The sequence below is a fragment of the Typopeltis vanoorti genome, chromosome 2 (genome assembly GCF_054136105.1).
Source record: "Typopeltis vanoorti isolate ZY-2024b chromosome 2, IOZ_Tvanoo_1.0, whole genome shotgun sequence".
Lineage (NCBI taxonomy): Eukaryota > Metazoa > Arthropoda > Arachnida > Uropygi > Thelyphonidae > Typopeltis > Typopeltis vanoorti.
This window is the reverse complement of record NC_143550.1, coordinates 157,379,669-157,523,847: the sequence shown is the minus strand read 5'-3', so window position 1 is coordinate 157,523,847 and position 144,179 is coordinate 157,379,669. Positions and strand designations below refer to the sequence as shown.

Below are 144,179 nucleotides of genomic sequence, written 5' to 3'. Positions count from 1 at the left end.
AGAAGAACGGAAATGCATCTGTTGAAATTCAAAGTGGAAACAATCATATTAATAATCATTAACGTTACTAAAACCATTATAAGAAATAGAAAGAGATGAGCATAATGAAATATTTATTAAAGAATCTGGTTTAAGGAAAATGCAGAAAGAAGATATGAAAAAGTAATTGCAGCAGTTGACATTCCATAGAAAGTCAAAAACACAATTGCACTTGGCTACCTAATAGAAATAAGACAGCACAATAGCTTATACCAGTTAGTATACTATTACTGTTAGTATTATTATTACCACTACTACTACTACTACAAATACCTCTTAGATCCAAATACTTGTTGACGGAAATGTATAATTATGCACGCATGCTCAACAGAGAATTATGCCGGTTATAGGAGTCGCAAAAATTGATTGGAATACATTTCAAATCTATTGACAATAAATTGGCTGGAATAAATTCAAATCTTACCGGATACACGCAAGCATGTATGCCTTTCTTGATTATTCAAATATCAGTAAAATTATTTATCGATTGCTTTCAATTCCTCAAATGTAAATCTGATTACGACAAATGAGGAGAAATAAATCAGATTTTACAGATGCGCAGTTGATATTCATATCGTACCATGAAAGATACCATCTGACGGAACTATTATTAACTAAAGAAATAGATTGAAATTATAATTATTTACTTAAATATAAAGAGCCAATAGGCTTCATTTCGGCGATATAAACATTATTTAAATTAAGGGGATATTAAATCCCACGTTGTTTTAAAAACGAATAAGAAACTCAAAGATTGGAATCGGAGAGTTTCATGCCGAATATAGTATAATACACTATAAAAGTATCGGCGACTACTAGCGTGAGCTAATGCAAGTAGTCCAAGTACGTAGTACAAACTCGGCAACTCGCAGCAAAGGTGGTCAAGTTCCGATCGCTATTCTTGGTATTTTCCATAATGTAAATACATTTCCTAGGAAATGTATGCTGTTATTACATTATTTTGGGAGGTCACTACCCAGACCGGTTTCAGCCTTATGTATAGGTGAAGCGGGCTCTAAAAATAAGACGATAACGAAAGATCGCCAAACTCAGCGTTGTTCCACTCAATGACAGGCTCACCCCGTCACCAAGAAGAACTTCTCAGCATTGGCTCTACCCAGTGGCAGGCTCACCCAACCACCAAGCAGAGCCATAATCTCAACGGTGGCCTCACTCAGAGACAGGCAAAAACCTACCTCCAAGCGGAGCCTCTCAAAGCCAGATCCGCCCCGCACTGGTTTCCACCCTCATTGGGGTCTCATCAGTGAGTAGCTAGACCAAAATAATACCAAAGGGTAGAGCGAAAAGAACTTATATAATCTGCTATACGAGTTGTCAAAAAGGTGCACCCATTAAGTTACTTAAATATAAAGAGCCAATAGGCTTCATTTTGGCGATATAAACATTATTTAAATTAAGGGGACAATGTGGGATTTAATATCCCCTTAATTTAAATAATGTTTATATCGCCGAAATGAAGCCTATTGGCTCTTTATATTTAAGTAACTTAATAGGTGCACCTTTTTTGACAACTAGTATAGCAGAGTATATAAGTTCTTTTCGCTATACCCTTTGGTATTAATTTGGTCTTGCTACTCACTGATGAAGCCTCAATAAAGGTGAAACCGGTCTGGGTAGTGACCTCCTACCATAATGTACTAACAGCATACATTTCCTAGGAAATGTGTTTTACATTATGGAAAATACCAAGAATAGCGATCGGAACTTTCCCACCATTGCTGCGAGTTGCCCAAGTTTGTACTACGTACTTGGACTACTTGCATTAGCTCACGCTGGTAGTCGCCGATACTTTTATAGTGTATTATACTATATTCGGCATGAAACTCTCCGATTCCAATCTTTGAGTTTCTTATTCGGTTTTTAAACAATGTGGGATTTAATATCCCCTTAATTTAAATAAAATGTATATAATTATTTAGTTCTGTTTTACAGGTTCGTAATGATAAGGTGGATAAAGAAAACTACTATCATAATTTAAAATGTTCATTCCCGAAAAGATATAGCCCGTGTCTGAGAGGACACAGGTGGAAAAAAATTTCACTTTTTTATATGTAATCACTGAAATATCAGTGATTATTAAAAATGCTATTAAATCAGCTTAATAAAATATGACATAGAGTAAAGTATAAATTTAAAAAATCTTAATAAACACGATTAAATCTTAACTTTATTCAGACAGCTCTTAACTGAAAAATGCTTGATTCTAACAGAATACCTAGCTGCAGATTCACTGTCCTCAAACTACATTCGAGTTACTTCTATAATCTTTCAAATCCCTGGAAGTTTACCAGGAATTAGAGGTCCGTTCTTTAAACCATATGAAGTTCAACGGGATACTCAGAAACTCACAACTTAAAAATTTAACATTTTTGGACGACAAGTTCAACAACCGCAACAGAAACAATTTCCTTAATAAGACATCAGTAGTCTTCTGATATATCAATAACCAGTGTCATGGAAACGCTGTTAGGAGAATGTGTAATTCCCCCTTCATGTGTCATCTCCTATTTAAGTGGTTGGTTACCACGATGTGGCTCATTGCTGACTACAGACGTAACGACATGTGGTGAGGACCCTATTTCTTCCACATATTGTCGTAAGTATTTATGGCTGAAAATCCGTGTGTTCACGGGACCGGTTTGCCTGTTCTGGGGGACGAAATATCTGAGTTTCCAGGTGAAAAACTCCTACCCCAGTATGAGACCGGCTAACTCACCTTTAGTCGAAAGAGAATAGATAAAGGTTCCTGGTGCAATATATGTCTTTTGGTCAGGACATTTATAATGCATTTTTATAATGATAATGAACCTTTAGTGGACCTCGTCAACACTTGTTGAGGTAACGAAATTTACGCAGTGTAGCAACAACATTGTAATTTTTAGGTAGTATAGCTTCAAGAGCAAAGCACGTCGGGACAAAGTTAGTGCTATCACTGTGGAAGGTATTAACAAACCGAATGAAGAGAAAAATCCCATGTTCCTCTTTTTAAACCCTCCTGGCACATGCCGAGTTGCGTGATATGCAAAGTCCATGCATTTAAGTGCTTACAACGTGCCTGATCGCGAATTTTGGAACTGCTTTTCTTTTCTTTCTTTTTTTTCTCTCTCAGAATATCGCTTCTGCATGACGCACAATATATTCTTGCAAAGTTCTGCAGCATTTGGATCACTAGGTGGAGCTCCACAAGACCTTAAACAGGGATATTTTAATTTTGATCAGCCTGTACATTGACAGACATAGCAGTCCACGTAGATAGACTGCAGGCCCACTTGGCTGAGTGCATAGCGTATCTACTTCCATCTAATACATTGGTGGGTTGAAATTCAATCCCAATGTTGCATGGATGTAAAATAAATAAAACCTAAATTTCTTTTATTTCGGAAAGTTAGTAGGTGGAACTCCTTTAACCCTAACTTTTTGTCGACAAATAGGCAACCACTGTTCATCTCTCAGCCTTCACTGATTGAAATGAAGCTATCAATGCAATGAAATCTAGCCTTTCAGGAGAGAGTGAGAGAGAGCGACAGGCAACTACCGCTATTTTGTAGCCTTAAATCCGTACTGCTCGTTTAATTATCTGTAATAAAGTTTACGGCCGAGTAAGAAACCCTACTTGAATGTGCTAAAGATCGATTAACTTGGAAACAGGCCGAAGAAAGCCATAGAAAAAGTTCCTCTAGTATCTAGATTTGAACCTACAAATTATTCTTCTTGCAGTCTAGTGCTATGAAATCAAACGGCATTTTCACGGCTGTTTGTGAAAGTATTCAGGCAGATTACCCATACTCTATATGAAGTTACCACAGGTGTGCTTTACTGGAGGCCTTACGTGGCTTGAAAGAGTTTTCATATTTGGTTTTTAGAGGAGGGAAACCAGGTCATCTAACGCTTACCCAACTACGGTTCTAACTGGGCAATTTTTGATGTTTGATGGATAGAATGCATTAAGAAAATGTAAGTACGATTAATTCACTTACCAGAACATTAATTAAGTTTCCATGAAGCCAAGTTAGTTGGCCATGAGCATGACACAAGAAGAGGAAGAAGAAATATGATATTTACAGTGTATTCAATTCATGGTTCAAGGATATACTGCAAAAGAAAGTTAAAATGAAGTGCTATCTCAATATTTTCTATATAAAATATTATAATACACACATCATTTGAAACAAAATATCGGGTCACCACAACATGTTGTAAAATAGATAGTGGATCAAAGTTTGATTGAAAACTTTGTAACAGAAGAAAAATCTAAAATGTGGGGAAGTATAGCGTATTGTTTTTCTCTTCTTTTTTTTTTCATACTTATCAGAACTAGATCGGGAAGAGAAGGTGTTTTTAAAATGTAATAAACTTAGCACGAATAAGTGTAATAAATTTGAAATTATATTCGATGTCAAAATTCGCCGTAAAAATCTAACAGCCCATGAATATAACTACGTTGGAGAACAACAACATACATTTGATGGAGGAAAATGCTGAAACCAAAAAATACCTCTGTTGAAGCTTTCTCGGTGAGAAAAAATAACAGGTGAAATAAATCCTATGCGGACCTTGAGTGCACAGTGATAAACAAATGAACCCTAAGAATGACCTACAAAATCAGAAACAACAGGTTTAGAAAGAAAATAACACCAATAAGATATTAATGTACATTAACTTGACGACGGTAACACTGAAAGGACATTTTTTGATGGCATACAAGATTTTCCTTGCGTGTGAATTCGTGCAAATACGTCTTACAGCGAAATATTTCCCTCACATTCAAGTGTATTTAAATGTGCCATTTTAGGTAAAACTCAGTTGAGAAATCTCTATGGTACACTCTGAATGGTAAACGTTCTTTCTTTACGTGTTTTTGTATTAAGTGGCGTTTGAGTGATTTTTTTTCTTGATAATTATTGGTGACAAATCCCACACTGATATTTTATTTTTTATTCCCGCTTGCTGACTGGATTTGCACGATAACTGTGGATTCTTTTCAAGTAGATAATTATGGGAAAAGAAAACTTTGCCATATGAGAGGTGTGAAGCATGCTTGCTGCAATGAGTTGCAGCAAGCATGCTTCATGTTGTTGCAACATGCTTCGCAAGTTGCAACAATTTTATTAATAATAATAATAAAAGAAATGGTGTTAAAATTAATACAAGTAGGAACGCAGTATCCACCAGTTTCTGTTAATTCTGGATGATTTCCGTTTTCAGTTTCCAGAGTAGGGAAGGAAGAATTGAGAGGGGTTTTTTTATCGGTCTCCTCAAAGAAGTAGTGTATATGTTACCGCTAAAGCTCGAAAGCCGTTAATGTGCACATTACCTAGCTAATCTGCAGATTAATTGATTTGCTCCGTTAACGTGCAGAATCAAGAGTTTTCCGCATATTACCTAGGTAATGTGCACATTAACGGCTTCCGTATCGTTAAAGTTCAAAAGTTTGTTTCTCTCATTTCCTTTCCCTACTCCTTCCCCCCTCTCCACTTTTAGTTTGGTTTTTTAATAAGTAAATATAATTTTATCATATGTTTTGCAAATTCATTTCCTTAATTGTAATAATAATTTAAACTGTTTGATTCTTTGTATTATAGTTTTTTAATTGATTGATGATTGATTCTATCTAATTTGTTGATTGTTTGATTGTATTAATTTGATTCTTTAGATATCGAAAAATAAATAAATAACATTATGTTAATTTACGCGTACAGAAACGTTGCTGTTGTTCCAGCAAAGGTCTTATTTTCACTTTAACGAGTGCCTAGTAGGTAATGTGCAGATTATCTAGGTAATTTGCAGATTACTTAGGTAATTTGAGAAAAGAAACAATTTTCGGCACATTAACGGATCACCCTAGTTAATCTGCACAATACCTAGATAATCTGCAGAATAACTGATTTCTGCACTTTAGCGGTAATATACACTCATAAACCAAAACGTCGCTGCAACCAAATTGCATTGGCCGGGAATAGGCCAGTTGTAGTGGTATGAGTGGTATGTTCCTGGTATGAGGATTCTTCTTGTGGATATCCTCATATACCCAATGAACACACTTTGACCTATGGATTGTTTCGGACCAGATATTGCATACGTGATGACAATGGATACGGGCTCTTCCAGGAAGATAACTGCTTGTATCACAAGGCTTGCAACTCTGCAAGCATGGTTCGAAGAGCATATACAAGAATTCTATGTATTCCTCTGGCCGTCAAATCTCTTCATTTGAATCCCAGAGGACATTTCTGGGATCATGTGAAACGCAGTATCCACCAGTCGATGCCATTGACTTACTCAGGCTCTGACCTCCGGAATATTATTCTGTCTAGTTAGTGCAGAATACTTCAGGACACCTACCGTAGTCTTTCAAGAGCGGTGAACATTATGACCACGAACTAGTAGCTTGTTGGGGCTTCTTTGGGTCATGAGTGTACCTCATGACCCAAAACATATATATAGGTACTGTGTTGTGCTGAAGCTCTGCTAGCAGAGCCTGCTTCAACATATTGCAATAAACCAAAGAAATAATAATTTCAATATAAATGTAAAATTTGCCTAAAATAAATTAAAACAAGCAAAATTAAAAGTCCAAAGAGGTTTGGTCTGAATCCGATATGATGTGGTGCAAACAATTTTCCATATAACGCAAGGTTTAAGCTTTGAAAAATAGATGCAACATAATTTAGGCTTACTTTCTTGATGTACTGAAGTCTGTGGAGTCGCCTACTGCAGTCGCCATCGACAATGATATGGATCTGAATCTGTATAGGACACGAAGAACTTTTATATGGTTCCTCTCCCGGAAACTCGAGTTTTCAGGCCGCCTTCCCATACCGCTTCTGGCCTAGACGATTAAGAGGTTAATCGTCTAGGCCAGAAGAACACGCAATGAACAGACATAGCACCAGCCTCACCACTGGCCCAAACAACAGTAACTTTAAGGGAGTTTTTGGTGAAATTCAACGAAACATTTACAGATCCACAACACATATACGTTTACAATATACAAGACAAGATACAATATACTTTTCAAAGGATTACCAATTGTCAACAAGTTTTAAATGAAAATATATAGATTAAATTAAATACATACATACATACTAATTGAACATATTTGACCGATAGAAAGTAAACGATTATAACTATGAACATGACATTTCCATTTCAAAAGAAAGTAAAATTATTTCATGATTAAAAAAGAAAAAAACACAACACACACAACAGACTCATTCACCTTTACTTTGAAAATCCTGACTACATCCAGTGCTTTCAAAGTAAAGGTGAATGCGTCTGTTGTAGGAGAAAGGTGTTGTGGACGTAATAATCTACTGAAACATACCGTTGAAACACATCTTTCCTCATTCCCTCCCCGTCAAGATTCTGCAAGACTTGTTACAGGAGTGGGGGATGGAACAAGAAGCCTTTTTGTAACCCTTTACTGGGGTGTATTTTTGCAAACAATATTTCTCTCTCTCTCATCTACTACAACATATCTTCATGTTGTAGTAGATGTGAAATTCATTAAACGAATAGGATACTGAAACAAAGTCAGCGAGTGCATTCATTTATGTATGACGTTTAGTTTTTTTTTCATGAATAAATTATTGAAACCGTCTCAATCATTTGTATTCCCATCTGCATTGAATGTTTCATTACAGACCTGATCGATTGCAAATGCTATCATCTCTATAATTGTATTAGAGACAGTAAACAATTCAAATACGTTTAGCAGGAACAAATGCAATGCCTTTATTATGAGTGTTGCAATTTGCAGTTCCATGTACCTAACCATGTATTAATTTCGTGTCGGTTTAAGTATCATATTTCACATTTACTGACGTAATGGTTTCGAGAAAGCTCACACACACACACACACACACACACACACACACACACACACACACACACACACATACCAATTCGCAACAATCATGCAGTGTAAATGCATTCCTGGACATGCATCCAAAGAAAGAAGACGGATAGGACTTCAGGAAATATTGGAGATCAGAAACTGTCTCGTCATAGGGATCTGCAAGTTTACTTGAGACTAAGACGTTCTTAATTCATGGATACAGCCGGAAGGAGAGCTGAATTAGCAGCAACTTGATTCCTCTGTCCTTCACTTGGTTGGCTGTTACCTCAAATATGCAATGTCAATCAGAACAATCGTTCAGGATGTCCCATACATTACACAGCAGATACTAAAGGGATCAAGTTTCCATGAAACATTCTGTAGAATATTTCGAGTTATCTGAAGAACCTTTATTCACACTGTTAGAAAATGATATATTGGGGATGTTGTTATCATCGGTATATTCCACCAGGAGTCCATCTGAGGTCGATCATGATGAACTTCACGAATTATCTAAATTCAACGCTTCTACATCGCGTTGCCGAAGGTCATTCCGCGTATTTTTTCAATCTTCCAAGGGGTTCAGATGCAGTTGGATCACTATTGTGGAAGTTTTGAAAAGCTTTCCGTAGTTACCATGAGAATAATATGCTTATGGCTTGGTATGACCATATGTTTTCTTATGTTTTTTATATATTTATATAAATTTACATGTTCTCTTTCCTGATCTGTAACAACAGATCAGGAAATCACAAAACAGTATTTATCTTTCAATACATATTTTATTTGAAGAAAATGCAAAATAATAATAATAATAATAATAATAATAATAATAAATACTACACAAGAATAAGAAGTATTTTTATTTATGAACCATATTTATTTTAAATGAATAAATTTAAATTAAGCTTTCTGAACAACATATATTGAAGATTATTGCGATATTACAACTAAACTTTTTCAAAACACTTGCAAAATATTTAAAAATATCATAATACTTAAAACAAAATTTTGTCAACTGAAAATCACTAAATATTCTTTATGTTGTACCCTGAATACATAAAGATGAGGAAAAATATATTTCGCATCAGCCCATGCAGAATTTTACCACAAAGAATTTGATGTATCAAATATAAAGAGACAATTAATTTTTTCAAACTGAGAAGGGAAGGTGCTTTTCCCTGCGTTGGTCAATTAACATAAATATAGAAACAGAAAATGAATAATAAATGCCTCAGTAAAATTAACAAATCAAAATAAACCTCAGTAATCAATTATGAAATAACTGTTTCTGGTGTCTTCGTAGATTAGTTTTATACGTGAATTCACGCAAACACGTGCTACAGCGAAAGGATTCTCGTACATCCGCATGCATTTTCACGTGCAACTTAAGATAGCCAGAGGATGACAAATTTCGATGACATATTCTGCATGGAAACATTTTCTTCACTGTCTTATGCAGTTCGAAGTGTCTCGTGAGACTGCTTTTAGTAGCGTAACATCGGCGACAAATTTTGCACTCATGTTTGAACAAAGATTTTTGACCGTCGTGAAGCGCCTTGTGCACCTCCAGTTGCACAAAATGGGAATCTAAAAGGGAAAAATAAAATAAAATAGAATATATATATATATATGGACTTTGTTTATGTGAAGTTTTAAATATTGCACAAATGATGATATATTTGGAAAATCTGCGGTTTCTGATTACAGAACTGTTGTAATATGATGATCGTTTGTAAGACAAACTGGGAGTTTCAAAAGTAAAGATTGAATTCCTTGCGCAGACAACAATTTCGAAACGTATTGAAACAATTTTAGAGTAATTCCTGTCAGAACGCTGTCTACGTGTAACGTAGATTTGAATAGCACTCGAAGTGCCCTTATCCTGTGCACTATAATGGCTTAGAACTGTGATCATGGTTTATATTATGTTAAAAAGTAAAAAACAGTTCCACAAAATGCATCCATGGAAAATTCTTAAAATGCAACTTATTTCAAAAACAATATTATGATGTTATTACTGAAATATTCTGAAACTCTATCATTCGTATTCAATATATAAATATTCATAAAAATTTCCGTACTGAATTTAATATTTAAAATATTTTTTAATACATCACATAAAATTTTCGTTTTATTCATTTTTATGACACTCAGAATAGGTTGTAAATCTGCCATACATTTCGAACGTGGGTGAGCAAAGGAAACCGGATATCAGGAAATTCTACTATAGAAACGAAATATAGAAAATTTTCAAGCCACTTCAGTCCTGCAATAAGTAGGGTGGTAGTCTCATACTGGACGATGAAACGTCTACTATCTTAAGACGTTTCTTCAGATGTTAATTTTTAGAGATATCGCAAACTGTAAAGATCTTTCTTCGCACGGAGCTAGATGTGTTGTTTAAGAAATGAATTCTTAGAAGGGGGGGGGGGGCATCTCTTGTTTACTTCCCAAGCATGATTCTTCGGCGCAGTTGAAGCCATTGAATACGGTACTCTTTGAAGAATTGCCTTTTAAAAGGTAATCTATAGACAATACAAAAAAAAAAAAAAAAAAAAAAAATTTTTTTCGCTGAAATAAACAATCCATTAGTGAAAATCAAATAAATGATGGTTCTACCGATGTAGCATCAAGGAGGTTACTTCACAGATACAAAGTCATTCTTCTTTAACCCAATTTAAATTAATTCCTAATTGAAATATGTCAGTAAAATTGGTGAAGAATCCTCTTGAAGTTCACAGAGTTCAGAGTGTGCAGTCGATGTATTCATTGAAGTTAATTCATTGAAGTTATGCTGTACTGAAACATGTTGATATTCCTTCAAATTAAATAATTGTGGATAGATAACGTTAGCTATGAAAAGAAACTAAAAAAAAAGGCAGTAAAATTTAATGCTTTAATAAATTCTCTCTCCCTATACAGAGAATGTAAATATAGAAATCCAATAAAAAAGTGATATTAAGAAGACCATTTTGCCAATTAAGTCGGAATAATACTTAAAAAATAAACAATATATGAGATAAAAAATTATTACTAATGAAAAATGAGCTATTAGTTAACAAGAAATGAACACTTTATGCTATTCTCTGAACAAAAAGAACAACAAATGATTTTACATAAAATGCACAGAGTTAAATGAAATAAGTGAAAATAAGTGACTTAATAAAGAATATATGGACAATTATGCATAATAAACAATACTCTCTGCATTGCTCAAGTTACGAAATCATATAATTAAAAGAAACTTAAAACTGCATATACTTCAAAAAATAAAACTAAAATCCTTAGAACCAATCAAACATGAGAAAACATTTTTTGATGTCTTTGTAGAGTGTATTTATAACTGAATTCGAGCAAGCAGGTGCTACAGCGAAATGTTTCAGGTACATTCATGTGTCTTTTCAAGTGAAATTTCAGGCTACTGGCGTAAGAGAAATTCCGATGACAAATATCGCAAGAAAATATTTGCTTCGCTTTCTCATGGACATTCAGGTGTCTTTTGAGACAATATATACTGGCATAGCGTCGCTGGCACATTGAACACTCATGTTTTGCCATTGGCAGCTGGCGACTTTGAACCGGTCTATATTTCAATTTCTGACGTACAAAACAGGAATCTAAAAAAAAAAAAAAAAAAACGAAGTGTTTATTGATGGTATGATAAACTAATGTTGCTTAAAGAAAAAAGTAACATCAAAATAACTGTTGGGTAAAATAATCTTTCCACCTGTTACTATAAGAAAAAAAACGTTGATTCATGATTGGTTAATAATATAATGCAAGGATTATGCAGCAAGCACCAGATAAACAAAATCAATTTTATTATTTTATATGCAAACTCTTCGAATGAATCAAAATAAACAGGTATTGGGACAAAATATTTCTCACGCTAACTATAAGCATAGCTATTCGCATTTCTCTTTCTCTCACTGGAGCCTCTGTAACTGATTAGAAACAAGCATTGTTTGTGTCCAGAATAAGCTGTGTATTTGAATTAAGTTGAACTAATAATATATTAACCAAATTGCAAGTTATGATATAGTATGAAAATATATTTATAACTGATTGTATATATGTATATTTATATATATATGTTGACAAAATCCATGTACATATGTTAACATATACCGTTAAGTTCTGTTAACATATCTGTCTTTTGTAAAATCAGCACGACAGAAATTATGTAATATCAAAATAACGGCTCGGAAAGTTAAAGGACAGTAGAAAGAAATATAAACTGAGCATGTTAAAAAAGAAAAATGTGAATTAGATTAAGCATTCTATGTACAAATGTATATATTGTAAATAATTGTATATATATATATATATATTTTTTTTTTGAATGTACATAGATGCTTTGGACTAAATAAAATATACTGGAGCCTCTGTAGCTCACTCGGTATAGACGAAGCCCTTTGGTTGGGAAGATCTGGGTTTGATTCCCGTCTATGACGTGAGGAACGTTTATCTTTTTCGACTAAAGGTGAGTTAGCCGGTGAGAAACTCGGGTTTTTCGTCCCCTCGGAACAGGCAAACCGGCCCAGTGAACACAGACAGATCTACAGTGAAAAATACATACTTAGAAATCCCTCATTGAAGGTCACAACTTCAACCGGTACTAAGGGACGGATGAGAAAAAATTGGGGGAAACTCCACACAACAACATTTCTCGCACTTTTGCATACTCTCAAATTAAGTGGTATTAAAAAAAAATAATAATAAAAGCTTTTCTAGTTATATTCTTTAAAACATGCATTGTTGGATAACAAAATGGAATGCACAAAATAAGGTTGATAAAGTCAAATTACACATAGTAAGACAATGTTTTCCGTTTAAGAAATTATATCAATTAACACAAAATCAATAATAATAATAATAATAATAATAATAATAATAAGAATAATAATAATAATAATAAGAATAATAATTAATCCGAATAGACGTAAAATAGATGACGTGGAATCGTGAAAAATGCTTTAGAACAACTGCCTTAGAATTAAGGTGATACAACCCCCCCCCCTCTCTCTCTCTCTCTCTCTCTCTCTCTTTCTATGAACTATGTAGAAAATAGAAAATGCATGAAAGTCTCTGCCCACACAAAACAATTTTTTTTTCTGGAATGTCCACTCCGGTCTCCGCCGCAAATTATAAACAATTCCATTTTGTAACCGAACCAATGAAATATGCTTAACATTATTAACATAATGTATAGGTTAAATGCAATTTCTGGTTACTATATTACTAGTAAAAGAAAGGGGAAAAAAACATATGCATCGAGCATATGCAACATTGTATGAAAATAAAGAAATTTACTGTTCATTTATTGAACTTCTATATTTTTTTTTTCTAATACTGAAATGATATTCATTTGGATATAAAACTTGTCCTCTGCAGTATCTTAAAATGTCAATAGACCTATGCAAATATTTTGATATCACAGCTAGATAGCGTTTCTACTAGGAATAAAAACAGAAAAATAGCATTGCAAGTGTCTGTACCGCTTAACTAACAGTAAGACGATTCTTTCTGATGTAGGAGGTTTTGCTTGTGCAAAAATTGATGTTGACATGTGTTGCAGCGATAGATTTCCCGCACATCATGTGAATGCGCATCTGTCGTTTAAGGTTGCTAGCACTTGAGCAAACTTTCTGACAAATATCACATGAAAAAGATTCATCATCGAAGTGATGATGATTGATTCAAACAACAATTTTACTCGACTTTGCTCTTCGACGAAGAGTAAAGCCGATCGCAATTTTCACACAGATACTGGTCCTGTAATACCTTTCGAAGGCGACCTGTACCTTGTGGCATCGTTTCTAATTCTGATTGAGCACCTAAAAATAAAATATCGTACGTTACAAGCAGAATTGAGAAATGCAATTCAACAATACGCTTTAAATATCGTGAGATACCAAATACTATTAGAAAATATGTGTATAATAATTTGCGGGTAATAAGGAATACATCAATGTCTGATCGCATTTTCTTCTCTCTCTTTTACAATGGGAAAACTGACAAATGACATATGCTTCGGGTTTTTATTTATTTATTTTTTAATTATATGTGTGTTCTCTGGCCAGTTTCCTTGTTGTTCTGCAGAAGGAAGTCCTATTACCAATGAATAAATGCCCGCAAAGGTATTTTCACGATTCCTTCTTGGGTAAACTGTCCGGCGAGTCATCTTTGCAGGAATCTGATGGAAACCTAAAAATTAAAAATTGTTAACGTCACAGAATGTATAAAGAACATTGTTCGACCAATTTTGTTTTAGAAAGCACCATAAAAAATGAAATAACTCAGGAAAGCGAATTGCATACACAAGTAGTATTCAGTATTCAAAGGAATGAATTTCGTTATTACACATTTCAAGTTTTCAGTGCAGAATTCTTACTGTATTCATTCTCAAGATTAAAATAAACTCCATGAAAGTTTCTTTAAGTCACCATTATTAATAATCACACACACATACAGCATCAAATGATTTTAAAAAATATAGAAAAATCCTTAGCCTACCCACGGTATCAAATGCACTGTAAGGTTTGCAAATAACCTTTCGTGGGTGGAAGCCACAAAAAAAAAAAAAAAAAAAAAAGGAGGAAGTTACAAGTATATTCTTGAAATTTTAAAAAATTATCCAGTTCTGGTGCGCTGTAGCAAAATTTGTAGCACATAAATCTATTTCTAAAATAAATGTATGTTATGAAAAAATAAAATACGCTAGACTATCCTTTGCATTACCAAAGACTGCATCTTCTTCTTCTTCTTCAACCTTTTGTTTCTGTCCACTGCTGGACGAAGGTCTCCCCCATGATTTTCCAGATCACTCGGTTTTCTGCTTCTCCCATCCATCTCACTCCTGCAATTTGTTCCAGTTCATCCCTCCACCTTCTTCTCGGTCTTCCTCTTTGTCTTACTCCATCCATTGGTCTCCACTCTGTTGTTGTTTTTCTAGTCCATCTCCTGTCACTGCATCTGGCAATATGATCAGTCCATCTCCACTTAGCCTGTTTAATGTATTTTACAATATCCATGACACCTGTTTGAGATCTTATCCAGGTATTTGTCATCCTATCTCTTAATGTTATTTTTAGCATACTTCTTTCCATGCGAAAGACTGCATAAGCCGGGGAAAATGTTCATATGGGTCGTATTATTTCTCTGAGCCAAAAAATCCAAAAGACAAAATTTCAACTGTAATGCTTAGATTTTCAGAATATCTGGTACACTATGAGGATACCAGAAATGGTGGTAATTTCTCTAACTTTATAATTAACTGTTGCGTAACCGTGTAAACGATTTCTTTTATTTTAAATTTTGAAGTAGCCATCCTATCCAACCCTAAACACTGGTCTCATTCTAGCCTAACACTAATCAAACATATCAAAATCAAACCTTAGATCATCATTTCATTGATTACATCAAGAACTTGTATAACATAATAATATTATTAATATAATATAACGGTTATTTTTCCGTGACAAAAAAAAAATTCAGCCATTTATCCTGTATCACAAAGGTTATAAAGCAAATTCAAATTTCTAACGGAAGCAAAATAATACATTTCGGGGAACTAAAACCATCAAACCTGATGCGACTTCATAATTTTCAAGTATCCAGGAAACTATACGTTGTAAACTCATTTATAAATCCATAAATTTTGCAATTTACATCGTATTAGGTGAAAAGAAACTAAACAAGTGCTATCACTGTTTCAAATTCATGACACAATAAAAACGTTATATTTAGGCCTCATTAATCGCCATCTGACGGACAAATTTATATTTACATATTTTAATCAAAATACACAACATTTCGTTAATAATTATTATTATTATTAAAAAAATTAAATTATCTCGCAAGCATATAGCATACAATTTGTGACCTACTAGAAGTTTCAGAAAATTCAGAACTTTCAATTATCCAAAAAATTATTATTATTATTATTATTATTATTATTATTTATTCACATTATTGATACACAGTCAAAACAAGATTTAAACAACTAATATTATTTAAACAATTTGACTAGTGATACTGAACAATTCAGATTTTACCCAACAATCTAAGAATGGTCTGTCGGGTAGCGTCGTAAAATTGTTATAAATAGTTAGATAGCTTCTTTGAAATTGCGCCAAGTGCACCGATAACTATTGGGATAACTTTATTGTGTTTAAGCTACAACCTGCCAACTTCGATTGCCAGATTTCGATATTTAGTATTTTTTCCCCATTTCTTTGTTGTTAATGTTGTTATCACTAGGTACTGCGATATCGATAATCCAAACCTGTCGATGTTCGATAATTGTGATGTCTGGTCTATTGTATTCCAATTACCGATCAGTTTGTATTCGAAAATCCCAGAGAATTTTTGCTGTTTCGTTTTCCATTACTGTGTCTATTTCATGCTGCCACCAGTTATCAGAAGTAGGAAAGCCATATTTTTTTGCATACATGACAATGAATTATTTTGGCCACTTGATCACGGCGGTATTTATAGTCAGTTCGAACTATCTTGCTGCTTGCACTGATTAGATGTTCTACTATCTCATTTGTCTCATCGCATGATCTGCATTGCTCTTATTATTGATGTTCAAAATTTTTTCTTTCACTGCATTAGTTTGTAATGCCTGTTCTTGAGCTGCTAGAATAAATCCTTCTGCTTCTTTTTTAATATATCCATATTGTAGCCATTGCCATATCCTGTTCACCTCAACTTTGTCCTCAGTATCTCTAAGAAACTGGCCATGCAAAGGTTTATTTTTCCAGCGCACATACCGGTTATTTTGCTGTTTCTTTTTGTAATCAGATTTATTTCCTGCTGCTTTCAGAAGACCCTATTGTGTAACTGCTTGAAGCATTTGCTCAGAGTTATTGTCGATGTAAATTTTTAAGCTAATTTCTTCTTCTTCCACAGCCTGTCTCACTTGCAGCATACCCCGTCCACCTATTCTCCTTGCTAGGTACAACCGGTCAACATCACTTCGTGGATGTAATGCATGATGCATAGTCATTAATTTTCTTGTATTGCAGTCCAATTTGTCCAGGTCTTCTTTTGTCCAATCTATTATGATGCCAGCTGTGTATTGGATCACTGGTATACCCCAAGAATTCCTCTAATTGTGTTTAATCCATTTAATTTTGTTGTCAGAATATTTCTAACTCTTTTGTATTCTGCTACTGCCTGTTGTTTAATTTTCGAGTAGAGAATATCACTGGCTTCTAATATTCCTAGGTGTTTATAGTGTTCGTCAGCTGAATTGCTTTTATATATTTTTCTTGATTAAAATTGCTAGTGCCGTTAATTTTTTCTCGTTTCATAGATAAAATTGCGCATTTATCTAAACTAAATTCCATTTTGAGTCCTGACAGAAAATATGAAATCTGTTCAGTAAAGAGTCCATTGGCTGGGCCGATTTGCCATATAACTTCAGGTCATCCATACAGGGCCGCATCTAGGAATTTTGCCGTCCCGTGCAGTAGCATATTTTGCCGTCCCTTCTCCCTTATTTTTCGTATAGTCGCCCGGTGTAGTAGCATATTTTAACGCCCCTTCTCCCTTATTTTTCGTATAGTTTATGCCAACTTTGTCGCCCCAAAAAAACTTGTCGCCCTGTGCAAATGTACGTCTTGCACCGACGGTAGAGCCGGCCCTGCATCCATATACAACAGATGGGAAATTTTAATATTACCTTTAGGAATTTCATATCCAAGTTTTGTTTTGTTCAGAATCAAGGATAAAGTTGTCAAAAAATGTTGAAGAGCAATGGTGACAAGAAATCACCTTTGAAAATTCCAAGTTTAATGCTAATATCTCCGAGTCTTTCCGTTATTCACTATTGAAGTTGTTTTCGATGATTTCATAGCAGCAGCCAGAAAGGAACATATGCTTTTGCTAATTCCAAATATTTGTAGTGATTTTAGGATCCAGGAGTGTGGGAGGGAATCGAATGCTTTCTTATAGTCTATCCATGCCATGTTTAAGTTAGTTTTTTGTCTTTTTGAATTTCTGAGAATCATTTTATTAATAAGGATCTGGTCGTTTGTTCCTCTGGATTTTTGAAAATTGCCCTTTTGTTCAATCGGATAAATCTGATTATCTGATAAGGAGTGGTATATGGAATATGCTATGATTGCAGTGAACAGCTCAAGCATAGTTGGTAGACCTGTAATTGGGCGATAGTTACTTGGGTCTGAACCCTTATCCTTATATTTCATGAAAAGAAAAGTGTGCCGAGATATCACCCAGTCTTCCACTGAGCCTGACTGCAACAAACAATTAAATTGTTCTGACATTCGATCATGTAGACTGGTTAGATGCTTTAACCAAAATCCGTGTAGTTCGTGTTGCCAGGTGCATTACAGTTTCTAATGCCATGAATCTTCTGACTGTATGGAGATACCTTTTGTAATAATGATAAAGGCAGTGATACAACGAAAAGACCAGAAGGCTTTTTCGTACCTGAATTATTTTAATATTCTTCTGGTGTCTTTGTGAGGATCACATCAGGCATGTGATTCACTATGTATTTTTTAATTTTCTAGCTTGTGCCCTAACCATTTCTTTAGTGCTAATGGCATTTTGCATGTTTTTGTTTCATTTCTGATTCTGTTTCCTTAATCCATGAGACATCTTTATTGTGTTCAATAGGATTATCCCAGATTGTCTTCCAAAATTTCAGTGTTTCTTCTTTTTCTGATGAATGATTGTTTGCATTTGTATTTCTCTAGAGAGATTGAAAGAACTGACGTTGGTTCTGTCGAAATTGCATATTTTGCACATATTGATTTATTCTTGCTTCATATCTTTTCATTTTCTGTGCAGTCGTTATAATTCTTTGTTTTAGCTCTTCCGTAACTTCAGGAATTGTTTTGTTGGCCAAATTATGTGTGTTAATCAGTTTGTTTTTGATGTCATTATTTTTCAGCCGTCCTTTAAAATTCTTCAAATCACATCGGAGTTTGTTGACTTTTCGTTCCCACCGGATTATCCATGGTGCAGATTTTTTCATCCTCAGCTTTTGCTCTTGCGGTTTGCAACCAAGATTCACTGTAATGATATAAACTGTACTGTATAGGAGCTGATTTGTTTCCTTTATGCTGCTGGTTGTGATGGTTTTAATCAGAGCATTTGCGTCTAAGAGGAGATGTTTTAGTTTTTAATGTAAAGCTTTTAATGGAGTTAAACGGTCATTTATGGAGTTCATATGTTCCAATATCCCTGACTTCACTTTACACTGCACGTCTGTCAAAACATTCTGAGGTATGTTGTCAACTTAATGCTTATTAAATTGAATTTCAAAGTTTGATATAGCTATCCCCTGATGATTTGCTCTTACTAGAGTTGTTGGTTTATTACGTAACTCTTGCAGCTCAAGTTCAGTAAATATTTTGTTAAGGGAAATGAAATTCTTTTGGTCCATAAGTCTTTGTTCTGTTATTGCAGATTCTGGGAATTTTGGTTTCCAAATTAAATGCATACGCTTTCTAAAACCTCGTTTTTCTGGTGTTGATCTGTAAAAACATTTCATAACTTCTCTGTTTTCTTCTACAGTCCATTTTTTACGTTTGGTTTCTTCCAGTTGCTTTTCAGCTTCTTGCCCTAATTGCTGAGCAAGGAGACTTGTGGGAAGGCCATTGAAGTTTAGGGCATATTGCAAAGGTAACCAAAACAGTACACCAGTTTACATGGTTGTTGGAGAATGCACTAACAATCAGGGATAGACTACTGTGCACAGATCTGGACACCGGGATTTTGTGAGCATGAAGAAGTGGTGGAGAGGATCCAGAAGCAAGTGACAAAGATCGTAACAAGTTTATGGAATTCCCCTTATGCAAAGAGATTGATGGTCTGTGAGCTTCATAAACTAGCTGATAGGTAGAAAAGAGAAGACATGATAGGAGCCTATAAGTTGTTAAAGGTATTTCATAGGATTGACACTGAAGATATTTTTCAGTACATGGCAAAAAGGGAGAGGATGAGAGATCATCAAACACCAATGAAAACTGTGCAAGAGTGTAGCTAGCAAGGGTGTTAGGACTAGATTTTTTGCTTGAAAGGTGGTGAATGGGTGGAATGGGCTACCAGAAGTGGTTGTGAGTGCTTTGCCTGTGAATGAGTTTAAGGAGAGGCATGATAGTTATTGTGTGAATAATGAATCTAATGCGATGAATCTTCTGACTGTATGGAGATACCTTTTATAATAATGATAAAGGCAGTGATACAACGAAAAGACCAGAAGGCTTTTTCATACCTGAATTGTTTTAATATTCTTCTGTGTCTTTGTGAGGATCACATCAGGCATGTGATTCACTAGTCCTGCTATGATAGGAGATGATTTGCATTTGTCACATCTATACAGGAATTGGAGAAGAGTGATTCCAGGCAGTCAGCTTTATCTTTAGGTACTGTAACAGTGATGCCATCTAGATGAAAGGGAAAGAGGGGGGGTGGGGGGTGGAAATGCAAGTGAGCAGAAGTTGCACCCATTACAAGGGAACAGATGGCATAGCTTCCATTGGACAGGAAGTAATTTGGCTTTGCTTATGGTTGTTTTGCATTTATTATGTTTCAGCATAGGCTAAGTATGAAGCTGGTGATCTTATTGCAAGCCACATGTAGTACCAAGGGTATTGGGAGAGTGGAGAAGATTATCAGGTATTTGGTTGGTAGATGTATGATTTGCATTAAATGATGGCATATAACAGTTTCTTCCACATCTCTTTTGGTTTGGTCAGTCAAATTGGAAAATAGAAATTTCAAAAATTTCAAAATTCACACCACTATTCAAATTTCAATATTTGAATAGTGGTATGAATCAAAGAAATCAAACTTCAAGGATAAGAAAATGAAGAGGTCAGGGTGGTTTTAGGAATTTGAAAAGCGTTAAATACACTAGATGAATGTGAAAGACTTGAGAAGGTCAAAAAGAGAAGATTCTGAATTTGGCATTCTGTGGCAAGCTGTTAGATCTTACAAAATGGAGATGCGACCCTGGTGGCAAAAAGAATCATGCAGAATTTGAGATATGTATAATTGCAATTTGGGTTTCTTTTAAGAATAGGTCTGGTTTAGATGTCAGCAAGTGATGCTGTACATCATTTATGCCATAAATGTTGGTAAAGTAGATGCACACGTGATTTTTTATTTATTTATTTTTTTTTTATTTTACGTTATTTTCTTTATTATTTTTTTGTAGAGATTTTGGCATGTTTTATATACTTTGTTTGTTAGGGGAAAAGGATGAGAATGAGACAGAGATACATTCCAAGAAAATTATGTGCAAGTATGCTGAAGAGGAGAGAGGAATATATTTTTTACATAGAGAGTGGTGAGTGAATATGTTGTAAATGCTAGGAGTGTGAATGAGTTTAAGTATGAGTGAGACCTTTATGGTGAGTGTTGACTATTTGGAGGCTTGTTATAATAATATAGATCTACTCACGGATATAAGAAAAATTTTGGAAGGAGAGAGTATTAGAGAAACACGTGGAATAGCCTGCAGTAACAAGGCATCAGAAGAATTCTAATAATCTGGATACCAAAAAATTAAGTCTTGATGGTATCTCTCTCATTTGTACTCAAAGGTTGTGTCCATAACTAACACCTGTTCTAAATTATCTCTTTTTTACTCATCTGAAATTTATCCCAGTATATGGATGCAAGTTTATATATAAGTATATAGAATTAATTAGTAATATTTATACAGAATTATATATATATATATATATATATATATAAAATAGTAATATACAATATTTATATAGATTATAGAATATTTATATATAATTATATATACTGGTGTCCAAAAACTAAGGACGAACTACATTTTATCTGTATATTAGTATGCTGGCAATAAATTTATTGCCAGCATACTAATAAATTATATTATACAAAATATTTGTTATAAATTTAGCACAAAATAAATTGCAATACGTTTTTGGCAAAAGTTACAAATTTCCTAAGGACGTAGTTAAGGAATTAATGTACAGTGCTCACAGAAAACTATTATGAGAGACATTTCAGTATGGAATATGTCCATCCCAAACTGCAATGTAGTTCTCACAACATCATGCCATGCTTAGCTCCAAGTGATTCAGACGTTCTTGAGGCAAACTAGCCCACTCCTCCTTCACAGCAAGGATAACTCTTATTCGTTTCTGGAGGGGGATTTCGAGCAGCAATGCATCTCCCAAACATGTTCTATGGGAATCTGGGGAGCGTGTTGGCCAGGATTGTCATCCTTAAAAATGAATTCTTATGAAGAATTCAATGAAGAATTTCATTACAGTATCGTTCACCCTTTTTTCAGCATGTATAGCTCGGTGCATCCATTAATCATGATACCTCTTAATACCATGACCCCAGAACTGCCATATCTGTTCCTTTCAAAAAAACGTTCTCATGATGTTAATCAGTACCACCTTTATGCCAGATCAACTGTCATCTAGAATCGGAGGAAAGACTAAAATGACTCTCATCTGTAAAGAGCATATTAGTCCATTGGTGTCTTGTCCAATTTTTATGAGTACAACGCCACTGAAAATGTGCTCTACAATGAGCTGTGGATAAAGGGACACAGACTGCAGACCTTCCGTATAGGCCTACTTGTTGCAGACGTCTTGCCACAGTCTATCAAGATATCCACATACCTATGCTTGAAGAGCCGACTTGCAAGCTTACCTGCCATGGTACGTCGATTATGTTTTGCTGTTATAAGCAAAAATCTGTCTTCATGCTCCATGGTAGAGTGAGGGAAACCTCTTAGCAAGCATCTGGAACACATTCCATTGGTTTAAAACACTGCCCAGAGCCTGGATTCAATGCTATGTGAGATTCCAAACTTATCTGTCAATATCAGTTATTCCGCAGTCTGCAACTTTCCAATAATTCTTCCACTCAAGAATGCCTCTAGATGATGTCTTTGAGACATTACAAGACATCCAAGTTTGCAACTTTATTCCTTCACGAAAAGAACTTCCTTCAAACACAATTCACTTGGTGCAGCCTTTTGCCTTTTATCCGGTTGAATGTTACCACATGACACCTTTGTGTGCGATGAAAATTTGAATGTGTACCCACTTTCTAATGGAAATCATCAGTTATACAAATCAACCACAAGCTGTCATCTGAATTTGCGGTTGTAGTCTTCAAAAATAGCGTTCGTCCTTAAGTTTTGGAAACCAATGTATAATTCTATTTCTTTCTGATTCTTGTCAGAATAATGAAGAAAGTCTTCAACAGCTTTCTTCTTCACAATCTAGAGACCTGCCAGCAGTTAACCAGTGACCATTATATTGATTCTGACACTCAATATCTGTGGCAGATCTCAGCCTACTTCACCTATTATTGTGTGTGCGTGCGTGCGCGCATGCGCGCACACACACACACACACACCATCACAATCAAATGTTCTTTTTTTGGACAAAAGATGGACAAAAGAAATACATTTAATTGTGTTTGGCATTGAGTCTGTTCAATAATTTGTCATCATTTGGTTTAACCTGTCACACTCTGTAACTGGATAGCCAGCTCCTTCTCTGGCCCAACATTACAGAAAAATCTGTAATGTTGGACCAGAGAAGAATTCCACCAATGCAGGAATACCTTAAAGCTCTGTTCTATCATTTAGTCTATTTTCTATGCATTAAATGAATTTCTCATGACCAGTAATCCACAGTTTTGCTAATTACAGTGCACTCTGTTTCTTTCATTCATTTGACAAAACCACAAACCATGTATTGCACAAACCTCTCGACTTTAAGAGCTTCAAGAGGAGTGCGTTAAATATGATCTTGGTTGAAGATAATCACCTTTACTGCTACCAAAAGTTCTGCCTTCTTTCATGCAAAAAGGATCTCTGCTCACTTTCCCTTACTTTTACTAATATACAAATCACCAGATATGATGAGATCTTTTTCATTGGACCAACATTTACCTCTAGCATTGAATCCATTTCATCCTCTAAAAATATAGGCATTCCTTTCCACTCAACATGCCATATTTCACCCTTCCAGTCATTAACTCTGTACAAATTCCAAATATATCTATCCTTAGAATACTGTTTGCATGTTTCAGAGAGGTGCATCAAAATCATCCCTAAAATTCTTGATGCTTTTCAGAAGACAGTGATTTGGCTAATAAATGATCTCTCTCTCTCTCTCTCTTGCTGACTTACTTCAACCTCTACCATAATACAGACTAATTCAGTGCTAAATCTTTTCTATAGGTACCTTAATGCCTACTACTCCACCAAAATGACATCCATCATTCCTCTGCTTTCCACTAGGCCTGTCAGAACATGGGCAGTAACAGTTCAAAATTCCTTTACAGGCCAACTGCAAATACAATGAACCTACTTATCCTTCCTCTTTTATTCCACCCACCATATTCTCTAGAACAGTCTTCCTCATCTCATAGTGTTCTTCACACCTTATGGCTCATTTCTCAAAGCAACCCTAAACATTGTTGTTAACCTTATTTTAAATTTAAATCCTCCATGTATATTTTTATTCAATTCATTGTTTGATATCTTCTTCTGACATATACCCTCACATGAAGTACATTTTATTTTATTATCAACAAATCACTGTCAACAGCCTTTCTTGTGAGATATCTCACTCAACCAGCAACACATCTATAATATAGTGAACTTGGAAGTCATTTACACTCTTAACATTCACAAACAACAAATTCAGTCAATGCATTCTTCACCTACTGCTCCCCCATATAAAAATCTTTTTCCTTACTCCTTTCTTCACCACATTCTGATAAAATTCCAGAGATTGCTTTGTCCCTTCCCCCTCTATGTATAATCCTCACTGTATTAATTCTGGTAGCCACGCTTCACCAGAGCCTAAAAGTGTATCGTATCACTTTTTTCAGCCTAACTCTTAAGCTCCATTTCCGAGTCTTAATGTTTCTCAACATTTCCGAGTCTTAATGTTTCCTTAGTTGTTCGCTGTGGAATGAACCTCTCTTTCCTCATCAAAATATCAACCAAGAGACCAAATTATGTTGGAGGTTTAATGGATTTTTTACAACACTCAAAAAGAATTAAAATAGAATTTAATGCTTCCTATATTTCGTCCTAGTCACTACGACATCTACGGGGATTACAAAGACAATTAATGTAACATGCACATAAAAACTGTGTGCAAAAACAAAAACTTACAATACTAAGCCCAACCATTGGTTGGGCTTAGTATTGTAAGTTTTTGTGTGCATGTTACATTAATTGTCTTTGTAATCCCCGTAGATGTCCTAGTGACTAGGACGAAATATAGGAAGTATTAAATTCTATTTTAATTCTTTTTGAGTGTTGTAAAAAATCCATTAAACCTCCAACATAATGTCCTCACAGCACTTAAGCCTCTACACAAGAACAAGAGACCAAAGTTGCACATAAATCCATGTGTAGACTGATAAAGGCTTTGTACAGTAATATAACTAACTCCTTATCCATACTTGACAGTGTCCTCTTTATTATGGTAGAAATACACAGTAGTCTTTCTAACTCTTGCAACATACCACTTGAACTTCATGTACTAAACATGAAAATCAGTGATTTCATTTAGCCAGCATTCTTTATCTCTCACCTCACAGTAATAACACTTATTATTATTATCCAAGACCCCACGGAGTCAAAGACGCATCTAGGAGGTCCTTTTATCATACACACAGCTCATCATACCATGCTGTAAACACACTCAAATTCTCTGCAAACACCACACTCTCAGGCAAGGCATTCCAATCATTCACAACTCTGCATGAAAAAAACCTGCTTCTCATTCCCCTACTCACCCTCTTTATACAGTTTCCAGGGATGACCTCTGGTTCTCCCCTGATCTCCCACTATTTTCTGTAGAACCTCTCTAGCATTGATCCTATAATAACCCATACTAAACTTGTAGGTCTCTATCATATCTTCCCTCTTCCTCCTGTCCACCAGACACTGCAAGTTGCATCTTCTCAATATTTCCTCATACTCGACATTCCAGAGATTAGAAACTACCTTAGTCAGTCTCCTCTGGACCCTTTCCAACATCTTTTTGTCCTCCTGAAGACCAGGTGACCAAATCTAGGCAAAATACTCCATGCATGGCCTAATCAAAGCCTTATACAATGGAACAAAAATCTCCCTGCTTCTACAAGTCAGTGTCATCATCATTCCCAGAAGCCTTTGTGTTGTTTTCACAATTTTGGCAATATGTCCCCTAAATTTCAGATCCTTATCCACTATCACCCCCAGATCTCTTATTTCCTCCACCTCCAACAATATATCCTCACCAAGCATAAATTCTGCATCCCATTTTTGTTTTCCAAATTTTAAAACCATACAGTTTGCAACATTGAACTCACATCCCCCATTTCAGTGCCCAATCACTCACTTTATTCAAGTCTTCTTGTAAGGCCACAACATCTCTACTGTTCATAGTTCATCCCAACTTTGCATCATCTGCAAACAACTGAATATCTCCATCCAAATCTTCACCAATATCATTAATATACAAGTTAAACAGAAATGGCCCTAAAACAGACCCCTGAGGCACACCACTAATAACTTTCCTTTTCCTGGATATCACTCCCCCATACACAACTTGCTGATACCTATCAGATAGCCAGTCTCCAATCCAATGCACCAATCTAATATCCAACCCCCATCCACTCCAGTTTGACTATCAACTTCTCATGCAGTAATCTATCAAACCTTTGCGAAATCTAAGTATATTACTGTGTATCCTTCTCCTCTCTCCATGGAAGCAGTCAATATTTTTTTGTAATAAGTAGATAGATTACTAAAACATGACATCCCTTTAGTAAATCCATGCTGTCCATCAAAGATAATACCATTGTTGTCAACCCAATTCTGGATCCTAGTTCTCACAAGCTTCTCCAACAACTTAACTACCACACCTGACACACAGATAGGCCTATAGTTTGATGCTTGAGTTCTATCACCTCCTTTATGAAGTGACACAATCTTGCCCTCCTTCCACTCCTTAGGAACTTGACCCAATGCAAGACTCTTATTTAAAAAAATGTCAAGGCCAGCATCAACTCCCTGGCACGTTCCTTCAAAATATGTGGTGATATATTGTCAAGTCCCACAGCCTTATATACATCTAGTTTGCTCAACTCCCCATACACCTCTTGCTCACTTACAGTCAGTCTCTCTTCCCTCTCATCAACTGCTCTCAATCTCTCCATGAAGTTACATTCACAAGATTGAAAGACCTTTATGAACTGCTCATTAAGTATCTCCACCACACCTTCCGCAGCAGCTGTCTTTATACCATTTTCTCCAATCAGTGTCATCCTTCCATAATCATTCTTTCTTTTGCTGGCTATATATCGAAAGAACTCCTTAGGATTCTTTTTGGCTTCATTAGCTAACTGCTTTCATACCTCTCTTTAGCTACCCTCACTAACCAAGTCACCTGTCTTGCCTGGTCTTTGTAATCCTCATGGAATTGGTTATTTCCACTTCTCCTATGCTGCCTCCATAATGCCCTTTTTCTCTGTATTGCATGCTTAATCTCTTTATTCATCCATTTCACACCTACCTTATCTGACGTTCTCACCATTGGAATACATTTAGACATTGCATCTACTAGATAGTTTTTGAAAATTCCCCAAGCTGCATGGATCTCTTTTCCAGCTAACTCCTCATTTCCATGTTACACCTTCAAGTTGTCTCCTTAGCTCTTCATAATCACCCCCCCCCCCCATTGTAGTTCCACATATACCCTTTTCTTACAGAGGTCCTCACACTGCTGGCAACCACCAAGGTAATCACCTCATGATCACTCTCAACAACTGGTGGATGATTTGACACTTCATTTATAATTACATCCTCTGATGAGATGACCAAATCCAAGACCCTCAAATCCTCATATGCCTTCTGTTACATACTGCCTGAGGTAGTTGTCCCTCAAACACTCAAGAAACTCATTTTCTTTACTTCCAGTGGCTATCTCATCATCCCAGTCTATATTGCCATAATTAAAATTACCCATAATGATCACCATTTTCTTATTTGCTTGCCTAATTTAATTATACATTTCATAGTCACTACCATCCACATTTCCTGGTCTATAACAACATCCAACCAAGTATTTCATTCCATTCACCACTATCTCACACCATACTGCCTCAAAACTACTGGCACTATTTTCCTCTTACATCTCTACTTTGTATGGACATACTCTTTCTCTATCATCAATAGCACTCCCCTCCCTTTTTACCCCTTCCATTCTCATGAAACACATCATACCCCTCCATCTCTATTCCTGTCAGGATGTCATCCTCATCTAACCATGTCTCACTTATTCCAAGAATTTTTGGGTGAACAGACTTAATTAGTGCAACCATTTCATCTTCCTTGTTTCTTACACTTCTAGCATTTGTACACAAACACAACAGCTCATTCATGGATCTACAGCTAGTTCCACTGATACCACTCATTCGATGTGATCTCTCCATGCTCAACTGGGGGGCCATTTTCCTTTCTGCTTATTCATTTTAGAACCCTCTTCAATTCCAACTGTTTCGTCTTGATCTCAGGTCATCCCATTCCTTTCCTATCTACACATGCTCTCACATCCTCTTGGAGCATCCATCTTTCTTACGCTATGTACCCCTGTCCACCCTGAGCCTCCCCATTTTCCTGTTCATCTTGCACACCCATTCTCTCATTTTCCATACTCATGCCACTCACTTTCTCATTCATAACCACCTCTTCAATCTCTCCTGTCATATTCTCCTTCTCTTCCACATCACTTCCCACTTGATCTGATTCATTCTCTGTACTCACTTCTCTACCTTCCAGCAGCAATCTCTCCAAGCGACTCACACCATAACCAATCAAATGCAGTCCACAGATCTGGATTCACATTCTCAGTCAATGCATTCCAGTCATCCACCACTCTCCATGCAAAAAATCTACTTCTCACCCCATTGCTCACACCCACATTACATAGCTTCCAGGGATAGCCTCATTCTTCCACCACACCAGATATTCTATGAAAAATCTCATCCACCTTAATCTTGTAATTTTCTCTTACCAACTGATATGTCTCGATGATATGACTCTCCCCAACTTTCCATCATCTGCAAACACCTTTACATCACCGTTTAAGCCCTTTCCAATGTCATTTACATACAGATTAAACAATAATGATCCCAAAAAAGACCCTTGGGACACACCACTAGTGACCACCTCTTCTGGGATATCACTCACCCATACACAACCTGCTGGTACCTATCAGACAGCCAGTCTCCAATCCAAAGCACTAATCTACTATCCAACCCCATCTGTTCCAATTTAACTACTAGTTTGTCATGTGGCAATCTATCAAAAACCTTTGCAAAATCTAAATATACTACTGTATATGCATCCCGTCTACACGGTTAGCCTAGTGGCCATGTGCTTCACAACCATATGCCTGGGGAAGGAGTGTCCCAGGTTCAATTCCTGTCGACACATGAGGAGCTCAGTCATAGCCAAGTTAGCTGGGCATGGGCACTAGGTTTCTTTCCCCCACTTTATTTGGGGTTTTTCATCCCAAAAGCAGGCAAACCAGCCCCGTGAACACACACGAATTACAGTCATGACTTCGTAGGGAATGCAGCAGAGAAGTGGCAAACTGGCTGCATTAATACACCAGTAATCCCTCATTAGGAGGGATTACTCAACCCATCCTAGGACAAACAAGAAGGATAGGATATGCATCCCACTTGTCCAATCTATTCATTACCTTGTTATAATAAGTAAGCAGATTGTTAAAACATAATCTTCCTTTAGCAAACCCATATTGTCCATTAAAGAGAATTATTTTATACTAGCATGCAGTAGTATAGTAGAAGGGTTTTTCTCTCAGAAACTCAGGTTTTTCATCCTGTGTATGAAAAAATCAGCCTTCAGAACACGTGCAATGTACAGGTAAAAAATGTTGTTGTTGGTGGTGGTGATAGGTAGTAGATGGCATTGATGGTAGTAGTGTTTTAGTAGGAGAATTAAATAGTAGTGGTTGTCTGTGAAAGTACTAGTGGTGGTAGTTAGTGGTAGATGGCATTGGTGGAGTAGTGAGACGAAGAGTTGTTGAGTAGATGCCCTTCCTCGATGAGTCTTTGAACTCCTTGGAGGTGTGATATAATAATAATAACACAATACATAATAATAATAATAATACACTGAAAAATACTACTTAAACATTTTTACTATCTTCTAAAGCTGTTGTCCTAGCGCCATTAGAATCATTCTCTCACACTCGCCCTTTCCTTTATTGGACCTGCTATTACAGAACTTCCAAGAAATGCACTTGGCTTGTGCTGTAAGTTTGTCATATTCCATGTCTCTTTACTGATTACACTTGATCCAACAACACCTGAACTACTGTATGCAGATCTGGTCACCTTGATTTCAAGGGATGAAAAATATTTAAAAAGGATATAAAGGCATATATGAAATCTAATACCAGGACTGACTTTGAAATGTCAGTTAAGAGGATGGATTGAAGAAATATAATATCTGGAGTTTACTTAGGAGTCAGCAGGAAGAGGAATGATATGATGGTCACAACATATAATTTTCTGATTCTTCTAAGTAATTTCTTCTACCTTTTGGAAAACAAAGTTTTCCAAAAGGTAGAAGAAAAGAAAGGAAAGAGACAAGAGAGGTAGGTATCCTTGTATTTAGTATAATTGAGTGAGAAGCAGGCTTTTTTCCTTGGAGAGTGCTAGATGCACAAAATGCATTGCTGAGTGGTGAATGCAGAGAGCAAAACCATTTTAAGGTGTGTTAGCATAATGATGAACTGTGCAGGACTCAGAGCATACCTTCATAATGAGTTTCTTAACTCCATGGAGAGCCTGTGTTGGCAATGATAGCAATAGAAATCATCATTAGATACCCCCCCTTCCCATTTTTCTTTCTTTCTTGCCTGAAACTTCTATACTTTATTAGATATGAATGCAGAATAAGGGAATGCTATTTGTAGAAACTACTGAATAGGAATTAAAACAATCTTATTGTATAATAATACAGTAATATTCTATTCTCATCAGTTCATCTTCCTCTGTTGTTAGTTGTGTCTCACTTATTCTCAATCAGTGTTAGAAATTCCACTCTATTATTATTGATACTTAGAAAAATAAAATATTCAGAAACTTAGATGTGTCCACAGGAAGTGGTAAGTAATTCCTCCTAAGTATATTTCCTCAGTGATCAGTTGTTTGGCATCCTACAAGAAACTCGCATAAGAAGTGGTGGTTTTTAATCTGCAAATAGATCTTCTGGAAGCACTATCCTATCTGTAGGTACGGCTCATTGTTTTTAGTTTTACAGCATTAAATGACACAATATTAAATGGCTTTCATGGTGTTATCAAAATGCAGAAAGAATGTTATTTTTACCTCAACACACAGAACTGCCATCTTTCTTTACATTGACTATATATTAACTAACAATTTCAAAGCGCCTCCGTGCAATTAAAAGAACGATGGTACGATGAGCCAGCCCTTTGGCTCATCGTACCATCGTTGGAAAAAGCCTGAGTTCAATTCTCGTCATGATGAGAGGAATCTTTATATGGATTTTTTTTTTCAATTGAAGGTGAGTTAGTCAATCTCATATGGAGGTAATAAGACTTTTTCTTCCGGAAACTCATATTTTCATCCTGCATACAAATAAATTGGTCTTGAGAACATATGCAATTTACAGACAAAAAATAATACTAGTGGTGGGCAATAAATAGTGCCGGTGTAGTTGGTGGAATAAGTGTTGGAGAGAGAAAGTTGTAGAATAGGTGCCCTCCCTCGATGAGTCTGGACTCCCTGGAGGTGTCACATAATAATAATAATAATAATAATAATAATAATAAAAGCCCTGTTTCCTTTATGCACATTGTTTTGTAATTACAGGATTTGTTATTTGTTTTAATGAAAAATACTTTCCTGGTGATAAGTATGATCAGTATTCTTCATCTTCAACAACAACAAAGAGTAGCATACTTTAAAGCTTTGCTTCCTCTAAAAGGAAATATATTTTTGTCATTTTCAAAATCATGTTCTTTTTTTTTATATAAAATTAGACCATTTTCTGGATTCTTAATTTTCTGGATACTTAAAAAATCTACATTTAGATTTGGAGAAAAGATTTGAAAATTAGACTGAGAAAGAACCAGAAAAAAAAAATCTTCATGAATTTCATATTTGAAACTCTTCTTTACAAAACATTAACTGAGTAATATTAGTTTTGCTAGCAAATAAATATAACAAGCCTTTAGTTCTAAAGTTAGCTATTATATGATGGGGGGGGAGTACTAATTTGAAGTACTAAAAGTATACTATCACTTTGCTACCATCATCTTCTGATGTGTAGCCTCAAGGGAAGTACAATTATTTATTATTATTAAAAGATCTCCATGGAGACAACAGATTCATCACAGGAGATCATCAGCCCAAATCTTAAATGCTTTCACCCTGCCCCCCCCCCTCCCTCTCTCTCTCTACATAAAAATCGACTCTTCACTGCACATCAATCACCTTCTTATACAACTTCTAGGAATCTTGTTTTCTTTCAGCTTTCCAATCTGTGTATCATCTCCTATTAATCTGTTAAAATTCCCTCACTAACTTTAAGTCAGTATCTATTATATAACCACTTTTATATCTTTGCCACTGTTATATTTGCAATTGAAATCTACTGGTTATTCACATAAAAAGAAATATTAATATTGATCAGACATTTCATTTTTAAATTTTGCATTTCAAGAATAGTTGTGAAACTGTAAGCTAAAAGAAGTAGAATTTATTATAAACTCTGATTTTGTAGGTGTTATGTATATATATTGCAGTATTATTGCTGAATAAATTCCACTAATAATACTGCAATATATATATATATAAAACACCTACAAAATCAGAGTTCATAATAAAACCTACCTCTTGTAGCTTACAATTTCACATAATAAATTTAGTTTAATCATTTATCCAAGTGTGTGCAAACAAAGTTTGCGCCTGAAAGTATCTTCAGGACTGGGGTAAAGTGGTACAACATCAGGCGACTCCTTGCAAAGGTGGAGCAAGCTACCAACACTCCTATCTCAGTATCTCCCATAATGCAAAACACATCTCCTTGCAGATATGTATAATCTTATGCATTAAGGGAAGGGCCACTATCCAGACTAGTTTCGACCTTTATTGAGGTCTCTTCAGTGGGAGCCAGGCCCAAGTGGAGATACCAGGCAGAAGCATTAGCAAGGTCATCTCCTCCTCCTATTGGAGCTGCCAAACGGTGTGCCACCTTTTTATTAAATTACTCTGGATTTAGAGAAAGATGTTGAAAGTTTATTTTTCACTTGGTCAGACTATAATAAATTTAGTTTAATCCTTTATCCAAGTGTGTGCAAACAAAGTTTGCACCTGAAAGTATTTTCAGGACTGGGGTAAAGTGGTACAACACCGGGCAACTCCTTGCAAAGGAGTTGCCCAGTGTTGCATTATGGGAGATACTGAGTGTTGGTATCTTGCTCCACCTTTGCAAGGAGTTGCCCGGTGTTGTACCACTTTACCCCAGTCCTGAAGATACTTTTAGGCGCAAACTTTGTTTGCACACACTTGGATAAAGGATTAAACTAAATTTATTATAGTCTGACCAAGGGAAAAATAAATTTTCAACATCAATACAGTTTCACAACTATTCTTGAAATGCAAAATTTAAAAATTAAATGTCTGATCAATATTAATATTTCTTTTTATGTGAATAACCAGTAGATTTCAACTGCAAATATAACAGTGGCACAGATAGAAAAGTGGTTATATAATAGATACTGACTTAAAGTTAGTGAGGGAATTTGGACAGATTAATAGGAGATGATACACATATTGGAAAGCTAAAATAAAACAAGATTCCTGGAAGTTGTATAAGAAGGTGATTAATGTACAGTAAAGAGTATATTTTTGCGTAGAGAGAGAGAGGGGGGTGAAAGCATTTAAGATTTTGGCTGATGATCTCCTGTGATGAATCTGTTGTCTCCATGGAGATCTTTTAATAATAATAAATAATTGTACTTCCCTTGAGGCTACACATCAGAAGATGATGGTAGCAAAGTGATAGTATACTTTTAGTACTTCAAATTATAGTACTTCAGAACACCTGTTGGTGGGCTAGGATGTAAACTGGGATCTTGAAGTATTAATGTTTCCCATCTTGTGGGAAGTTTTATGCAACCATATTTATTCAAATGAGGCTGACCTTTAAGAGCAGATGCAGATTCTTCTCTGAAAAATCACTTGAAGTTATAAGTTATATTAAAGTCTTTTAAATTTGCTGCATGGAGCATGGTGGTCTTTTTAATTCTTTCTCAGTTCTGTTTCACTCCATTAAGCCTCTTAATATATACTGCCTTAACACAGATGGGAAGGGGTCATTTTAACTATTTCTTTAGCTGTTATGTAGTCCTTAAATTTACTTTCTAAATCATAATCAAGCCACTGTCTGGAAATCCATTTCATTCATCCATTAAAAAAAAAAATTGACTACTTATTCCAATGGTCTTCACCATCCTTCTGGTGAATAATGATCTCAGTAGCTGATAAAAAGCATTTTTTCATCATCATCATCATCAAATTCCTGCCATGTACCCTCAAGGGGTGTACAGGATATGACAGTACTACATGAAAAAATTACATCATTACTAACTTCCTATCTACAATTTTCCTCCAAATCAGTCTGTTACTTGTCAAGACTCCAACATTTTCAGATCTTATATTTCTATTGTCTAAGGCACTTTGTAAAATATCAATCCACCTATATCTTGGTCTTCCTTTGGGTCGTTTTCCTGCCAACCTGGCAGAGAACACTTGTTTTGCTAATCTTTCCTCTCCCATTCTATTTAAGTGACCAAACCACCTGAGATTAGCTCTGCTAACGCATTCCTGGATGCTGACAATGTCAAGTTGTTTCCTAATATCCTCATTTTTAATATGATATTGCCATTGATGCCATCTGTTCATGCCTCTAATCTTTCTCAGGACTCTAATCAGTCTCTAGTCTCAGACCAGAGACTAGAGACCGCAGATATTATCAAGTGTTTTACTTCTGACCCAGCTCTCAGATCCATAAGTTAAAACTGGTTTGAACAATGTCTTGTATACAGCTAATTTAGTGTTCTGACTAATTTCTCTCTTATTCCATATGAATTTATTCAATTGACTTCCCACCATACCAGCTTTGCTGATTCTGTTGTCTATTTCTATATTTAATTTACCATCTTCAGTAAAAATCATGCCTAAGTAACTGAAATGTTTTACTTGCTCCACAGGTTCTCCATTCACAACACAGTTGACATTTTCAATGATTCTGCCTATTTTCATTGTCTTTGTCTTTTTATTGCTGACCTTCATACTATATCTTTTACAACAGTTATTCAATTTAGTCAGAGAATCTTGCAGACTTGTAGCGGATTTATTTAGAAGTATAACATCATCTGCATAAAGCAAAGAGCTGACATTAACATCTCCAAATTTGATATCAGGTTTAATACCACTTTCCTTCATAACGTGATCCATATAGATAATGAATAACGGAGGGGATAACGTACATCCTTGTCTCACACCAGATTTAACATTAAACCATCTTCCTGTACTTCCTTCAATTCTAACTGCTGACTTACAACTCAAATAAAGACTAAGTATTGCTTGATATAATGCCCCATTCACACCATATAACTGCAGCATATTGAATAGCTTCTCTCTTGGCACCTTGTCATATGCCTTTTCCAAATCGACAAAACTTAAATACAGATCTTTGTTATATTCCCATGCTTTTTCGACTATTTGTCGTAAAGTGAAGATCTGATCCTGACAGCCTCTATTTGGCCTGAATCCAGCTTGTTCTTCACCAAGCTTTTCTTCCACAATTCTTCTCAACCGTTTCTCAAGTATACTTGCATAGATCTTGCCAGGAATACTCAGTAGGGAAATACTCTACACATACCATCCATCCATCTAGTTGGCAGTGTATCCCTTCCTCTTTTTCTAGGAACTGTACCATCTATTACTGTTCTAAGACGTCCTCCTTCCATCATTTCAATGTGTCCAACATATTTCGACTTTTTTCTTGTCAGTATCATTAAGGAGGCTTAAAGTTCTACTAATTCTTTCTGGCACCCATCCATTTGTCTGCCTTTCAGTATATATCCTCATCAGCCTTCTGTAACACCACATCTTAAATCAGCTATCCTTTTTCTATCAGACTTCTTTAAGTTCTAAGGGTCACATCCATAAGTCTCTGTTGGAAAAACAGCTGGCATTCAGAATCCTCCATTTTGTTCCTGTGGGGATAGATCCTCTCCACAGGACCTCTGATTGTTTTAGCCATTCCTAATCTTCTGACGTCTTACGAATACCAATTCTTCACATTAATAATGGGTCCCAAGTACTCGAACTTGCTGGCTTCCTCAATTCTTTCTCCATTAAGGTACACTTGTTTCGTGGCAGCTTCCCTGCCTATATTTCCTTCAAGAGCCATAATCTTTGTCTTGCTAGAACTGAACTGAAGCTCTCTGTTCTTACTGATCTCATTAACTTTGTTAAGAATTTATCTGGTGTCACTGTGAGTTGACCAGAGAGTTTGCTGAAATACATTCCTTGGCATCCCCATATTACCTTAGTGTGAACTACTTAAAAGGTAGGCACTGCTCAAGCGTCTCTATATTCGCCTTTTATTAATCCATTTTCATAATGTTTCACTGCCCTCTCAACTGTTTCGAACAGGCTGGTTCTCTTCAGAGATCACTATATAAATAAAGAGTCTGCTCCAAAAACTTCGCGACCCCTCCCCCCACGCCCAAGATCACTCTTAACTCAAAGCGTAACCCGAAGAATCTTTTAACTCAGCGGTGGTTCTACACAGTGACAGGTTCACCCTACTCTTAGGAGAACCGCTGCTCGTATTCTTGGGAAAAGCATTCACCGATATGACAACGCCGCAAAACACCAATCTCCGGATCCTCGAAATGCTCTTCTAAGGCAGTGTATAAGTAAAGGGCCTCTCTTAAAATTAGGCGATCCCCAGACAACTCTAAACCTGGAGCTCGTCCAATTGAGCATAACCGCTCAATTGGACGAGCTCCAGGGAAAAGCATCAACCGACAAATTTTTCCGCTGGTGTTTTTTTAACTAAATTTGCTGACCAACCACTATCTATCCTAGAACCAAAATCACCAATAAATAATAATAATAATAATAATTACAGACTTTCATACTAGTGTTATAGTTTAGCATCACAAGATGGCAGCACTTTCTGCAACATGGCATAAATAAATATAAAATGATGAAATGGTAATATAAAAAGAAAGAAATAAAATGAAATAAATAAATTTCTAAAACAACACATTCGAGAAATTTAGAATATTTCTAGAATGAGCAATTAAGAAATCACAGCAGTCCTAATATTAATTAGTTAAAGAATTTTCCTTACAGAAATACAGTATATACTGTACTTCAAGAAGACTGACCCAAAAATTCGTTTGAAACTATTCGAAATCTGCGACAATTCTTTCTAATTAGCATTGAAGTGTTAATGTATTTATTTTCTAGTGGCTAGAAGCCTTCATAACTCATTCTGTATTGATAATGCCAGAAACACTTGGGATGCGGAGATAACAGGGTTTTCTCTCCCGGAAACTGCGTTATATATATATATATATATATATATATATTTTTTTTTTTTTTTTTATTATTATTTTTTTTTTTAATCTCATAATACAGGAAAACTGGCCAGAAGAACGCGCGCAACTTACAGACAACAGGCTAGCCTCATAGCCTTAGTTGATTCCGTCGTCCAAAACCACCAATCCGTTGTTTATAAAATAAAAATTAATTGTACATAATTTAGTAGCAACAACTGGAATACTGCAGAAAATTTTAAATAGTAATCAATTAAGTTGGAATCGTGTATTTTCTACTATGAAAAGCCATTTTAGCCAAGAAATTTAGATATTCATAATGCAAAAGTATAAAAATAAATAAAATTATTCTAATATTTCGTTTAACGGTTCCAGTGTTTCTCAATGTTTTTTGGATCATGCCCCACCTCAACGTCGCAAACATTTTGATACCCCCCCCAGCATAATAGTCAGCCAAGTTCTGAAAAAGTATAATATAAATATGTATAAATATATACATGTACATTTTCTAATTGCCCCACGTTGAGAAACACTGGTTTAACCGAACTGTAGCGTTTTCAAGGAAAAAAGTAGAAGACAAAAATAATTTGTATAAAAACACGAAACATACAGGAAGCATTCAGTTATTTTGACTGAATGCTTCCTGTGGCACAAAGGTGGCCGGGTTTTTTTTGTTGATTTAAATGTAGAATTAGTCTTCCCGATGTTTGGAAGTTTTGCAACATTAAAGAAGAATCTTAAAATTACGTATCAACTATTAGCAGTTACAGCAATGGTTTGTAAATGGAAGAAAACAGATTTTTAAATTTCTACGGTGGATAAGGAACATTACATGTATTTTATTACTGTTGCACTGTACAACTAATGTAGATGGTAATAAGGGATAACTTTATTGACAATTTAAAACAATTTAGCCCTATTTTCAGGCTAGTAGCAAATTACATTACTGTAACAAAAGATAATAACACCATGTTTAATAACGGCTTCCTCCGGGTTAGGAATAACAAAAAATTACAATAAGCAGTAAACACGAGCCATTACATTACTAAAACCGGAAATGCAGGAACGTTACATAAAAGTAAAAAAAAAAAAAAATGGTTTCCGTCCCTTATATTGATAGACTTTCTCTCAAAACTGCCAATCTCATGACACAAGAGTGGCTTTCAAGCCAATTGTAACATACAAGCTCTGTTACGTTCATCTGAGGCCCGTAAACCTTTCAACAAACATCCTGGAGTTTACAACATGCCATGTTTTTGTGGCCTTGCTTACATAGGACAAACATCTAGAAGTTTGGAAATTAGATAATGGCATATTTTGGAAATGTTAATAACACCAGAGAAGACAGCTCATATCTGGCTTTCCGGTCATCCTACTGAATGTGGAAGAAGGGAAATATTGAATGGGACAAGAGCTCCGTGCATTACATAAAAGACAAACTTCATTTCCCGCTACATCAAAGAGTATGATGGTTATCCATTCACAAGGCAACGACAGAAACCAGGGAATGATTTTATGTAATATTTGGAAGTCACTAATTAGATCTTTTCACACGTGGGCCACTTTTTGAAATTGGCATTGGTCAACCACAATGGTTGACCAATGCCAATTTCCATACTCCACGTGTTTTTTTATTATTATTTTTTTATTTATTTATTTATTTTTTTTTTTTACTTTTGTGCAATAGTTTCTACACGTTCGGTTTTAGTTATAATGGTTCATGTTTACTTCTTATTGTATTTTTTTGTTCTTACTAACCCAGATGTCGCTAGCATATATGGTGAAACTAGTGAGTTTAACCATCTATATTATCACGATCTATTAAACTCGGCGTCAGTTATCTTTTGTTACTTTCGGTCAAAATTCTACATGATCATCAGATTACGCTGGTATACACCATAACTGAATGCAGAATACACGAAAGACTGGAAAATGGTTTTTGGTAAGCAAATAAATTGTGTTTGTAATCAACTATTTAGCTATTTATCAGTACAATTTTAGTAAATAGAGACTCTATTCAAAATAATTTCGCGTACTTTTCAAATAGCATACAGCATGTGTGTGTGTGTGTGTGTGTGTGTGTGTGTGACAGGGGAAAATCATTTTGAAAATACAGTACTCATAAATCAGAAGAAGCAACAACAATGAAAAAGTTTTAATTTTTAAATCATGTTTATGAATAAAATATTATTCACTGGATAACTATGAATTATACAAAATTTCCTGAAGATAACTTTAAACATAGCCATCTGTTGGAAATTAAAAGAAGTGGAAAGCGATCTACGGAAAAATACACGTACATTGTCTATTTTGCTTTTGCTTTCATGTAACAGGAAGGTCCAAGTTTTTGTTATAACATACCTGTTATGACATTTCAGAGTAAAGAAGATCGGAACATAAGAGTGGTGAATATTGGATACCGTCCTTTATTGTCAATATTATTTCGTGACACCTGGAGTCCAACGACTAATCGCAGGAGGGCACCACTCCACACCCTCTCCACTACTTACTCCAGCTACACACAACCGCCTTAACCATCACGTAATGCCATCTGTCCACCAAGCGTATTTTTGTCTTTAAATTGTGTGGATTCTCTGGGTGATTTGCCTGTATGCTGGATGAAAACTCGGGAGAAGTTTCTGGGAGAAGAAAACTGGCATTGCTATTAGAAAGAGATTAATAGGTCTAGGTTCAAGCAGTTTGCATTGCAAATTTTGGGAAAGACAGGCTTTGGGTAAGAACGTTGTTCTGCTAATGAAAACTAATAGACAATTTTTCGGTCAATTATAATCAATATTTGATTTATCACACAACTTGGATATTTTACTACACTTGAAGAACTAAGTGACATAGTGCATCAATAGATTCTCTCAACTAGGTGGATGTTCAAAGGATCCACAGATCTTAAGGTTGGTGTCAGAACACATGTTCTAAACTCCATCGCCTCCCTTTCAATTCAGGAACTATTGTGTACAAGTCAAACACTATCCCATACAAGGAGTGTTATATCGAAATCTTATGATCTGGAGAGGATGAATCAGAATACTCTCTTTTTAACTTATATGGACGGTTTAGGTATGGTCACTACCAACTGAATACTATTGTCACAACTCTTTAGTGTTGGCGGCTGCGATATGATGTGGAGATACTTCTAGTTTGGTCCAGGACTATTACTCTTATTGTAACCACAGTAGTGAACATAACACATCGTTTATCCTTTTTTTGTTTTGTTTTGCCGCAGCTTGACTAGGAAGTGAGAAATCAACTTTTCAACAGAAGGCGAAGTATCCTATTTTAAAAGCGGTGGCTGGGTTTTGTTCTCTAGTAAAATAGATAAACTGCCCAAAGAGCGCAAGGATTAAACAGGGATAGCATACTGGTCTCATACCATTGTTTCTGCCTTTAATTCCAGTCAACCAGATAGTTAGGATCATTACTGGGCATCATAGCAGAATAATAAATCCCATGCTGTCATTCAAGTGGTACTACATAATGATATTGAGACTTTTATCCCCCCGTTGGGTCTATATTTGTAAAATGCACGTGTTCTCTATTCGGTTTACATATTTTGTGGCAGAGCAAACCCCTTTTTAGGAAAGGGACACTAAACTATCTTTGCATGAGCCAAGTTAATTCCTCTTTGGTTAAAGAACTAATACTGAATGTCGGACCAAATTTTTTTTAACTAAAAAATGCAACCGCTATTAACCGAACTGTGCAGATTCACACATGAATAGTTTCAAAAAACTCTGCCACCTCCGTACGAGGCCGAATATCTCAAACCCTACTGAAAATGCTATGGTGACATAGTTTGAAGGTGAGAATGTTAAAGTTACACTGACCAGTGCTGGTTATCGATCTAAACTATGTAGAAAAAATTTGGAAGAGTTAAAGCATTGAGGACGAGAACAACGTGTCCGGCTTCGCTACAGGACCTGCGGCCATTTTGGTGGGAAAATTAGCCAAAATGCATGCATCTGTTTATCAACTTTTACCCCGAGATTTGCGGTCACGGGTTGGTGAACAACCTATTAAAGTTGTGAAAAACGTTTAGCATAAATATTTGCATTTATTATTATTATTATTATTATTATTATTATTATTACATGAAACCTCCAAGGAGTCCACTACACAACTCACGGTGACCCCTATTTAATCCTCAGAATACAAACGATACTACTATCATCAATATAGAACGCCATCTATCTCCCACCACCAATAGTATTTTTTGTCTGTAAATTTCGAGTTTTCTAATTGCTTATTTCCCTCTAAACAGGATGAAAAACTCGACTTTTCCGAAGGGAAAATTCTTGATACCACCGTAACTAACCTTCAATTAAGAAATATATTCAGTAGAGAAAGCATGATTTAAAAAAAAAAAAAAAAAAAAAAAAATTAAATCAAAATAAAACCTTGCTGGTGATCACATATTGTAAATCGAAGACGGGTATAAACTCTATAAAAAATTTTAACAATCACCTCGGACGAGACGACATCATTCATAAATTACAGTAAAGAAAATACCTGAGGTGATTAAGAAATTGTATGCGTTTTCTTATACAGCCAGTCGCCTTGTACTGCATTTACCGTAATTTATGTTTAATGGTAATCTTGCTAGTCGGTAGATGGCGTGGAATTCGCAAGTTAGAGAAAGTGATAATGGAGTATTTTGTAAACTTGGAAAATTAATAAAGCAATAAAGGCCTATCAAATGTACTTTAAACCATGCAAAATAGTTAGGTAATCTGGTTCTACTTCTATATGTTGAAGTTTGTTTAATAAGAATAAAAGCAGCTTAATTATTAGAATTTTTTTCGTATACTCTTCAAGCTATTAGTAAAAATAACTCCAATGGCGTTAACACACACAAGGGTTCCACAAGGCTAAAAAAAAAAAAAAAAAAAGGTGAGCTGGTCTAACTTTAGAATAGACCTCATAGATTAATAGACTTCTTAATCCTACCTAACTTTTTGAAGATTGGGCGCCAGCCACTCTTCATTCTTCAAACATCACTGATAAGGATCTCGAGTCTATCAGCGAATCAAGACTTTCAGGGGGGGGAGAGAAAGATTAAAACAAACAAGTGCCACCTTCTCGTGGTCCTAAATCCTAACAGGCTTATGTATTATGTATGAAATAGCGTGAATTCAGCTATCGATTTTTGAGTTGCGGGTTTATAAATCAATGTTTTCTAAAAAAAAACTCCAGTTGCCTGTACCGAAGATCGCCTATCTAAGTAACCGGCCGAAGACTTAGGAAAAATTTATCTCGTTGGCGACTGGAATCAAACCCATAAAATGTTTTTTCTCTTTCTACAAGCAATCTATGACTGGGGTGGCAAAATTTCATTTCCGCTGGGTTATACAGACAGCACCGATCTGAAGAGAGTGTAAGAAAATGTTATATTGTAATAAATTCCAAAAGCTAAAAAAAAAAAAAAATATTTAAAAAATGAATAAATAAGTTCAAAGAAGGAATGAAGAAAGTAGTAGGTTGCTTTTACTTTTCATGAAAATATTATTATATCACTTTAACTTTAAATTTCTTGCAAAAAGAGTCACCGATTTTAAACTTATCTAATGAAATTCAGTACTTTGGATCTTCGCAAATATTTTTTGAGTAATTTTGAATTAACTTTCACCATTGAAACCAGAAATTGTTAGCATATTTACTTAATAAATATACTAACATTTATATATGGTCTTGAGCAAATGTAACTTCAAAGTTATATTTGCTCAAGACAAAAATTTACTAAATCAAAATTGTATTATATTGACTTGTTCAGATATGACTTCTGTTATTATTACTCAGTGATAGGCCACATTGCCCTATTAGCTACTCTCACACAGAAGTGAAAGGATTTGGGATGAGAAAGGTTTTTCCCCCTTCCTCTCCTAGAATTTCGTTTTTTTCCTCTTGCATGACACACAAATAGCTAAAATAACATATGCAGTTAACAAAAATAATACACTGGCCTCATAGCTTCAATTGCTTCGTCAGTAAATGAACTCTAGATTCTATTCAGGACATGAACTGGTCATTATAAAGAATTATAAACTATGAGTAAATGTAGTTGAACAAAAGCGAAGAAAGAAGATAATATCAGGAAGGTGAGAAAATGAAATGTTCTGAATGTATCAGAAAAGCTTAGAAATGAAAGAAATATGACCATTGAAGAAATTCAATGGTCATATATAAGAAACAAGGGTGTACATTATCTCCACGGTTATTCGTAAGATCACGTTAAGAAGGGAGATGTCACTCATTCTGATATCAAAATTGAAGATGTTAACTCAACTCTTTATGCAGATGTGCGTTATATCCCTAAATAAATTCAGCATGAGGCTGTATCCTCCTTAACAATAAGTGATGTAACAAATTTGGTATTTAAAAATTCAGTAATAAAAAATAACTATGAAAATAGTTTTTGTCATTTTATTGTCAAGTTTTTCAGCTATTGAGACATATTAACGGGAACCTATAGAATTAATATATATTGAATAAGATAAAAATTACCGAAAACACTAAACTAGCAGCATAAAAGACATTATTTCCACCAGGTTTCAATTTATGGATCTAAGAGTATGCGTAAAATAAAACCATGGGCACGAGAATTTTGAGGAAAATTAGGGAAGTAAATACTTGTCATTTTTTATTGATATTGTCTATCTTCAATTATGCCCGCGTTGAGTGTGTTTCGGTAGCTGACTTTTTACTGTTAGCCCTAGTTCCCTGATGAAAATAGCCGGAGTCTTGTTTTGAGTGGGCGAGTGTTTTATCCAATACAGATTCGGTCTGCTAAATCCCAAAGTGTCAGTCATCCTCATTCGCTCCGCATCCAGTGAATACTTACCAATGGAGTGCACTACATAAAGATGAGGATTGGACATCCCTGTAGATACTTTGCATTCCTTATAGTGCTATGTCATGGTTTCCCTCCATCTAGCTACATTGATCTTCGAGATAATCTAACTAAAACTAACTTGGAACTTCTTTGGTTGATGGATTCTTCATCTGGATTTTAGTTTGTGGGTGATGAGATTATTGTGGGTTAATTACCCGCTCTTTGTGAACTTTTTATGTTGTATTAGCTTTCTCTTGCGTGAAAGACTTCGTTTTTTTTTTTTGTGCTTGAAATGATCTGAGGGCTTGTAGTCTGCTGCCTGACGAATTCGCTGATTTGGGTGATTATCTGTGACTGTGAAGAATTTTTCTGCCATGCCTATCATATAGTTCTTGATATCTAGAAATTTGGCTTCTCGGTGTAATTAGCGTTTCTGATGAACCAAGGGGAATTAAACGCCATTCTTAGGCATTTGTTCGCGATCAATTGTAGTCTTTGGAGGTTTCGTTTAGCCGTATGTCCTCAGATGGGTGAGGCGTAAGTTAGTTGAGGTCTTATTACTGATTTGTAGAGGAGAACCTTCTTGTTTATGTTTGGGAGGCTGTTCCTATTCAAGAGTGGGTAAAGCTGTGCTATAGTCTGATTAGCTTTAGTGGAGATACTATTTATGTGTGTCTTGAAGTTTAGGTGTTTATCAAGCTGAACTCCTAGATATTTGGTTGAGTGTGCCAAGAGATGATTTTTCCAAACATTTGTATGTTGTGTTCGGATCCGCTTTACGTCTGCTAAATAATACTGTGGAGCTTTTCCCTGTGTTGATTGATATACGCTATCTGCAGTACCAATCCTCTAATATGTTGATTGTTATCTGCAACTTGTTTATGGCCAGTTGAGGACGGAGTGACCTGGCTATGATAATCGTGTAATCGGCATTGAGGACGGTGTTCGGTGGGGATAACTTGGGGAGATCTACCATGTATATAGAAAAGAGCAAGAGAGATAGAAAATAGAAAAGAATCTTGAGAAACTCCAGCCGTAATTCTTCTTGTAGTGGATCTGACTCCATTGATTTTTATCCTGAATTGTCTATTGCTTAGATATGATTTAATGAGTAAAACTAGTGGCGATGGGAATCCTGCTTGATTTAGTTTGAAAATTAGACCATAATGCCAAATTCTATCAAATGCTTGAGTTATGTCTAGGAAGACTGCGCCTGAGTGTTGGTGCCATTCGTAACTTTGTGTGATGTATTCAACGACTCTGTAGATTTGAAGTATTGTGGAGTTATGTCTCCTAACGCCGAATTGTTCATTTTGTATGACGTGGTTGTTATATGCTTCCTCTTGAATCCGTGTGAGTATAGCGCGTTCAGCTACACAAGATAGGATTAGTTACCTCAAAACTATAGACCGATTAGCCTCCTACAAAGATAGGAGGCTAATCGGTCTTTAGTTCTAAGGAAAGTGTATTTTTTCCAGGTTTTGGTATTACGAAGACATCTGCGAGTTTCGATCGTTCTGGGTAGTACTTTAGCCGTAGGATGGCATTAATAATGGCCTCCAGATGCATAATACCTTTAACGTGGAAGCAGTTTGAGCGCCCTGTTTGTAATTCCATCCGGACCCGGAGCCTTTTTGTTATTTAGTTTTCTTAAGATTTAATATATCTCTAGTGGCGATATGGATGTGTTGTTGGATGGGAGTGAGGCGTTCTGGGTAATTTTACCTACTTGGGTGTGGATTTTTCTTATGAAGTTTATATCTATATTGTCATTATTGGGGCTACATTGTCTTTTAAAGTGTCTGCAAATGCTTCTGCTTTTTTCTTCCTCATTGTAAACTATTCCACTTTTATCTGGGATTGGAGGAAGAGTGTTTTGTTTTGAGCATAGCGATCTCATAATTTTCTACAAGGATTGATCTTCCGTGTTTAGTTGTTGTATTTTGTTGTTCCAGAGCTGTTTCGATGATCCTTCAGAGCATACCGAACCGTTCCTGGTTCGTTGCTCTGTTGACCGTCTGTTCATCTGCGGGATCCATTGTTCTGTGATATTGTCCAACCTGTTTTTTCCCCATATAAGAAGTTTTATGTCCTCTGGGAGACCATTTGGCGGTGTATGGGTGGTTATATTTGTTACCTGTGATATTGCTGTTAATATTTGTTTTTCAAAGGATGTCACTGACATTTATATTTCTTCAGGTGATGTAATATGTGGTACTGGGCCAAGGTTTACCTGAAGGGCTGAGGGGAATCAATTCCAGTTAGCAGTTGTGGTGGTATTTTCAGTTAACTCCTGTATGATGCCTAGTAGCAATATGATGGGGTTATGGTCAGAACTCAAGTCATTAATTGCTTGTATTTGGTAGCTGGGCACTATGTTTTTAGTATAGTTATGTCGAGTACATCAAGACTTCCAGTCGCTCCATAGTGTGTGAGTTCTGTGGATCCTGTTACTGTTATTCGCGAAGTAGTTGAGTATTGAGTATTCTGATAAGTGTTGAATATATATATATATATATATATTCCTGTGGTTTCCATGTATTCTGTTTGGGGTTCGGCTATTATATTATGTTTTATGTTTCTTTTGACAAAGATGGCGGTGCCTCCTCCTCCTCCTGCATAGGATCTGTCTGTACGGTAAGTGCTTTAATTGTTGATTCTGATCTTGTCACTTGGATGGAGGTGTGATTCATTTACGAGAATGATGTTTGCTTGGGTTTCTGCTGCAAACTCCTGTAGTTATTGTATTTTGTTGAGTAGTCCATTTGAGTTCCAGCTGTAATCTGTAACGAAGTAGGTTTTCTTTTGGACTTATGCATTAAGGATTTCAGAGAACAGTGACTGTGTGTGTGTTTTAAGATGATATCCTTGGCTTCTTGAGTTGGGTTGGTTTGCTGGAGTTCAACAAGCATTTCTCCTATGCAGCTTGTTATGTTTTGTAGGATAGGTTTGCTGAGTTTCTGTGCATGGTTTATTCTTAGCTTTGGGTCTTTTAGATAGGTTGGTCTTGTTACTTCAGCGTACGTCCTTCGGTCCGTTGTGGAGATTGTGATTTGATGTGAGGACTTGCGTTCTTGTATGGGTCTGCTGTTTTGGAGTTGTATCTTCTGGTTTTGAGGAAACAGCCCCCTGTAGTTTGCAGGATGCGGGCTTCCACAATTTGCTCACTTTGCAGGTTGTGTGCGTGGTTTTTGGCATTCACTTGTTGCATGTTTGCCACCACATTTAACGCATCGATAATGTGCTTTGCAGCAGCGTTGTGAGTGGCCAAATTTTTGGCAGCGATGACATTGCTGTGGTTATTGATTTGTGCTTTAATGATTCAGTCTTTATGACTAAATCACAGATAGTTTGAAGATCGAAGATGTGTTTCTGATCTTTGCTGATTTCTACCAGTACTAGAGGATATGGTGTTTCATCAGCTCTGTGCATACTGCTGACTTTTGTAGGTCTGAAGCTTCTGTTTTGGAGATCTGAGCACAACTTTGAGGTTCTTTTCACTATTGAATGCAAATGTGTGGTAGGGAAGATTTCTATTATCCAATAATTTGATTAGTTGTCTGTAATCGGTACAAGTTGTTGGTTGGATGCGAATTTCTTCTTCTGTGTTGGTGGTTTTCGTAAATGATATTTCTAGAGTTTGGAGTGAGGTGACAATTTATGTCCAATGATTTTTGTCCCTTAGGATGACTGGAGGTATTCTTTCTTTTGGATTTGTATTATTATCCGTCTCCATTTCCACTGGTTTGGGTGTTTCTCTAGTAGTAGCGGATATTTTCATTTTTTTATTTTTAACTATTTGGAAATCCTCTTGTGTGACGGCTGTATCCGATATAATGTGGGCATCGGTTTGGAGTTTTGCTGTATCTTCGAGATTTAGTTATTGCTCTGATCCCTGTTGACTGATGTTTAATGCTCACGTTCTCATGGTTACTGTCATCCTTGACAATTACAGGGGGAAACGTCATCCAACTTTATTTTTCCTGGCCAGTTATTATTAAGTACTTTCCCTAATCTGATGAACTCCCGATATTCTTCCTCAAATTTCATATCATCTACCAGCTTTTCCATGTCTATATTCCTATCAGTGATGTTATTTGTTAAGATTAAAAAAAGTCCTTCCAGCCACTCCTCCATAGCGATTCACAACTTAATCACTTTTATTACTATGACAGTTCACCATGAATAATACGCAATACTAATACACGAGTCGCCATATTTCAAAACTTCCTAACTAAAATTAGTCCTTATAAGGACTGGCTTAAAGGGGCGAAGCAAGAATGCTTTTCATCTTCCCCGTTATGTGTAGAGGACAGCGTACGGATAAGGTGTTATTGAACTACATAAGCTCTGATCATGGCAGGAAGGTAACAGCAATAGCCGAGCCTCAGTTAAAACTTCATTGGCCACAGCATTGCCATCCATTACCCACCAAGGATATTAATCACCGTATCTCACGGTCGATCTTACGCAAGACATATATGGCACAAAGGGTGAAGCCTGACGCTTTTTATATTCCCTGTTGTCTGTTTCAGGAGCAGTGATGGGAGAGATTTGTGAGCTATTTTAACTCGCCCTGAGTTGGCAGAAGTGGTTATACGCGTTGAGTGTTACGATGGCTTTCGGTCTTTTATGTTTCCAGTGGTCATTACCGGCATAGTTTCCGGCTTGTTGTATTAGTTGGTTTGGATGCGTAGATGTCCTCATAAAGAATTTTTCTGCTAGGGAGCGTAGTAGTGGAAAGATGTAGGGGATATTTAGGTCCCGGTGGATCTGGGCGTTCCTGTTGAACCACTGGGTGTCCAGTATCATTCGCAGGCACTTGTTCCGTAGTCTTTGTAGCTTGAGGATGTTTGTCTTGGAGGAATGGCTCCAGGCTGGGGAGGCGTATATAACTGTGGGACGGTTCACTGTCTTGTAGGGCAGAATTTTGTTTCTTGAGCTTAGTTTGCTGTGTCTGTTGATCAAGGGGTATAGCTGAGCGATAACTTTATAAGCTTTGGTGCATGTGCTCTTGATGTGGCTGTTGAAGCATAATCGTTTATCGAGAAGTATTCCAAGGTATTTTGCTTCAGTTTTCCAGGAAATTTTTGAACAGGGTGATGTCTCGTTTGGGGGATGCTCGTCTTCTTCTGAAGAGTATCGTTGTGCTTTTCTGGGGGTTTAATTGTAGTCGCCAGTCTGTAAACCATTTTTCTAGATTCAGGATGGTGTCTTGTAGTTTTTTGGTTACGAGATGTAGTTGGCGGGATCTGGCTAGAATAGCCGTGTCATCTGCATAAAGGGCGATGGTGGATGTGAGAGGATTTTGAGGGATGTCTGCCATATAGATGTTGAACAGGATCGGGGATAGCAGTGATCTTTGAGGAATTCCAGCGAGGATTTTTCGTTGGGTTGAGACTATTTCGTTGATTTTGACTTGCATCCTCCTGTTTGAGAGGAATGATTTATTCAGGTGTATCATGTTTAGTGGAAGGTTTGCGATGATAAGTTTGTAGAGGAGGCCTTGGTGCCAGATCTTATCAAAGGCCTTTGAGAAGTTGTCTAGGAAAACGACTCCAGTGTGCTGATTCCAATTAAATCCTGTGGTGATGTATTCTACCAGTTTATGGATCTGTTGGGTGGTGCTGTGATTTTGACGGAAGCCAAATTGTTCTTGTGGAATGATATTTAGTTGGTTGACATGATCTTGGAGTCTGATGAGGATGATTTTCTCAGCTATTTTCTCTAAATTGGATAGCAGGCTGATGGGACGGTAATTATTAGGTAGGTGTGGGTCTTTGCCTGGGTTGTGAATTGGGATGATGTCAGCTATTTTCCATGACTGGGGGAAGTGCTGCCATTTGAGGATGGAGTTTATGTTTTTTGCCAGATGTGCTATGGCGTTGCGTGGTATTGCCTTGATGACTTTGTTAGTGATGCCGTCGGGACCTGGGGCTTTTTTGATCTTGAGATGGTTGATGATGCCGATTATTTCGGTAGGTGAGGTAGGCATTATAGGACATGGATTGTCATCAGGACGGTTTATTGTGAACCTGACTTTAAAATGGATCTTGTATACGTGGTTGATGTTTAGGCTATCATATGCAGGACTGCATTGTTTCTCTAGGTTTCTTGCTATGGCTTCGGCTTTGTCAGCGTCTGTGTATGCAAGGTGCTGTTCTGCTTGGAGAGTAGGGAGGGATTTGCGCTTGTTCCTGAGGTTGTTTAGGAATTTCCATATGGAATGATCTCATGTGGAGATGTGGTGAGCTTGTTGTCCCATTGTTGATTCCTGTGGTTCTGGAGAGCTTCTCGGGCAGATTTGTTTAATCTGTTGAGGGCTGTTTTGTCCTGGGGAGCACGAGTGTTATGATATCTTTTTCTTTGTCTATTTTTCCCCCTTATTTCTTCTGGGAGACGGTTTTGTTTGTGAGTAATCGTGAATACTGTGGCTGCTGTTATGGCTTTATTGATTTGACTTCATTGCGGTGTCTATTTCTTCCTTGGCTTTTATATGGGGAACCAATGTGTTCTGGTAGCACTTTCCTAAGTTTCTCCCAGACAATGGAGGTTTGGGGGTGGGGGAGGTGACTGGTCTTTGTTCCCTAAGTGAAGTAGGATTGGGTCGTGATCTGATGATAATTCGTTCAGTGACTGAATGTTGTACTGGTATTTGATGTTGTGTACGATGTCGATGTCTAGGATGTCGGCTGTGCCAGTTGGGCTGTGATGGCTTGGATCTTTGGGTCCTGTTACGACAGCGTTGTTTAATCCTGTGTAGCTGAAGAGGATACGGCCGTTTTTATTTTGGTTCTGCTGTTCCAGGAGTGATGTTTGGAGTTTAAGTCCCCAGGGCGATGATGGATTCATTTATGCCAAGTACAGCATCCAAGTCAGAAAATAGCAGGGTCTTAGCAGGGGAGTTGTAGGCGGTGTAGATTTTAAGTCTTCCAGTTGAGTTTGTGTGGACTTAGACACTGGTGAGTTCTAGGTTGGAGGTTGGGGGAGGTGAGTATTCCATTGTGCCTGATGCAGTTCCTGATAAATATGGCTGTACCACCACCTCCGTAGTCCAGTCGGTCATTTCTATACAGTGTGTATCCTCTCAGTTTTGGATTGTCTGCAGGTCTTAGTTTGAGTTTCATTAATTAGAACGATGTCAGGGTTGTATCTCTGTGAGAGAATTCTTGAAGCTCCAGTGTCTTGTTTTTTAGGCCATTGGTGTTCCAAGCGGCAAGCTGTAGTGAGTCTGGGAATAATCTAGTTTTGTTCATTAACAAGCATTGATAAGATGGTTTTAGTTTCTTTTAGAAATCTTTTAGTGGAGTTTGGTGAAGGGTTTGACTTACTGAAGTCTTGAAGCATCTTTGCGAAATGAGGTTGTGATGACTGTTGTCATATTTGGAAGAATTTCATCCTGCTGGATATCTTTATATGGGCGGGCTACTTCGGCGTATGTCCTGATTCGACGGTGGCTTTCCAGACTGTTGGTATTTTCCATGTTTTGGGAGCTGGTATTTTGTTGTCTTTTGTTGGGTGTCAAGCAACTGGAGAGCCTTCGACTCTGGTGCCTGTGGACAGGGTTGAGAGATCTGTTTCCTTTTGTTGTCTGTTTTATTCTTAGGGTAGTGACTGCAGCCTCTGTAGTTTGCCTGGTGGGAGCCCCGCAATTCGCGCATTTGGCTGGTGAGGTCCTCGGTTTTGAGCCGGTTGCTGTGGGGTGGTTTTGCCCACATTTGAGGCATTTGTAGTCTGCTCTGCAGAGTTTCTGTGCAGAGCAGACTACAAATGCCTCATTTGTAGTCTGGGAAAATGAACCGGATAATTTCTGCTACCACTCCAAAAGATGATACTGAAACCCATGCTCAAAAAAAGTGAAAAACAGCGGAGACTCAGGTAAACGAGGGGATGAAAGAAGCTGCCCCCAGCACTGACCTCCCCACACCCAACAATGAAAAAGTTCCTCCAATTGTACTACGGGAAAAAGAACGATGGACGGCCCTCAGGCTTATTATGAAAAACCACCAAATTGACTATTCATGGGCAAAAAACGTCGATGACGGAGATAAAATCCAGCCTGCCACAATAGGCGACTACAGACACCTCACAAAAACCATGGATGAGTTAGATATTAAATATCATACTTACTCACTGAAGTCGGAGAAAAACCGAAAAGTTGTACTCAGGGGAGTAACAGAAAACATCTGCACAGATGAAATAACTGAAGACCTCCGCCTCCACGATCTCTCACCTGTCAAGGTCAGCAGAATGTTACGGGCGACAAGAGTCCAATGCCCCTAGTACTTGTAGAGATACCCAATACACACAAGAACATATACAACATAACAACGAGATGTGGTCTGAAAACCACGACTGAACCACTAAGGAAAAGAGCCTCGTCGGGGCAGTACTTCTGACATCTGTGGCACTGCCCCGACGAGGCTCTTTTTCCCGTAGTACAATTGGAGGAACTTTTTCATTGTTGGGTGTGGGGAGGTCAGTGCTGGGGGCAGCTTCTTTCATCCCCTCGTTTACCTGAGTCTCCGCTGTTTTTCACTTTTTTTGAGCATGGGTTTCAGTATCATCTTTTGGAGTGGTAGCAGAAATTATCCGGTTCATTTTCCCTTCTTCCCCTGGTGTTGAGTTGTCCCCTTCTGTGGAGTCCTCTGTCGCTGAATATAGGTTTAGAAACCCTGGCCACTCTACCTCAAATTTCTTCAACAGTTTTTTTATGAGGTCGAGAGCCAGCTTCTTATCCAGAGATCGGACAAAGTCGTCGGCACTTAAACTGTTCATGTTTAAAAGTATTCAAATATGCTTACCCGAGAATTATTTATAATGGCGAAGAGAACGGGCAAAGACCGGAAAATTGCATCAAAAGTCAAAGTCTTACCTTGTATTCCGCTATCAAAGAAGATTCACAAAATATAAAACTCACTAATCACCACTGAAATCAAAAACAATTTTTACAACTGCCATCATTCATAAGGTTTATGAAATTATTATAAAAACAGGTGTATGATTTGCTGAGTAGCTATCTTTCAAAATAAAATTAATATTAAAATTTTTAAAATTATAATATTATTTTATTACTCTTTTTTGCAACTTTTATAGGATTTATTGGATATTTCTCGCTTATTTTCATGATTTGAAGAAATATTTGGTAAAAACTTTGCTTAGCTAACTATAACAATTCACGAATAGCATACTATAGGAATGCTCCATTTACAGTACCAAATTTAGTACATTAATTTAGACAAGGGATGAATGAGGCAAGCCAAAAAACAATAAAAAGTCGAATGCCTATCAACATAATGAAATTTCAGCGAAATGTGATTTTTTTATAAATTCGCGGATAAATTTGAAAAGAAAATCATTCAGACTTGAAAGTTTAACTCTGATTTTAAAGATCAATGTAAAAGTAGGTAAATTTTTATGGGAGAGGTTAACCGGATCGAATATGTTTTTTATTCTAAAATATTCTAGTTTAAAACATCAACAAAATAATTACTTATTTAATCATTTTGATTATTATTCCTCTAAATATCAGAAAATCTCTGATAATACACCCTATTAATACCTAGATAACATTTATTGTAATACTAGCCGATAAAAGTAATAAAAGTCGTTTATTATGGGTGACTTGATTAAGAGGTGATTAATACCCTTGGAGGGTAATGGATGGCAATGCTGTAGCCAATGAAGTTCTAACTGAGACTCGGCTATTGCTGTTACCCTCCTGCCATGATCAGAGCTTTAATTTAATAGCTCAATAACACCTTATCCCTACACTGTCCTCTACAGATAACGGGGAAGATGAAAAGCATTCTTGCTTCGTCCCTTTAAGCCAGTTCTTATAAGGACATTTATTGTGTTTGTTTAATGTTATGGTACAGCATGAAATGTCCGAGTTTCTACTATATTTTGGTGAGGAAATGTAGAATTATAAAAATCAGTTGCTGGATGAAACTTTAAATGGAAGATAGGCGTATCAAGTGTAACAAATACCGCGGAAAACATGTGAAACTGGCACGAGATTAGGGAAAGTACTATGTCTATATAATATAATTTGTTGCCGACGCGAAAAAAAGATTAAAACAGGTAAAAAAAAATACTGCTAAATAGTAACTATAAGATATTATATTCAGTCAGCATTGAATAAAAGTAGCCATAACATTCAATGCTTGAATGGTAGACTACCGCAGGTAGTATCATGAGTTCAAATTCAAAATGGCGAATTGGACATTGAGACAGTTGTACAGATGCTTCCAAGAAGGAAAAAAAAATAGAAAATCGACTAGTCAGTAGAGAGGACAGTTAACGAAAAGAAAAAGCTGGTTCTCCTTAGATATTAAACGGCAGAGTAGGAAATGAATATCAAACGCATAGAAATGTTTGTGAACGTTTACAGAATAGCTCAAGCTAATAATAATAATAATAATAATAATAATAATAATAATAACTGTTTGTGCTGGATTTCTATGCGTGATATGAACTGGCCATTATATAGTATCTATAGGTATCTATACCAATAGATATATACACACATACTGAGTGTCCTGGTAAGATTTATGCTATAAGTTTATTTGGTATTAAGAAAAACTGTGGAACCAAAACCTGGGGAATAACAATTTGAATTCAGATCAGATAAGGAACTGTCAAGATCACATTTTTACTTTTGTATTCGTTGTCTTGTTATATTCTACTGTTGGAATTGTTGCTGGGTTGTTTCGAGTTATGCAAAAGAACTAAAGACGCTAATCTATTAAAATCTGTTAATTGTCTGTGTGTTATCCTCACTGGTTTGTCTGTTTTGGTGATGAAAAACTTGAATCTCAGTTTAGAAACCCCTTAAATAAATACATACGAGGGTGGTCTGAAAAGTTCTCGGCCTAACAGTGAAAAAACAAATTTATAATTTCAAAATTAATTTTATTTTTCAACATAATCTCCCTTAAGACTCATTTATTCCAGCACCATTATCCCGTCCCTGCGGTGGCTCTCTGTAAGATCTGCAAAATACCCCTCTACAGCTGCAATCACCTCTTGATTCGAAGAAAAATGCTGCCCAGCGAGGAAGAGTTTTAGTTGTGGAAGAGACAGAAGTTAGTGGGAGCCAAATCTCTGGAATAGGGGGATGTTCCAACAATTTATAGTGCAGATCCCTTAATTGTTCGGTTGCCAAAACACCTTTGTGGGCGAGTGCATTGTCCTGATGAAAGATGATTTTTACTTCTGCAAACCGAATCTTTTCTCACGAATTTTTTCGTCTAGTCTGGTTAAAAGATCAGAATAATATTCCCCAGTTATTGTTTTACCCTTTTCAAGATAATTAACACACAAAATGCCTTTAGCATCCCAGAACACCGATGCTATGACCTTTCCTGTTGATGGAAAAGACTTCGTCTTGTATGGTACTGAAAAACCGGCTTCTGTCTACTGTTTCCACTTTGTATTCTGGTGTGTAATGGTGAATCCAAGTCTCATCCATAGTAATAAATCGACGCCCAAAATCAGTTTTATTGTTGTTAAAACGCTCCAAGCACGGTTGAGAGATTTTCGTGCGAGTGCGTTTTTGATCTGCTGTGAGCAAGCGCGGCACTCATCTTGCGCAAAGTTTTTTCATTTGCAATTCTTCATGCAAAATATATCCTACACGTTCTTTTGAAATGCCTATAATCTCAGCAATTTCACGCACTTTGACTTGCCGGTCATCCAATACCACATCGTGCACTTGAACAATGATTTCTGGTGTTGTTACACTTTCTGGACGTCCTTCACGTGGATCATCTTCCAGGCTGGTACGGCCACGTTTAAACTCGGCAGCCCATTTCTTAATTGGCGAAAACGAAGGAGAAGAGTCTTCATAAACTTCGAATGAATTTCTTTTGGCGTTAAACCTTCTTTTACAAAGAATTTTCTATACTCACTTTTATCCATTTCAAGGAATACAGACAACACTTTGGGGGGGAAAAATCTTCCCGATAGTGTCGCCATCTATGGTCGAGGCCGAGAACTTTTTCAGACCACTCTCGTAGGAGCCTTCGTAGCTCAGAAGTAAGTGGTAATCACTTCCTGTATACTCTTGCGTCGTAAAGATATCGCTATTAACTATAGCATATTCAATAAGGCTTTTAAAATAAAAGCACTTCTGTCTTCTCTCCATATATGTAGATAGTATGTTAACTACAGTTTGGTTAGCTTCCAACGTGAACAACGAGGTACATAATGTGAATGTGAGAATTGGGCATGCGGTCCTGAGTCCCAGTAGATTCCCTACATATTTTGAAGACTATGTGGTGTTCTCAGCTTGTTTTCTAGCTAACTTTGTGAGAGCCTTTTAAAAATTATCTTTTATTGTTATGTTATTATTTTAATTGCTTACTTTTATATCACCTTCAACAAGTTACTTATATATATATATAAAACGTTACTGCTGTAATTTATAGGGAGAATGTAATTATTATTATAATAGGTGTGTAATTTCTAAATAGTTTTTTAAATAAATCCATTAATTAAATTGTTTTAAAATAATATATTGTAATATTACTTTTTTATGATTTTTAGTTTATATGCATGATTTGTAAAATTATTTAACGAAATTAACTCTTCTAAACTTACGTATTAACATTTTATAGCAATACACAATTTATCATACCAAACGGCTTTTGTTTCGCATTATTATTATTACATAAATAAATAATAAAAGATAACAAGAAAACTCCTAGACTTCAGACGACCTACGTTCACACATCGACAAAGACGGGCGCTACATTCCAATCTCCTGCCATAATACTGTGATAATAATTCCACTTTAGAATTAGCAGCCAAGTCCAAATCGAAATGATTTAAAAAAAAAAAACACATAAAACAAAGTCCTCCCTTAAACGCGAAAGAGACCTTTAGAGGTCTCTGGGTCAAGTAATTATAGAGTCAGTCAGGACCTCTCAGTCTTAAAGGCCTGAGACGTCACAAGTGTTCACTTGCTGTTGGTAATAACCCAAACAAGAGCAAAAAAGTAATGGCGTCTCAGGCCTCTAAGACTGAGAGGTCCTGACTTACTCATATTGTTGGTTTTACTTCCAAAGCATCATAGTCGAGTTCTGAGCACAGTTGGAGAGGACCAGAAGACGATCGTGTCCAAGCTATTCAGGATACTTCATTATTTCTCTCTATCGAAAGAATAGAATGAACATGCAATCAGCTGTTCTTTGTATTTTGGGAGATAATCTACCTTGGTCGTCAATGCAGGAAAATAATGATGTCAGGAGGTCCACGTTATCTTTGCATAATGTTAAGATAGTACCATCCCAATATGTTTGTGAAAAGGAAAGTTAAATCCTATTAGCTTTGATTACGTTGAACAAAAGGCAAATTTTATCGATGTTCCTTTCGAAATGTTTATTGCAGTTATTGCATCTCTTTTTATGAGATTATATACACAAATACTTTCATTTACAAGTTATATATGATTCATGTCCTCTACAGGTCGTATCGATCAATTCATTTTGATTTCTCATTGTTGAGCAGTTCGGCTTGAACTGCTCAGCAATGAGAAAAAAACAACAAAGGGAGAGCACTCTTTCTTTTCAGGCACCTCTACAGACAGTTATTTATTTATTCGTATGATGATATAAGGCCATGAGGCCACTTTTACGAGGAAGTACCGCACCATCTCATTCCCCCCAAATTTTATCCGAGCTCAGGACCTGCATAGCTGACGAATCAGGCCTATTCAGGCTTGGTCATAAGTATTCCTGACTGTAACCCGTGTGTTCACGGGGCCGGTTTGCCTGCTTGCGGGATGAAAAACCCCAGATAAACTGGGGAAAAAACCCCGCTGTCCACGCCTAAGACGGGCGAACTTGGCTATGCCTGACAAAAATCCTTCAGCTACTCACGCCGGCGACGAGAATCGAACCCAGGACACTCCTTCCTCAGGCATATGGTTGCGAAGTGCATAGCCAAATCCGTTATCCAAGCGGTCAGCCTAGATGACGAATAGTAAAAAATAACTCATTAGAAAATAAATGAATCGATTTCGCATAAAAGCTATCGCTGTGTTAACTGTTAACTTTAATGGCGAGATGTACGTCAATCCCTTGGATTTTTATCCCTTCATTGCTAGATTGTGATTATGAGAAATTTTTGAGCGCCTGGCTCGCCCGAATGAGGGCTGTGTAGAATCGTTTGAAGCGATGATCAGAGCTGCCTTCAGGCGTTTGTGTCTCCATCTGTCGTTTTCATCATAATTTGATGCATCACGAATGAGTTGGTTGGGATGGAGTGATGCCTGGGCGAAGTACTTGGCAGCAGTCTGGTTGAGATATGAAGGTATGTCTGGCATGTTTCCGTCTTGGTGGAGGAGAGCATTCCTAACAAACCACGGGGCGTCGAAGATCATTCGGAGGCATTTATTTTGTAGTACCTGTAGTCTTTTGATGTTGCTGGGGGAGGTGTGGCTCTATGCCGGCGATCAGTACGTTAGTATGGGTCTGATGATTGTTTTGCATATTGTTAGTTTGTTTTCTGTACTGATTTTGCTTCTTCGGTTGAGTAGCGGGTAGAGTTGAGCTATTGCTGAGTTTGCTTTGTTGCAAGCATATGAGATGTGGGGGTTGAAGCTGAGTAGGTTATCCAGTTTGATTCCCGGGTATTTTACTTCTTTTTGCCACGGGATATCAGTATTGAACATCGTGAGTGTGGTGGGTTGCTTTCCACAATGAGTTATCTTCGGTGTTTAAGGAGCTTAGCTTCTTCTCCCACAGCTGGTTCTTGTGATCTTCGATCGCATATCGGACTAGGTTTGTTGCCCTGTTTAGCTCTTGTCTATCCTGGGGGGGGGGGGGTATTGTTGTATGGCAACGGCGTCGGATCCTGTTTTTGCTGCGGATGAGCTTTAGAATCTCTTCTGGGAGCAGGTTGGCTTGAGCTGGAGCTGTAACGGTAGAAGCTGCTGCTAGGCCAGCTTGGATTGTGCTTTCCAGTTTTCTGATAGCTGTATCTATTTCGTTAGGTGAGGAGATGGTTAGAACGGATCCTGTGAGGTTGCAGAGAGTAGCGTTCAGCTTTTCGAAATTTGTGGAGGACCTCCTGGGGATGATTTCTGTTTCCCCGCCTAGGCTTAGTAGTACCGGATTGTGGTCAGAGCTAAGATCATTGACTACCTGTAATTAGAATTGGTGCGAGGTGTTCCTAAAAATGGCTATATCCAGCACATCAGGTCCTCTCAGGGGTCCGCGTAGTGTGTTGGTTTGGCGGGACCTGCTATGATGATGTTTCTTGTCATAGCAAATGTGAGTAGGCTCTTCCCGTTGTTGTTGGAGTTCCTACTGTTCCATGCGGGATGTTTTGTGTTTAGGTCTCCGACCACAATTGTTGCTTCGTTTGTGTCGAGGAGCTAGGAGAGATCCGAGGCTAGTAGTGGTTTGCCTGGAGGGTTGTAAACTGAATATAGCTTTATGTTACCTGCATTGTTGGCGTGTATCTCAATTCCAGTTTCTTCCAGGTTTGTAGTCGTTGTCTTCTTGATCTTGTTGTATCTTATGTCTTTTTTGACAAAGATAGCCGTTCCACCTCCTCTGGCATTGAGTCTGTCATTCCTAAGTAGTGCGTGGTTCCTTAGTTTGGGTTTGTCGCAGGACCGAAGGTGCGTCTCGTTCATTAAGAGGATGTCTATTCTATGTCTTGCTGTAAATTCTTGTAGTTCCAGGAGTTTATTGCTTAGGCCGTTGGCATTCCAAAATGCGATCTAAATGAAGTTGTTCGAACCATGCGTATTACATTGCTTATCATTGTGAAGATGACTTGAGTGTTTTTTAAGAACTTGTTTGTATCACTCTGATTGGGGTTGGTCTTGCTGAAAGCTGTTAGCATCTCCCCTATGGTGGCAGCTAGGATAGCAGCTGTGTTTTGACTGTTGGGCATAGGTTCTGCTGATTTAGCCTATGAGGTAACTGCTGCAGCATATGAGCTGTGTGATGTTCGCTGATGGATTCCTTCTTCGAGGGGTATTGCACGTTTTTGAGCTGGTAGAGTGCCTGCTTTTCGGTTTCTTGTCAGGTTATCTGGGTGGAGGGTGCAGCCTCTATAGTTGGCTGGGTGTGAGCCGCCGTAGTTTGCACATGTGGCTGGAGTTGTGTGTGGTTTGGAGCATGTGTGAGTAGGGTGACTGTCCCCGCACTTCACACATTTGTACTCCGCTCTGCACAGTTTCTGTGCGTGCCCATATCTCTAGTAGCGACGGCATTGTCCTGCTGTTGCTTTCTTTCTAAGTGGGTCTGTTTTAATCCTGAGGTTGCAAACTGTTTTGAGATCGTAAATCTCTCGTTGCTCCTTACTAATTTCCACTAGACCCGAGAACCAGCGGCATGGGACGTTTGTCTGCCCGGTACATTCTTGATATTTTTATGGGCTCCAGTCCTTGAGATCTAAGGTCGATGGCATTTCTTCGGACGTGATTTCGTCTACCAGTCCTCTGATGACAACTTTTAGGTTTTTTTCGCTTTTCAGTTCGAAAGTGTGGTGTGGGGTCTTTAGCTTGTCCATTAACTTTGTTAGCCGACGGTAGTCTGATGTCCCTTCGGGCTGGATACGGTCTCCTTCATCGGAGTTTTTGGCTGTTTTGAATTTAATCTAGGAGTTTCTCAAGGCCTCCGAGATTGTTGACCATTGTTTTTTGTCTCTTAAGATTACAGGTGAGACTCGTTCTTTGATTTGTGCCGCTGTATCCATTGGCCGGTGTTCCGATTCTTCGGGTGTGTCTCTTTTTTCTGCTCACCGTTTGGTAGTCGTCCGGTTCTTCCGGGATCTGGGTATCTGTGGCTGGGTTGTTGTCTCTTGTATCATCTTGAGAAGTGCTGGGGAGAGGTTCTGAAGATTGATAGTCCTCAGATTCGACTTCGGCGATTTGATGGATCTCTACTTTACCCGGCCATTTTGTATGTAGCAGGTTTCCTACATGTCGGAAAACTGCAAGCAGCTGCTTAAAGTCCAGTTCATCGTACGGACTGTTCATGATGATTAAGCCTAGTCTGTAGTTTGCTGTACAATCTTCAGAATCACTATACTCTGCGATCACCTGTCTCAATCTTTACCTTACCTATTTACCTGAAATTTCGGCATCTGCAATATATATTTCTTAATACTTATATTAATAAAATGTTCTCAAATAACTCTGGTTAAAATAACTCCTAAAAGAAAGATTCAATTATCCTTATCAAGAAAGAACAACCTTTTATTATACTTTATCACGTACTCCTTTGTTCCAGATTTTAGTTATAAATTCCACCAATGGGAATCTATCAAAAGCTATTGCTCCTTATAGTCCTTATAAGGACTGGCTTAAAGGGGCGAAGCAAGAATGCTTTTCATTTTCCCCGTTATCTGTAGAAGACAGTGTAGGGATAAGGTGTTATTGAGCTATTAAAGCCCTAATCATGGCAGGAGGGTAACAGCAATAGCCGAGCCTTAGTTAGAACTTCATTGGCTACAGCATTGCCATCCATTTACCCTCCAAGGGTTCATCTCCTCTCCAAAAACAAAAGCTATTGCTTTTATTGCGCTATTAAAGTTCTGATCATGGCAGGAGGGTAACAGCAATAGCCGAGCCTCAGTTAGAACTTCAATGGCTACAGCATTGCCATCCATTACCCTCCAAGGGTATTGGATTATTGATTTATTAAGGCTCTGATCATAGCAAGAGGGTAACAGCAATCGCTGAGCCTCAGTTAGAACTTCATTGGCTACAGCATTGCCATCCATTACCCTTCCTAGGTACCAATTTTAGTCGCTTCGTACGACGAATACCACCAATGTAGCTAATGAGTATCTGCATTGGTGCTATTCCCATCCCGGCAACCACACGGGGATGATGGATTATTGATTGACAATTGACATTTATGTCTTTAGGGGTGAAGCAAGATGCTTTTCATATTCCTCGCTATCTGTTGTGGTTACAGTGAAGGTAAAATTTATGAGCAGATTGCTCGCCCTGAATGGGCATGGAGATTATGCATCACTAAAGGAGGCTAATATAGTTTTTGGTCTTCTATATTTGAATATGTCCGTTGGATTGTATGCTGCAGCTTGCTGAACCAAATCGTTGGGATGTGTGGACGTCTTTAGGAAAAACTTGGATGCTAAGGATTGTAGAAAAGAGAAAATATAGGGAATATTTGTGTCTCTGTGGAGTTGATTGTTTCTAACATACCACAGGGCGTTCAGAATCATTCTCAAGCACTTATTCTGCACTCGCTGTATTTTGATAATGTTAGCATTAGAGGTGTGGCTCCAGGCCGGAGAGGCATAGGTGATTATAGGACGAATCGTCATCTGGTATAGTTGCAATTTAATTCTGTTGCTGAGCTTGTTATTTCTATTAATTAGCGGATAGATCTGAGCTATGGCTTTAGATGCCTTTGTGCACGCAGATTTGATGTGTTGGTTGAAAGATAACTTTTTGTCGAGAATTACACCCAGGTAATTTGTTTCTGTCTGTCAGGGAATTTTAGTATTGAATAGTAACACATCTCCTGCAGGAGACATTGGCCTTTTTGAGAAAAGAACGGCTGAGCTTTTCTGGGGGTTGACTTCCAATCTCCACTTGGAGAACCAACCCTCCAGCTTTAGAAGGTTTTCTCGAAGCTTTCTGGTAATGAAATGGGGTCTGAGAGATCTGGTTAGTATTGCCGTATCGTCCGCATACAGGGCCAAAATGGAAGTCATCGGATTGTGCGGGATGTCTGACATGTATATAGAGAACAGCAATGGAGCCAGTAGAGATCCCTGCGGCACTCCAGCAAAGATGTGGCGCTGGGAGGATGTAGAACCGTTGATTTTTACTTGCATTGATCTATTCTGAAGATATGAATGGATTAAGTGAACCATTTTTAGTGAGGTACCGGCTGAGATAAGTTTGTGCAGGAGTCCAAAATGCCAGATTTTGTCAAATGCTTTGGATAAGTCTAGGAAAACAGCGCCTGTGCACTGGTGCCAGTTGTAGCTGGTGGTGATGTATTCGACAATTCTGTGGATTTGCTGGGTAGTACTACGGTGTTGCCTGAAACCAAACTGTTCTTTAGGGAGGATGTTTAGGTCATTTACTGAGGTTTGGAGTCGTGAGAGGATGACCTTTTCTGCAACCTTACCCAGATTTGAGATAAGACTGATTGGACGATAATTTTGCGGTAGGTGTGGGTCTTTGCCTGGCTTATGTTTAGGAATTACGTCAGCCAGTTTCCAGGTGGAAAGAAAATAGTGAAATCTTAAAATTGCATTTATTATACTGGTCAGGTGCACTACTGCTTTTCGGGGCAGAAGTTTAATCACCCGATTAGTAATGCCGTCTGGCCCAGGAGCTTTTTTGTTCTTTAATTTTTTAATAATGTCATATAACTCAGCAGGTGATGTTGGTGCAATATGGTCAGTGCTGGAGATAGGAAGTTTGAGTGAGTGTCTGACCTTGCTCTGAATCTTATATATGTGGTCAAAGTCAAAGTTTCCATACGAAGGCCTGCATTGCTCCTCTAAGTTGTGTTCTATAACTTCTGCTTTGTCTACATCTGTGTGAGCAAGGCCCTGATCAGAGAATATTGGGGGAAGGGATCTGTCTTTGTTTTTGATATTTTTCAGTAGTCTCCAGATGGAGTGATCAGTAGGAGAAATGGAGGATAACTTTTCATCCCATACTTGGTCTCTATGGGCTCTGAGTGCATCTCTTACTGCTCCATTTAATCTGTTTAGATTTATTTAATCTTGTGGTGCACACGTGTTACGGTATCTTTTCCTAGCTCTGTTTTTGTCTCTGATCAAGTTCATGATGTCTTCAGGCAAACAATCTGGCTTGCGGGCAGATTTGTAGGAGGAAGCTACCTTTATAGCAGAATTAATTTGTTTTGTGAGATTTGTAACTGCAGTTTCTACTTCTTCTTTTGTGCGTATGTGAGGAACAGGTCCAATATAATCCTTCAGTGCTGCTGACAGTCTTTCCCATGCAATTTAGGAGTGAGAAGGAGGACATAGGTATTCTTGATTTCCCAGTTGTAGTAGAATTGGATTGTGATCGGATGATAGTTCATCCATAGATATGATGCTGAATTGAATTCGGTGGGGCCTGCCACAACAGCGTTGCTTGATCCTAAGTAATTGTAAAGGATGCAACCATTCTTGTTTGTGGTTGTACAATTCCACGCAGGATGCTTGGAATTCAGATCCCCAGCAATAATGTTGGGCTCTCTGGTGCATAAGATGGCATTTAGATCAGAGTGAAGTAGTGATTTTTGGGGTGTAAGCTGAGTAGATTTTCAGTTTGCCAATGGAGCTGGTGACTACTTCAACTCCTGTGATCTCAAAGTTAGTGGTTGAAGGAATGCTCACAGAGTGGTGCTTAATGTGGTTTTTTATAAAGATGGCAGTGCCGCCGCCTCTGTAGAGTAGTCTGTCATTTCTGTATAGGTGATAGCCCCTTATTGTAGGATTGTCTGAGGGTTTTAAATGAGTTTCACTGATTAAAATAACACCTGGTTGATACCTAGATGTGAAGTATCGGAGTTCCAGAATTTTGTTTTTAAGGCCATTTGCGTTCCACGCAACTATCTGAAGAGATGCTGGAATGAGTTTGTTACTATTCATTTATGAGAGCTGTGAGGATGACCTGTGTTTCACGAAGAAATCTTTTAGTGGAGGTTTCAGTAAGGTTTGATAGGCTGAAATTTTGTAGCATGTTTGCTAGTGAGGCCGTAATAACAGCTGTTAGGTTTTTAGGTGCTGTTGGTTAATTTTGTTCTGGATTTGGTCTAGTTGTACGGGTCACATCAGCATAGCTTCTTGTTTGCTTTCGGGTGTCTCTATTATTGGAGGTCTCCGACTGTGGCCGCTGAGTCTCCGGTTTTGATGTCTGGGCCTCTGGTGTTCTTGTGCTGAAGGAGGAGGGCTGATTGATTGCCTCCATCCGTCTGTTCTTTGGGTGCTGAGTACATCCTTTGTAGTTCGCGGGATGAGGGCCACTGCAGTTGGCACATTTGGCCGAGGTAGTCCTCGGCTTTGTACAGGTATTGGTTGGGTGACTGTCTCCACATTTTAAACATCTATATTCCGCTCTGCATAGATTCTGGGCATGGCCAAACTTCTGGCACCTGTGGCACTGCCCAGAAGATGATCTTTTACGGAGTGGTTCCGGTGTGACGATGAGACCACAGACTGTTTTTAAGTTGTAAATATCCTTGTATATTTTATGAATCTCAACAAGGACCAATGGCATGGGAGTCCTGTCAGCTTTGTACATTCTGCTCACTTTGACTGGGGGTAGATCCTGAGAATTTAGGTCAGCAGCTATTTCTGCTGTGTCAATGTCTTCACAGACACCACGAAGGACTACTTTTAAGTTTTTTTCAGAGCTGAGCGCAAAGGTATGATACTGGATGGCTCTGTCGTCCAGTTCCTTGGTCAACCTTCTGTAGTCTGTCACTGTTGCTGGCTGAATCTTTATGCCTTCATCCATGTTTTTGGCCTTAATGAAGCCAATATGCAAATTGGACATTGTCGATCTTAAAGCTGCCCACTTATGCTTTTCTCTAAGGATGATCGGAGGCACCTTTTCTTTGGAAGAAATAGCGGCGTCCGAACCCCGAGAATCCTCTTCCATTTCAGTATTGTCATTGTGCGGTTCATGTTGTTCTTCGCTTTTTGCGTGCGCGCACTTCTACAAAGTCTGAAGAAGTAGAAGGCGCCGATTCTAAATGATCTTCAACGGCAACGCCTGAGACACATTCGGGGGGAAACGTGTCATACAATTTCACTTTTCCCGGCCAATTATCACTCAGCAGCTTTCCCAGTCTGAGGAATTCCTTATATACTTCCTCGAATTTGGTTTCATACACAAGTTTAGCCATTTCAAGACACAGATGGAGAAAGAGTAGAGATTTCTCAGGTGTCCCGAGCAGGTAAAGATAATCCTGTGGACTTTGGAGGGTCCACTAGCAAATTCCGTAGAAATTCTTAGGTGTCTACCAGCAATAAAATGTCACTAGAAATAAACAAAGGCGATACTAGCGGCTGTAGGCCTAGAGAATCGCCCTTGTAATTACAAATGACTTACCTGGATAAAGCACTATGGAAAATATAAGCATAAATATAAATCGCTAAAAACATATCAAACCAATTCATAATTCATCATCAATAATACACGACACTAAAAACTAACACACGATCCACCATTTTCATTCCATCATAAACAAAAAGAAGAGGAACGTTATTTCCTTTGGATTATTGATATATTGATATTTATTGATCCTTATCCTTATAAGGACTTGCTTAAAGGGGCGAAGCAAGAATGCTTTTCATCTTCCCCGTTATCTGTAGAGGACAGTGTATGGATAAGGTGTTATTGAGCAATTAAAGCTCTGATCATGGCAGGAGAGTAACAGCAATAGCCGAGCCTCAGTTAGAATTTCATTGGCTACAGCAATGCCATCCATTACCCTCCAAGGATATTGGACTGAATGAATCAATCACCGCATCTCACGGTCGATTGACCCCCGATATTTATTGATATTTCTCATACAAGTTATTTATTTAATAGAATGATAATTATTAAATGGTGTTGCAAAAAAATAACATAAATCTTAAAATTACTAAAATAAAACTGAGATCCTTATTGAATATTTAATAATATTACATTTTCCAATAAATTATAGAGTAAGTTTTAATTTTTCGAAATTAAACTATGTATGTTTGTTCTTAGTTCCGCATTGAAATGGAAGGATATTTTTTAATTCATTACTTGTACAATAACTTTTAATGTTATTTTTGCGTGAAACATTCTTAATACTTGGAAAACATTAAGTCTTTCGAAACACATGAATTACGGGTTACTTATATTTTTATTTTTATTTATTTATTTATTTTTTTTAAAGTATAAGCAAACAACAAGAATGCTGATATACACATGGTCCAATCAGTAATCAGGGGGAGTAACAGAGATTCCGATTACCATAATCGGAATCTGTCTAGACGGGTTGGTTGATTTCACTTCCATTAGCAGGAAGTGAAATTAACAATTATTTTTCCATTAGCAGGAAGTGAAATTAACAATTATTTTTCCATTAGCAGGAAGTGAAATTAACAATTATTTTATTGTTAACAATAAAATAATTCAATAATAATAAGGAAATTTTTATTCATTAATGTTTTGTATTTCGTCACTTAACATTAAAACTTGAGTTTTTTTCTTGGTTTTATTCGTTGACTAGATATTAATAAATGATATACACAGATTGCCAGCAAGTTTCACCAGCTATTCTGTCTGGCTTTATTGAGCTCGTTGTATAGTTTTTAGCGAAATGAAATTCTGGTAAGGTGAATGAATTGATTAAGCCTTTCCAGATGTCTTTCAGAATCATTCCTTGATTTCTATTTAGATTTTCTCTAGAACGGAGTACAACTGAGGCTTCTTTGAAGTCAAATTAAATTACATAGGCCAAACATCAAGAAGCCTGGAAATTCGAAAAAAAAAAAAAAAAAAGAACATATAAGGACGTGAACAACAACAGAACAGACATTTCAGGATTAGCCCATCATTACTCGATCTCTAACCATACCATCGATTGGGATAACAGCTCCATGTATATAGAAGAATATTTTTGATGCAGAAACTTCAAAGAAGCCGAGGTTGTACTCCGTTCTAGAGAAAATCTAAATAGAAATCAAGGAATGATTGTTAAAGAAATTATTGTTAAATTTTATTGTTAAAAATAAAATAATTAAATAATTATAAAGAAATTGTTATTGTTAATAATTTTATTGTTAATTTCACTTCCATTGCAGGAAGTGAAATTAACAATTATTTTATTGTTAACAATGAAATAATTAAATAAAATTGAATTAACTTTTGGTACTAATAAACTGGTAGAAATATTGGAGGCTGTATTGCGTGTATTATTATTTGGAATTGTGAACCTTTTCTTTCTTTTTATTTTATTTTCCTCCTAACACACTAGAGTTTACGGAGAGAGAAAAAAAAAAAAAAAAAGGAAATTAATAGCTGATCTCCATCTATGAAGCATCAGGTCAACAACCGGGATTATGAAGTCTCTCATGGCAACGCATCGTCAATACTAAGTTCAGATGTGACCGGGCGAGCTTCTTTTTCCTGACTCCTGAGGGTGCAGTTTGAATAAATGAGTGCTTTAATGGGGCCACTCGCTTATGAGAGACACCGCTCTGCATAGTTGCCCGTTCTTCAGAGAACGTATCGGATGCATGGGGAAGGAAAAAAGGGGGAGGGAAACAAACTGACAACGCGACAGAGCAGGCCAACTACATCTCTCAGCAAGTCCGGTTAAACCCGCGCTGTTGACCGACTCTTGGGTGCATCGGCCCCGCGTATGAAGTTTCTCTCTTTTCTTTTTTCTTCTTTTTTTCTTTTTTCTTTTATTTTTTAATCGTTCACACACCTCGGTAGGTATTACGCTAATAATACACTTCTTAGAGTTCTAATTGCACCGAAGTTTTTATGACGAATGCACTATATCTTTCTTTTAGTCATTATTGTAACGTGAAAACAGATGTAGTCAGAGCCAATTAGTATTTAAAACTTCCACCTATAATCACAGAGAAATAAATGAAAGGGTTTTTTGTTTTTAATGATTACCATTGGTTTAAATCACCGTGTAAAAAAAATAATAAATAATAATAAAAATAACAATGGAAAACACATCACGCAATGGTTGCATGAAAATGGCATCATAAATTAGGGAGTGGACCGTGCAAAATGGCTCGCGCGGGGAAACAGATCATTAAGATGATGCATTTCCACGAGATATGAAAATAACTTTATTTTCGAGTGAAAGAAATGGGGGGGGGAAAATTCACTTACAGTACCCTTCCAAAAGTTTTGTAAACCCTGATTCTGTTAGCTGATAAAAACAAGAATCGCAAAACAGCGCCATAATAAAAAAGAACGAAATAAAAGAATAAAGAAAAACAAAATAATACAATAAACAACAGCGTAATAATAATATATATATATAATATATATATATATATATATATATATATTTTTTTTTTTTTTTTTTTTAAATAGGAAAGAATCCCATCCCGCTACAAAGGTTGTCTAAGAACTATTATTACAGTTACAGATTTGAATATATTTCCTGGATGATGTTTAGCGTAATTACAGATGGTTTTCAATTATTTTCTAAATTTAAAATAATCTTTATTAAATTGTGTTATGTTACGATTGTGAACCAATGGTCCTTCTGGTACAAAACTGTTAATATTCGTTCTAAACTTGAGAGGCACCTCGATTTTCATCACATGGATTTTTCTGAAAAGTTTTGAGCTCTCACAGTGTCCAAATACGTTGGGAAAATAAGAAGAAGAAAAAAAACACTGGCCACAACCACGTAAAAATCGCTTGCAGTGCAAAATTTCCAGGATCACCTTGTAAAGAAAGTCGTTGAACTCTCTGTCATCTTCGTATGCTTGTGATGTCATCGAAAAAGACATAAAGATGGGTTCTCAGGCGAAAATTATCAATGCCGAAATAAGATGGGTGTAAACAGTTATAAGGCATGTAAATCTAACTAAAGATCAAACACATCAGAGTAATAAAAAATATCATTTTAACATAAATGTGTAGCTACCAAATTGCATTTTATCATTTTGACAGTAAAATGAACCCGAATATCCATAAGATCACCGTGGGTGTTCTCACGCAAGCAAAAAACTTGTCTCCTCTTGCTGCAAGCAATTCTATCGGAAGATGTTTATAATTGACTCACAATCGTGCGATCTTTGCTTAATTAACATTTACTTGTGAGTTACGCATACTCAGAATTCAAGTTTGTCATGTTTAATTTACTACTGATCTGGAGCTATGCCCATCAGAAAGATTAATTATTCTTCGCATTTAACTACGTAGCGATTTGATGCATATCGGATTGTTGTGAGTGTACTTATGGTATAGATGCAGAATTAACCGAACAAAATGCAATCCATATAATGAGATGGATTATTTTCCAAGGTCGTTATTTGTTATAAATATTATAAAAAAACATCAACAATCAAAATTATGTAACGTTTGCTTAAAAATCAAATATTTCGAACAGAAACAAAACTAAAAACTGATTTAAACAAATATATAACACAATGGAATCTGCTCAGGTGGAAACCTGTCATCTTATGAATTACAAAACAAAAACAATTATACGGTTTAAAATAAAAAAAAAATCTCTCAGACTCTGTCGTGAACACATTATCGTTTCGACAAAACTTAAGTCTATGCAATAAGGCTTCGCAGAGTTCAAACCTAAAGGGCCTTCTGTGAATTTATTTTTTATGCTAAACATTAGAGGTTAACATAAAGAATGTAACTTCGGTGCCGAATAATTCCTCTCTCAAAAGAACTGACAGTTTGTCCAAAATACGAAAAGTGACAGTTACACTGGACCCACTAGTTTATGTGGAGTGGGTAAGAAACTTGTAAGTTTGTTATTGGGTTCAAAAAAGTAGAAGAAAGAATAAAGTAACTGCTTCAAAATCTTGACGAATCGTTCTGAAATACGAGAGCAAGTCTCTTGTGATTCTTACGACTCGCAATCTGAAGAAAGTTGTGGTGCTCACCAACTGTTTGAATTAGTGAGCACCAAAACTACATTCATTATGGTTAATCACATATGTCAGGTTAGAGTGAATATGGTATCAACGCAGAACATGGGATCCTTTGGAAAGACACGAAATTTGTTCAAGAAATCCTTTTATTTATGAACTGCAAGGTTCTCTTGTTTCGGCCTAATTTGAATTAGAATGGTAGAAAGATTGGTAAGTAGTTGCAATTCAGTTTCACATTTTAAGTTTAGTTCTGTCAAGTTTCCACATCAACAGATTCATTTCTGTCATAGTTGTCATTCCTGTGTTAATTGCGTATGTTCTTTTAGTCTGTTTGCCTGTTTTTTTTAGGATGAAAAAACGGTAGGTTTTCCTGTAGGATCAGTAAGGAAATTTGTTTTTTGTGAGCATAGGAAGAGTGAAACGAATCCAACAAGTGAGTACATATTTTGCGAAATGCTTCTATAAACTGTGTCGTCCACCAACTGTTTAAAATCATGAGGGCCTTGATTTAAAAAAGAAGCCAATCAAAGGGTCTACTTCTGTGATGATTGATTTCCACCTGAGGTTGCCACAACAGAGGATGGTTGTTTAGATTGCGTCAAAGTAAATAAGATTACGGCCAAGGTCTGTTATGTCTGTGAACTTCATGCGTTCGTTCTCCAGGCAGTTTGGAAAATTACCACCTTCGCATGTGACAGACTAACTCAACTTCAGTTTAAAAAAGTCTAGTCATAGTGTTAACAGTCTGAAAAAAAATATATTCAAAAAATTAGATTGAGTAATTAACAAGCCAAAATAAATGTTCTAAAAATTAAGTAATTAACAATCTGTCATTTATTTTTATAATGTTTATTTATTTTTTATTTTAAAAAAGTTTACTTTTGTATTTATTTATATAGTCTAAAATAGATAAATAAATATCCTAAAATTAATAAAGTCTAAAAGTGTAAATAAAAATAAATATTCAACACATTAATAAATGAATTAAGTCTAAAATTTATTTATTTTTAGGATATGTATTTGTTTATTAAGTCTTAAAGGCAAAATCTTATCTTAAAGGCAAAATCTCAAAATGTTTATCTTAAAGGCAAAATCTACAGGACAGTAGTGAGACCAGCTATGACGTATGCTATGGAAACTGTGGCCCTGAGGAAAAATGACATCAGCAGGATGGAGGTAGCGGAGATGAGAATGCTTAGGTGGATGTGTGGTGTGACCAGAAAGGATTGTCTAAGAAATGATTATGTAAGGGGAACGGTGAAAGTTACGAACTTAGGAGCAAAGATACAGGAGGCAAGGTTGAGATGGTTTGGTCATGTGATGAGGAGGGAGGAAGAGTATGTGGGAAGAAAGGTCATGCAGATGAATGTGCAGGGGAATAGGAAGCGCGGACGGCCAAAGAAGAGATGGAGGGAGATGGTGGAGGAGGACTTGAGGATGAAGAACTTGGATGTGGCTACAGCCCAAGACAGGAGGTTGTGGAGGAAACTCGCTACAAACAGCGACCCTACTTAAGTGGGAAAAGCTGCAGAAGAAGAAGTATTTGTTTATTAAGTATTTGTTTTAGAATATTTATTTGTTTATTAAATATTCATTTTAGAATATTTATTTATTTTAGATTATTGATTGATTTATATAATCTAAAAATAAATAAATGATCAGTCAGGAAATAAATAAATAGAAATTGGAATGGCAGCACCCCTGGTGACAGTACATATTTTTAAATACTGTATCAAGTATTTATACTTGATACAGTATAAATATGTATTTAAAAATGTGATTCACTTTGCACTGACAGTATTCGTTAGCTGCCCGAATAGGGTTTCTTCAACTCTGCAAAAGGCAGATTTATCTAATACACTTACAGTTCAGAGCGTTGCTTCGTCTCATCCACAATATGTAAGTTGATTCTACTTAATTTATTTTTCAGCGTGGTTTCTACAATACGATAATCAAAGAACTTCTTTACATAATTTTACGGCTGGGAATTGTCTGTAGAAAAGAAAAATATCGATTGCGTTGTTTGTCTAGCATAGACATAAAGCGACGAAGAATGTTTTGATGTACTTTTTCATCGCCTGTCTCTTCAAGAAAATCTGTTTCCTGTTTCCGTGAGAGTACGCGCCATACATCAAAAGTATATATATTATAATAATGGCCGTTATCGGCTATGATATGAGCGTTTACGAACAGCAAAACCATATCTCTATTTAAATATCAAATACAGTTCTCATTCCAAAAGTGTTGACGGTCAGCTTAAAATATTTTATGGCATGATATCTGTAGCCATAAGATTTGCTATTGAAAAAATATTATTTATAAATAATTATATTATATATAAAATAAAGTAAAAATATATATTAAATAATATATTTTTTTTAAATTTTTAATTCTTAAAATTTTCTTTAAAAATTATCAGTTTAACAAATACTCCTTTTATTTATTAATATACATTTTATATATATAATACTCGATAGAGGTAACAGATATCGGTTGATATCAACCATCGGTTGATATCTGTTGATGTTGATATCTGTTACCTCTGTTGATATCTGTTACATTTATTGTTGATTTATCGTTGATGTTGCATTTATCGTTGATGTTGATGAACAATTCGGCTTTAGGAAATATCACTCCACAACGCTACAAATTTACAGAGTTATCGAACATATAACCCAAGGCTATGTATGAATGGCACCAACACTCTGGCGCAGTCACTCAGGCATTTGATAGAGTGTGGCATCGCGGACTAATTTTTAAACTACACGAAGTTGGTATTCCATTACCACTAGTTCTACTTATCAAATCATATCTAAATAACAGAAAATTTAAAATAAAACTCAACGGTATCAGATCCACAGAGAAGAGAATCACGGCCGGAGTCCCTCAAGGCTCTCTGCTATCTCCCCTACTCTTCTCCATATACATGGCAGATCTCCCCAAATTGTCTCCAGCTATCACCGCTCTGTATGCCGACGACACAATCATTATAGCCAGATCCTTCCGTCCACACCTGGCCACAATCAAGCTGCAGAGAGCAGTCAATGAATTAGAGGATTGGTACACCAAGTGGGGTATCTCAATTAATTCAAACAAACGCTCTGCAGTACTTTTCACCAGACGTAAAGCAGAACCGAATACAAGCATACAAATGTTTGGTAAAATCATCCCTTGGCGTCTACCAAATATCTGGGCGTTCATCTTGATAGACGTCTACACTTCAAGTCATATATGGATAGTGTCGCCACTAAGGCAAGTCAGATCATAGCACAGCTATATCTACTTTTGAATAGGAACAGCTTCCTAAGCATAAGCAACAAAATCCTCCATTTCAAATCGGTAATCAGACAGCAACTAACTTACGCCTCTCCAACCTGGGGTCACACGACTAAAAGCAACATCAACAGACTTGAGATAATACAGAATAAATGCCTAAGAATGGCATTTAATGCCCCATGGTTCATCAGAAACATCCAGTTACATCAAGAAGCCAATCTTCCAGATATTATGACCTACATGACAAGTATTGCGGAGAAATTCTTCACAATCACGGATAATCACCCAAATCAGCTAGTTCGACAGGCAGCGGACTACAAGCTCTCAGATCGTTTCAAACATAAAAAACCGAAATCCTCTATCGCAAGAGAAAGCTGACACAGGCCTCAATGCTCACAATGAGCAGGTAAATTACCCACAATAATCTCATCACCCACAATCTAAAATTCACATGAAGGGACAGAGTCAAGGACTTAGTCCGTCAACTAAGTTCAAAGTTCACATCAGATTGTGGTGGTGGATGAGGAGAAAAAGTCCTTTTTAGGACTTCCAGGGTAACAAATGGCAATGCTGTACCCAATGGAGTTTTAACTGAGGCTCGGCTATTTCCGTTACCTGACTAGAGCTTTTAGCTCAATAACACCCCATCCACACAGATTTTCTTCATTCAGATGACGGGATAAAGAGTCAAGGACTCAGTCCATCGCCCAGTTCTTTTAAGAACTTTACGAACATCAGATTGCGAACACCAATGATGAGTCCCGGTCCTTTTGAGGACTTCCAGGGTAGCTGATGGCAATGCTGTAGTTAGTGAAGTTTTAACTGAGGCTCGGCTAATGCCGTTACTCAGCCATGACTAGAGCTTTTGTTCAATAACACCCCATCCACACAGATTCTCTTCATTCAGGTGACGGGATAAACAGTCAAGGACTCAGTCCATCGCCCAGTTCTTTTTAGAACTTTAGAACATCAGATTGCAAACAAGCAATGAACAAAGCAACAAACGAAGTCAGATATGCGCTTAAAGACCATTGACCAACAATGGAACAACAAAATAGAACAACTAAACACAGAAGATCAACACATATGGAAAATCATGAAGTCACTTCGGTCTAAGCACAGCACATATACCCCAATCAAAGGGGAAAACAAAATAACATACACAGAAGAAGAAACAGCAGAAGCCTTCGCAGACAGCTTATAAAGACAATGCAGCCCCACTATGACAAGGCAGACCTAAACTTCATCCAGAAAATCCATAAACAAGTACGCAAAATAACCTGGAACACCAAACCTGCCCAGAAAACAGAACCCGCATCACCAAAAGAAATATATCAGGTCATCAAAAAACTAAAAACCAAGAAAGCCCCAGGTCCTGACGAAATCACGAACAGAGCACTTAAACTACCCCCCCGCAAGGACATGCACCTGGTAGTTATCGCCAACGCCATATTACGACTAAAACATTATCCAGAACGCTAGAAACTAGCAGACGTCTTTCTCATCCCTCAACCAGGTAAGGACAAACAATTCCCAGAAAACTACAGGCCCATCAGCTTACTATCTTGCATAGGCAAATTAGCAGAACACATAATCCTTGTAAGAATCCAAGAAGCAGCAGAAAACAACAACACAATACCTGACGAACAATTCGGCTTCAGAAAAGAACACTCAACAACTCATCAAATCTACAGAGTCATAGAACATACCACTCAAGGATACGAATGGCGCCAACACTCAGGAGTAATCTTCTTAGACATAGCCCAGGCGTTTGACAAGATCTGGCACTACGGGCTACTGTGCAAGCTACACAAGGCCGGAATCCCAACACCGCTCGTCTCCAACTCATCAAATCTTTCTCTGTTATTAAAATAGAAGGAATCAGATCCACCGAAAGAAAAATAACGGCCGGTGTCCCCCGAGGCTCCCTGCTATCTCCTGTGCTCTTCTCCATATACATGGCAGACCTCCCCAACCTATCACCAACCATCACTGCACTCTATGCCGATGACACAGTCATCATAGCTAGATCCCTCAGACCAAAACTCGCAACTAAGAAACTTCAAATCGCAGTCAACACCCTAGAAAGCTGGTACAGCAAATGGCGAATAGCAATTAATCCGACAAAAGGTAATGCAATACTATTCAGCAGAAGGAGGAAAATAGAACCCGAAGACAACATTTGAATGTTGTCTTCTGGTTCTATTTTGGAAAAATAATCCCCTGGCAGGAGACAGCAAAATACCTAGGAGTACACCTGGACAGGAAACTAAACTTAAAGACGCACACCGACTATGTCATCACAAAGGCCAACCAGACCATAGCACAACTGTACCCACTCCTAAACAGGAAAAGCCTCCTAAACCAAAACAACAAAATTCTCTTATACAAGACAGTAATAAGACCCCAATTAATCTATGCCTCAGCCTGGGGACACACGACAGAAAGAAACATTAAAAAACTGCAAACAACTCAGAACAAGTGCCTCAGGATGGCACTAAATGCAACCTGGTTTGCCAGGGTGCGTTTAGTGCCATCCAGAGGCACTAAATACCAACTCAGTTACCTCAACCTCAAATAAAATAGAGATAAACGGATAAAGTGCCAAGGGATCATTCCATCTGCCACAGAAGTTAACAGTTAACACATCAGATTGCTAAACATCAGATTAATAAGAAAAGCAAGGTAGACACCCTGCGGTAGCCGGGATAAGAACAGCGCCGATGCAAATCCAAGTATGTCGTAAGAAGCGACTAAATGGACGCTGAGTTTCGAGAGTTTGAGTCTTGCTCTCTTAAGGTTTTTGCCTTGAGGGAGCAATTTGAGTCTCTGGGGAGGGTGTTCTCCAGCCTAGTGAGGGGCTTTGTCGGTGGATGCCTTTCCCTGGAATATGAGCGGTTCTGCTTGGTGGCAGGGTGACCACATCTAGTACTTTCGTACTAGATCTAGTACTTTTTATAAATTTTTAGTGTTCTAGTACGTTGACCAACAGATCTAGTACTTTCTTCCTTCCAAATAATAATAACAACATGTAGACCTATGAGTTTAATATTTTTTTCTTCTCCCACCTTCCCATATGTCACATTCAGTGACACAAGCATGATTTTTCTCTTCTTTTTTTTTCTCCCCTTCTCACTAACCTTCTCTTCCTCACCCCTGAACTCATACTCACGCAATCCGACTGGTATTAGCTAATGAAAATATATTCTTTGCTATTAAAACACCTCTCGCGCGTTATATGATCACTACAGCAATGAAAACAAGTGGAAAAATTAAATATTTTAATATGAATAACCACTTTTTATTGATGCACAGCATAAATTGAACCCCATTGAAAAGATGAATCCAACCGACAATGGGCAGTTTTAAGACATAGAAATGTATATCTAGGGGCGTTACGAAGAGCTTGATAGAGAATGGCAACTGTTGAAGACTGTAAAAGCATTTGAAAAAAGTTTTTTTTTTGGAATAGAGTTTTTGAAATGAAAAATGCTGTAGGAGAACAAATATTCCCTAATTTAGCAATATTAGTTAAAGCTGTACTGTGCCTCCCTCATTCATCAGCAGCAAATGAAAGAATATTTTCAGCAGAGACAATAAATAAGAATAAAATAAGAAATCAACTACAAACTCCCTTGATGAACGGACTCCTTTTGACAAAAGAAAAATTGAAACTTTCGTGTGCTACAGATTTTATTATTTCTGAAGAGTTAATTAATTTAGCAAAATCTGCTAAAAATAATGAATAAATATTTCCAGTGTTTATCTTGCGAATGGTCACCCCTGTATATGTGTAAATAGCATATTAAATAACTGAAAATTTAATGTTACGTTATTTTAAACACTAAAAGTTATATATTAAATTAATACACATATTAAGTGCTAGAGTACAATTGGGTCTTCTGTTGTGATGATTGAGAACTGCAGCCCTTGGACTCATAGATGACTACAGTGAAGTGAATTTTGACTTTTTTCTTTTCATTTTTGTCGTACATGTGTTAATTTAGAGGTTTTACATCGAGTTCATCTATGGTAATAAGGTAGTATTATCGTAAAATGCCCAAAACAGAGTGAAAGCAAATAAAAATCTAGTACTTTTTTTCAGATCTAGTACCTTTTTCTTGCATAAATTGGTACGAAATATTTTTGCTGAGTGGTCACCCTGCTCGGTGGTGGAGAAGCCCGTCACTGAGTGCAACCAACGCTGAGTTGGACGGTCTTTAGGCCACTATGGAGTCGTCTAGGGATCGTCCTAATTTTTAGAGTTGGCTTTATTTAAATATCACTAGTCCTTTTTTAGGACTTCCAAGGTAGCGGATGGCAATGCTGCAGCCAATGAAGTTTTAACTAAGGCTCGGCTAATGCCATTATCCAGCCATGACTAGAGCTTTTAGCTCAATAACACTCCATCCACACAGATTCTCTTCATTCAGATGACGGGATAAAGAGTCAAGGACTCAGTCCATCGCCCAGTTCTTTTTAGTGATTAATAATTCATAATTATTAATCATTAATAATTCAGATTAATAATTCATAATTCATAATCCACTGATGTTAGTGGATTTGGAAAAAGCTTTCGATAGTGCAAAGCGCAACTTCCTGCACTAAATCCTAGGGGAAATGAGTGTGGCTTCTTGTAGTAAAAATAATTAAAAGCATCTATAATAGAACAACATTCTCTGAACACATTCCCGCACGTAGAGGGATTTGGTAAGGCTTCCCCCTGAGCTCCTCTTCTTTTCTCTCTAGTACTAGAACGTTTTTTAGATAAAATTGACGACTCTCACGCAGTGAGAGGAATACCGCTGCCCATAGGCTCCAAACAGAGAAAGACTGTCGTGTATGCTGATGATATTGTTGGAATCCTTCGGGATTCGATTCGATTTATATTTCCTTCTCCATACTGTGACAATTCACCAACACAAAAACTACTCAATTCCTGTCGTAACAGACTCACCTACTTTAAACCAAAGTATCTATCTGTTCTTTCAACAATAAAGCAACAGTCATCAATCGTAATACCAATGCTGTGACACACAATCAACTTAACAAGCATCACAGAGGCACGAGATAAAGTTATTTACAGGCAGCTCATCGACTTCTTCTGTGGCCACAGGGAACATGAGTACGCAAGGCTTTTTTCCATCTTCCTCCCCCCCCCCCCCGCACACACAAAGAGGGTTTGCCCTGCCGATCGTTTGAAATATTCACTAATCACCCATCTGGCAATCTAATTAAATACTTTATTGATATTTCCTACCTTGTTTTGGGGCCACTGGCCATGCTGGACCATGTGCAGAGATGCTGCCAGAGTGGTAATATGTAAAACACTAAAAAGATCTGCTACAGATGGGATTCGGGTGCTTCATCTTAGCTCAAAGCAGCTGTACTGGAAACTTTTCGATTTCTTTTGGTTTTGAGACGTCTAATCTGGGCACGAATGAAGAGGTGCTTTTACGAATATCAGAAACAGCCGGGACAACCTTTTCACCGGGATTTGACTTGGAGAATCGCTTAGCCGATTCTCGGTTGAAACTAGTGAAATCACATTATCGCTGCAATTGAAACTGTAGGGCACCTCTTCTACCAGTGCAGCGCATTTGGCTTAAGCGCTTAGGATCCCATTGCAGTTCCTCCCATTATTGAAAAAAAAAAAAAAAAATACCTAATTTTTCTCATCAATGTTATAAAGTATCACATATGGAAAATACGTAAAAAACATCTCCTCACTGAGAAAGATAGAATATATATGTATTTCGTATGATGATACAGCCGGTGGTTGGCCGAGTGATTAGCGTATCTGCTCTCCAGCCAAGAGACTGCGGGTTCGAATCCCGCCTGAGGCATGGATGTTTGTGACTATCTTCCACCTTCATACATCCAAATATATATATATATATACACTCTCCCAAAATAGACTGGGTAACCATGGGAGAAGTAGACTCAACCCTCCCGCAATTTGAAAGGCCTTCACCCTGTAGTGGATTGAAAATACAGTCTGAACATCATCATGATACAACGGCCGTGAGCTCCTTTTACGGGGAGGTATGACATACTCTCAAAAAAGCGGTCCTGAGATCTTTTAGGATGGGATCAGGTCTCCTCAATTTGTTTTTATCCGTTTATTACAATTTGCAGGCTTTTATCCTTCGTGTACTGGTTTTTATTTTTATAATATTTTTTGATATTCTTTTTATCTGTTTACTCTTGTTGGGTTTTTAGTGTATTTTTTATTTTATTTTTTTCCTTTTTGGGACTTTTCCTTTAATGAGTGAAAAGTCAAATGACCATTTTAGAAGTAACCGGGAGGGGGGGGGGGGGGTCAACAGAGGCCTCTTTCACTTTCTCTCTCTCTCTCTCTCTCTCTCTCTCTCTGTGTGTGTGTGTGTTTGTCGAATCTCAGCTCCACTTTTATGCGCAGAAGGCCAATGATGAGAGACTCGAACTCACACAATGGGATTCATTATTTACATGTAATAATGGAAATGAATTTTGTATCCCATAACTCTTAGCATGGAAGTTAATAATAGTTTATTTATTTTATTTTATAATGGTAAAATATTTAATAATACTTTATTCCTTAACACGTTGACTGCCACAGCAATTTAAGGATTCGGGTCTCAGAAGCCAATTGGATTTAATCAGATTATTCAAAACCCCAATTATAATGCATAGTAATCACCAAAAAGCATACAGAATGTTTTTTTTTTTGGGGGGGGGGGGAAGGTCTCACGAGTTATCTCGTAGTTGGCATATGTAACAGAAAGTTCTTCGCAGTAGCCAACTACGACAACTAAAGCTAAAGCAGAGTTAGTGACATGTGTGTAAATTCGTTAGTAGTGAATCAAACTTAGTCGAGTACGTTACATTTCTTTCTTTCTTGAGTATTTTGTTTTATAATTATTATTATAATATATATTTATAACCCCACAATATGGATAAGAAAAGACCACTGACTCAAGAAGAACTTGAGTACTACGCCTAAGTGAGTCAGAATTTAAAGAGATTTTTGCTGAGGATGGTTACGACAATAGCGATTATGAACCTTCTGAGGATTCGAGTGAGGATAGAGAAGATGAAGTCGTCCCCGAGCCTGAAGATAACCCTGATACTTCCCAAGCAACAACATCAAATACGAAACGATAATTTGTGGACGATAATTCATATGCTGAGTAAGAAATTGCAAAACTTCCACGAGTAAGAAATGCCGTCCGACAAAGCCATGTCAAATTTGTACTCAAGCTAAAAAAAACGACGAGAAACGCGTTATTATCGTCCAGCCTGCGAAGAGAAGCCAGCACTTTGCGTGGAAGGTTGTTTTAAAAAAAATATCACGAAAAAATAAAATTGTTCTATTACTTTGTATTTGATTTTCACTGTATGAATAAATTTTCTGTACGCCAACTTTGATTTTTTTTTTTTTTTTTTTTTTTTTTGTTCTCTTCGCAGAAGCCAACTATCCTTAGTTACGCTTATATATTACGAATATACTCGTAGCTGCACGAAAAAGGCAAGTCCAGCAACTACGAGATAACTCGTAGTCGACCCTCTACCACGTGAGAATTCAATACTCCTTTAAAAACAAGAAAAAATAAATAAAAAGGGAATAGTAAATCAGCAGAAAGCGTATTCGCAATGTTTAACTACGCAAACAATAAACGCTTCGAATTACAACGTGTTGCCGTGTTCTGTTTGAGACGATTGCCATAATTCATAACGTTACGTGACAACGTGTGTACTTGGTAAACATTACCCATTGTTGAGTGGCTGGCTGTCACTTGGAAAAGTTTGTACGCATGCGCAAAGTATCTAATGATATTTGGCGGAGATTTCCTTAATTAGAGCCAACGTTATTAGAAGACCATTAGCATTTGTCATGGCACACCAAACTACCCTGAGAACTAAAATACGTAATTGCTTTATTAACAATTAGCGTGCTCATTGCTGCTATTAAATTTCGTTTTTTATATCTTCCTTCAAGGGATTACGTGACTCTTTTTTTATTCTAATAATTATGTGGGACAGTCATAGATGAATTCACAACGTGTTCGATTCACGATTTGTGTTCTACGTCTCCTCTAAAAATTCCCACATTTTCTTCAAAATTTACTCAACAAATAGACGTTATTATTAATAATAATTTTTATCATTAATAATGTTAGTAATTAGCGATTTTTTAAAAAAAAATCTTAAGATATGTCTTTATATATTGATATTATATAACACACCATTATTTTAATTTAATATCTTTAGTACATTAGACCGTATTCACCGCTAAGTGAATCTAAGGAAATATGTCGTTTATTGAAAGATTTTCATCCAATTTTATAGTCATGTTAAGTTACATTTTAATTGCGAGATTTTAATAACGCAGTGACATGTAATAAACTGCATTTATTAAAAAAAAACAAAAAAAACGATTCGTTCCTAGATTACATCAGTTATTTTGCAGTTATAGCATTACACCATCTCATCAACATGATGTAGTCCAATTAAGTTCAAAAGATGAGAGATTTAATCAACATTAAGATTAAATCGAAAATTAGATTAGCCTTGAGATTAAAATTATCTTAATTAAGCTGTAATACAAACAAAAAAGATCCCAAGATGTAACAAGATCTTCAATTCAGCTTCTCCGCTTTTAAATATCAAAATCTACTTATCCCTTGTCGTCTTAAATATATTTGACAATTTAAAATAACAGTACAAGGACGCTTGTCACCATCCACCCCTTATATCAAAGTGGTAGTATCCTGATGTCATGATATCCTTTAATTATAACTAGAGCGGGAAAGCACGCAATTGAGTGTGACCCAAGAACAATGGGGCCCCCCACAATGAGACTTTCCAGATAGTTTCAACCAACATTCAGGATTCGGAAAAATAATTATTGGAGTATTGTAAGATTTGAATATTGAGTTAAGTATTCCAATCAAATATAAGATATTTTGTGTCTGAAACATGATAATGAACTTTATTAGGGAAAAAAAAATTCTGTCTGTCAGGAAAGCTATATATTTTTAAATATCGGATTTCATATTAATATTTTATGATTTGTTTTAAAATTAAGGCTTATTTTTTGAAATATTATTTTAATTAGGGTTTAAGAATAGCTAACTCTAAAATTTCAACTGCTATTTCACTGTTGTGTAAAATACAATTTTAATCTTAGTATTAAACATAGTAGCTGTCGATTCGAAACCGCATATTCCCTCGCCGAGCCCTTCGTTTCCCACTGTATCCAGGGTGTTAACATCGGTGATGTGACTCAAATGAGATAGACGTATTTAATGGGTGTCAGTGAACAGCCGAGATCAGATGAGCTTCCGTATTTCCCACGTTCCATTTTTTTTTTTTTAATGGTTTTCCCGGTGTCCGTTAAAGTCCTCTAGGGGGTCGAGACACAAGGTGGGCGTAAACTGAGAAGGTCACCACGATCCATCTTGATATGTAGCGCTAACTCCGTCAGGTAGGAAGTTCTGCGAAGGAAGTGTCGTGATGGATCTTTGAGGGGTCCCAACAGGGAGGAGAGAGACATTCCATCGATCATTACGGTTCGCGCGTCATTTAGATAGACGGGTTGGATGAGTACTAACGAGAAAGCTGTTTACGTTGCTGGCACTGGGAGCAAGTATCTTCTACTTGAAACGAAGGTCTGCTAGGTGCACCCTGACAGATCCTCCTCGCTGTTTTGCGCAAAAAAAAAATCTTTCGCTAAACCTGATGAAAACTTTAAATTCCATTTTTTTTTCTTGCATGGAAGAACAGGAATTGGTTAAATACCTAAATTTTTTTGCCTGAAAATTATATATTTGACTTTTAAAACACAAAAAGGTGTCTTAGAAATAATTACTTTTATTTTTTGTTATTTAGTTTTATTTTCTTCATTCAATTTATTTTTAATTCTTTCATAAAATCCTTTAATTTACTTTAAATATTACTTTTTATTTTGCATATTTTTAAACCAACACACCGAGATATCCAAAACTAATTTAAAGACGCGTTTACAAAAATGTGAGATACATGTAATGTATATTCAATATAGACTTGAGTGTCTCGCATATTTCGGTTGTGCTTAATTTTTTCTTTTTGATAACCCATCGTCACATTATAAATAAATCTCATGCAACAAGCAATGGCTATATTTACTATCAGTTATATACTGCTTTAATAGGCAGTAAAATAGACTCAGAAAAAAAATTGAATACAGTAATAAAATTATACACGTATTTATTATACAATTGAAATTATATGCGTATATTATCTAAATATGATGTATTTTCCAAATACGAGTAAATTTTCTTCGGAATAAGCTTATAACACTAAAAAATATATATTAACGGTCTGTCTCTATCCACAACTAAAGAAGTGCCTATATGCTACCCGTGGAGATCCCGGATTTGTACTTACGTCGAACATCACCAAAAGCAAAGTGCTCCACATATTCCCCGTTATCTGTAGAGGACAGTGTAAGGATATTTTTTTAAATAACGAAAAGTGTAAGGATAAGGTGTTATTGAGCTCTATGAAGCTCTGATCATGGCAGGAGGGTAACAGCAATAGCCGAGCCTCAGTTAGAACTTCTTTGGCTACAGCATTGCCATCCATTACCCTCCAAGGGTATTAATCACCTCTACTCCAAGGGTATTAATAACCAGCTTAAAAGAAAGATATTAATCACCGAATGTTTAAGTAAAGGTGATATCTCAAAAATATCGGACGATCTCTAGGCCACTCATTCGTGGGCGAAAGACCGTCCAAATCTCCGCGTTGGTGAAACTCGACCACCGAGCAGAACCGCTCATTCCGAAGAAAATAATTCACCGGCAAGTACCCCTCAGCGGGCCGTGCCGGAGAACACTTTCCCCGGAGACTCAAAGTGCTCCCTTAGGGCAAAACCTAAGAGAGCGAACTCATTAACCCAGGATAACAGCAACAGCCGAACCTCAGTTAAACTTCATTGATTCAGCATTGCCATCCGTTACCCTATATGGGGATCTCATATAAAATCAATCACCGACTATGTAAGTAAAGGTGAAATCTCAAAAATACGGACGATCTCTAGGCCACTCCATAGTGGGCGAAAGACCGTCCTAATCTCAGCGTTGGTTCCACTCAGTGACGGGCTCCCCGCCCACTGAGCAGAACCGCTCATATTCCGAGGAAAATAATTCACCGGCAAGTACCCCTCAGCGGGCCGTGCCGGAGAACACTTTCCCTGGAGACTCAAAATGCTCCCTTAGGGCAAAACCTAAGAGAGCGAACTCATTAACCATGATTATTAAGTAAAGGGTAAAATCTCAAAAAATCGGACGATCTCTAGGCCACTCCATAGTGGGTGAAAGACCGTCCATGTCTCAGCGTTGGTTCCACTTAGTGACGGCCGCCCCGTCCTAGCACCCCGACGGGCTCCCCGTTTAAGCAGAACCGCTCAGCGTTGGTTCCACTCAGTGTCGGCCGCCCCGTCCTAGCACCCGACTACTGAGTAGAACAGCTCAAATTCCGAGGAAAATAATTCACCGACAAGAACCCCTCAGCGGGCCGTGCCGGAGAACACCTTCCCTGGAGACTCAAAGTGCTCCCTTAAGGCAAAAACCCTAAGGGAGAGAACTCAAAAACTCACACCCAGGATAACAGCAACAGCCAAACCTCAGTTAAACTTCATTGGTTCAGCATTGCCATCTGTTACCCTATATGGGCATCTCATATAAAATCAATCACCGACTATGTCAGTAAAGGTGAAATCTCAAAAATACGGACGATCTCTAGGCCACTCCATAGTGGGCGAAAGACCGTCCTAATCTCAGCGTTGGTTCCACTCAGTGACGGGCTCCCCGACCACTGAGCAGAACCGCTTATATTCCGAGGAAAATAATTCACCGGCAAATACCCCTCAGCGGGCCGTGCCGGAGAACACGTTCCCCGGAGACTCAAAGTGCTCCCTTAGGGCAAAACCTAAGAGAGCGAACTCATTTACCCAGGATAACAGCAACAGCCGACCTCAGTTAAACTTCATTGGTTCAGCATTGCCATCCGTTACCCTATATGGGCATCTCATATAAAATCAATCACCGACTATGTAAGTAAAGGTGAAATCTCAAAAAATCGGACGATCTCTAGGCCACTCCATGGGCGAAAGACCGTCCATATCTCAGCGTTGGTTCCAATCAGTGACCGGCTCCCCCACCACCGAGCGGAACCGCTCAAATTCCGAAGAAAATAATTCACCGACAAAGCCCCTCAGCGGGCCGTGCCGGAGAACACTTCCCCCGGAGACTCAAAGTGCTCCCTTAGGGCAAAACCTAAGAGAGCGAACTCATTAACCCAGGATAACAGCAACAGCCGAACCTCAGTTAAACTTCATTGGTTCAGCATTGCCATCCGTTACCCTATATGGGCATCTCAAATAAAATCAATCACCGTATGTGTAAGTAAAGGTGATATCTCAAAAATATCGGACGATCTCTAGGCCACTCAATCGTGGGCGAAAGACCGTCCAAATCTCAGCGTTGGTTCTACTCAGTGAAACTCGACTACCGAGTAGAACCGCTCATTCCGAAGAAAATAATTCACCGGCAAGTACTCCTCAGCGGGCCGTGCCGGAGAACACTTTCCCCGGTAACTCAATTGCTCCCTTAGGGCAAAACCTAAGAGAGCGAACTCAATTAACCCAGGATAACAGCAACAGCCGACCTCAGTTAAACTTCATTGGTTCAGCATTGCCATCCGTTACCCTATATGGGCATCTCATATAAAATCAATCACCGACTATGTAAGTAAAGGTGAAATCTCAAAAATACGGACGATCTCTAGGCCACTCCATAGTGGGCGAAAGACCGTCCTAATCTCAGAGTTGGTTGCACTCAGTGACGGGCTCCCCGACCACTGAGCAGAACCGCTCATATTCCGAGGAAAATAATAATTCACCGGCAAGCACCCCTCAGCGGGCCGTGCCGGAGAACACTTTCCCCGGAGACTCAAAGTGCTCCCTTAGGGCAAAACCTAAGAGAGCGAACTCATTAACCCAGGATAACAGCAACAGCCGAACCTCAGTTAAACTTCATCGGTTCAGCATTGCCATCCGTTACCCTATATGGGCATCTCATATAAAATCAATCACCGACTATGTAAGTAAAGGTGAAATCTCAAAAATACGGACGATCTCTAGGCCACTCCATAGTGGGCGAAAGACCGTCCTAATCTCAGAGTTGGTTGCACTCAGTGACGGGCTCCCCGACCACTGAGCAGAACCGCTCAAATTCCGAGGAAAATAATTCACCGACAAAGCCCCTCAGCGGGCCGAGCCGGAGAACACCTTCCCCGGAGACTCAAAGTGCTCCCTTAAGGCAAAAACCTTAAGAGAGCGAACTCAAAAACTCATCGCCCAAGTGGGTAAGAGCAACAGCCGAACCTCAGTTAAACTTCATTGGTACAGCTTTGCGTTGCTATCCATCACCCCCAAGGGCATTAATGAATCAATCACCGCATCTCACGGTCGATTCCATCCTGTTCAACCCAAACATGTTTTAAATAAAAATAATTGAAATTACTAAACATTATATAGGCATTTTAAAGGTGTCATAGATTTGAAAGGTATTCTATAGGTATTTAAGGTATTACGTGTAGATTTTAAAGGTATTCTATAGACCTTTGGAAGGTATTATAGGCATTTTAAAGGTGTCATTGTTTTGAAAGGTACTCTATAGGCATTCAAGGTATTTTATGTTGATTTTAAAATATTCTGTTGACCTTTGAAAGGTATTACATAAGCATTTCAAGGTATTATATACGCGATTTAACAGATAGTTAAATAGGCATTATTATATAAGTAATAAACATATTACTATATTGTTTTATAAAGTGTTGCTTAGATCAAAATTTCCCAGAAGAAGACAAAAATACTTGAGAAAAACTGGAATCATTATCTAAACAAAAGCATTCCTTTCTTGCTTCGCCGACTTAAAGCATCAGAAATCTTTCACATAACTAACTGCATTGTGAAAAAGGTTGCTACCTGAACGCCAACGACATATCGCTAATTAACTCCTTATGTAGTAGTCGGCTATTGAAAGGGTTGATGTATGGCTTGGAAAGAACTTCTATTATCAAAGTAGCGTTGCTCTCACTAAGGCTAAGTAAGCTGTTCTGTCTCCTGTTGGCTATTCATCAGAAGTCTCCCTACACTGATTGGTCACAGACTGGTCCTTGACCGTGCTCGTTTCAGGCTTAGTATGGTCCTTTTGCAGCACCCATTACGAGTAGGGGAGACTTCGTCCAACCTAGCACGCGTTAGAGGCCGGTCGTGCGGCACGTTTAGGAATGTCCGTGTAACCTGATAACACACGTCAGTTGGTCTCCACGAGGAAGAGCATAACCCCTCGATCCGTACTTCCTCTGAAGTCAGATTTGCCACTTCACATGTGGTAGTTTGTAAGAGATAGAATAGGGGGAAAAAAAAGAAAAGCTGAAAAAAAAAAAGTACCAAACGATACAATAGTGTCGTCTGTTAAGTAACAATGTTTTTTTCTTTTGCGTGTCGATTTTTTTAGGAAGTGAAAAGAACATTTTAATGGCTGTTGTATTGTTGAGCACGCGAACTGTTTATGCTGTGGCGCGAGACATGCATTTGATGGTTAGAAAGAGAGAGAAAAACTTTCTCATTGTTTAGATAAAAGTCGAAAGACAAGCGATCGTCGTCTGAGTGCGAGATTAACTAGTGAGGTGTGGAAAGTGACAAATTAAGTGTTCTCTAGTTGAATTTATCAGACATCTACGAAGATGCATTAGGTTTCCATTATTACAGGACAAAAAAGGAATTTGGTACAAAAGAATAATCATATGGAAGTTGAATAACAACTGAAAGTTCCTATTAACTAAAGGAAAATTTCTACTTTCTCTCTCTTTGTGTATGTGCGTCAGTGGTAATCTAATAAAGATATCTAAGATCTGGAATTTTCTTATGAGGCCCAAGGAGTGTTTATAAAATACATTTACAGAGCTTCAAGTGATTGTCATCCGGGTAAGTACACTTTATATTTTAGGAGTATTATTATTATTATTATTATTATTATTATTATTATTATTATTATTTATTTATTTATTTATTTATTTTGAATGTTTATCACAAGATTGTCGGAACTCAAATTTACGTATTGATAATTTTACTATTGTAGTTCGGCCCAAGTAAATAATTATATATATATATATATATATATAGTCAGTGGCGCACACAGGGGGAAAAGGGGCCCTTCCCCCAGAAAAATAGAAAAAGGAAAAAACACTAGAAAATTTTCCAAAAATCTTTTCCTATTAAAATTCTTTTTTTTTTTTTTTTTTTGTGTCGTGTCTTCTATTTCTATATGAATTAGATCTTTGATTCTATACGAATTAGATCTTTGATTCTATACGAATTAGATCTTTGATTCTATACGAATTAGATCTTTGATTCTATACGAATTAGATCATTGCAGATGCTCAGTCATAGGTCGTATACGGTACGTAGTGTGTATTCTCAAATCGCCTACTCAACTCGCCCCCCACTCCAAGATTAAATCCTGAGTGCGCTATTGTATATCGTAGTCCCTTTTTATTATTTCATTATATCTTTTTAAATTGTATTGTTTAAATATTTATACTTTGTGTAAAGGGTCGCATGGACCGAATTCCGACCCTCACATTACCCTCTTCTCCGGGCGAAAACTAATCCATAATCCCATAGAAGTAATTTTTTTCTATGAGCAATATGCAGGTGTAGTCGATTTCCTAGAAATGGGAATAATGCTATAAAAAATGTAAAAGTAAGAAATTATCGGTACGATTGTTCCACTGTATGATTTTATCTCTCAAAGAAATTATTTCATTTCGGACCGGGGGGCGGGCAATATTTCGAATAAGTATCTGAAACATCTCAATGCTTGCTCTGGTTTAGTACTTAGTCAATGGCATGGCTTCGCCTATGATAACAATGGCAATACTTTGTTTTTGTTTTTTTAATTTTTATTTCGACCTCAAGCTCTTTAACCAGCAAGGACAAGCCCTGATGTATGAGGTAATTGTAGCCACACAAACACTGCACCTCCCTTGAAATTAAGGAGGTGGTGGAATAAATAAAAAAAGGTCGGTTACTTTGTGTAAAGGCTAATATAGTTCGTAGTGCAGAGAAGTACAACGCCCTTTTTTTAGAAGCACGCGCACAAATGTTAATTCGTTTGGCGCCGATTTCGACCCCTCGTGAGGGTGGAACAGTCTTGGTTGAGTGTTGTTTCGTATGTGGGTGGTCTTGGTTTTAATGGATGGAAATTTCCAAGGAAATCACAGAAAGGATACGAAACAGCGACGGGAAAAAATGATAGAGAGGATAAATAAATAACATGAAATGAGAGAGAGAGAGAGAGAGAAATAAGAGAGATAAATAGAAAGAGGAAAAGATAGACAGTGAAAGAAGCGCGATAGAAAGATGACAGACGAAAAAAGGCTGTTAAGGAGGAGGGGGGGGGCGCGCGGTGGATGAGGTGCATAATTGCATGACATTAGTACTGATGCTCTTGTTTTAAATTCGTCTTCATCAGCTACGGATATAAAAGCGCGAGTAGAGGGATCTTACCCGCGTTCTTTCTTTTTTCTTAATTTTCTTTTATTTTAGGGGAACCACACATATAAGTAGTTGGTCTGTGGTACGTTAGTATTAGGACTGTGAGTAAGCTAAGCTTAGATAACCCGAAAACCCTGTTCTAAACACCCAAACTTGGATTTTTTTTTTCCCCTTTTCGAAGCTCTTTAGGCTTTCAAGATTAACAGAAAAAACAAAAGTAGTAAAAGGTAAGAAGACAGTAGGAGAGAAAGAATTTTATAATATTCATGAAACCAATGCATTACAGTAATTACACCAACACTGGAACGTAGCTGGGGTAGGTTTTTTTTGTTGGGGGGGGGTTCCTTCGCGGGTTGAACGGAAATCCTGTTGGTACAGCTACTTGGGATATTACTTACAAATCAACTTAAGATTTATTTCACTGTTCGCGAGGTTAAGCTAATGATGTACCGGAGGGAAGCCGTAGGAAGGCAACGTGGGAGGGAAGAAATTGCCTGTGATGACACACACAAATGAAAACTTCCGTAGTCTGGAAATCTGCATCTCCCACTCTCTTTATCAAGAGTTCCGTCAGCTCCCAAGGAAGCTGCCCTTTTCTTACCTCCCCCAGTCCCGACATTCTAATTTGCCTGCCAGAAGCCTAATTACGGTGTTTAGGAAGGGAAGTGATGTGGGAGTAATCATCCCTCCCCCCTTTCAGTTTGACCCCCGCAACTGGCCTTCAAGCAGGTTCTAAAATTAGTCATTTTAGAAGGTGCTGAAAGGTGAGAGGTGAAAGGTCGCTCTTTAACCTGCCACCTGGGCGGTGATTTAGCGGTGGGTTCCCGCTGCTGGGATGTAAATAATGAAACCAGCTAGAATGGTCGCTGAAGAAGATTAAAAAAAAAAAAAAAAAAAACTGCAGTGAATAGGCTTTCTTTATTTTATTTTATTTTTTTTAAGAAGCTGCTCAATTATCCTGTTTATCGTATCAAGATAACATGAATCTGGTCTCGGATTCTCCGTGACGGGTTACAAAATACAGATGTGATCTCTTTTTTTTTTTTTGCTGTTGGCCTTTCATCCGCTGGAATGCAGTTTCCTGCTTCCACACGTTCCAGCGAAAGATCACGTGGTCTCGTATCCATACCTGCGCAGAGAAACTCTCCCAAGTTTTAGCACATATAAACTATTCTCTTATCTTCCTAAAGAGAGTTACTAGGAATAGGTGTATATGCACTTATATTAGATATGCCTGCCATCATCATTTAAAAAATGAGAGCATCTTTTACTTTATATCTGTTAGCTGCATATATGTTGCACACAATGTATATTGTACGTTTTAGTATTGTAGATGAGCTCGGATTAAGATAAATCCGGAAACCCTGATTTTATCTCGGCGATAAAATTCATCTACCACCTTTGTCATCAGATGATTTGCACCCACAGAATTTTAACTGGAAAGCGGGGACATTATCTGCAAAACCAAGTCGACAAATGCTTTTAACTGATAGCGTGATGTATCTTTTGCAATATTTAAATTCCCATTTTAGAATCGGCTTTAAATCGCACGTTTGGTATCTAAGTCATTCAAATCAATTAATAAAGAATATGTGCTATAGTAATAAACCAAACCTCTTAAGTCAGGAATGCTCATCTCGAGTCCTCTGAAGTATGAAATGACCCAGTATGTGAAATGTTCTCCTGGTGAATACTTCTTTGGAAAAAAAAATTAATATAATACTGTTATATTTGACAAGAATTTGTATTCTTGTTTATTTCTCTATTCAAATATAAAGTTTGTATGTGTAGTGCGTTTGGACTATACTTGTATGCAATTGTTTCGGTATCTCATAATACAAGATTATAGGAAGATTCTGTTATAAATCGAAATACCTCTCCCAAATTTAATGACCTACAGTATCAACTGGTGATTACAAGATAAACTCGTCACCTCTGAACTCAGAGGTGACGATACCATTAATGACATCATTAATGCAAAAATCATATTTTCATATGCAAAGAAATAAAAGGTGTATTAACTTATTATTGAAATACTTTGGAATATAATTAATATATGAAGATTTTTCATTATATTACAAGTTAAATTTAATAAATAATCCTTTTCTTATTTAATTTACTAAACTTAAGTAAACAGAGTTTCGCGTGAAGTATCTTCACTGTAGCAGGCAATATGACGTTAACAGCGTCTATTTGCAAGTAACCTAGTCGTGAAAACACTTCAGACCAAAACTTTTTAAGGATTTCAGCACATGGGATTTTTACTAAAAGTTAAACAAAATACAGGGTGGAAGATTTTAAGATTTTCATGCTGCTATGAAATACACGAGTAAATAATATTGTTTCCTGATTGGTCGTGTGCATGGTTGCCTTTATATTGTAATAGTCATGGGCACATAACATTAGATTCCATGAATGGGGAAGGATGGCTCTCAGAAAAGAAATTGCTAAGTCAATCATGCATTCTTATGTTCTTTTGCTTCTTATGACTGCAAATTTCTGTGGTACAGAATAATCGTTTGTAATTCTCTGGAATCAAAGATTATTGCCGATAAAACAATCTTTCCATTTATATTCCCAAAGTTTCTGCCGTTTCCTTGGTAACCTACCTATTGCTATGCATTGGGTAAGTTATCGAATAAATGGTTTGTTTCAGTATATTTTCTCCATTATCCAATCCCCTTTTTGTGTTTCTCGCAGAATTCATTTCAGTGGTCACTAAAACAGTGAAGAGATTCGGTCCAAGTGTTCGTTACGATTGCATGTCGGTAGTGTAAGTCGCTGTCATCCACCGAATCAGTTTCTTGATCTGGCGCGTGTAAAGAGGAGGCGGACAAGTTCATATTTCTTCCATTCTCCGATTGGGGACAAGCGTAGAGCGGTGATTGTGCACGCTGACAGCCGAGTGAATTATGGTGCCCATCAGACACCGATAGATAGATGGCACAATTTCTCCACTTTTCTTGTTGCAACCAGCCAGACGAGTACAAAAAAAAAAAAAAAAAAAAAAAACTTCAGTTAACCACAAATGGATACAAGTTACTTAAGGCTGAGAAATGTTTTGTCTCTCTCGAGAAAAGATAAACGACAGTCACCCTTCTGATGGGTGGATTGGATCGAGTTTTATCGACTCAACTTTTTTTCGTGGGGTTGCTCTGACAAGTGAGTTGCGCCTCATTCCCACGATGGATATCCGATCAGAGCAATGATTAAGAGTCATTAGCATACATAACAATAAATGTATGCTAATGACTTAAAGAAGTACACATGAGAAAGAGAGAGAGAGAGAGAAGGAATAAAGAGAGAGAAAGAGGAAGTATGTGTGTATGTATGTGAGAGAGAGAGAGAGAGGGGATTGGACTTCAGTAACATGTCCTTTTTTTCTTATACTTTTCTATTAATAGTATCTTAATAATATATTCAAAAGAATAGTGATTTTTTTTCTGTTAAACTTCGCTGAATATTTTATGGATATCGTTGACATAGTACTGCTTCGTCATGAGCGATTTACTTCAGATTCTTCGAAAGAGATTTTAGTAATAATCCCATTCACAATCTTATGGTTCAAGACAACAATTTAAGAGATAAAAACCAAAAGATTGTCCTCATATTTAACGATTTGCAACCAAATGCGCAGAACAGTATCAATATTAACATGTTTCTAAAATAATAGAAAACTTGATTTGCAAGGTGCTGATCAAGTTTAGAACCCTTTTGGGTGAAACTTGATGCGATATTATGGAATATTGTACTAAAGTTAGTAAGACTCCTCGTATTTCTGAAAACAGGATTGTAAGAGAACTATAAATATTTATTTAAATAAATAAAATTATCGAAAGTCACTGCAGTGAGTCACCAACTACTCTTATTACAAGACTCATTAGCCAGATTTCGATCTTCTGTAACTCAGGTTTTAAGTTGAATATTAACCGTCTGCCACTTTTATTCATAAGAAATATCAAGGATACACAATCTATTCATTGGAAGCATTATATTAAAATTATTTTAAAAAATTAAAAAAAAACTAGAAAATAAAGTAAAAGTCACCCCCCCCCCCAACACACACACATAAGTAAAAAGCATCAGGGCGCGTCACTCAACTGATTACAACCCAAATTTTTAAAATGAATTTTCTCAAACTTTGCTGAAGGTTTGAGAAAATGAGTCCAACTGGAATAAGATGAAAGGGAGGGAGAGATTAAGAAACGACTTCTACCCCCCACTTCCGCAGATGCATCATTGGATCCATTTCGATTAAACTGCAAAAATGGTTACTTTTCATTTGGTTTATGCTCCCATAAAGAATTAAATCCAATAAACAAACAAAAAACTAAAGGGAACATGTAAGTGCAGGTGATGGTGGTGAATTGACAAACGCCTCTGCAAGTCACATCGTTCAACCAATTTCGAGCACTTATTTCAACTGTTTTCCTTAGTACTTGACTCACATTTTAAGAATGTGAGCCAAGTACTAAGAAAGCAAAAGGGTCCCTGCAATTCTGAATTGGTTGGTATTATTTTAATTGTTGAGAATGTAATCCCCCCCCAGAAAATCACGTATTACTATAACAATAGAAACAATACCATTAATTACCAAAAATCAGTACATGGTTCCGAATTGCACCCAGTTACCCCCCCCTCCCCCCCTCCACGTCCCTAGTATTTATAAGATATGAGCATATTTCATATCTCATATATTCCTGTAAAGACTTTGTATATATATTGCTTGTTAGTTCATTAGTTCTTTGTTCAACAGGATGGTATGTACAAACTTCCTAATTTCGTCTCTGATAAAGAATGTTAAAATGTCGTAGTAATTTGTAGAAAAAAAAAATTATAAAAGACAGAAGTTGAGGTTCTTTATTAGATTCTTAATGTAGAAATCTAATAACTTGAACACCTTTTCTAAGCTACAACTCATGATAATACTACACATCTCTGCTGTTTGGTTAAATGGACCTGGTTCAAATCCCGAACCCAGGTCTCTTTGGGTTCGGGATTCGAAGATGAGTTAGCCTACTCAATCATACGAAAGAGTGCAAGCTTTTTTCTTTCATTTCGTAAATTCGGGTTTTTCATTCCTAAATACAGACAAACCGGCCACAAGAACACACGCACATTACAGCTACTTCGGCCATAATTCCCCAATCGCATTAATCTCTCCCCTTCCTCTTAAATCCCCCCCCCCATTAGTTCTCCATAGTTAACAATCAGGCTTCATACCACATTCATCTTTTAAATCCTATTTAAATTTGCACTTCAGATTACCTTTAGCGTGATATATGGATGCAATAAAGGTGTGAATAGAGCATTAAGAGAACTAATAGCTCTTTCGCAAACAGACATATTCACCTTTACATTACATTACAAAGTTTATTTAGATAGTTGAAGTAAGCCTGTATAGTACTGCGTGTGAGAGTATACTAGTCATATTTAAACACCGCATGCGGACTCTACAATCAGGTCGTTCCATGTTTCCTTTCCCTCTCCCCTCCATTTTAGAATATATTAAAATAACATTAGAAGGTCCTTTTTACGGGAGGGGGGGTCAAGTTAAGTCATCGTTATTTAACTCATAGTGGCTGTACTCCAGACGCGTTCATTAGTCATTTTGTGTGTTTAAAAACATGCATTACGCGCGCGAGCCTATGATGTAATTCGAATGACCTCCATTTCTTGTTCTTATCCTAGTCTGGGCGCCATATATATATATTGTATAAGTCCCCCCCCCCCCTTCTTACTCTCTAAAATCGGGATTGTGACATAGTTGTTCTATTTGTGTGTGTGTGTGTGTGTATGTGGTTTAATTAACCACTCACACGTCGTTTGCAGTTGGGACAATCTAGGAAATTATAACCTGCCACTAGGGGTGCTAGCACGGCTGGTTGCCCACTTCTCACCCCGCCTCATTCTCATCGCCGCCAACACCAACCCCGATTCTTGTAAAGCAAGAATTCTGGCGCCTGTAACTCGTTCCCATTTTGGAATAGCAGTTGACTGAAACTGCAATTTACATTGTTGTCTGGTTGCCATGGTAAACTGCTCAGGTATTTTATGTATTCTCAGAAAGACATATCGGGAACAAAGGCCAAAATGGCAGTATTTGTTTAACACATAGTTACGAGAACAACTGGCTTCATTTCCCGGATTCTGTTCTATGCCAACACGAAGGGGAGAAAATAAATGTGTGTGTGAGGGGGGGGGATTCCTTGTGATATTCGGATATATTTGCTATGAAGGTATGATAAAGGAAAATTTACATAACAATAATCTCATTATATAATTCAGTAAATTGTAGTTCCCATTACGCTGTTAGAGGGCGCTCTAATCTATTTAAGAAATTAATAAGGAGAAAAACATCGTTATGCATTAGAATTATCTACTGCATGTAGAAATATTAACACTAAGTTATATATAACAAAACATAATTGTTTCATAATTATGTAGAATAATGTTTATTAATTATTAATTAATTAATAAAATGGATGTTCTGAAACGAAGGTTTCAGAAAATCTAAATCTAATAAGATTATAAAAGCTAGGTTTTCTTGATTGTTATCTGTTATAACGATGAAAAAATAAAATAATTTTTTTGCCATTTTATATACAAGTAACATAAACCTTTCTTATTGAATATAAAATATAATTATATATAAATTTTAAAATTTGAAGAACAATTGATTATATTTGAAATTATTTATGATGCGTAATGTTTTGAAAACACACCTTTTTTATTGACATGATTTTTATAGTATTGTTACTCATTGCATGTGAAGTTTGTTTTAGTGACTGAATTCAGTTATCTGGTTATTTGAGTATGCGGTGATTAATACCCTTGGAGGGTAACGGATGGCAATACTGTACCAATGAAGTTTAACTGAGGCTTGGCTGTTGCCATTACCCCCTGGGGCGCAGAGATTCGAGAGTTTGAGTTCGCTCTCTTAAGGTTTTTAAAGCCTTGAGGGAGCAATTTGAGTCTCCGGGAAGTGTTCTCCGGCACGGCCCGTTGAGGGGCTTTGTCGGTGAATGCTTTTCTTCGGAAAATATGAGCGGTTCTGCTCGATGGTGGTGTGCGGGTGGAAGGCCATCACTGAGTGGAGCTAACGCTGAGATGGACCACGATTGAGTGGCCTAGGGATCGTCCGAATTTTTAGAAACGACTTTACCTTAACATATGGTTAAATGCTGTCTGATGTCTGATATTTTAATAAGTCTTAACAGGGAAACGAAAATAAATTAAATATTCTGTTACCACCCACAAGGTCATGCTTATTAAAATATCACACAGCACTACTTCATACCTTGTTCCAGATAATTAAAATTCTTCTGAAAACAACTTTCTTGGGTGTCAACAATAGATTAGCAGACATAAGCATCGATCATCCTTTTAAAAGACAACGGCTATCCATAAACACGTCTAACCTACAATTCCCCTCTTTCTCCAGTTTTAATGAGTTCCGACAAGTTAAATAAAAATAGTTTGTAATTTTTCGTAAATATCTGATGTAGCCTGCGGTGGCATCGATCGTCAGAGGTAAACACGGGTTATTGATTTCCACTGTATTCAGTTAGGGACCTATTCCACCACTTCTTGTTACACCCTTGATACTTGTTTAATTATTGCCAGAAATTGTGCATCCACCCGTTTAATTGTATTGCATTTAGCTCTTTAATAGTTCCACCCTATTCTGGGCTGTGTCGGGGTTACTTTCTAATATTTATAACTCCAGCCGTGACATGCCTAACAAAGGAAACAGTGAAGGGTGTTCTTATAACAGCAATTAATTCCCAGAATGCCTGAAGGGCTGATCTCTCTCTCTCTCTCTCTCTCTCTCTCTCTCTCTCTCTCTCTCTCTCTCTCCCCCTATCTATCTATCTCGCTTTGTGTGTTTATGACAAGAGAAATAAAATAAAATCGTATTTTGTTATAATATAACTCCCCCCTCCTTTGAATGAACGACGAACTCAGTACTGAGCAGCACTTCAACTAATTATAATGATATTTCCTCACCTACTGTATAAAATGTTCAACGGTTATGACAGTTCACAGTGCTCGATTATTGTTTAGGATTAGGCCTAAGAAACTGAAGTGATTATATCCTACCTAATAATTACTTGTGTTTTGCTAGCTTGTTTATGTGTTTTGAAGGAATCAAAAACAAAAATCCACCTCCGGATAAGACCTAACTTCTTCAGTTGCTCCTAGATGTTCTGACTTGTGTCAGCACGCAACAGTTCTGTAGCCCGTGCTGACAGACAAATGAGAAAAATGATGAATCTCCTCGAGTTTGATTACTTCGACCTTATTACTTCTAAAGGTGGAAAGTGCCCTATCCTGATATCTGCCTCGATTTTTTTCTCGCTAAAAAATTGACAAACTGGTCCCAAAACGCTGATATACATTAATAACGCTTGATATTACATAGTAATTAAGCCTTTGATTTCTGAGGCTTAGTTGCCTTGACATCTCTACTTATTTCATCAAGGTTTCTTTTTCTCTGATACTTTTTTTCCCTTTTCTTTTGGTATTGCTAGAGTCTTTTCGATTTTCTGTGCAGGTTTTTAAATTGAGTTGAGGTTCCTTCCTGTTTTCATTGTTAAAGTCATCAAATAAATAAATAAAAATAAAAATCTGACAAAGAAACATTTCATTATTGCCTACATAAAATAGTCAGCCACAATGTGTACAGATTTATCTCCGAGTTTCTGACTTAGATGTTAGAAAGCATTGGTTCAGGAGAGTTACAAAAACATTTCCTTAATAATTATCAAATACTAATGCAATTAACATTCGTTAATATTTATATCGAAAAGAGTATGATGTTATAAAAGATTAAAAAAAAAATAAATGCATCTTGGCTTACGTCTAGTACAAATGGTATGTGGTAGACAGACAGTTTTATGGAGTCAGCTCATAGCCTTGCTTTGTTTTAAAGTAAACATAACGATAACATATGCCATGTAAAAACATCTGAACGAAAACAACGAGCCTCTACTTTTATATATATACAAATATAAGTAATATTTTTACACATATAATGCCATGCATGATAGATGACTATTTGCCCCTCTAGATTTTTCTGTCTTGATTTTATTTCGGTGGAATTTCGCACACCCTTTATTTAATAGAAATCTGAAATATAAATAAGCTGTTGATAAGCAGTGAGGGGAGGAGGTGAGATGCGGTGATTGATTCATTCAATCCAATACCCTTGGAGGGTGATGGGGCAATGCTGTAGCTAATGAAGTTGTAACTGAGGCTCGGCTATTGTTGTTACCCTCCTGCCATGATCAGAGCTTTAATAGCTCAATAACCTTATCCCTATACTGTCTTCTACAGATAACGGGGAAGATGAAAGCATTCTTGCTTCGCCCCTTTAAGACAGTCCTTATAAGGAAGCAGTTCTATTAATGAACTCTTAGGAGTTAGTTGCGCATTTCATTTCAACAAAGGAAAATATTGAAAATCTGATATACCACTTGCAGGAACGATAGAACTAAAGAATGAAAATCGTGGTTGTAGGCTTGAGAAGGAGGTTATGAAATATTAAGAAATAATTAAAATAGTTCAACAAAGTTCTGTTGATTAAAAAAAATTTTCCTGGAGGAAAGCTCTACCAAGTCTATAGATTGACTAGCTGATCTTCACTTGAAAAGTCCTTATCAGAGTTCTTCAGATACCAAAGTGGATTCGAATCCAGGCCTTTCAAATCAAAAGACATAGTGGATACCGACTAACGTACGCCAAATTTTGGAAGATGGTAATTTCTAATTGTATATAATAAAGGCGTTTTCTTTTTACCTTGAATGTTTTTAAATAATTTCACAGATAGCGTCATCATTAAACCAAGGTATAAGTTGCGCTTCAGTGTCCTATTATTCCTAGTTTTTTTTTAAGCTGACGATATTTTGAGATACTTAAAAGGAAATTTCTTTAATATTTGAGTTAATGTCATTAATATTAATAATCGAAGCTGTAAATTTAGACTAGAAAAATTGTAAAACAGAATACTAAGCTAAGGAAAAAATAAAAATAAATAGAGTTAAATGCTTTATTAAACTGAAGAAATGATGTGTCTGTGTTGTCTTTCATGACCTAATAATAATAGTTAAAACAATCAATGAAAATACTTCTACGTCGGGCATTTATCGTAGAGGTTTGTGATGATGGCTTCCTTTCTTGAAAGCACACATACGGGTTCTTTAGTTGCAAGAGGTGTCCATGACATCGGTTAATGTGGACTGTAGCAACTAGTTTGACCACCACGGGGCTCCTAGAATACTGGGACACGAACTGTCATTCAAATAAAGATCTCTTTTTTTCACTCCCTCCCCTCCCACATCCAGTCCTGGTTACTAAAAGCCTGTCGTGTCTATCCACCCACACCTGGATCTTTTCCTACCTCATCGGATACATCCAAAGTTCAGAAATCGAGTGAGAAATAAAATACTTTACATTAATTTCGCACGACACTGCCAGATATCAATCATTCTCAATTCTCCTTGCCCGGAAAAATGCACTGCCTGCTGTCAGTTCAGAATAAACATTTGGTCACGTGACATGATTCAGATGATTTCACGCAGCGGTGACTCACACGAGTTGTCCCTAAAAGAAACGTTCACAACAGAAATTTAAAATCCTATTGCCTTTCCTACGCTAAACAAGACCCGAAAGAAGGAAAAGAATATGGCTCAAGTGAGTTATGGTGCTTCTCCTTGGTAAATATAATCCAGTATTTCTTTAGCCTTTTCCTTATTAACTTATTTCTCATTCTGTTCTCTTTTTATATTCTGATTTCGCTTTCATAACTCTAAGAGGGAGGGTAAGCACGAATAGAGAAGTACAATAATTGTAGCAGTTTTAAAAGTATCACCAGAGGGCAGTATAAATCATCAAAGCACGATCGATGAGATATTTGACCATTATACATAACACAAGCTAAATTCTAATACTTTTTTTTTTTTGATTAAGCAAATTCATGACGATTATTAAGAAAATAGATGGCGTTTCCAGCAAGGAATATGTGCAATGGGCATTGAAATTTTCCAAAGAACTTAAAATTTCAATTGATTAGGCATGTGGTCAGATGTCACTTAGAGTTAAACACTCTACCGTGGGTTATGACCCTTATTTCAATTATATACAAAAGTTTTAGAATAAAATTTATTGTAAACTATAATATATTATTAAAATCTTTTAATATTCTTAAACATTTTCAAAAGTTATCTAATATAATTTAAATAATTTAATAACCCATTTTAATTTTTGCATATCGTAATTTATAAATTGTTGTTTGTATACTAAAATTGAATTTCATTTAATTTCAAAATGTAGGACACTATTTCCTCATTTCGTTGTATAGATCGTTTCTCGGCCTTTTGGCTTAGATCAAGTGTGCAGTTCATTTTTGTAAACTTTCCCCATAAGTGATTAGCAATGCTGATCCAAGGAAGTTAACTGAGGTTCGGCTGTTGCTGTTATCCTGGGTGATGAGTTTTTGAGTTCGCTCCCTTAGGGTTTTTGCCCTAAGGGACTTTGAGTCTCTGGGGAAGGTGTTCTCTGGCATGGCCCGCTGAGCAGATTTTTGGGTTTATTCCCTTTGGTGGTGGCCGCTTCCAAGTAGTAGTAAGGAGTGAGCAAACAAGAGACAAACTACTTGCAGGATTCGAATGTAATGGAAAAACAATAGTTCCATTTTTGGTAGGGAGCATTACCAAACTACTCAGAATCCCCAGATTCCCTTTAGAATATATTGAAACGGATGTAAAGATCATCCACGAAATATTCGGGAAATGGGGCGTTATACACAAGGTGGAAGTCCTAAATGACGCAGAAAACCCCAAATGGAAGTCGGGTGAAGTCCACATCTCCCTCGAGATGAAAACGCCCGTTCCCAAATTCATTATTATTGGATCCGCCAGAGTAATGATAAATTACCCTGGTGTAAAAAAACAATGTTTTAGATGTGGTGCTTTCACTCACCTTGGGGCGGACTGTCCTAGAGTGAAATGTAAAAACTGCCTCAAAGCAGGACACAACCAAGAAAACTGTGAGTCAGCTTGCCTGAAATGTGGGGTCATTGACCACAAAGTGGACACATGCCCATCCAGAACCCTTGCTGAGAGGATGGGTGGTGCAATCACCCATCTTGGTGGAGTTGCAATCGCCAGCAACTCCACCAAGCAATGGAAATGACACACCACAGGAAGCTTCTCCTCCTTTCGAGGCTGCTCCTGATATAACAGAAATCCATACCTCCACGTCTAAGAAAAACCGAAAGGGGAAAAAAACTTCCACAACCAGTAAAATCCAACAAGAAGAAACAGTCGCTATTGAAACCATCAATACCAATATAGATACTAATACAAAAGATATAGATAGGGAAGAAGGAAAGATGAAGGTGAACACCACCACCTCCAAACGGCCATTAAGTCCACAGGAAGAAGAGTTGGTAACGCCCAAAACAGCTAAAGTATCTGAGACCGCCCACCCAGAAGTCTCTCACGCGAAAGCAGGGGAGACTCTCAGCCATCTCATCAGAGGTATCCCAGGGATGGCGGAAAAATTCAAAGAAGCGATAAAAAAAATAGGAGAACCTGAACTCCTCCTCACAGGAGAACATGGACATCGTCAGTGCAAAATGGGGTGACATTTTCGTTGATGACATCAGCAAAATCACCCCTGAGCAAGTAGAGGTAGCCCAGAATTTAGACGAGGAGGCAGCTTCGGCGTTCTTCATAGCTCTCTGCAAACTAGACATGGCCAAGGGAAGTGAGGTGGACAAAAGAATAATAACTGCCCACAACAAAAGAAAGACACAGTAATCACCTTGTGGGGTTTCTGTACACAGCTTCACCAGTTTCAGCTATCACAGGTGGGGGAGGACCTGAGAACCCGAGCGGCGAAGGCTTACAGCGAGGCGGTGCAGTTCCTTGTGAGCTACATTACTCGGGCCAGATCCTTCCTCCACCTATAAGTTTAACTTTCAATTTTTGCTTTTCTGTGTACTTTTTTGTTTTTGTTTTGTTACATGTTTCCTTTTTAGGATTTTTCCTTTTTTTGTAAAGTGAAAAATAAACAACCGTTTTAGAAACGCCCCTGGGGGGCAAACAGCTAAAACAGGTCAACTGAGGCCTCTTTAACCTACTCTACCACTATGCACTCTATCTTTATTTCCTCTCCTACTATCTGCTGACTCTCAGCCTATCTTACTCTACAGGCCGATGATGAAGATTTGTTGAACTCACAAATTATTTATTATTATTATATATACATTTTGATGTATATTGTATACATACATATATACATTTGAATTTGAAGTTAAATTTTGAGTTATTTTTGGTTGTATTTTGAGAAACACGAATAATTATATAAAGGAATTTATTTTTTTAACATTTGCATTATAATAAGTTAAAAACATGAATTCTTTTTATTAAAAACATTTTATACGAATGCTATATTTTAAGGAACACGAACAATTATAAAGAAATTTATTTTTTTTAACATTTGCGTTATAATAAGTTAAAAACATGTGAATTCTTTTTATTAAAAACATTTTATACGAATCCTATACACAGGCAGTAGTAACAAAAAAAAAAACTATGAAATATAAACTTTAGATAATAAAAATAAATAAATGAGACAAACGAAATTTAGCAGAGTTCCGCTTTTTTTAACACTTTTAATTCAAACAGTTCGAACCACGCAGTGTTGGAAAGCGATCTGGCCTCCAACCAGCTAAAACCTTAATGGAGGTCAGTCGATAGATGCCAAGAAAGACATTTTCTTTAAAACTTTCTTTATATTTTTCAGTTATTAAAAATTAAATCAATACTTATATGCAACAACACAGCGACAAAAAAGTCGTTTAAAAAAAGTAACCAATTTAAAAAAAAAAAAGTGCCTCTTACTTCTTAACGGCCTTTCGCATATCTTTCAGGCTATCCGTACAATACTTTTGGGAAACACCTGTCTAAAGTAATAAAAAATCTTAGTACATATTATTTACCTTATACTCCAGAAAGGTAACTAATAATAAATATAATTAATATTTAATAATAATAATAGCAAATAGTGTTTCGTATAGGGGTATCCAGTAAAACAGAATTGGCATTTAGATCCAAGATGAGGTTACTACTTCCTAGCCGGGGGGAAAGTACAGGCTATAATCATTCCCCTAAGTGTTAATAAATATTGTATTGATGAATATAATTAGCAATAACCACGCACTACACTATGATATGCTCTTCTCCAGAGCGCCACCTGAAGGATTAAAATTATATGACACTGTATAATGTTGCTATGAAGAAAGCCAATGTTTCAAGATCCCGTTGTTTCTAAATATTGCATTTCAGTTCATCTTCTTGTACTTCAGTCTCTCAGATATAATATTTATTTAAAATTAAATTACCTTTTAAAAATTACAAAATGGTTAGGTCAAATAATGGTTTATTTTTTTTATTTGTAAAATGTTATATTAATTGGTAAAATGCCATTTTATGTCAATATTCGTAGAGAATATAAATGCAATTTGTTTTCTTGCAAATTAGATATTTGCCGTGGACAATCCGCATTTTCCGTTGCGATTTCTATGAACCTTTTATCTGTCAAATGTGCATGCCTGGCTGGTTTGTTTGTTTAGTGGGATGAAAAACTCGAATTTCAGGTGATTGTTTTGAATTAACGTCGAAACAATTAAATCTCTGAGACTAGTAGGTGTGCGCATTGCGTGTATTCTGGTGGACGTTTTTCTGTGTTACGATAATAAAAAATCCGACTTTCCGGGAAGAAAAACCTCTACATGGAAATGAATTAGACTACGAGAGAAGTTACCCAGCACATCGCAACAATGAGTCAAGCGTCTGACATTTCGAAGCTCTATTCTGAACATCTGATTTTAAGTTCTTTCGTTGTATAACATTAATTAATTTTTAGAAAGTTCTGTTAATATTTGTACTTAATCTGAAGATGTACACGACAGGATATAGGGGTCATTGGAATGTTATAGGGATCGATAGCATATACTTTATTCCTTGTCTTCATATTATCACTTACTTAGTCATTTGTATTATATTTGTAGTATCAACTGATAATCTTTCTGTTATTACTTGCATTCCGTGCTGTATATTAATGTATGTAATAACATACATTAATGTTGTATTAATGTATGTTATTATTCATACCATTCCTTCAGTCCCTATAAAATTTCAATATTTTTTGAAATTTTATATGACTTCCGGAACCTATTCTTCCAGTCATTTTGGAAGAATTGTCAACCCTAGATTAATCTTTGTAATATTCGTATTTTAGAAGTAAATAAGAATTAAATTTTTATGTAAAATTAATATAAATAGTAATTTAAATAAAAGTTGTACCTATTTTTTATTATTTTTAGGCAATTTTTAAAAATGTATAAACCACTATTTTATTTATTAGATGTTGAAATTGAAATAACATCTTAATTATGATAATGAACATCGGAGGAGAGATGTGATGATTAATACCCTAGGAGGGTAATGGATGGCAATGGTGTACCAATAAAGTTTAACTGAGGTTCGGCTGTTACCTCTTGGGGCGCTGAGATTCGAGAGTTATGAGTATGCTCTCTTAGGATTTTTGCCTTAAGGGAGCAATTTGAGTCTCCGGGAAAAGTGTTCTCCGGCAAGAACCGCTGAGGGGGGTTTGCCGGTGAATGCTTTTCTTCGGAATATGAGCGGTTCTGCTCGGTGGTGGTGTGTGGGTGGAAGGCCATCACTGAGTGCAGCCAACGCTGAGATGGACGGTCTTTCGCCCACGATTGAGTGGCCTAGGGATCGTCCGAATTTTTAGAGAAGGCTTTACCTTTAAATAAATATGGCAATGTTGTAGCCAATGAAGTTCTAACTGAGGCTCGGCTATTGCTGTTACCCTCCTGCTATGATCAGAGCTTTAATAGCACCTTATCCCTACATTGCTGTTACCCTCCTGCAATGATTAGAGCTTTAATAGCTCAATAGCACCTTATCCGTACACTGTCCTCTACAGATAACGGGGAAGATGAAAAGCATTCTTGCTTCGCCCCTTTAAGCCAGTCCTTATAAGGATAATGAACATGAACCGAAATGTTGTTCGATGAGATGTAATGCTTTATTAATTTCAAATACAGTAAGGAAAACACTAGAGCCGTTACACAGAAGGCAGTCTTTTCGGATACGTTTTCGTCACTCCAGTAAGGTTTTCGAACCCTATAACATACTACCATCAATCAATTCGTGCATATAAGGTTTAACTCATGCATGTAATTTCGCACTCCATATCTGAAGCAGATAATAGAGTCTGACTTTTTTCGGAGTGTGCGACAAAACAGATTGCTGAGAACGCCTTTTGAATACTCTCTGGCTATCACATGAGCCTGTGGGATAGATGGCGACCATAGCAATGTCCTGTCTTTAACATTCTATCTTTTGTCATTTATAGCCAAACGAACCTTGGTTTCCTATATTTTCCTATATTTCCTGATTTTTTTTTTTTTTTTTTTTTGACAATAATATGTGTTGATAAGCCTCGTCTCCAAGGAGGTTCTTAAAATGGCCAGATTCAGATTTAAAATTTTGCCAATACAAAACATGTTTACAGACGGCTGTCTATTCGAATCTAGAGACTGATCGTTGACATTATCTACTTTCAATCCAATATTAGTACAAGTTGTGATATTTCATCAGTTCATGCACTATGTAATCTTTTTATTTACAAATAGATAAAAATAAGAATGTAACTTTAATTTGGAATAAAATATTTACTTAAAGACCTGATATTTATTTAAAAAAATGAAAATTCCTTTAGTAAATTCAGTACAGGATTTAATTTAATATATATGCTATATTTATAAGCATATATATCAGAGAGAAAGGGAAAAAAGTCCTTTTTAGTACTTCCAGGGTAACAGATGGCAATGCTGTAGCCAATGAAGTTTTAACTGAGGCTCGGCTATTGCCGTTACCCGGCCATGACTAGAGCTTTTTAGCTCAATAACACTCCATCCGCACAGATTTACTTCATTCAGATGACGGGATAAAGAGTCAAGGACTCAGTCCATCGCTCAGTTCTTATAAGAACATATATATCAGAAGCATACATTATTCGTATAAGAATTATAAGAACATATATATCAGAAGCATACATTATTCGTATATATATATCATGAATTTGAAACTGCAATGTAATCATGTATGTGAATATGAATTTCTAGTTCTATTTTGTATTTGTATTTATATATGAATTTCTCGTTCTATTTTGTATTTGTATTTATATAAATCAAAGTGGAAACCAAACACAGCATTCAATTAAAAATTAAACGTTTACAATAATTTGAAATGCAAATACATATACATATCACAAGTGGAAACCAAATACAGCATTATTAAAAATTAAACGCTTAGAGCAGGGATTCTCAACCTATGGTACGCGTACCACTGGTGGTATGTGAGCGACTGCCTTACTGGGACATCTAATACCTTGAATTATCTTGAATTAAATATAGTGGTACGCCACTGGAAAAGGGTGAGAAACCCCTGGTTTAGAGTAATTTGAAATGCAAATACAAACACGTGGAAACCAAACACAGCATTCAATTAAAAATTAAATGCTTAGAGTAATTTGAAATGCAAATACATATCACAACATATCACAATAGATGTCAGCGAATTAATTCAGCTGAGAATGTAAATGAAAAATAATTCAGAGTTATTTAAATCGATTTATGCAGTCGTTCAAGAGGTGTATTATCAAGTCTATGCTTCTAGTACAGGGATAATATAAAAGAAAAAAATATGCACACTGAATTTTTCTCAGTAATTGATGTTTTTTAAACTAATTTAATGAATGTTTAGTAGCACTTCATAAAACAAACCAAACTGTTTTCTATTTGACTGAACCTTCGATGTTTGTGTATGGCATCGAATAACAACAACTCTGCAATGGATGACGATAACTTTGCGCAAATGTAAAATTGAAATTACTAACAGAATATTGTGTAGTGGCGAAAAGCATGCAGAGAGCTCATTCTAGTCTGTATGGCTTTTTAAAAACTGATTTAAAAGTTTTTTTGGGGAAAAAAAATCCGATATTATGATAATAGTCTTATCCGATTGTCTAATATTACTAACAACCTTAATTATTTCATATACTCGGGATATGTAATTATTAAATTTTCTTTTATTAGCACTAAATACATGATTTATGGCGATCTTTCTGACAAGTTAAAACATGCATAGATTACTGTGCCCTGTTCGCGCGGTTAGCCTAGTGGCTGTACGCTTCACAACCTGTCTGGGGAAGGTGTCCTAGGTTCGATTCCCGTCGACGACTTGAGGAACTTAAGGATCTTTCTCAAGCATAGCCAAGTAAGCCGGTCTTGGGCTGGACAGCAGGGTTTTTTCCTTCAGTTTATCTGGGGTTTTTCATCCCGCAAAACAGGCTACAATCATAGGATATGGTACTTAATCCCTTATTAGGAGGGCTCAACCAATCCTAAGGGGCGGTCGAGAAACGGGGGGAACCCCACACGAATAAATAAATAAACTGTGCTCTAGGAACCAATTGCTAGCATGAAAGCATAATCTCACACTCATGTTACTCAACTTACAGTTTATTATATAAAAACATAATCAAGATGTAATGAACATAGTAATCAAAGATATAAATAAATCCAGTTACAATTCTTAACTACATTGTAGCAAACTTGGCATGGAAATCAACAATAAAAAGATAAAAACCTCTGAAAATAGGCAGGAACATGAAGTATCAGCTACATCCTGAGAATCTATAGAACAAATAAATTATTTAAACTATTTAGGCACAGTTTTTTTTTTTTATTATTATTATTGTTGAAGACGTCAAGTTAAATATGGGAATATACAATGGAATAAGAAAAACTGATGAGACAGGTCAACTGAATAATTTTATATGGAATAAGAGAGAAATTAGGTTAAAAAAAAGTAGCAACGTACAAGACAGTGTTTAAACCAATTTTAAGTTATGGACTTGAAAGTTGGGTTAAAAAAAATAAGAAAACATTTGATGAAAGAATGGAGACCACAGATATGAACGTAATGAGAAAAATTAGGGACATCATTGGCAGAATTATACAATACAATGCAGATATTAGAAAGAAACTTGAGATTTAGCATTCAGGAATGTGTGGTGGTTACTTAAAACAGAAATGGATTCCAGTAGCAGGCAGAAGTGCGTTAGAAGGCTAAAATATAAGAACTAACAATATCGGAGTCCTGACAAATAGCAGAATAATTGGGAGAATAATTGTCAATAGGAAGTTAGTAATAATGTGATCACATCGACAGTTCGTTGTATCCTGCATCCCTTGAAGATACATATCAGGAAATTGATGATAAGTGCTGTGGTTTTCATAGAATCAAAACATTTCTGCCATTTTTAATGTGAATTCCACCCACAAAACAGATATCCTATTAACCGTTGGAGAGATAAGGGTTAGTTAATAGTAATTTTGCTCAAATATGGCACATTATCCACACTGGTTCAGGTCTGTAATAAGCAGAGTGGGACCTCGCACCTTGCGATGGCATCCATCTACCAATTAAATTCACAAACATCCATGTCTGCTGTGGACTTCAAACTCACGGTACTCGCCCAAGTAACCTGGACGTCAAATTAGAATTATGACAATTTTATACTACATTATTATACCCTTTATTATACTATATTATATTGTAAACATGAAATAAGCTTTCAAAGGAAGGAAGTTTATTTAACTCTCTTGTTTTCTCTTTTAACATGCTGTATTCGCCTATAATAGAATGACATTCTCAGATATGAAAGGACGAAAAAGGAAGTGAAATAATAGCCTTACTCAGTTTATTTACTGTTATCGCTTGCAAATTACTATTGGAAGTAAATCCCTAGCTAATTACAGAACATTCATAATGGACACTGTCCAAAAGAGAAATAAAATATTTTCGTTCCCTTCGTTATTATTAGAGCGCCATGATGCTTGGGGTTATTATTCTGTTTATAGAGAGAAAAGGGAAGATTATAGCCTAGACCTTAAGCCTAATTGCCAAGCTTACTTAATGCTATCTGTCATAGCCACTGAAGGACCAAAGAAACTATGACTGAAACCTATAATCTTGGTGACCAATCAGGATCTCGTTTGCATATATTATATTGATCTGTACATGATCATTTCTTTTTAAAGCTCAGTAAGAATGATAAAAGTGTATGATTATAGGGACTGCAAGAAGTTATAATAATGCAACTACTGATGTTTGAATTAGGATCTTAGTAAAAGTTTACCTTACCAATGGTGTGTGTTGTTTGTTAGTGTCCCATATTATTTTTAGAGGTGGGCTACCTCTCCATCATAGGTGAATTCTACAGAAAAAAAAAAAAAACGAAAGATATGTATACCTTTCTTTTTATTTAAGCAGTTTAGTTTGTTGTATATGTCACGCTATACGTAACAACAAGTTATTGACACCCCCCCCTCTCTTAAGTATGCATGGTTAAGTAGCTGGTCAAACAATGGAGAAGATTATGGAGTAGTGGCTATTTAAAAAAAAAAATACAATAATTTAAAAATATTATTTTTTAAATTTAAATATGATAAATTTGCATTTATTTAATGAACTGATATTAATTAAATTGACAAGTTAATTACGTTGATGTAAGTCGTTATTTTTAAGTCAATAACACCTTAAGTCCAGTAAATTGTTGACTAGATATTTAATCAATGCATGATTTATGTGTTAAAAAAACAGTATGGTTTAAATGTTGAAATAAAAAAAAAATTCAATCGACAATAAATTTATTGCAGTTTTTTTATGTTTGTCGCTTTCTGACCTAAAGTATATCTGACAATATTTTGTATGAATAAATGCTAATATTCACCTATACTATTAATTAAAAGGGGAAAAAAAAGTCTATACAAGTATCAGGCACTCTCGTAACGACTTGACAGCAATTGTTTGAAGTGTCAAACGAGAACAGTGAAACACAAAACTGAATATTTAATGATATTTAAAACTGTTTTTTATATATTCGCCATTATGGATATTAACAAAGCGTTAAGATATCACTTTATTTAAAAATAAAGGTGAAAATGGCGTCACTTAAACACAACTAATTGTCCTATTTAATGATTTAAATAACTGCTGACTACCTGTAGATATATGATGTGTTAAGATTCACTTGGCAGTTCAAAGGACATTACATCCCACGGAGATTGTTCCGTGTCATCAATCTTAAAAAGAATTGGTTGCAAAAACAACAGCGCAGTTTGCAGTCTCTTCTTCCAACTTTATTTATCACTGGATGCAAAATTGAAAATTATTATTATTATTATGATTATTATTTCTTTCAAAGTCAACTCAGAAACTCAATTTCATTCACCTATTTTCAAATCGTGACGAGATAGCGCAATCAGGTGGGTAGAGATAGGTCGCCAGCATGGTGAAAAGGTCTGCTAATTACGCATGAGTTCACAGTACGACCCGGAAAGTAGTCTCCAACACGACGAAATATGCTTGAATGGAAATTGAGTTGATGACTGCTTATTTTTAAGAGTAACGAGATCAGATTATTAAACAGGGTAAAGCCATTTATGGTTGCAATTTCTACAACGAAATATCTGATTAAAAAAAAAAGAGAAAGGCATGGCGACTGTCTAGATTAAAACACCGTTGCAGGACGAGTAAGGCAGCTCCGGTCATGTCATTCATAAGATTTTATTTGTTAAGTTGGAATTAGATAAATAAAAGTATAAAAATATGAAACACTCAATTAGAATTCAATTGGGATGTATGAAGCCTGTTAAAGAATTCGCGGATTTCCGAAGGGGAAAAAAAAAAAAGTCTATATTACCGTAACAAGGACTCATTTGGGGTGCAGGGGGAGTGTGGACAAATCCTAACTCTGTAATAAGTTATAAATTTAAAGGAGGTTTTTTTTATTATTTTAATTTTCCATTTCTTTGATAGTTTTGCGATCAGAGCATATAATTCATTCAAGTATCGCCATAATAAGATAACAAATAGCAAATTATAATCGATTACACATAAATCTCTGCACGGTTATAATTACTTATATTTTCTGCATGTTCTCATTACAGTGATATCTGGCAGCTAGCGAAATGTAACCAGTGCAGTTAGTCTTTTAAATAACCACGCCCATGTCTGTAACCGAAAATATTATCTTACCCCCCCCCCCCTAGAGGACACTGAATTAACCAAGAGTCGGGCAATGATTCTTAAGCTTGTAGCGGCAAGTCCATGACTACTCTTATAATCATTAGGGTACAACTTAGGTTTCTGTAACTCTGGTACCAAGCTAAATATTATTGATGAGTCGATTTTGTTTATTAAAGATTTTTAACGAGACTGGAACTGAAGCTTCCTTCTCATCTGTAGCGCAGTCAGTCCAAAATGGATGGGGATTTAAATTTAAGGGCGTGGGGGGAAATAAAGTGCCGCAGGTGCCTCTATAGATAACATTCATCAATCGAAATGACCAATTCATTACTCATTGCTCGACTGTTTTATCTGCTTCGTCTGAAAAAGTAAGTGGTATCTCATTAAGAAAACATCTAATGTGTGAAAAATTGATTTAGCTGGCATGGTTGGCCGAGTGGTTAGCGTATCCTTTTTCCAACCCACAGGGCGTGGGTTCAAATCCCGCTGCTGGCATGGATGTTTGTGATTGTCTTTAGGTAGGCAATGAATTTCACCGACCGGTGTGAGACCACCGCTTCAGTTATTGGAAGCCTCAAGTGGATTGAAAAAGTTCCATGTTTGGACTCTAAAGCAGGGTTCCTGGACCTTGTAAAAATAAATTTATAAAAATGAAAAAAAAAAAATCTTTAGCTCACCCACGGTTCAAATGTATTAGAGATTTGCAAATAACTTTTGTGGGTGGAAACCACATCATAACTGTAACTGTTGAATATAAATTTCTCCTAGAAATGTATTAGCAACATGGAACAATGCGATCTCTCTCTCCATATCTTCATATTCCATGTGAAGATCTCTCTCTCGCCTAGAATATTAAAATCATCTACTATCTAAAATTACAAGTAAACAGATATTTATAAAAGTAAGATATTCATATCGTCTTATCACATAGATAACTGCCCAAAGCCTGAAATTTGTTGTCTTTTAAATATTGTATAATTCAGATTTAATATAATAAAACTTGATTTACTATAAATGTATAATAAAACGATAAAATAAACTTCATTATTATGTCTGAAGCCTATAATTATTTATTCTGTGAACGAAAAAAAAAAATTGAGAGAGATTTAGATCTAAGGCACTTACTCCGAAATATCACACACGCATACACATAACGTGAATATATAAATTAATTTATACAGATTACAGAGAGAGTTTCAGGAAAAAGTCATTTGAATATTGCATGCGTAAAACGGTGAGACATGACATGCATTATTCTCGATGAAAAACCCAACTACGAAAGCCTAGACGACATATATTTAAGTAGCCAGTCTGATGTCTTTATTTTAATTACCCAATATAATTTCCAGTGGGCGCACTTAGAAGTGAAGCGTGCAGGGGTCTTCACTTTGAATCATATGAATGCGAGACTAACATATTAATGGACGATCGGCAAACTTCTAAGGACAACTGTTATTAGCAGTCGTGCTATTACCAAACTCGAGTTAGGATTGGGTAAGTAAAAAAGACATTATCTCAAAAGAAAATAAAAAAGGAAGACTAACTGATGAGTTTATTATGATAATAGAGCAATGTTACAGCTGAAGCCATTATTTCAATATCATACAGACAGCTACCGGAATGATGATTGCGTATCTGTTGAAGCTCATTGTCTCAAAGTTGCTTAAATTTGCTACAATTATTAGCCACGACTTAGAATGAAAACGCTATATTCCAGTAGGCGAAAGTAGCGCCCTCTCACCTCCACACATTTTGATCTTGGAAAACGAAATGACCATATTAATTAGATGAATGCCTTTGAAGTACAGTAGTTTATTTCATTTTTGTATTGAATTATTATTAGCTTATTATATGCAAGCTCTGTGAGAGGGCGCTAGCTATACACAATATAACCTCGAAATTAGACGTTGAAAACAAAATATAAACTTGATATAAAAATGCAATATAAACTCGAAACAGTAAAAAAAAATGTTTAAATTTAAATTGTATTTAAACTACAGAATAATAAATGAAACAAACACGAAATAATTTACGTAAGACATTATCTACGAAAGCCTAGACGACATATATTTAAGTAGCCGGTCTGATGTCTCTATTTTAATTACCCAATATAATCATCCTTCTAAACAGTGTAACGGGCTCTCATTGAAAGTTTATTACATTCATTGAAACCTTCACTGATTTTAAGTTGTGAACCACTTGATTAAGGGTGATGCTGTAATACCAAAGTGGTCATCAAGCGATTGATGTTGTCAAGCGGTCTTCACCTTTCTCTGCTAACACCTGTCAAGTAGGGTGGTCCATCCCACAACTTGTCGGCAGACAGACATATTTTAGAAACGAGTATTTTGTCTGGCACGCTGATTTCGACGATAAGACAGTAGGCGTAAGCTGACTTGTGGGTTTAGAATCAGTGCACTCAAATCTGATTCTATACATTTCTTGATTTTATTCTGAAGATACACAAATCATTGAAAATAATACACAGACAATGGGTTATTTTCAACTTTCTTTTGAATCATTCATGAATTAGTACTTTCAAAGTTTGCTCAAATACTGTTCTATATGTATAATAAATAGTTCAGTCTGTAATGACGATGTCTTTTAAGTGAAAAGACTTGGGTTCGTATCTCGTCTAGAACGAAGAGCGAAAAGACCTGTGCTCCAATCTCGTCTAGGACCAAGAGCCTTTTAAGGAATAAGACCTGCTAATTCACCTTTTCAACTAAAAGTGAGTTAGCAGGTCTTGTACATACACGTACATAAACACGTACATAACCACACTAACCTGCTAACTTTAGAGATTATAAGTAATTGTTGCAGTTTCGCAATTTTGAGTATATGGTCACCGTGGGTAGCAGGCGTACACTTGGGAAAGTATTTGAAGTTTCCCAACATTTTAAAATGGTTCAACATATGTAAAGTTACAGCAGGAGTAAACTGTGCAGAGATAATCAAAGAAATCAACATAAACCATGATTATAATAGATTTAGTTTAATCCTTTATCCCAGTGAGAGCAAACAAAGTTTGCGCCTGAAAATATCTTCAGGACTAAATATAGTGTTGTACTATCTTATCCAGTAAGTAGTGCAACACCAAGGCAACTCGTGGCAAAGGTGGAGCAAGCTACCAGGCACTTCTAACCCAGTATCTCCCATAATGCAAAACACATTTCCTATGTGGATATGTATACTGTTATGCATTAAAGGGATTGGCCATCTACCCAGACTAGTTTCGACCTTTATTGAGGTCTCTTCAGTGGGAGCCAGGCCCAGAGCTGGAGATATCTTTCTCCAGCTCTGGGCCTGGAGAAAGATATCTCCAATATATTTTCAACATCTTTCTCTAAATCCAGAGTAATTTTTAAAAAAGGTGATAAACCTTTTGGCAACTCCCATAGGCACAGATGACTTGCTACTGCTTCTGCCTGGTATCTCCAGCTCTGGGCCTGGCTCCCACTGAAGAGACCTCAATAAAGGTCGAAACTAGTCTGGGTAGATGGCCAATCCCTTTAATGCATAACAGTATACATATCCACATAGGAAATGTGTTTTGCATTATGGGAGATACTGGGTTAGAAGTGCCTGGTAGCTTGCTCCACCTTTGCCACGAGTTGCCTTGGTGTTGCACTACTTACTGGATAAGATAGTACAACACTAGATTTAGTCCTGAAGATATTTTCAGGCGCAAACTTTGTTTGCTCTCACTGGGATAAAGGATTAAACTAAATCTATTATAGTCTAACCTAGTGATAAACAAATTTTCAACATAAACCATGATTACAAAAATAGAGAGAGATAGATAGAGAGAGAGAGAGAGAGAGTATTATCATCGGCTGTCGTTCTTGTCAGATGTCAACAAGTGCTGTTACAAACAATCGTGTTTGACTAAACACCCACTGGATGTTCGGTGGTTTTTTGATTAAGCTAAAACAACTCAGAAGGTGTGAGGAGCAAACGAATTATGTTTGGAAATTGTTCTCTGATCGACTTGCATATTATGCTGGTTGAAAACGAGAAATTCAGGGAAGAAAACTAGATTATTTCCATATGAGACTAGGAAATAGACTTTTAGGTGACAAGCTCTTATAAATGTCCATCTTATATGTATGTACTATGATGGGAATTGAACTTAGATATTTTCACTAAAGAGCGTAGTCCCTATTGAATGTGTTACTTGGCTGCTGCAAGCGTGAATTCAAAACTCGAAATATTGTCAGGCATAAACCATTCACAAAATATTAAATATAGAAAATATATTGGTGAAATGTAATTTAGTTAAGGCGCGAAAAGTTATACCACGAGCAGGGGCTGCTCGTGCATAGGCACTGTGTAACTGCAGCACCCCCAATTTTTCTCGATATATAAATATATTTATTAATTTATTTATATTTGCTTGTAATATTTAATTTTATCATCAACAATCCTATACAATTCTCTAATTTTGTATAAAAAATAATAAAAATCCATCTTGTAGCAGCATATGGACGTCATAATGAGATGCGAGCTATTAGCGTAATGCGACACTGTCTGTCGCGCAGTTCCACTATTGTTTATGTGCAGTTTGCACCATTAGTAGAGTGTTCGTGGTGCTTCTCGTGTTTACTCCGTCTCTTTAAATATTTGGGCATTACAATTAAACACATAACATTTATTATAGTTTTTATTTCAGAATATTATTGGGGTAATGATAATGAATTTTATTTTTAAGTCATTTTGAATTATACTGAACTGTATAATTTTATCGATAATAAACAATATTTTTCATGTTTAAATTTTTTTTAAATTTTTACCATAATTTTGATATTTTATCGAAACACGTGTACACTGTACTTACAGTGTGTATGTACATTTCGAAAGTTGCAGCACTCACACGATTTCAAGCCACGAGCCGCCATTGTACACGAGCAACTCAAAATGCTTTTTGGAGTGGTTATAATTGAAATTATTGGTATTAATGGAACTATTGATATTAATGATATTAACAGCCGTATCCTACATTTGTATTCCGGATAATTTGCAGCTGCCTACACTATATCATTTTTAGGGAACCGGTCTATGTTTATAGCCTTTTTGATCTCTCCTGTGCTGCCCGATCTTGAAAAACAGATATTGGATGATAACACTACTGAAGAAGAAGTAAATCTCTTTACGCGGAACAATTCAAGTCAGATTCAATAAATACTGATGAGGTCTGTGTTCATTGAATATGTTACCTTTTTGATAACATTAAATCCTCCAATAGAACGATACCCCTGAACCAGAACGAGGACAACGGTTTTACGACATTGTTTTAATCGCCAAGGAGCCATGGCCTCTCGAAACACTGGAAACATAGGTATTGCTAACGCTTTTCCTGAGAAATTCCTCAGTAACTTGAAAAATGAATGGAAATTTCTAGCAGTTATCATAAATCTTTGGGGATGCATTCTCAAAAGTGTTCATTGCTGTCATTAAGGCCAAAGGCGGCCGACATGTCATTAATTTTCTCAGTAAATATGTGTTCTGTTGACAACTACTGATGTTCAAATACTCTTGAGAATATCGTGTACAAGTTTCTGGAAGTGTGTTGAACTGTAATAAATCATGCCAACGATACTTTTTATATCTGTTTTCGTAGCTCACTTGACAGGAGTACGAATTTAAAATTTATTAGTATTGAGTAATTGAAAATCAAACCCTGATTTTTGCTCATCTTGCCAGCGGCTCAACTTGCAATAATATGAAATCCACCAATAGCATCTGTGTTCGACGAAATAAATGCAGAAACACACGTCTTTGCCATTGTAATTATTTTGAAAACATCGTACATAGGCGGAAGGTCATTACCTTAAAAAAATGACCAGAATACTTAGTCAGTTTTGCATTCAAAGTTCGATGCTGTTTGTCCAACTTGGCAGCAGCCATTAACCCATCGACCTTCGGGTCATTTCAAAGTCGGAGCAGCACTACAGAACCCGTGACAATAATACAAAGGATGTCTAATTGACAATGTAAATAGCATGAATTTGTACAGAGTCTGTTTAAGATCTGAACACGTCAAAGGCGTAATACTTAGGCCTATACCTGCTGGGATGAAGAGAACGTGAACACCTCTTGTGCCATTTTGTGATGCTAATTTGCACGTGCTTATAGTTAATAAAATAGACAGGGGTTCATTATGCTTTTGTCAGATATGTTGGTCCAACAAGCTTTTTTTTTCTTATTAAAATCTACTTCTTTCTTTCTCTTTACTTTGCGTGTGTGTGTGTGTGAGAGACAGACAGAGATTTACTTAAGTTTAATGGGGTCATTTCAATTTCAACATTCAGAGGTTAGGATAATCTTAATCAACCTGTAAACGGACTAATTGCGAATTCTATAGAAGTGCAGAAAAACTGTTCGTTTGTCAATTTACTCAACCACCCCTGGTTTTGATGACAGCTGGTACCTTTAAGCGAACACCTGCGTGCGTGTGTGTGTGCATGGAAAGGTAGAAATTCATCTACATACCAACGGTCATGGGACTTAAGAGATCAAATCTCCTTAACAAAAAGTAAACATCTGAGTTAGAAGAATAAAGTCGATTTATTTGTGTGTGTGTGTGTGTGTGTGTGTGTGTGTGTGTGTGTGTGTGTGTGTGTGTGTGTGTGTGTGTGTGTGTGTGTGTGTGTGTGTGTGTGTGTGTGTGTGTGTGTGTGTGTGTGTGTGTGTGTGTGTGTGTGTGTGTGTGTGAATCCTGTCCACAAAAGGTTGTAAACCTATCGTTCATTAGTACTGAAAGTGAGGTAAGGATTAGATAATCACGAAACCGCTCTAGAGACTAAACATGATTTTCAAGAAAATCTAGGCTTCTTGTTTGTTAGCAATGCTATGGTCTTATACTGTCAAAGAATTCTTCTACTTCGAATCCTCAAGACATACGCTCACATCCATGCCCACAGTGGAATTCGAACCCTCTTATTTGATTGAAAAGTGTGTTGTCCACTGGTAATCATACCTGTTGGCTGGAGGGATAACATCAGAAAAATGAAAGAACATACCTGTTACTTCGCGTCATCTCCTCTCCTTCAAACTTCGAATCTTCCTGATTGTGTGTAGCGATTTAAACATGTTTTTCATGGTATATTCATCTATTTGGATATTTGCAACATCTTGATACTGTTCGACCACGGATGCGAGAACCCTGGCTGGCACAATGCCAAGAAGAGTTAATTCATGTTGAAGAGAAGAAAGGAATAAAGCGATGTACGAATTCGTTACGAACACGCAAAATCACGTGCTTTAAACTCAAAATTTTCCAATTGTTGTACAAGCAAAATACCGTATATGTCAGCGTATAAGACGACTCTCAAATACTACAGAAAATCCCTCGAAATCATAGGTCGTCGTATACGGCGAGTATAAAATGGGAACCTTAATTTCTTGGATGAACATTTAGGTAGTTACATGAGATACATCGTCGTTATATAAGAAAATAGGCAGTGTTTTAAACAAATCAGATTAACTTTTGTTACATAAAGTTATTTAAAATATTACAATAGATGTAAGTCTTAAAAAAATAATAATAATTATGAACCTCAATTTTCATGTTAATTTTCTTCATTATCTGTTGAAAATAGTTCTTCAGATTCATTGTTTAAATGATCCTCATATGGATCCCATTTCGAATCCGGTGTATTGATTTCGTTTTCATCGTCATCAGTGTCCCAAAACAGATCATCTTCCGTATCATCAATAAGATTAGAGATATCACACTTTTTAAATGATTTTATTACAGTCTCCACTTTTACTTTATTCCATGCTTTGATTACAAAATTGCATAAAACTGCATCATAAGTGATGCAGCGTGCATAGATCCACCGTTTGTAAATGATTTTTCAGCAGTCAACATCCAATTATTCCACTCTTCTCGCATGTGATCTTTAAATGGTTTGTTCAAGCAGACGTCTAGTGGTTTCAATATACAAGTTAAACCACCTGGTATAACAGCAATTTTGTGTTATTTGTTTCTAGAAGCCATTTAGTATTCTCAGTTAAATGACTTCGAAACATATCCCATACTAATAAACTGCGTTTCTTCATTATACCGCCTAGTCGTGTGTTCCACACATTATTTATCCATAATTTCACACCATTTTCATCCATCCATCCTTTTTCATGAAAATGTACAAAAACATCTGAAGGAAATTTTATCTTAGGTTTAGTTTAACGTTTGAAGATGATCATTGGTTTTAACTTTTCCATCAGCCAAACCTGACAACACAACTCTAAACCTTGTTTTTTCATGACCTGTACTTCGAACTAGTAAACTCTTACTACCTTTAGACTCCACTGTTTTATTGCTTATCATATCAAAGCTCATAGGAGTTTCATCCATATTTCCAATATTTGACAATAGAAATTTATTTTCTTGTCTCAGCTGAATAATAAATTTATGGAAACTGGTGCGTTTGTGGTCAAGATCTGCTGGTAGTTTTGAAGCAATTTTCGTATTTTGTCGTATTACCAGATTTTGTCTGTTCATAAAACGATTACATCATCCTGAAGTAGCTTCAAATTCTATACTTTCATCCGGATTCAATCTTGACCATTTTAGTGCATATGCTCTAATCATATTTTTTGTAACAAGATAACTATTCTGCCTTTGCTCGAATACCCATTCTGCAAAGTGATTTTCCAGTTGCGGTAATCGGGTGATCCCCGTTCTCATTGCACATTTTATCTTTGGCAATTTTTTTTAAAATATCTTCTTTCTTCCTCCATTCTCGTACCATCTTCTCGGTTATGTCAAACTTTCTTGCAGCAGCACAGTTATTGATTTGCTTTGCCATTTCAATTACCCTTATTTTAAATCGAGCTTCATACTTTCTTCGTTTTGTTGCTGGTTCGGTGATTTTAAATGATAACAATTTTAATAATCCTAAAATTAAAAAAAAAATGCAAAATTAATAATTAATTAAATTTTGAGCTAATCACTTTTAATTAGGGTAATTCGCGTAAATACTAAATCTATGCAATGCAAAAAATAACGGATATAACAACAATACCTAACATTGCATTAATACAAGAAGAAATTTGGGGGGTGGGGGATCATCTGATACAACCGACATAAGCTTAAAACCTAAAAATAGCCTAAAATTTAGGCCTCGTCTTATAATGCGCCGTGTCGTCCTGTACGCCGACATATACGGTAGTATATGTCAGCGTATAGGACAACCGGCGTACTTTTATTTTACTAATAATTAAAAGTAATTAGTAAAATAAAATACTTTTATTTTACTAATTACTAATAATTTTCAGACTTATAATTAATAAACATTTATCCCACGAAACACATTGATTACCTTATTATCGGAATGGATTCGCCTTCTTCTGCCATGCACAAGAAGTGTCAAGGGGTCTCACATCTGTGGTCGCACAGTATCTTCCTCTTAAAATAAAAATAAATAAAAAAACTGCCTCGGATATTTTTAAACTCCTTTCCTAATCAGCATGTAAAAACGTTGCCTCCTCTTCCAATCAAGACAGGACTTTTTATTCATTTATCTACTATGTCTGCCTAAATCTCAAATTCGCCACCCTTAGAATATATTTTCATGTTTTTGGCAGCGCACCAAGGATCTTCCTAAAAATTCTTGATGCTGTGCATGGGAGAACGGCTCAGCTGATCAGTAATCTTTCTCTCAGTGACTCAACAACTTAAAATGTTATAAAAATCTTATATAAGAAATGATGGAATGAAAGTCTAAACTGTTGTTTTAGTTTTTATGATATTTCTAAGTAACTGAGCAGAAGAAGCGAGTTAATGATCTTTTATTATTATTTTTAATAATTTATTATATTTACACATGCGTAAATATAATAGCATTAGGGTTAAGGAACATGACATGGCAGCAAGTGTCCTCAGCACTCTCTTTCCTGGATGACCATATACACTGGTATCCTAAAGCTAAGGACGAACTACATTTTTAACTCCATATGAAAAAAATAAAAAAATTTCATGAGTACAGCCAACTGCGGACATAAATTTATTGCCAGCATGCTAATAAATTGCATTAAACAAAAATGGGTTATAAATTTCCTACAAATTAAATTGCCACATGTTTTTGGCAAAAGTTAAAATTTTCCTAAGGACGTACTTAGGAATTAATGTACAGTGCTTACAGAAAACTATGCGGAGAGACATTTCAGCATGGAACATGTCCACCAGGAACTGCGATGCAGCTCTCACAACGTCGTACCATGCTTAGTATCAAGTGATTCAGGAGTTCCTGATGCAAAGTGGCCCACTTCTCCTTCAGAGCAGGAATAAGGCCTTGTTTGTTCTTTGGAAGGGGAATTCAAGCAGCAATCGATCAATATTCTCGGTCTTCAGAAGTATCTTCACTGCTCGTGTACGATGTGGTTTGCCATTGTCACCCATAATATCACTTCTTCGCCTAGAGCACAACGGAATAATCGAACATGAAGTTGAAGACCTTCGTTGCAATATCGTCCACCAGTCATAGTTCCTTTTTCCTGCACTTGTAACTAGCTCGGTGCATCCATTAAGCCTAATGCCCCCTCACACCATGACCCCAGCACCGCCGTATCTACCCTTTCAAGAACATTCTCGCGATAGTTAGCAGTACCACTTTCACGCCAGAGCAAGTGTCGTCTAGAACCGAAGGAAAGACTAAAACAACTCTCAGTACATTAGTCCATTGGTCAATCCAACTTTGAAACTTTATTTAAAAAGCGCTTACTTCAAACACAATTCGTTTAGCCTTTTAACCTGTTGAGTTCTACCACGTGATCTCTTTGCGTGCGTTTCGAAAATTTGAATGTGTACCCGCTTTCTACTAAAAATTGTCAGTCATGCAAATTGGCACAAGCTGATTCGTCTGGATTTGCGGTGGTAATCTTCAAAAATAGTGTTCGCCTTTAGGTTTTGGACAGCAGTGTATGATAGCTAGCCCTGGTCCAGCTATCAATGACAGCTAAGGGTAGAAAAAAGGCTGGCTATCTATCTTTAAAAAAAATTGGTTAGTATGCTTAGTTCAAAGCAGCAATCAAGTTTACTAAACGTTAATCAAAATCATTAATCATCTTCTTATAATGGATTGTAGGCCATGCGGTTTGTTCCTTCTCATGCCATCGCTCTCTTGATCTTCCAATTTTTCTTTTTCCGTTTATATTATATTGTTCCGAAATTTCATTTAATGATTTCACTGATCTCTGTAGATCATCTTCTGATGTAGATAATATAGTTTGATCATCTGCAAATAGTAATGCAAGAATCTTTATTTGTGGGTTTATTAGTATACCAAATGGGTTATGCTGTTTCCAGATTGTTAAAATTTTATTTATATATATTATATATCGAAAAGCAGAGGTGAGAGGGTACCTCCTTGCCGTACTCCTCTTGATATGTCTTTCCATTCTGATATTTGTTCTAATTTGACTGCAGTTTTATTTCGTTTGTATATTTCTTGAATACACTGTAAGAGCTGGTTTGGTATATTTAGATTGGTTAATATTTTAAATAATTTTCGTCTATTAAGTTGTATCGAAGGCTTTTTCATAATCAATGAAGTTTGTTTCTTTTTGAAAACCCGTGATTCTTTTCGAAATTCTCTTCGCTTTTTAATTAATAATTTTACAGTGAAAATTGAGACTATGCAAGATCTACCTTTTCGGAATTCATTCTGTTGTCCTAGGAATTTGTCAAAAGCAGTAATAAAAGGCGAAAATTAAAAGATACCAATTGCCAGAAGAGTTCATGGTTTTTTTTTAATAGTGCAAGTTGGATGACAAACGTTTTATTCTCATGATGCTGCTTGTCAATTTTGAAAATTTTTAAAAGATTTAAATATTTTGCCTTGAAAAAAATTTTACATTTTTAACATCGTTTCATTCAACTTCTTGGCGTGTTGCATTGGCTGCAAAACGGACAAACCGACCAAAGAATCTACGCTATTAATAAACCCTATACTGGCCTTATTTCTGCCATAATTCCAGCCAACACCAAGTTGAACTGTGGTGTTGGTACAAAATTCAACTCTGCGTTCGTGCGTGCGCGCGCACATTGTGTGTGTGTGTGTGTGTGTGTGTGTGTGTGTGTGTGTGTGTGTGTGTGTGTGTGTGTGTGTGTGTGTGTGTGTGTGTGTGTGTGTGTGTGTGTGTGTGTGTGTGTGTGTGTGTGTGTGTTCTCATTAGAATAAAGTTTCTAGATTTTTCTCCTTTATTATTATTATTGTTTGTTGCGATATCACAGTTGCCATCTACAAGTTTCCACGAATATATATATATATATATTAACATTCTACGCAGGCAGCCTCGTCCAAAGGACATGGATTTTTTTTTTTTTTCATCAGATTAGTTGGCAGCGGATCGCCTTTCACAAACATTTCATCCTCATTATATTCCAAAACGCTCAATGGGAATGAGATCAGATGACCAAAGGGGGGGGGGGAATAAGGTAAGGTCACCATCATATCCTTTTTTAAAGGATATGATGGTGATATAACACTCAACATGAATGGATAATGGTTCCAAAACGATATTCAGAATAGATTACATCATCCAGCTTTTGCTCTATTCTGTTGGTTCTGAAGGCTTCAGGAACTGTACTTGAGGAAATATTTTTCATTAATACGATTATTTTTCGAGAGGGGGAATTTTCGGAAAAGAATAACATCTGTCTATCTGAACATATTCATGAAACAACTAGAGAACGAATGGTCTGATTTTGATGAAACTTAATATCTAAAGTTTGGAGGTAAAAATTCTTACCGAATTTTTAAATCTTTTTGCTAAAATCGGACAGTATTGACTACCATTTCTGAGCTAGATGAAACAGGTATCACGAAGTTGTTCAAAATACATTTTTCATTGTCCCAGTGCATGCAATAATGTTAACCTTAGAAGTTGGCAATGATAATCACTCCCTGAGAATATTAATCGCGTCCCCCCCCACGAAAACTTAATATCGTACTTATCTTGCGAATTTTGTTTATTAAATAGCAATTATCAGTTAATAACTCCGAAAAATTCATTCTGAAGGAGCTATGGAGCACCTTGCATGTATCTACTTGCGTGATTTTTTTTTACGATTGACGTACGTTTACCAATTTGTTTTTATCGATGTGTTAAGTTTAATCCCACAGGCATATGCAATTGTAAAATGGATAAAAAAAATTTTTTTTTGAAATATATTTTTCAAAACGATAATTAGAATTACAATTATAATTGCAATTATTAGCACAAAATAGGCGTGTCGACGTAATAATAGCAAAATAATTATAAATTTTATGTGCAATTCGCGTTAAAATACAACACTAATAAATTGCATGTTACAGCTTGCTGCTAGGACAGCTTGGCCAATTCGAACGCCTTTAATTAAATGGAAATGGGAAGTTAGGAGATAATTATTCGCACTCTGAATGCGAGAAGATATATTCAGATGACTGATATCGCGTCATAAATGAGTTAAAGTATTTTTAGGTGAAAAAAAATATGGAAATTATAGATAAAAAATGTAGCAGATTACTACATTAAAAAAAACTTCAACTCATACTGAAATAACCAACAAATTGCTGAATATGAACAGAAGCAAATGAACGATTTTCATTAGATTTACATAGATGGTGTCATAGTATTTTTCAACCTACAATCTTAGATTTTTCATCGCTCATAACATGCAAATCGATCAATAAAAACAACTTATACATAATAATATACCGACGTTATAACTTAAGTTGCATCAACTGTAATTGCAATTAATTTAAAACTAAAAATTTAACTGCTACGTCTGCTCCTTGCTAAAATAACAGTAATATCAGTAAATGATTTGTTTGAAATATATCTGAAATTTTGAAAAGCAAAACTGCATATACTCTTGTGTGTTATCTCAAATAGTTTCGTTTGCGTGATAAATCCTTTCATGGAAGGCATTTGAAATGTATTCACAAGTCAATTACTAAAGTGTAGAACCAAAAACGTTCAATTTAGCATAAATGAGATATTCAATTAGGGAATTTTTATTGATCCATTTTTATTCCATATAAAAATTGAAATAATATGTCACCGCCCTTTGATTTAGAAACATCTTTATATATATTTTAACTCATATACTTAGCTTGCTTGTAAGTATCGAAAGTTTTGTCCACTCGAATGGCATTTCTTCCACTTCGCATTTGAAAGGGAGTTGTTCTTCTGAGTACTCTAGGGACTCAAGGACGCATCGAGGGAGGCGATACATCACCCGCACCAACTATCGTACCTTCTCTGCAACTCATTCACACGGTAGGCAAACTGTTCGACTCACTCATTGCTCGTGAGAGAGAGAAAAATCAAGTACTCACCCTTTTCTTAACTGCACACAACGTTAATTTCCATAATGTCCTCCTTTCCTCAGGGTATTCCTCAGGGGGGAATACTTTTCCAAACATAGTATTCCCCCCTGAGTCTTTCATAAATTCTAACTTTGTAGTTCATCGTATAATGTACACCACTTGAAAAGAAGGCAACGGACATCCACACTGGGCAAGGCACATCGTGCAATGTAACGCGTCACGTGTTTGTAGCCGGCATAAATTGAAGGAATATGATGCTCCCAAGTCAGTGCAACTGTGTTCGGGTGAAATGGCTGAGAGAAAGGAACTGACGGGGTTTGAAAGCGGCATTGTGATAGGGTGCCATGTGGCAGGCCTATCTCTTCGGCAAATTGTTGACAAATTGTGCCATCCCAAGTCAACAAACAGTGCTATCGTACTGAGGTGGAAGCACAGGGAGTCAACTGCAAGTACCAGCCGCAGTTAACGGCTCACCACACTCACCGAACGTAATACTAGGCTGCTACGAAATATGTAAAAACTCCATTCGTCGACCGACATTGAATGTGGAGTTCAGGACATCGATTAGAACATTCAGAATATTCACAAACACATTCAGAACGAAGGCTCACATGGTTTTCATGTGGGTAGAGTGGAACATGGAAGCTGTGTTATGGATACGAATCATATTACACCCTTTGCCGAGCAGATGGATGGGTATGGGTGTGTGGCGAATGCCTGGTGAACGTCTCTTACTAGAGTGCGTAACCCCTAGTATGAAATTCGAATGTGGCGGTGTGATAGTTGGCCTTGGACCTCTGTTTATGGTACCACGAAAATTAAACTCCGAGAGGTTTCTGAGCATTCTGGAATATGCGATGCTTCCTACTTTGTGGCGTTTCTGCAGAACTGACCATTGTTTCTTTCACCAAGACAATGCACCGTGTCATAAGGGTGCTGCTGTAACTGCGCAGTTTGTGGACATGAACGTCACGGCACTTGACTGGCCTCCACAGAGCCCTGATCTCAACCCTATTGAACATCTCTTAGATGAAGTTGAGCGTCTGGTGAGTTTAAGGGTCGTCCGTCCCACAACAGTCCAGGACTTCATTACATGCCTACAGGAAGAATGGTCCAAAATCCCAGTTGATCTCTATCATACGCTTGTGGTAAGTATGCCCTGTAGGATTGCTCCAATCATCGCAGCGAAAGGAGGTCCTGCATCTTATTAAGGTGGGCGCCATGGCTGCTTGTTCCTCACACTGTGGTGTCCATTGACTTCTTTCCAAGCAGTGTAGTTGACTACTTTGTACCAATTGGTGATAGTTATCATGCCTTACCTAGGAAGTAGACATTCTTAACGAGAACCCATTCGACTGAATGATCACTTTTAACACTAGTGATTTTGAGTTTTCTAATACTAGAGAAAGTTGTCTTGGAACAGTTCCATAAATCCTCCTTGATTCTTTAATGAGAATTTTCTTAAACACAATGTTCGGATAATCAAATCACCCATACGATTACTCGCTTAGCACTATCAGGGTAATTTGGCGATGCATTTAATCATTCTCAGGAGCTGAACTGCCAGGGTTGTAGTACCATCCCACCTTATATATATCATCCTGGTGGCCTCACTCATTGCTAGAAGAGACTTTGTTACCATTAGGGCTTTCATAAATTTCTAATCTGTGGACTTAATTCATCCAATATCATTAATAGTATTTTCCCTCCTCTCCTATCTGCAGGGCCCTCTCCAGATTAGATCGCACCATGAGGCAAACAATTAAATATCACCCCTGATGGATTATAAGACAAAAATATAAGAAAATCTCCAATTGCTATTTTGTTTTTATTACAAGAAAAACATTAATGCAGAACGATTACATAATAATATTAATTAAATATTTGCTCTACGGGTATATTTCAAAATAAAACTGTTTTTAAGCTCTTCTAAATTTAAATTATAAACTATGTCCGCTTCTATCGATATAGTTGTTAGACCAACCAATCTTTCTTGAGTCATTGCTGTTTGCAAATAATTTTTAATCAGTTTAAGCTTAGAAGAACTTCTTTTCGCACTTGCTACGCTAATAGAAATTGTTAGCGTAGCGACGGCGAATACCGCAATATGGCTGAACGAGCGCCCTTTTTAAGCTGCGCCGTGAGGAGGCTACCTCTATGCTACACCCTGTCAATGGTACTGCCTATCTGTATGGGAAACCTCTCAGATAGTTTCTGCATTTTCATTGCTTTAGCAAGGTAATCAGATAAAAACATTACTAATAAAAAAAAGAAACATTTCCTAATATGTTTGATATTGGAGTTTAAATATGAAAAATAAGGATGAAGACTTCACAAGGAGATATTAATGTACATGCAGATTGAGGCCTTTTTTACTTCCTCTCTTTCTAGAGAGACAATTCATAGGAGACGACATATTTAAAATATCATCGTCTATATTACGTGTGATTTATCTTTTAAGCCAAAGATATAGCCACTTCTTCTCGAAAAAAAAATATATTTCTGGCATTCTTTAGAATATGGAAAAACAGATTGCTGAGACGCTATTTGTACTTCTTGGCCGATTACTACTAAGACAATATCCTCCCTTTCTCTTTCGTCTGTTACGGTTAAGTAGCTTAGCTTCCTGGCATTCCAGTATAACACGAACTCAGTTGAGGTAACTTTACAACGGAAAAGTTGTTAGAACGGTTCCTTACGTCCAGAATACTTGGACGTAATGAACCTAGCCAGCTAATGGAATATATGTCTGATAATTGTGTATCTGTGTGTTCTCTTGCCGATTTTCCTGCATGCGGAATGAAAAAATCTGAGTTTCCGAGAAAAATATCCTGCTACCTCTATATGATTGACTCACTCGCAGAAATTGTGCAATTTCAAACGCGTGTATAAGTTATGTGCTATAAACTATAAATGTGTCGTTTCAAATAGCAACTTTTATATACAAAAAATTTAGAGAAAACCTATACTTCCGATTTGATAAGTTTATTGAAACATATTTTTATAAAATTTTACAACCCACACTCGATTGGATAATATATAAAATTTATGGCACTAATAAAACAAAGATTTTGTATTACGTTTATTTTAAGTGTAATTTACTAATAATTTCCATTCTAGTCATGTACATTAACCGCAACATGTGTGTGTGTGTGTTGATTTATGCCCTTTCAAAGGGAGAGTTGACTGTGAGGCTCGATAGCTAATATGTAATAAGTGAAGCGGCTTGAAAGTCAAAGGAGAGTCACCAAAATCTAAACTACACTTGTCGGTTAAGTTAAATAAATCTAATACTATAACTGTGCATTAAAAAAAAAAAAAAAGATGAAGATAAATTTATCTTTGATCAAATCAAATGGTTAGAACTATCGAAAAACAAAATTCAACGCTGACATTTACTTAATGGATTCCAATTAGCATCATGCATGCTAATAAGCTTCCAATCCTCCAATAAATTCATCTCTTGAAACTCGTGAAACAAGAAGAACGTTCCATTCCATCAAGAAAAATGGAAAATATTTTTTTCTCTAACAGTGATCAAGCCACCTAAGTGTAAGAAGATTAAAAGGAGGAAGTTCGGCTCACGTTCTTAGTGTGTCCCATTAAATTGCAGACGTGGTTAGAATACGCAACGAACCCTATTTGGTTAGAGGGAGAGAAACGGCAGTTAGTAATTTATTCGTCTGAGGAGAAAAGGGTCAGTAAGCTACTGCGTTTTCTCCTTAATGAAAATCCGCTGATGTTGTTGACTTCGGTTGCCATAATCGCACGCTGACGAAGCTTCGAACTCAAAACTTTAGATAACGACGATTGTTATCTTAGTGGAAACAAAATGGAATTCAGATGTCATGAATTTTTAACATTACTGAAATGATGGGCCATTGTTTCAACTGCTGGGAGCATTATGGGATTCGAACTCGAATCTCATAATGCCTGAACCTCTTTGTTCAGTGAATCAAAATTAAAAATGAGTAACTAGTTTGTCTAAGTGGTAATTAGTTTGCCTTTAATGTGTCAGCCTAAAATCCATTCGGATATTCCGATATCGCCGATGGCCTTTGGAGAAACTCGGATTCAAATTCCGAGGAATCTTCATAGGAGCTTTCAACTAAAGATGAGCTAGTCGGTCTCACACAGAGGTGGAAAGAACTCGGGTTTGTCATTTGACAAAACAGACAAAAGCTAATCATGAATCACTTCGATGAAATATAATAAATTAATAGATTAGAAGATTGTAATATTACAACGTTGTAATCTATTATAAAATATAATTGATTACAAGAAGTTGTATTATTTTTATTCATAGATTACTCTCATAACTAAATGTTAAATAATAATAACTAAAACCATGGTTTTAGTTATTATTACATGTCACCTTCAAGAATTCATCGCGGGAGGGCACTCCAGTCCACACAATCCACCGTCTCTACTACGTAATCCGCCATCTACTGTCCACCCATAGTATTTTTTGCCTGCAAATTCTATCAGTTCTCTTATCGATTTCCGGGATGAAAACCTGTGCTCCTTCTATAGGAGATTCGGCTCACTCACCTTCAACTGAAAAAGGGTGCATAAAGATTCATCACGTGACGAGAATCATTTCGGGTCTTTCCCAATCGATGCTGTTTGGCTTTTCTAATCGCACTGCATGTAAATGATGGTCTTTACGTGTTTTTAATTATTAGTCCCCTTTGAATCGAAATTTATATAATTAAATTTAAGTATTCAAGCTTACAATTTTATAGTTAACATATAATTAACTGGTCAGGAATGAAGATTTCATAATATTAGTAGAATTATTCAAATATCAGTAAATCTTATACAGGTGCAAGAGTGTTGTTAACAGGCAAGGAAATAGACTCATCATACAAAATACAGGAGGAATTGACGTTAACAAATGAATAAGTTACAAAAAGATAACTGTATGTTGAGTTACAAGTTCAGACAATAAGGGAAGTCCAGATTCTGACTGCTTGGAAAGAAGTCAATGGACACCATAGTGTGAGGAACAAACAGCCATGGCTCCCACCTTAATCGGATGTAGGCAGGGTCCTCGCCAGATTATATCCCTGAGGCAAGCAATTAAATATCACCCATGATGGATTATAAGACAAAAATATAAGAAAATCTCCAATTGCTATTTTGTTTTTATTACAACAGAAACATTAATGCAAAACGATTACATAATAATATTAATTAAATGTTTGCTCTGCGGGGATATCGCACAATAAAACTGTTTATAAGCTCTTCTAAATTTAAATTATAAGCTATGTCCGCCTCTATCGATATAGTTGCTAGACCAACCAATCTTTCTTGAGTCATTGCTGTTTGCAAATAATTTTTAATCAGTTTAAGCTCGGAAGAACTTCTTTCCGCACTTGCTACGCTAACAGGAATTGTTAGCGTAGCGACGGCACCTACCACAATATTGCTGAACGAGCGCCCTTATTAAGCCGCGCCGTGAGGCAGGCTGCCTCTGTGCTACACCCTGTCGACGGTACTGGATATAGGACCTCTTTTTGTTGCGATGACTCAGCAACCCTACGTGTCACACCTTCCACATGCGTACGATAGCAATCAATGGGAATTTTGGACCATTCTTCTTGCAGGCATGTAATGAGGTCCTGGACTGTTGAGAGACGGATGTCCCTCGACCTCATCTGATGCTCCAGTCGTTCCACAGATGTTCAATAGAGTTGAGATCAGGGCAGTGTGGTGACGTTCATGTCCACAAACCGCGCAGTTACAGAAGCAGCCTTATGACACTATGCATTGTCTTCTAAAAGACACGATGGTCTGTTCAGTGGAAACGTTACAAAGTAGGAAGGATTTCATTGTCTAGAATGTTCACATAGCTATAGGAGTTCAATGTCTGTGGCACCACAAACAGAGGCCCAAGGCCAATCCAGGAAAAACAAGATCATACCATCACACCACCACCTCCGAATTTCAAATAGCTGGGGTTGCACACTCTGGTAGAGACGTTCGGGCATCCACCACGCCTACATCCATCCATCTGCTCGGAAGAGGGTGTTGCGTGATTCGTTGCCCTATAACACAGCTTTCCAAGTTTCCACATCCCACTGTACTCTTTGCATCAATGAAGACGACACTGTATGTTGCTTCGGGTAATGTGGGGCTTGCGTATTGCGGTCCTACTATGTAAAACCAAGTTCTGATTCTCGGTTCTGAATATTTTTGTGCAGATTCTTGTTCCAGTCGATGCCCGGAACTCCGCATTCGCGGTTTTTACATATTATCCTTCGTAGCACCCTACGGGCACGGTCACGTTCAGTGAGCATAGTAGGTTTTCCTGACTGCAGGTAACACTTGCAATGACTCGCGCTGCGCTTTCATCTCAGTACGGTGTCACTGATTTGACCTGGGATGGCCCAATTTGTCAATAATATGCCGAGCAGACAGGCCTGAAACATGGCATCCTATCACAACGCCTTTTTCAAATTCCGTCAGTTCCCTACTCGCAGCTATTTCACCCGGATACAGTTGGACTGACTGGAGAGCATCATATTCCCCCAATTTATACCAGCTGCAAACTCGTGACTCATTACATGGCACGAGACACCTTGTTTATGAGAATGTCCGTTGACTTCTTTCCAAGCAGTGCATAAAATTCAAACATTGAAAATACGACATAATCATAGTTGCTGGCAATGCAGGATCCTATAATTTGGAGATTCTGTGATAAAGAAGGGTATTACACAAACCCGTATCTTCATAGTGCACAATATAGAACACATTCAGGGTACTTGCTTGTACTTTACAGCGAAAAGCCTTTTCCCCCCTTAGTTTCAACCTTGGAACCATTGTATAAGTAAACGGTCTTCTCCAAAAAAGTAGATGATCCCTCTAACCTCAACGAGTGACCCGAGGAATCATTTTAACTTCTAACGCTTCATCGCTCAGACATTCAACGACAAGATAAGTTAAACATGAACTCTAAATATCAACCTAAAAGAGTCTCTTCTTCTACCTTCAAAAAATATTAATAAACGAATCCATATCAAAATAAACTTAGTGTAGGAAAATTATTTTCTATTACGTATAAGCTAACTAAAATTATCTGATATTTTAATTAATTCCATCTACTATTTTTATATACAGTCTTTTTATAGGTACAGTGTTTCAATATTTATCATTATAAATAAAAAAGAAAGTTCTCTTTTGAATTTGTTAATAAAAATATCTATCTTCTTCAACTACGTGTTTGTGTGCAGAGGGGACTCCGACTTACTGTTTGGGATCTCTATATACTACTTATAAAAAATCCTCTATTTTTCTACTTGCTGACTATTTAAATAACAAGAACGAAATTAAAGAGAGGAGAGGAGATACTTTTCTCCTAAAGATGCCTTTACTGTCCTGAACAAGATACTTATTCACAATTTTCTATTATGAAAGAGGTATAGACGTCTATAGCCATCAAAGGCATGAAAGTGAAATGGTACATAGTCGACTTTCTACATCCTACGCTCACAAACTCTTTGCTAGTAACGAATCTACTGACAGACATGGATCACGTAGGTTTTGGAGGATAGTTGAAGATGACAACCGCTGAGAAGTTGAAAGGGGGCGTCATCTAACTTTAAAAATAACACCCACTGACTGGAGTATCAAACAAACAGACTACCGTGCGTTGTTGGTGCAGTTGAATGTACGGTGATGAAAAGGAGATCCGACCCCACACTGTTATATGGTAGCTCGTTAGACAATGTCTTGATGACAAGACAAATCACACCTTTTTTTTTTGTTGTTGACTATATACTTAGATCATCGGTCTCTTAAAACAAATATCTACTTATACAAACCTGCTTCTTTGAAGGAAAAAAAAATTTTTTTTTTTTCAGGTGCTACGTTAAGATAAAATAAAAATTGGGGAGAAGCATTGTGTGCCTAGAATTTATTTCTCTAAATTAAGGAATATAGGGAAAAAAAAAAAAAAAAAAAAGGTGCAGTGCAAGTTATGCGACTACCAGACTAATTGCCCGGATGTCTAAAACCAATTTCATGTCATTTGTCTTGCTGCATAATATAATAATGTGTTCGGAGAACCAAAATAAATAATCTTTATATGCATTACCTGACCAAAGATAACATCTCTGTGTGATTAATGAAATGGTAGATTCTGCTAAAATATCCCCAGAAAAAAATGCAGAAATATTTGAATTTTTTTTTTTTTTCAGTTCCATTTGAGAGTCAATTGGCATTACAAGTGTTGTTGCAATATTTGTTAATGGTGTGCTACCGTGATAGAAATCATCAGGGATGATTTTCCTCAATTTAATTTACATTAATGTAAACAAACAACAATCCAGGGAGTGGTGATGTGTTATTATAAGACATTTAAAAATGTAAGCCTAAAATTATAAAGCTATGAATACTTAAAGATAATTGGAAGGTTAATATGTAAACAAAATGTGATTAACTTTTTTACCTTCTTTGTAAAAAATTATTTTAAAAAAAATTATTATTACGCAAAATTGCTAGGAGAATTTCGCATAGGTAACTAAAAAATTAAAAAAATTATTTAAAAAAAATTATTACGCAAAATTGCTAGGAGAATTTCGCGTAGGTAACTAAAATTTTTTTTCAGTTCCATTGGGAGAGTCAATTGGCATTACAAGTGTTGTTGCAATATTTGTTAATGGTGTGCTACCGTGGTAGAAATCATCAGGGATGATTTTCCTCAATTTAATTTACATTAATGTAAATAAACAACAATCAAGGGAGTGGTGATGTGTTATTATAAGACATTTAAAATGTAAGCCTAAAATTATAAAGCTATGAATTAAAGATAATTGGAAGGTTAATATGTAAACAAAATGTGATTAACTTTTTTACCTTCTTTGTAAAAAATTATTTTAAAAAAATTATTATTACGCAAAATTGCTAGGAAAATTTCGCATAGGTAACTAAAAAATTAAAAAAATTATTTAAAAAAAATTATTACGCAAAATTGCTAGGAGAATTTCGCGTAGGTAACTAAAATTTTTTTTCAGTTTCATTGAGAGAGTCAATTGGCATTACAAGTGTTGTTGCAATATTTGTTAATGGTGTGCTACCGTGGTAGAAATCATCAGGGATGATTTTCCTCAATTTAATTTACATTAATGTAAATAAACAACAATCAAGGAAGTGGTGATGTGTTATTATAAGACATTTAAAATGTAAGCCTAAAATTATAAAGCTATGAATTAAAGATAATTGGAAGGTTAATATGTAAACAAAATGTGATTAACTTTTTTACCTTCTTTAAAAAAAATTATTATTACGCAAAATTGCTAGGAGAATTTCGCATAGGTAACTAAAAAATTTATTCAGGCAAAAGTTAATATTCCAAAGCATTGAAATAAAAAATTTTATATATTTAAAAAAAATGATTATTTCGCAAAATTGCTAGGAGAAGTTTGCATAGGTAACTAAAAAATTTATTCAGGCAAAAGTTACTATTCCAAAGCATTGAAAAACACTCCCAGTTTTTCAAGAATAAATAAATAAATACTTGTAAATAACCATTGCTATTAAAAATGGGTGTTAATTAATAATTATAATTTATATTTAAAATATCCAAGAAATTCTCAAATTTAATTGAAATGAAATGTAAAACTATAGTTACAATTACTATTTATGGCTATTTTGATTTTATTTATATTTTAAATTAAATTTAAATTAAATTTAACAGATAAACAGTCATCAAATTTTGAAACTTAAGCAAAAATCAACTAATCCTGAAACGTATAGAAAAACTTCATATTTGTAAAGAAATGAAAAGAAACAAATCCTTGAAAGTATTTTTATTCCCTAAAGAGAGGGCTTTTAGCTTATTTAATTTTTCATAGATAGATAGTCAGTCCGTCCATTTACGGTCCATATTTTAATGAGGGATATTACGATACGATTTCTCTACAAATAGATAAATCTTTTCTGTATATACTGTACATTGTTTCAGAAAAGGATTTTGCCTATAGCTTTAATTCGTTCAGTATTTATTTGTTAGATTTATAAAAATTTTTCCAAAAATTAATAATTTATTTAGAAATACTAATTTTAACTATAAAGTTACATTACTAATTTCGAAAATATTTAGGTTTTTTAAAAAATTAATAAAAAAATAGAAATAATTTTTAACACCTATTTTTAATTATCATAATTTTGTACAAGTAAATAATTGAAGAATATTTACTAGATAAAGTTCGCTTTATCTAGTAAATTTATCTAGTAAATAGCCTAAGTTCCTGCTATGGATGTTTAGAAATTTAAATCATAGGATAGGAGTGGTAGATGCTTATAGTGTAAAATATAGTATATATAGTATAAAATCTAAAATATTTTTTAATTGAAAAAAAATCTTCGTATAGTAATTGCATATGATTTGAACATTGGTCATTCTCTATACATTACATCCTCGTCTTATATCTCTTACATATAAAATCAAAAATATTTTTTAATTGAAAAAAAAAAACTTCGTACTAGTAATTGCATATGATGTGAACATTGGTCATTCTCTATACATTACGTCCTCATCTTATATCTCTTACATAAACCTTTAGCCTGTTTTTCTGTTTGTAGAATTTATTATCGCTTTTCGATATGCCAGTGAGAAGGTTTTCGGGATCTTTCTTATCGTCAAAAACTATTCTCGAAGTGAGAAGTAGATCATTTTACAGAGGTCCAAAGAGATAATAATAATAATTTAAAGTTTTTTGTTATGTTTCATTCATAAGTTCCTCAAGAACTTGTCTGTAACTCTTCTTTCATGTTTCTAACTAAAATTCCACATTATAGCTCAAGAGTCTCGCTCTTTCCCGTCAGTAATTCGCGTACCTTGTCCCTTTTCTTCACTTTATTTAATAAAGCCATAATTGAGGAAAATGTGCGGTTTAAAACTCTAGATGGGGCCTACAGATATTGGATGGTAAGAAACGCAGCCCGAAGGTTGATTCCAATCTGAGATGCCACCTCAAGGTTAAAGCTACGCAAAGTTGATGAAGATCTTGGAATCTTTAAGCTAATTTCTGATGTAGATTAAACATAAGCCATCTTCGCCTCCATTCCTCGTTTCTCACGAAGAGGCTTATTTTAATCCAACGCTAATTAATTTGTTTACCCTTTGCGTTGTCGCCAGGTCAAAAGTATATGATTTTCGAAACCAACATAATCCATGAACAGTTTTTGTTGTTTACAAGTCATACAAGTTATTTTTCGCCTATAACAACACTATCGGTGAAGAATCACGAAACAATTTTTGAGGCCCCCCTTTTTTTGTGACATTTCTAATGTCACACGTTGCATTTGTCTTGAACTTTTCCATTGATGAAAACGTCGACCTTGAAGCATGACTTGATTTTTAAAAAAGTAGTACTAGTTGCAGGGAGGTCCGGTGAGTACGAAGGAAGATGCATACGTCTAACATTGTCTATGAAACTAGGTGGGATGAGACAAATGATGAGTTTGGTACCAATGTATTGTTATGCGCAACAGCCAGTAGCCTAAGGCTCCCAACATGGAATAGATCAAGTGTTAGTCAGTTCCATTAGATGTAATTTATTTGACTTTTAAGCCTTTCTATCTTCTTTAAAACTATGTTAAGTGTAGTCGCCTAGTCACTACAGTCGCTATACTATTTTCCAAAATAGTATTACGTCTGTTTTATTTTATTTTAAGGAGAGGAGAAATCAGCAGAGGAGAGGAAAAATCAGGAGAGCTATGAAGAGTGGAGACATTATCCACTCTACCAATCAAGATGGAAATTGCGAGATCACAAATATATTGGGTCACTGTTACTAATAGATCGATAGCTTATAGAAACCAGTATGTAGCCCGTAAGGGAGACATAGATTAATGTTTAATCGTATGGAAGGCAAGTGAGCCAGTGTCCTATGGAAATAGCAAGATATTTTCATCCAGCAAGCTACTCGAAAAATCGTGTAATTAATAGTCATAATACGATAGCGTCATAGCACTGCTTGCGTCAGATATAACCCCAAACAACCAAATCTGATCCTGTGTTTAAAAATTTACTGAACTCATCCTGCACTACTGAGAGACATAAAATATATTTCTTAAAGCAAATTTCCTCCTTGTAATCGAGGAAGTTTGGTCGTTATGTACACTTTTATACTCGGATCTCTTGTAACCTAAACTTCTCCACACAATTGGCACCGTTTATAATATTGACGACATTTAAAAGAATGAAACTAAAATTAGAGGATAAAACAATTGGGAGAATGTTGACGACTGTCTTCTAAATGCAATAATTCCCCTTCTATGGCTTTTAACGTCGATTTTTAAAAAAAAAATGATTTATGACTGAAGAAACAGAAAACATTAGTAGTATTCTCACAATACATCCTCACTCCTTTTGCCATTTAACAGACCGATGCAATAGACGCTAATCTGTCAATATAACCTACAGTAATAGTGAGTATTTGTTTTTCTTCGGAATACTTCCTCAAGAGATTAGGTTATCTGTAAGATTACTTACTCGTAGGATCAGTAAAAATAATGGCTGGTCTCAAATATTCAAGAATGGTTCTTTATTCAGAAACCTAAGCCAGTATTTGAAGTATCTATGAAATATAAGTATGTATGTAATAGAATTTTTTTTTTTCATAATTATCAAAGATAAACGTCTTTTTTTTTTGTTGTTGTTGTCGGCTATTTTATTTTAAGCTTAATATTGCTATTACATTTCACAGTCTTTCAAAGTTCCCCGTTCCCGGATCTTCCGGTTGATTTTGTTTGTATATTATTTTTGAATCTATTTTAAGTTCATTGCTATTCCATGAGTCGTTTATTAATATGATTAACATTCTTCGTTTTTTTTTATTCTGAAGTTTTGTTTCATTAATTTTTTTTCTTCGCACGAAGTATTATTTGTTTGCATATTTCATGTTTATATTCTTCTTTCACGCGCATATGTTAATACAGGTTGAACTACTAATTTATAAATTCTTACCGTTGTTTCTGGTAGATCCCAATTTCCCCATATTATTGAATTTAAAACATTGTGGTACTTTAGATGCTGTTGGCATGCTCTCCCTCGATGAGTCTTTGGACTCCCTGGAGGTGTCAAATAATAATAATAATAATAATAATAATAATAATAATAATAATAATAATAATATCATATTTTCATTGCTGACTTCTTTCTAGGTATTAAGCCTATTCTAATAATTTTCTTTTTCGTTCCTTTTTTATTTTTGTTTTGTTTACCATCTTTTTTTTAAAAAAAATCTGATGATATTTCCCTATTAAAATTGGGAAATCTCTATATTATTAATAATAGAGATTTCCTTTATCATTACATATTTTATTATTACAAATCTATTATTTTTCTTCACTTCGAAAAAGAGGGACTCCTAACGCCATCTACATCCCTTTGAATTTTAATTGTTAAGATTTAATATTTATTTTTTTAAAAATGATAATAAGAATGATAGAAATATTGTATATGTTAGATTTCTTCATTAACGCACAAAGAATATATAGAAGGATGGTAGGACAATATAGTGTATTGTGTGACGAACGAAAACAATTCGAAACTCAAAGGGCTTTTGTCAACATTTTTTTTTTTTTTTCACCATGACATTAAGTTTGATCTCGTGTGGTCGATGTAACCAGAGTAAGAATTCCGGAAAAAAACAACTTTTTATACATAATGACCACAATAAAAAAAAAAAGTGTGGATTAGTTTAACAAAGGTTTGGAAGAGCAGAGGACTACCTAGAAAAATAATACTAAAAATTATATTTTACTTTTCTGGATTCAAACAATGAGTCAATTGGCTTGCCTTTTTTATTTAATGTGGTACTATTCGTAATTCTAGTCTTTAAAGTTGTCTTTGCAATCGCACTTAGAATATATACTCATATTCTTCACAAAGACCCCCCCTCCCCAATCCAACAGGATTCAAATCCATCACTTCCTGGTTGGAAAGCCAATAAACTTCCCAGACAGCATTTATCTCTGTATTAAATGAATGGTTGAAACTAAACAGTTAAACATCTGTAAAAATCACATTTATTGGTGTACATTTTTTTTTCTTTTACGTATTTTAACACTGCATTCTTGCCTTAGCTCTAGATACGGAGAAAACCGCAATAAATATAAAGTCATTAGCTCTAGATACGGAGAGAACCGCAATTTTTTATATTGCAATGCCTAAAAATATTATTTAATTTTATTTATGGTGTCTTAGTAAGATTCAGATATTTAAAAATAATCACTTTAATTTTTAAATATTTTACAATAATTTTAACATAATATAATAAAACTAAGAGTATTTTAATATAAATTTATTGTTTACATTTATTTTAATATCCATAGAAAATCCAGATTATCTCTTTTGAATAAAGTAACCTTCAGTTACTGAAAAAATTGCATAGCCAGGCTAATAATGCTAATCTACTAGTTGAACTTATGCCTATATTTTCTGGTTTGATTCTTTATTTTTTTTTAATTTATTTATTTATTGATGACTACGAATTTTTTACAAGCATAATACTCAATTTTGAGAAACTCTAGTGTTTTGCCTTGCACAAGATACGCGCATGGTCTATTTACACAAGCAACTCTTGATGACGTAATGGCAATTGAAAATTAAATTCAAAATAAAACAAAGATGACCTGCTCACTGGGGAAAAATGTGTGTGTGTGTATATATATATATATATATATATATATATATATATATATATATATATATTAAAACATACATTTAATGATATAAAAAACCGAGATAACTTATAAACATTTAAATGAGAATAATACAACTGGTTTCGGTTTATAACAGCTTTCCTCAGGTATTCATAAAGGAAAAGAATAGTAATAAACATTGAAGTATCTAAAACAACTGGAAATTACAGGTAAAAATTGCCACACATAATTGATACATAAAAAACGTTGTATTTTTCAAGTTGTTCTAACAGGCGTGCCATTGTTTATTGCAAGTGTGCGTGCAGGCTCACGTGAACGCCAATATTGAATAACTGCAGCATGGCTCTCTGGGATGTTATAACTCAAATTGTTGTTTAAGTGGACAGGGTTCAGCAGGATTTCCCTGCTGAACCAAAGATCCAAAAATCCAAAAAAAAAAAAAAAAAAAGAACCTGCTGATCCAAAGCCTACTCATCACTATCTAAAATATCCAGGTGTATATAAATTATGGTGCGATTGCAATATCCCTTATTTTGGACAAACTAACAAATCTATTGAACAACGTATAGAAGAGCATAAGAGAGACATCTCTTACAAAAGATCTCATGCAACTGCGTTATCCAGTCATGTTCTTTTTTCAAATAATCCTAATGATGATCAACAAAGCCACTCCGTTTGCTGGGAGAGATCAGAAAATATCTTTCGCTGTGATGATGAGTTTGAGAGAAAAATTGTAGAATGAAGGGAAATCCTGCTGAACCATGTCCACTTAAACAACAATTTGAGTTATAACATCCCAGTTAGCCATGCTGCAGTTATTCAATATTGGCGTTCACCTGTGCCTGCACGCACACTTGCAATAAACAATGGCACGCCTGTTAGAACAACTTGAAAAAACACAACGTTTTTTATGTATCAATTATGTGTGGCAATTTTTACCTGAAATTTCCAGTTGTTTTAGATACCTCAATGTTTATTACTATTCTTTTCCTTTATGAATACTGAGGAAGGCTGTTATAAGCCGAAACTAGTTGTATTATTCTCATTAAAATCTTTATAAGTTATCTCGGTTTTTTAAGACATTAATTCTATGTTTTAAAATGTATCACAACGACCGAGTAAAAGCCTATGATCATATATATATATATATATATATATATATAGCCTCCTTCTTAGCTACCCAAAACCTTGTCATCATCAACTCAAATACCTTGGTGTATATAAAATATTGTGTGATTGTGATATTCCTTATTTTGGGCAGACAGACAAATCTGTCGAATTGCGTATGGAAGAACACATGGAAGAACTATGGAAGAACACATGAGGAACATTACTTACAAGAGACAGCGAGCGAGTGCATTATCAAGTCATATCCTTTTCTCGCTGATCCTAATGATGAAAACCAAAGTCACAAAGTCTGCTGGGAAAAATCTACTAACATCTTCCGTTGCATTGACGAACTAGAGAGAAAAATCGTGGAATCTAGAGAAATCATCTTCAACCCTGTTCATCTAAATAACAACTTGAGCTACAACTTCCCAGATAGTCATTCAGCTGTAATCATGTACTGGCGTTCACGTGAGGCTGCAAGCACGCACTCTCCCAACAATGCAACAAACGAAAGAACAGCTTCAAATACAACTACAACGTTTTCATGCTAATTATGTATAGAGACTGTCTATGTTGTTCATAGTCTTTTAACCTTCAATGTTCAGTGTTTTTTCTTTCTTTTATAATGTCACTTGAAGAAGGCTGTTATAGGCCGAAACTAGTAGTGTTTTTATATCAAAACCTTTTTACTTAAATCTTGGTTCTAGTCATTCAATTCTTAATAAAACTATGTATGTTAACCGAGTTATATATATATATATATATATATATATATATATATATATATATATATATATATATATATATATATATATATATATATTACGCCTTTATATGTGAAGAGGTTAACTTCAATTAAATGTACATGTTTCGTTGTTTTCCTCAAAAAAAAAAAAGAACTTGAGAAAAATGCTGACTCAAATTGAGTTTCTAGAATCCAAAATTCACAACTCTTAATTATATTTTTATTCGTTATGATT

General features: G+C 36.3%; 1 long non-coding RNA gene across 1 annotated transcript; it reads right to left on the bottom strand.

Annotated features, from left to right (window-relative positions):
- Positions 1-70,589: 70,589 nt before the first annotated feature.
- On the bottom strand, positions 70,590-143,578 carry LOC150109562 (uncharacterized). Its single transcript, XR_016549924.1, has 3 exons — positions 143,428-143,578; positions 104,807-104,868; positions 70,590-71,774 (listed from the first exon to the last, which is right to left on the bottom strand). It is a non-coding gene; the product is annotated as an uncharacterized LOC150109562 (long non-coding RNA).
- Positions 143,579-144,179: the final 601 nt, after the last annotated feature.